The following is a 144,179-nucleotide window of genomic DNA, read 5'->3' on the forward strand; positions in this document are numbered from 1 at the left end:
GAGTGTCCTCCCCTCTCTGTCTCTTCGACAAATCAAACGTCTCTCAGAGCTAATTTAATTGGGACTTTGTATGACCTTTGGCTCTGAGCCAACAGTGTCTTGTAATGAGAGCAAGAGTATAGTGTAGAGGAGACCTGAATCGATGGACCTCAGTAACGTTATTCCATTAGCATCATGTCAACATGGAGCCCTATCAAAGTGATGCTGTCAGAAATAGGATTTAGGCCTTTGGTGGATTCATTAGAACAGGCTGTAGGAGCCCTACAAGAGGGAGGCCAGACGTACCCTTTAACCATGTCTGACACAATGAGGAGCAATTAGGCCAATTGATCCACCTGTTATTGAATGAAAGGGACATCAGATCAGCTGGTTAGGCCAATGACAGGGCAGGAGATCAGCTGGTTTGACCAATGGGACGGTAGAATAATGGGATGTGGATGGGGGTAACTCACAATATGAAGCACAACATTTTGAATGGATGGAACAGAAACTCATAGGGGTAACTAGACAAGGAACAATGTGTGTGTGTGGGGGGGGGTAATTATGGCTATTGAACGTGAAAGTGATTATGAATGTTTAAATCAGAATGCACATGAATGGGTTTTCATCACTGTTCTGTGAACACTATACCTGTGAAATGGTGCCTTTATCAATATCCTTATATTCTTATTTCAGTTACCAATTATTACTTATCTGCTTTTTAATTCTACTGAGTTGACATGAGGGACCATTTTAACTGTGCTGAGTTGACATGAGGGACCATTTTAACTCTACTGAGTTGACATGAGGGACCATTTTAACTCTACTGAGTTGACATGAGGGACCATTTTAACTGTGCTGAGTTGACATGAGGGACCATTTTAACTCTACTGAGTTGACATGAGGGACCATTTTAACTCTGCTGAGTTGTCATGAGGGACCATTTTAACTGTGCTGAGTTGACATGAGGGACCATTTTAACTCTACTGAGTTGTCATGAGGGACCATTTTAACTCTGCTGAGTTGACATGAGGGACCATTTTAACTGTGCTGAGTTGACATGAGGGACCATTTTAAGTTGACATGAGGGACCATTTTAACTCTACTGAGTTGACATGAGGGACCATTTTAACTCTACTGAGTTGACATGAGGGACCATTTTAACTCTACTGAGTTGACATGAGGGACCATTTTAACTCTACTGAGTTGACATGAGGGACCATTTTAACTCTACTGAGTTGACATGAGGGACCATTTTAACTCTACTGAGTTGACATGAGGGACCATTTTAACTCTGCTGAGTTGACATGAGGGACCATTTTAACTCTACTGAGTTGACATGAGGGACCATTTTAACTCTACTGAGTTGACATGAGGGACCATGAGGGACCATTTTTTAACTCATTTTACTGAGTTGACATGAGGGACAATTTTAACTGTACTGAGTTGACATGAGGGACAATTTTAACTGTGCTGAGTTGACATGAGGGACCATTTTAACTCTACTGAGTTGACATGAGGGACCATTTTAACTCTACTGAGTTGACATGAGGGACCATTTTAACTGTGCTGAGTTGACATGAGGGACCATTTTAACTCTGCTGAGATGACATGAGGGACCATTTTAACTCTGCTGAGTTGACATGAGAGACCATTTTAACTGTGCTGAGTTGACATGTTAACTCTATTGAGTTGACATGAGGGACCATTAAGGGAAGAATAAAGAAACAAAATAAAATGTGGAATGTAAAAAAAAAAGAAAACGAGGAAATAAATGTGGGCCAGATGCTATGTATGTACAATATGGTTAGGCAGCTTAGTGAATTAATTGCTTAGAAATAAAAATAAATTATTATAAAATAGATTTCTGTACATTTTACATATATATATAGCAATATCTCGCATGTCTTTTTTTTGCCATTCATTGAATTACAGAGAGAGAAAAAAAACAAGGTGTCTTCCCAAATTCACATCCATCAATCCCAACCAAAGTTATGTCCTGTCATCTGGTAGAACTTCATGTTGAAAGGTCTGTAGAAGTCCCGTAGCCTCTGCACCACCTCTGGGTGGATGTTGGGGTGGGTCCGCCCTTTGGTTTTGCCCAGGCAGTGGGGCTTGCTGCTGCCCTCAGCCTTCTTGAGGCAGGGGAAGCCCTTGGTCTGGTTGAAGTAGAAGTGTTTGTCAGTGATGATCCTCTTGAGTCCCAGGAAGTCCTGCACCCGGCCCAGCTCTCCGGCCGGGTCGCTGATCAGACGCTCTCCGCTCACAAACAGGATCTGACCCATGGGGAAGTACTGCAGCCAGTTGTCCAGGTGCTTGGCATAGATGCCGATCTGGATGGCGCTCCAGGATGTGTCGATGAGCCCCGTAGTCCTGTTTTTGAAGGTCAGGCTCTCGAAGGTGGGAATATCGGGGTTCTTAGACAGCGTCTGCGTGTAGTCAGAGATGGCCCTGGTGACGGGGTCCCGCACCACCACAATAAGCTTGGTGTCCCGGGACATGGCGGAGATCCGGGCCGGGGCCTCTCTGGTCACAAAGTAGCTGGGGGTCTTCTCCATGGTGATCTGACCCTCCAGGGTCTTGGGCATCAGCTCCCTGAGGAGAAGAAAAGAGGACCGTGTTAGAAGAAAATCTATCACTCATGACTCTTAGAACTAGGAACTATTACATTTTTAAAGCAGCCAGAAATACACTTTGCTTGAGAGAGGAGGGGGGCTAGGAGAGAGAGAGAAAGAGAGAGAGGGAGGGAGAGAGGGAGGGAGAGAGAAAGGAAAAGAGAGAGTGGGAGGGAGAGAGGGGGAGGAGAGAGAGAGAGAGAGAAAGAGAGAGGGAGAGAGTGGTTAGGAGGAGAATCTTGCATAATGTAATCTATCTTGCATAATGTAATCAACCAGATGGAGAGCATTGTGTTCTACAATCAATGAGTCAGTCAGTCAGTTAGTGTAGGCCGCTTGGCCTTATTACAGGGCTCCCAACCTATTACTATAGGCAGCCTTCCAACATAAACACCACTCACTAAAAACATACACACAGGCTAGAGGCCCTCACATCGCTTGTAGTCATGCAGCTATGTTCCTCAGTAAATATCCACCTACAAGAAAATTCTGTGTAGCGTAGAATTTACAATCAAATTCCATGAAGAACCATTTTTTCTATTAATCCTGGGCTATTTCATCATCTGATCAACAACACAGAGAAGTGCACTGTCTCATCCCTCCTGTCTGTCTCTTCTGGCTCTGCCAACCACCCTAATGGTCCAGTGAGGCTGGGCTTAAATCTTAATCCACCCTGCCTCTTTACACCATTAACCGCTTAGGCAGCAAAGCACAGCCTAATTTGCCTTTCACTGATTTAGCTAGAGCTCTCTGTGGCGTGCCCATGGCGGAGTGCTTCAACAATAAGCCCTCGAGCTGTCTGAAAGGAGACTCAACATGTTTCACTTTACCCAATGTTTCTAACAGGACCAGGGCCAGCCAGTACGGCTGTGTTAGAGGGAGTGAGACGTATCAGTTACATACAGAACCTATGATCAAGAAGCATTTGAATGAAAAGTGAACATGTTCTCCGCTGCCAAGACGGTTTCGGGTTTCAGAAATGGTGGACAATCATAGAGAGTGGATTATGGCGAGGCAATAAGAGGGGCTTTGACGGACACGGATCCCCTTTCCCTCCCTGGCGGAGAGCCCCTGGAGCCTCTAGCAGGAAACCCTGTACGTCTCTGATGTCTTCATGTGATTCTGGTTCTGATACTCGCTAGCTGGAGGTGAGGGGTACTATTATAAACCGAAGATTACAGGAATTTACACTCGTCTATGCTTAGGCACACTCCTTAACACACACATGCACACACAGTCTTGATACATACAACCCTGCAGGACACATATGTAGAAATACACACTAGAATACTGATACTATCTTGCTTGAACCCCAGTGCAAACAAGGCAGACAGTTAGTGAGAAAGCAAGGAGGAGGAAGATAGTAAGAGAGAGAGAGAAAGAAAGACAGATAGAGGAAGGAGAGAGAGAGAGAGAGAGATAACCCAGGCAGACAGGCTATCAGGGTGCACACGGAGATAAGGGTTCCTGTTAGCCTATTGTCCCCTATGTAGCAGGCTGTGTTGTTGTGCAGGGCCAGAGTTACACAACCATTGTAAAAGACCCTGTCCCTGCACTGTGTAATCCCACCGTGAGTGTTTACACACCATGTCTGCTGTAAGAGGCACTGGGGCTGCCATATAGACCTAGGCTTACCATTCTTTGTCCTACAGTTCCTTCAGTTCTATGTCCTCCTCAGTTCTGCTCTAGAATCTAGTTCATGTAAAACTACTGCACCTCATGGTTAATTCATTGACATGTACTACTGGCTGGCTCTCCTTTAATGCACTAGTGGTCACGTTTTATAGTGGAAATTGTGAGTAAAAAATTGCTTTCTGGGAGAGAGAGAGAGAGAGAGAGAGAGAGAGAGAGAGAGAGAGAGAGAGAGAGAGAGAGAGAGCAAGAGAGAGAGCGAGAGAGCAAGAGAGAGAGCGAGAGAGAGAGAGAGAGAGAGAGAGAGAGCAAGAGAGAGAGAGAGAGAGAGAGAGAGAGAGAGAGAGAGCAAGAGAGAGAGCGAGAGAGAGAGAGAGAGAGAGAGAGGAAATGAAGGAGAGAAAGCCCAGGGTGATGTGAGGTAACTAATGAAATGGTTAATGGACATTTCTTGACAGATATGTATGTGTAGTATCAACAGAGTCTTTCAAGAGCCAGCCAGTGATCTAATTAGGATCATATCAGCTTGATTGCTGACACAGAAGAGGAGAAGGGAGCAGGGGAAAGAGAACCAAGACTTCTTCCAAAAGCTCATTAACTGCCTATTGAAATCAAAACAGGGAGATGCACCGAATCTCTCTGCAAGAGCATGACAGATATCTCCTTAAGCAAAACCATTATTAGATAGAGAAGAAAGGAGTGTAAGCCAAACAGACTGATTATACACACACAAGCACACACACATACACACGGAGGCACGCATGCAGGAAGAAAGCAGTGCAAGCAAACACATGCACACACACACGCACAAACATTTGCACACAAACACACGCATGCTCACACACATACTACTGTTTCTTCAAGAGCGTTGATCCCACTTAAAGTGTTTACACAGGCTTCTCGAATGTCTTCAAGGAATATAAAACAAACATGTCAGCCTTAAAATACAAAGCATTAGTCACTAATTCTCTCTAGAAATAATGGTGATACTGCAGGCAACCTTTTTGTATTATGTAGTGCTAACATGCTGCATAAAGTCCCTAGAAGCAAACCAACACAGAACCAGCACACAGCTCTCCTTCTAATCCGATTTCTAAGTGACAATGGGGCCTGGCGATAGGGAGGGATAGGGAGGGAGATCGAGGTAGAATGTGCATGCTGATAGATTATGGTGATCCTAGCTCAGGGAATCCCTCTTGTGAATCAAGTGTAGGGGGTTGGGATGGAGGGAGGGAGAGGGTGAAAGGAGGGTAGAGCTGGACAGAGAGAGAGGGAGCGGGAAGACGAGACCCTCTAAACAGACCTGCCAAATCCACCACAAGAGAAGAAGAGAAGGCCTTCAATAAAAACCTCCCCCTCTGACTTTACCCACTTCTCTCTGAGAAGGGGGAGTAGAATAAAAGAGAAGAGGAGGAGGGGGCTCAGTTCAGTGGGAAGAGTAGGTCTTGGGAGGAACAATGCCTATTATACTCTGTTTTGATTTATGAGGTAGTGCTTTTAAAGGTTCTGTCAGCAAACAGGCAATTCTGTGACAAGGAGACCCTCTTTTTCCCTGCTTTCCTTTCAAATCGAGAGCATTGTCCTTTGGCGGCGGGGTGAACGAGGCAGTGGCCGGGCCATCGGGGCGGGGGTAAGGACTGGGGTAAGGGTGGAGGGGTGAGGTGGGGGGCTAGGTGCCTATTGAGGACTGATTGGAAGCACTTCTCGATCACTCTCAGCTTTGAGTGAGAGAAGCTTTTGGAGAGCTCTAGAGTGGAACGTGTGCCTAGAGATTGTCCCCTGGAACACTCAGCTGCCCCCCCCTAAAGACTCCAGAAGTTCCACAAGCTCTAGGGGCCTTCCACTGCCTCCGCTTCTCTCTGCTCAATGACACATGGGACAAATATCTTCACTCTAAGGAACCAACATCCATCTACGTTGTTGGTTCCTTACAATACATAACGACTTAAAGATGCACTCCAGGATCTTAAGCACAACAAATTCGTAACATACAGTATGAATTTGATTCGTAACATACCATACAAATAAAAATAAACACATCATACGAAATTAATGACGTAGTACACAATTTGATGACGTAGTACTCAATTTGATGACGTAGTACACAATTTGATGACGTAGTACTCAATTTGATGACGTAGTACACAATTTGATGACGTAGTACTCAATTTGATGACGTAGTACTCAATTTGATGACGTAGTACTCAAAAAACAGGGACACTTTTGGCTCGTGAGCACCACTTTCAAAACTACTGGCTGAAATTATGCAAACGTTTGAGAGTGCATTACGATATTCCAAAAATATTAGATATCTTAAAATTGCATGACAGACATTTACCATTAGGGTGAACTGCCCTTGCTCTTCACATCGGAACACACAACAAAACGCCAGGTTTGTATGGGTTTTCCTTTCTAGAGCTGAGGATGTTCAAAAGCAGGACTTTATAAAGCGGTTCAGCTGCTGGTTCTACTCCTGGTTCTACTCCTTTCTCTCTCTCTTTCCTTCTCTCTCCCCCTCTCTTTTTCTCCCCTTTCTCTATCTCTCCCCTCTCTCTATCTCTCCCCTTTCCCTATCTCTCCCCTCTCTCTATCTCTCCCCCTCTCTATCTCTCCCCCTCTCTATCTCTCCCCTTTCCCTATCTCTCCCCTCTCTCTATTTCTCCCCTCTCTCTCTCTTTCCTTCTCTCTCCCCCTCTCTATTTCTCCCCTCTCTCTATCTCTCCCCTCTCTCTCTCTCTCCCCTTTCTCTCTCTCTCTGTCCTCCGTCGAAGGGTTTTCTTTCCAAGTTGAAAGGGACGCCAAACAGTGATAAGACACAAAGCAGAAGCCCTCTTTGCATGCCAACTTCAAACGGGGGACTGGAGTGGCCCTGTGGCCTGCGTTTAACGGCCCACATCCCATCATAGATACAGTAAACACACTCGCACGCGCACACGCACACGCACACACACACAAACACACACACACACACACACACACACAGATAAATACAGACAAGACAGGGGTTATTTCTGTCTCTCTATCTTCTGTCACGTTTGATTGGACGATAAGAGGCTGCCTCTGTTTCCATTGAACGAGTGCATCTGTAACAGCCGCAACAAAATGACCACCGGTCTGTTTAATTGACAGAGGAGAGAAAAGTTGCCTTGTTATGGTGTTCCCTATATGATACAGGTGGCATTGGTTGTATGTCACTGCGTGTAAAGTCTTTGTTACTCAAGGTGTCTAGCCCTTGTAGGATCATTTGTTGTGTGAAGGCAAATCAAGAGAGATAGTTCTCGTCCACTAGGGACAGGAGAGACTGATGCACACCTTAAGTTGTTGATTAGACCTGCTCCCCATAGAGATAACACAAACACATGACACACACAAACAGCTTAGGCTCTAAGTAGCTGTAGAGCTGTTTAAATTAACCCAAAGACCCGAAGTCAAAACAAATCAAAGCTAATCGCCCAATCATAGGTGATAGCTAAGACAGTCTACTCTCCATGTGATTCACCTCAGGATGGCTCACCAACGCTGAGTCACCTATCCAGGCTGTATCACATCCGGCCGTGATTGGGAGTCCCATAATGTGGTACACAATTGGCCCAGTGTCGTCCGGGTTTGGTCTGGGTAGGCCGTCAATGTAAATAAGAATTTGTTCTTAACTGACTTGCCTAGTTAAAGAAAATAACATTTAAAAAATATATATATAATCAAATAATTATAATTATTCTCAGAATTCTACTGTTGCAGCTTATCAGGTGAAAAACTTCTGCCCATTTAGAGCACTGAGTCGTCCCACTTGGTAATACTTCTTTGTAATGCTTTCTGAACTCATTAATTACTTCCTGGATAGCCACTACAAACACTTACCTCCTCTCTCAATACTCTATAGGCTATTGATCAGTAGCAGTCCCCAAACCGCTCAGAGACCAGCCTGGAGATCTGAGAGAAGCTAAGTGACACTTCACAGGCGGAGACAAGGAGAGATGGAGGAAATGAAGGAAAGAAGCACTTGAAAGACTCTCTTCCTTTTCTTCCAACCTCTCACCCAAGGTCTTCAGATGAACGGGAGTAGAGGAGAGATGTGGCTACAAAGTCGTCGGCTAAAAAACAAAGACTCATCTGCGGTGTAAGATAGACATCTTGAGGCCCACTTGTTCCTTGACTGGCCACAAAGTTTGGAGGTTTAACCCCTGTTCTCGACAACTGGCTGACTAGTAATTAAGTCTGCGCTTGAAGTGGTCTATTGAGTACTCTATTGGAGCCCCTCCCTCTGTTCTGAATGCGTACGAGATATTCATTCTGCATAGTTAGACTAGTTGTTTTCAAAAACACCATTTATCAATGCAAGGATGATGAAGGATCCATTCAACAATGGAAAGTATAATTTATTCCAGTCTAATTTGAACAAATTCAACAGCTTGTGAATCTCTGACTGGTAAATAAGCACATTATGAAGCCTCTATAGGGGGCTGAAAGTAATGTACTACAGTCTGTTTGTAATTGTCCAGCAGGAGAAGCTAGTCTGTCTATGAAATGGGATTGAAATATAAACACACACACCCATATTGTGGATGCCACAGACTGAGCAGACAGGCAGGCATGCACAACACTCCTGGCCCACTACATACATATTCCCAAAGCAGTGTTGAGACACACACACAGAAGCCAGACATTATGAAATATACCCCACTGAGCCCAGAGTATTTAACCGCAGAGCAAGGCTTTGGCTATAAATTCAAAATAATAAAGTGACGGTTTATGGCAGAGGCACTAGATCCATACTGAGAGAGTGAGAGGAGAGGAGAGTAGGGAGGAGGAGAGTAGGGGAGAGGGGTGGATGGTAGGTTCTGGTATGTGGCCACTTAGAGTTTCCTGACAGCTCATTTCCTGTATGAAAAGATCCAGGGATCTCCTCTTAACCTAAGGGCCAGGAGTGAATGTGCATGTGTGCATTCTCCTGATTGTGTGTGTGTGCATGTGACTGTTTGTTAGTAAATAACTCATGCTGACTGTGGGATGAATCCTATTTGATACTAAAGGACCATTAAGCCTTGAGAAGAAGCCCCTCTTCAGATTGTCAGGGTGCTTTCCATCCAGGCCTGGAGTTACACATTAACAGACCTCACTGAATAAATGGAGCCACTGGATCTCTGTAAGATGTTGGGTTGGATACACACATGCACACACACAAACACACAAACACACAGACACACACACTGATGGAGTGTGGAAGCCCCTGGAAGAGGCCGTCTGAGCTGTCTACTGAAGAGGGGAGATGAATAATGTAGATAGGCGAATCGTCCCAGACACACTGACCTGGGTGGCTGAGCCCAGCCTCTCTCAACCCTCTATCGTCTTTCAGGAGTCAGACTCTCAGAGCATCCCATTTAAATAATATTATTTTGGCTTCAACGTTAACAAACAGTTAACCTAAATGGCCCCATACATCACTGTACTCACTGGGAGAAATATGCCAACAAAGTTGCAATCTTATAAAAAAAAATGTTTTACTGCTAGTGTCTGTGTGTGTGAGTTTGGCCCAGGCCATGCGGTTTGGTTTGGTCCAACTCCATGGTTTTAGTTTAGGCTAAGGACCAGCCTGGTTCTTGGAGGGAACATCGGACACCAGCAGAGAAGAGTAAATAAACAGAAACTAAACGACCCATACAGAGTTAGGTATTGTATGTCAGGCAAAGTGTCAAAACGACATGCCAACACTGTACTACTGTAACCGCCAGCTTCAGATACTTGGATGCATTCCAAATGGCACCCTATTCCCTTTATAATGCACCTATTTTGATAATGGACTGCTGAGAAGCAGTGCACTATAAAGGGAATAGTGTGCCATTTGGAATCTCTGTTTTTGAACTGAAAACACTTAAATGAGGTTAGAGTGCTCCAGAAACCTCTCTCACAACCACAGTGGTTCCTTTGTGATGGGTTACCATCCCTGCAGCATGACACACACACATCACTCAATTCTATAACTCACGATTTGCTACACGGTCTGTTTTGGGTTTATTTGTTGCTATTCAGTACCTCTGAAAAGACAAATAACAGTGGGAATGTGACATCTTTCTGCTTGGAGGGCCCGCATCGAGGTACATGCCTGTGGCCATGCAGGCTGAGCGGAATTACTGAGTGTTAATAACAAGACCATGGTGCAAGGAGAGGCAGCTCTCCATGTGGTATAAATAAAACAGTTAAGATGGTGGGGGAACAGGGTGGCGGGGGGTGGGGGGTAGAAAGTGCTGCCTTCACTTCCTCCTCTCATGCTTTACACATTCTGCCCACCGAGGTTATGTACCAAATAGCATTCTATTCCCTATGTAGGGCACTTCTTTTGACCAGGGGCCATAGGGCTCTAGTCAAATACGTAGTGCACTACATTGAGAATATTATAGACCCTGGTCATAAGTAGTGAACTACATAGGGAATAGGATGCCATAGGGAATAGGATGCCACTTGGGATGCAACCCTAGTCCCTACCCTGAACTGCTGCCATTTTCAGTAGTACTTTCCACTGAAGAGGGAGGAATGAAGACTAGCTATGCCAAAAGGGTCATTGTATTTCACAATTCCTTTTAGAATGACAACGCGACACCTCAACACTTGGATTGACGAGATACAACACAAGGTATACACTTCGGGAGTGGGCCATGACAACAAGTACATCTACTCTGGGCACACAGGGTTCCACTGCAGGTACACACACACAAACACTAGCTGTAATCCAGTGCTGGGTCTGTATTATATATATTTTTAATTTAACCTTTATTTAAGTAGGCAAGTCAGTTAAGAACAAATTTTTATTTACAATGACGGGTTACCCCGGAAGACGCTGGGCCAATCGTGCTCCGCCCTAATGTACTCCCAATCACGGCCAGATGTGATACAGCCTGGATTCGAACCAGGGACTGTAGTGATGTCTCTTGCACTGAGATGCAGTGCCTTAGACCGCTGCAGCCACTTAGGAGCCCGACCCCGAGTTTGTTTAGTGCTGGTAATCCTCTGTGATCACTGTGTTATGTTGTGTTTGCTGTGGGTGTTTGTTAAAGGTGTTAGCAGACCGCTGGTGACCCCTGAGGCAGCCACAAACTCCAGCATCGCCATCACCAGTCACCTTGTAGACTCAGGCCTCATCAGTATCATGGGGTCGTTCAGATACAGCTCATTCAGATGTGTGTTTGCGTGCGTGCCGCACCAGAAGCAGTATTTGAAGGTATTTGACATGCTCCAAAGAACATTTTACTCTCTGATCTAGATACAGATAAGACTCTCTGATCTAGTACAGATATGACTCACTGATCTAGATACAGATATGACTTTCTGATCTAGATACAGATATGACTCTCTGATCTAGATACAGCTAGGATGAACAAAAGATAAAACGGACCGTAGAAGAACATACATGTCACCACCACCATCCCCTATAGACACACACACATATATACAATACACATATAAACATTTCCAGTCAAAGGTTTGGACACACCTACTGATTCAAGGGTTCTACACTTTAGAATAATAGTGAAGACATCAACACTATGAAATAACACATAGGGAATCATGTAGTAACCAAAAAGGTGTTGAACAAATCAAAAATCTATTTTTGATTTTTGATTCTTCAAAGTAGCCACCCTTTGCATTGATGGCAGCTTTGCCCACTCTTGGAATTCTCTCAACCAGCTTCACCTGGAATGCTTTTCCAACAGTCTTAAAGGAGTTACCACATATGTTGAGCACTTGTTGGGTGCTTTTCCTTCACTCTGTGATCCAACTCATCCCAAACCATCTCAATTGGGTTGAGGTCAGGTGATTGTGGAGGAGAGGTCAACTGATGCAGCACTCCATCACTCTTTTTCTTGGTCAAATAGCCACTACTAAGCCTGGAGATGTGTTTTGGGTCATTGTCCTGTTGAAAAACAAATGATAGTCCAACTATGCACAAACCAGATGGGGTGGCGTATCACTGCAGAATGCTGTGGTAGCCATTCTGATTGTGTGCCTTGAATTCTAAATAAATCACTGACTGTGTCACCAGCAAAGCATCCCCACACCATCACACCTCCTCCTCCATGCTTCACGGTGGGAACCACACATGCAGAGATCATCTGTTCACTTACTCTGTGTCTCACAAAGACACGGCGGTTGGAACCAAAATGCTCTAATTTGGACTCATCAGACCAAAGGACAGATTTCCACCGGTCTAATGACCATTGCTCGTGTTTCTTGGCCCAAGCAAGTCTCTCCTTTAGTAGTGGTTTCTTTGCAGGAATTCGACCATGGGCTAATTCATGCAATATTCTCTGAACAGTTGATGATGAGATGTGTCTGTTACTTGAACTCTGTGAAACAATTATTGGTCTGCAATTTCTGAGGCTGGTAACTCTAATGAACTTATCCTCTATGGCAGAAGTGCTGGTCTTCATGAGAGCCATTTTCATCATAGTGCTTGATGGCTTTAGTGACTGCACTTGAAGAAACTTTCCACATTGACTGACCTTCATGTCTTAAAGGAATGATGGATTGTCGTTTCTCTTTGCTTAAAACTGATTGGCTTAAACGCATTACGACGGAAAGAAATTCCACAAATTAACAAGGCACACCTGTTAATTGAAATGCATTCCAGGTGACTACCTCATGAAGCTGGATGAGAAAATGTCAAGAGTGTGCAAAGCTGTCATCAAGGCAAAGGGTGGCTACTTTGAAGACTCTCAGACATAAAATATACTTTTATTCAACACTTTTTTGGTTACAACATTATTCCATTTGTGTTATTTCATAGTTTTAATGGCTTCACTATCATTGTACAATGTATAAAATTGTATAAATAAAGAAAAACCCTTGAATGAAAAGGTGTGTCCAAACTTTTGACTGTTACTATATATATATATATATATATATATATATATATATATATATATATCATGAAGAACAAGTTTTATACAGTTTTATATATATATATATATATATATATATATATAGTAACAGTCAAAAGTATATTATATATATATATATATACAGTGCCTTGCGAAAGTATTCGGCCCCCTTGAACTTTGCGACCTTTTGCCACATTTCAGGCTTCAAACATAAAGATATAAAACTGTATTTTTTTGTGAAGAATCAACAACAAGTGGGACACAATCATGAAGTGGAACGACATTTATTGGATATTTCAAACTTTTTTAACAAATCAAAAACTGAAAAATTGGGCGTGCAAAATTATTCAGCCCCCTTAAGTTAATACTTTGTAGCGCCACCTTTTGCTGCGATTACAGCTGTAAGTCGCTTGGGGTATGTCTCTATCAGTTTTGCACATCGAGAGACTGAAATATTTCCCCATTCCTCCTTGCAAAACAGCTCGAGCTCAGTGAGGTTGGATGGAGAGCATTTGTGAACAGCAGTTTTCAGTTCTTTCCACAGATTCTCGATTTGATTCAGGACTGGACTTTGACTTGGCCATTCTAACACCTGGATATGTTTATTTTTGAACCATTCCATTGTAGATTTTGCTTTATGTTTTGGATCATTGTCTTGTTGGAAGACAAATCTCCATCCCAGTCTCAGGTCTTTTGCAGACTCCATCAGGTTTTCTTCCAGAATGGTCCTGTATTTGGCTCCATCCATCTTCCCATCAATTTTAACCATCTTCCCTGTCCCTGCTGAAGAAAAGCAGGCCCAAACCATGATGCTGCCACCACCATGTTTGACAGTGGGGATGGTGTGTTCAGGGTGATGAGCTGTGTGGCTTTTACGCCAAACATAACGTTTTGCATTGTTGCCAAAAAGTTAAATTTTGGTTTCATCTGACCAGAGCACCTTCTTCCACATGTTTGGTGTGTCTCCCAGGTGGCTTGTGGCAAACTTTAAACAACACTTTTTATGGATATCTTTAAGAAATGGCTTTCTTCTTGCCACTCTTCCATAAAGGCCAGATTTGTGCAATATACGACTGATTGTTGTCCTATGGACAGAGTCTCCCACCTCAGCTGTAGATCTCTGCAGTTCATCCAGAGTGATCATGGGCCTCTTCGCTGCATCTCTGATCAGTCTTCTCCTTGTATGAGCTGAAAGTTTAGAGGGACGGCCAGGTCTTGGTAGATTTGCAGTGGTCTGATACTCCTTCCATTTCAATATTATCGCTTGCACAGTGCTCCTTGGGATGTTTAAAGCTTGGGAAATCTTTTTGTATCCAAATCCGGCTTTAAACTTCTTCACAACAGTATCTCGGACCTGCCTGGTGTGTTCCTTGTTCTTCATGATGCTCTCTGCGCTTTTATCGGACCTCTGAGACTATCACAGTGCAGGTGCATTTATACGGAGACTTGATTACACACAGGTGGATTGTATTTATCATCATTAGTCATTTAGGTCAACATTGGATCATTCAGAGATCCTCACTGAACTTCTGGAGAGAGTTTGCTGCACTGAAAGTAATGGGGCTGAATAATTTTGCACGCCCAATTTTTCAGTTTTTGATTTGTTAAAAAAGTTTGAAATATCCAATAAATGTCGTTCCACTTCATGATTGTGTCCCACTTGTTGATTCTTCACAAAAATACAGTTTTATATCTCTATGTTTGAAGCCTGAAATGTGGCAAAAGGTCACAAAGTTCAAGGGGGCCGAATACTTTCGCAAGGCACTGTATATATATATATATATATATATACAAAGCTGCTTTGCATCTTGTTTGAATTGCCTGTCATCCGTAACTGCCTGAGGACTTTTTGAAGGCAGGTGAGCTAGAAAGAGGGGATTTCCTCCTGTCAGTCAGTGTACAAGGATCTATATTCGTGTTTGTGTGTTTGTGTGTGTGTGTGTGTGCGTGCGTGCGTGTGTGTGTTTGTGTGTGTGTGTGTGTGTGTGCGTGTGTGTGTTTGTGTGTGTGTGTGTGTGTGTGTGTGCGTGTGTGCGTGTGTGTGTGTGCGTGTGTATGTGTGTGTGTGCGTGTGTGTGTACCATTACATGTCTCTCCTCCCTTATTCCCAGACAGTACAGCTGTGGTGTAGGTTAATGGTTTACAAAATCCTTAAGACAAGCCGTCTTTCTGGCTAACGTATAATTAGCAAAATTGTGTAGCGATAGTTCCAGTAGTGAAATTAAACTGTTCATTTGTGAGGAGAAGAATGACAGCAGTGTTGTTGTGCTCCTGCATCCTCAGGCAATTCTAAAGCTCTGTCTTGGATGATAGCCTAGATATTGTCTGCTTTGATATCTCAGTGCATCTCGAAGACAAGATAATTGCTGAAAGTACAGTGAGCGAGCCGGGACCCACGTTGTTAACCCTTTCTACTGCTGCTAGTTCAAGTTACCGCCCAGCATTGATGTCCAAGGTGGAGTGCAATTTCAAGGTTTCATTATTTCATTTGGATGTCGGAGAAACATTGGGAGCAAGATGACAAATGCTTTCACTTTTGTCCTCCGCTGTCTCTAGCGAGGGCCTCATGGTTTGCAACTAAACTCTATCCACTCACTCTCCATGCCAGAAAGACAAGTCATTTGAGAGAAAAAAGAGAAAGAAGCTGATTTTAAAAAGACATTTGAGAAATGGGCCCTGCCAGGGAAATATGTCAGCCTTAGCCAGAACACTTCTTCGTTATTCTCCTCTTTGCTACTGTAGATATGAAAATCCAAATGTGTTGATTCTGTTGTTGCTAGCTATATTCATTAAAACATTTAAATAAATACATATACAGTACCAGTCAGAAGTTTGGAGACACCTACTCATTCAAAGGCTTTTCTTTATTTTTTCATTTTCTACACTGTAGAATAAAATTGAAGACATCAAAACTATGAAATAACACATATGGAATCATGTAGTAACCAAAAAAGTGTTAAACAAATCAAAATCTGTTTTAGATTTTCGATTCTTCAAAGTAGCCAACCTTTACATTGATGACAGCATTGCACACTCTTTGCATAATCTCTAACCAGCTTCACCTGGAATGCTTTTCCAACAGTCTTGAAAGAGTTCCCACATATGCTGAGCACTTGTTGGCTGCTTTTCCTTCACTCTGCAGTCCAGCTCATCCCAAACCATCTCAATTGGGTTGAGGTCGGGTGATTGTGGAGGCCAGGTCATCTGATGCAGTACTCCATCACTCTCAGTGGTCAAATAGCCATTACACAGCCTGGATGTGTGTTTTGGGTCATTGTCCTGTTGAAAAATGATGATAGTCCCACTAAGCGCACACCAGATGGGATGGCGTATCGCTGCCTAATGCTGTGTAGTCATACTGGTTAAGTGCGCCTTGAATTCTAAATAAATTACTGACAGTGTCACCAGCAAAGCACCTCCACACCATCACACCTCCTCCTCCATGCTTCATGGTGGGAACCATACATGTGGAGATCATCTGTTCACTTACTCTGTGTCTCCCAAAGACACGGTGGTTGGAACCAAAAATCTCAAATTTGGACTCATCAGACCAAAGGACTGAATTCCATCAGACTAATGTCCATTTCTCATGTTTCTTGGCCCAAGCACGTCTCTTCTTCTTATGGTGTCCTTTAGTAGTGGTTTCTTTGCAGCAATTCGATCATGAAGGCCTGATTCACACAGTCTCCTCTGAACAGTTGAAGTTGAGATGCATCCGTTACTTGAACTCTGTGAAGCATTTATTTGGCCTGCAATCTGAGGTGCAGTTAACATTAATGAACTTATCCTCTGCAGCAGAGGTAATTGTAGGTCTTCCTTTCCTGTGGCAGTCCTCATGAGAGCCAGTTGTATCATAGCGCTTGACTGCACTTGAAGAAACATTCAAAGTTCTTGAAATTTCTCAGATTGACTGACCTTCATGTCTTAAAGTAATGATGGATTGTCATTTCTCTTTGCTTATTTGAGCTGTTCTTGCCATAATACGAACTTGGTCTTTTACCAAATAGGGCTATCTTGTGTATACCAACCCTACCTTGTCACAACACAACTCATTGGCTCAAACGCATTAAGAAAGACATAAATTCCACAGATCTACTTTTAACAAGGCACACCTGTTAATTGAAATGCATTCCAGGTGACTACCTCGTGAAGCTGGTTGAGAAAATGCCAAGAGTGTGCAAAGCTGTCATCAAGGCAAAGGGTGGCTACTTTGAAGAATCTCAGATATAAAATATATTTTTATTTTACACTTTTTTGGTTACAACATGATTCCATTTGTGTTATTTAGTCAAAATAAAAAAAAGTTAAAATAAAGAAAAACCCTTGAATAAGTAGGTGTGTCCAAACTTTTAACTGGTACTGTATATATTTATATATATATATAAATTGCGGACCCCCGGCAATATCTAAGCGGACCCCCGGTTTTATACCCCTGCCATATGTTATGTGTATTTCTTTAACACATAATCTGTAACGACGTCTACCGAACTCGATGCCCCTCCTTGTTCGGGCGATGCTCGGCGGTCGACGTCGACGGTCTTCTAGCCATAAGCCGATCAATTTTTAATTTTCCATTTGTCTTGTCTTGTTTTCCCACACACCTGGTTCTCATTTCCCTCATTATGTGTTGTGTATTTAACCCTCTGTTTCCCTCAGGTCTTTGTGTGCTATTGTTTATTCTGTTTCATGTATTGCGCACGTTAGTCTGTTGCGCTGGGTTTTGTTAACCTGTATTATTATTTCGTGTTCACTTTGCTGTGTGTTTTTGGTTCGCCAAAATAAAAGGCAACACCACATCTGCTCTCCTGCACCTGACTCCTTTACAACCATTTACGCATACCTGACATAATCAAATTGTTTTGGTGGAGATTTGCGGATAAAAGGTGCACACCTTGCTGCAGCGTGAAATGATTTCTCTGAACTTTTTACGTTAAATGTTCAGTTTGGACAACTGCTATTGTATAGCTTTATAATTCCACAAGCGAAGAGTACAAGCTCCAAACACCCAGTACTTTCGATCAGTAGGAAAGACAAGATAGAGACAAAATGGACAGAGTGAAAAAGAATGAGAGAAAGCCAGAGGGAGTTTGTCCCCTGGGTTTGGCTTGCTGGGTTGCCTTGGAGCTGAGCTGTTCTCACTGTTCTCCTCTGAGGCCCATTGACATACAGAGAGAGTGAGAGTGAGAGAGAGTGAGAGAGAGGGAGACCACTCAGGGCTCCTAATGAGCTGTGCTCTTTTATGGCCAAGGGTTAATAGAACACCTCAGGGGGCCTCCTAGTCTCCACTACCCAACTCTTACTTTCCCTCTCACAGCCCCAGCCCTGGTTCGAGCACCAGACGCAGCCCCATCCACTGCCACACCTACCCACACCTTAATGGGGACCTCCGAGACTTAATACCTGGGACAAGTCCAAGTCTAATGTCATAGCTTTCTCCTTCTCCTCACCCTCCTCCACTTTACGCCCACCCCTTTCTCACCTACCACTCTCTCATCTCTCAATATCTGGGGGAGCGATGCCAACAGAACACTGACTGACCATGGCGTTGGAAGGAAAATTGAGTAAGAAGGAGGCTAATGATTAACAACGCATAGGAACGCTTGTGTGTGTTTTTTTCTCTAATTCCAAGCCCCTGGGCTCTTTTAATGTGCCAAACAGTGTTTATTTAGCAGCAATGAATGAGCGTTAACTCAGGAGGGAGGTCTGGTATTGCTCTGACATGTGTTCCCACATCCAAATTATCACCTCGTTAAATAGGACCCAATTCACTAGTGGCACAGAAGGAGGGTCAGTACACAAGGGCCTATAGGAGAGAGAAAGAGAGAGGGGGAAAACATCACTATCTCAGAAGACCATAGCTTCTTTTCTTCTTCTTTTTTGATTATTTCTTCTTCTCCCAACTCTTTTCATCATTGCCTTCCTTGTCTTGCTTTGACTCCAGCTCTGGGGGGAATACATAAATTATTTCTCAAAAGGGAGAACAAAAATGGCATCAACAGACAGACACACAAGTGTCTCCTCTCCTCCGCCAGAGTGAATGAATGAGCGTGTACAATAGTCAGTTTTTCAAACTTAATTTTGTTGTGTGTGTGTGTGTGTGTGTGTGTGTGTGTGTGTGTGTGTGTGTGTGTGTGTGTGTGTGACACTGAGTTCCTGTATCCATAGTTCTAGCAGTAGGTTCCTGCTGCGGCGGCCATCTTCCCCCCACTTTTGTGGGTAGTGCTGAATGGGCCACTCACATGGGCCACTAGGCCACCACAGTGCTGCGCTAGCTAGCTGCCACTCCCCTTTCCACAGGTCACTCCTTTCACAATTAGCTGGTGGTAATTTGGGGATGAATGCTCAAAGCTGCCTTTCTCCAGCATCCAGCCCCCACCTCCACCTCATCCACCCCCAGTCTCTCCCTATTCTCCCCTCCATTCGGTAGGGCCATGCCAGCTTAGGCAGCGGGGAGCGAGGGCCTCTTCTCCCCTTCCGTGCTGACCACTCGTGGTCACTGAGGCCTGCAGGGAGACCCGCCCAGGATCGGGCGAACAGAGCACGACATGTGACACTATTCTTATTTGCCAATAGGCGGAGTGCACAGCTGAAGAATGGAGAAAGGAGGTTCATAAAAGAGGTTGTTTTGGGGTGGTGGGGGGGAAGAACGGGGGGGTGGGCAGCCAGGGCTGAGGGTTGAAGCCTGACCATAAAGAAAATAATCCGCTCTCATTTGGGACCGCTGGGGAAGCTTACCCAACACAGAGGAATGGTTTCGAGCGACTTGTTTTTATGTTTGCGGCTCCCGCTCTTTGAGGAGGGGATGTCAACCTGCTGTCAGCGGTACGGTTGGCTGGTCGGCCATGTTGGCCCCTGAAGAGGGGAGCTGTGGAGGTAGGGAAGGCCAGGGCAAGGATACAGGAAGCCATCACAGCGCCAAAGTATCAGATCGCCACAGAGTCAACATTCCTCTCTAGCTATAACTACAACATAATAGCATCCATCTCCAGTTGAGAGGTTTCACAGACGATTTCAGATATTCTACTGTCTGTCAATGACTTTATCAGGCAAAACTCTTATAGTGAATATATTTCCTATCTCACAATTGGACAGTTGAAAAGTCAGGTTCCTTAATTCAGCATGTTGGTTTATACATCGACATAACAAATCATGTTTTCCTGTGTTGACAGGGGATGCTCTCAGCAGGTTAGTCTCTAAATCAACATAACTAACTGTATTTCCCTGTGTGGACCTGTAGCCCTGTAGGGTCCAGTAGCCCTGTAGGGTCCAGAAGCGTTTTCCTGCTCTGCAGATGGTCAGCACACAGACCCTGTCAGTCAGCACACAGCCACACTAAACCCCAGTCAAAGGCCCTTAACCCATCTAACCCTTCCACACGCTTTACCTCCAATCAGGCCTGACTAATCAATACACACCACTCCCTAAGGACCCAGGGACAAGGCTCTGTGTCATCTGTGTGTGTATGGTGTCCATCTCTGTGTGTGTATGGTGTCCATCTCTGTGTGTGTTGAGCATTCTTTTGACTTGAGAAGAAGAGTATACAGCTGAATATAAAAGCCCTAATGTAAGTCATTACAGGAGAAGACTTTGTGAAACTGGTTGACTCCTTCATTCTCCATTTAGTCTCTATTTTTTGGACAGCACACATTCAATTGACATTTTGCATTTTGTTGTTGATGATGTTAGTCTGAACTTTGCCAGTGTGGCACTACAACCAGGTGGCCTTTCTGACATTCTGCCTGCCAGTGAGAGGAAGGAGGGAGAGGTCAGTGGAGAGCAGATGTGTAGGGTCACGTCACCTATATGGAAACAGGGGTGCTCCTGGGGTGAGGAGTTAAAAAGAAGAGGCATCCAACCAGAACTGTCGTTGACACGGACAGAAGCCCCTGTCTGGTCTCTGGAAGCAGGGAGCTGGGGGGGTGGGGGGGGGGTGGGGGCGGCAGGCCCATAGATAACAACTTTACACTGACTGACTTCCTTTCGCAACCATCTCCAGTTTGATAGCGCAACAGGATTTTTTTACCCCCTCTGAAACTCCCCTTTTGAACAATGCTCCACTTGTCCCTTTGTTGTGGTGGAGCTTCTAAGCAGGCCCTAGCTAGCTAACCGACACTAGCTGCCATTAAGTGCGTTTTTTTCTTTGGTTCTTTATCACAGGGTGGAGGGATACAAAGGTTCACCGGCCCACAAAGACACCCCACTCAGGGATGGCGCCATTTCAGTCCAACTACTCCTTTAACAGAAGACTGAAGCATAACCTTTGATCAACCACTGCAAACAAAACAGCAGCCAGATTAACTTGGCATGGCTGAGAAAGCCCATCCACGTTGGTGATCTTTTGCGGTCTCAAGGATCAACTATTTCAGCTTATATATCACATTAAACATCCTTAATTCCCTAATGTGCAATAATAAAAGTGACATGTTACAAGCACACTACATAGCCAAAAGTATGTGGACACCTCGTCGAACAGCTAATTCCAAAACCATGGGAATTAATATGGAGTTGGTACCCCCTTTGCTGCGATAACAGCCTCCACTCTTCTGGGAAGGCTTTCCACTAGTTGGAACATTGGTGCAGGGACTTGCTTCCATTCAGCCACAAGAGCCTTAGTGAGGTTGTGCACTGATGTTGGGCGATTAGGCCTGGCTCGCAGTCGGCATTCCAATTCATCCCAAAGGTGTTCAATGATGTTGAGGTCAAGGCTCTGTTCAAGCCAGTCAAGTTCTTCCACACTGATCTCGACAAACCATTTCTGTATGGACATTGTTTTGTGCATGGCGGCATTGTAATACTGAAACAGGAAAGGTCCTTCCCCAAACTGTTGCCACAAAGATGGAAGCACATAATCATGTAGAATGTCATGCTGTGGCATTAAGATTTCCCTTCACTGGAACTAAGGGGCCTAGCCCAAACCATGAAAAACAGCCCCAGACCATTATTCCTCCACCAAACTTTACAGTTGGCACTATGCATTGGGGCAGGTAGCATTCTCCTGGCGTCCGCCAAACCCAGATTTGTCCGTCGGACTGTCAGATGGTGAAGCTTGATTCATCACTCCAGAGAATGCATTTCCACTGCTCCAGAGTCCAATGGCGGCAAGCTTTACACCACTCCATTTGACGCTTGGCATTGCGTATGACGATCTTAGGCTTGTGTGTGGCTGCTTTCATGAAGCTCCCGACTGACTGCTCTTGTGCTGACATTGCTTCCAGAGGCAGTTTGGAACTCTGTAGTGAGTGTTGCAACCAAGGACAGATGATTTTTACACCACACACGCTTCAGCACTCTGTTCCCATTTTGTGAGTTTGTATACCCCACCCCTTTGTGACTGAGCCGTTGTTGCTCCTAGTCATTTCCACATCACAATAACAGCACCGACAGTTGACCGGGGCAGCTCGAGCAGGGCAGAGATTTGACGCACTGACTTGATGGAAAGGTGGCATCCTATGAAGGTGCCACGTTGAAAGTCACTGAGCTCGTCATTGCAGGCCATTCTACAACCAGTGTTTGTCTATGAAGATTGCATGGGCGTGTGCTCAAATGTATACACCTGTCAGCAATGGGTGTGGCTGAAATAGCCAAAGCCAATCATTTGAAGGGGCGTTCACATACTTTTGACCATGTAGTGTATCATAAGCACAATCATTAACCAAATATAGTACATGTCAACAAAGGAGTGTTGAACTTTCCCCAAGCACTTCAGTTCAAGGCAAGGCTCCCCATTTCTTCATGACAAAAAGTTTGCCAGAAACTCAAGAGAAAATCTTGTTCAAACAAAGCTCAACAATTATCTTTCTCATAGGGAGATTCTGGGGAGAATGGTGATTATGTAGTGAACAAGCACAGATTGATCATTCCTCAGTTATTCACACAAGAGTGACAGACTCCAAATAGAGAGTGTGAAAGTTAGGAGCCTTGCGACCAGAAGTGTTCAGAACTACTCCTTAAACCATAAAAACACTCTTAGGGAGGAGCAGTGAACGAGCACAGTACATTACTGCATGGAGCTGACAGGCAGCTGAGACGAAAGCCCATCACCCATAAGCAAACCACAGAACCATAAATGATATATCAGAGCCCCATCATGACCAATACATCTATATGGAATATGAACACAGAAAGGGAGGTAACACCACCGCAAACTGTCAGAATGACGGAGATTTAAAATCAACTCGACAAAAAGGCTGTTGTAAATAACAAAATATGTAAAAACGTTGATATGACGGAGGCAACAGGGAGTTCAGTGCAGTAAAATGGCAAGAAATAGACACTGAAAAAGTGTGAAGAATTCATTGAGTAGCTAATGAAAACAGTCCAACTGAAAGGACCGGCCAACTCATCGGCATTCCGATCACACTGTAGCAGGTGCTAACAGTACCTTTGGAACTAATAAGGCAGAACCGTAGAATTAGGAATGAAGGATATCTATGGGTAGAACAACAATGAGTGATCCATGTTCTATTCCAGAAAGAATAACACCGATACTTTCAACTGACAGGGCATACAGTATCTTCGTTCTCAATTGAACTGGTTGGTCCACACAGCACAGACTGCCCTGACCTGCTCTCTCTCTCTCTCTCTCTCTCACACACACTCCTTAGGGGCTGTTCATGCATGACCTCACAGTGGAAATGTGTACCTCCTGATACAAAGCGCCCCCCTTGCACAAGCCTTGTGTTTTGTCTTTGACACCAAATAAAAACTGTCAAAGTACATCAGAGAATCACAATAATCCTGTTATCACTGCTCTATTCTCTTTTACTTTTGCAGCGGCGTCTCCTTCCCTCTCTCTTTCCTTTTCTATTCTCTCCCGGGCTGCATTTAGTTGGTGAATTCCAAGGCTAAGTTTGTGTGACCATTGGCCCGCGGAGACAAAGATGGTGCAAACTAGCCAGAGAAGAAGAGTGGACGACACAGTAGTACTGTGTCAGAAGATCGCTTTACACTATTGCAAAAGACTTCGTAAATGGCCCACACATAACGCAACAATAAACTACCATTTAACGGAAAACTCCACCCAAAAACTATTTTTTGGTATGTGTTTCATTAGTCCATTGTTGATATATGTCAGCAAATCAAGTTTTCAAGATCTATAACTTTCAAAAAGACATCCGGTGTGATCTCTCTCTCGTATGGAAAGTCCAGTATGTGACACTAATGGGGAAGTTGGGAGTAGTAATCATGAAGTATGATTTCATTGATTTAGTTTATCTTCTCCTTGAAGACAAACAAGAAAGCTTATCAAAACGCTCCATGAGCAGCATGCAGGGAGAACTACATTCAGAACTACAGCCAGCCGGTTCGCTCTGACACACACTCTCCTTTACTTCAGTAGGGGTTGGGTCAGTTTTATTGACCCTGCTTATCTTACTGTTAAAGCATCCACACGTGTGTGAGTTTCACATCATAAAGTTATATAAGAGCAGGACAGACAGAGGGAAAGCATCAAAACAACTCTTCACTTTGTTTGCGTGGCGTTTGTGTCTCGGGCAAAAACACCAGTGCCCAGATATAGAATTTGAGCGTGGCATAGTGTGTTTGACACACAACATGTGTGACTGCATGAGAGGGGAAGTCAGTACAGCTTACTAAAACATGAGATGCTTTCTGACAAACTGGGTTAGATGGAAAAGCTCAGCTGAACAGTGTGTGTGTGTGTGTGTGTGTGTGTGTGTGTGTGTGTGTGTGTGTGTGTGTGTGTGTGTGTGTGTGTGTGTGTGTGTGTGTGTGTGTGTGTGTGTGTGTGTGTGTGTGTGTGTTGGCCAATATATTAAACATACATTTGTCCACAGATCAAACTACACTGTGTTCCAATATTGTTACTCTTGTCCCATCAAATGATAAGCCAAAAGAGAGGCTTGGCTGGAGGGTATGATTTCTTGAGCAGATTTGATGGATAGCCGGAGGCCTGAGAAAAGCCTGGAGAATACTAAATTAAGAACCAGCCTCATTCTAGGTACAGATACGGGTTTATGGGCCACACAGCCAGAACCGCAGATAAAACGCTGGGTCATGTGTGTTTATTCTATCCGTTCCTCACACGGTGCCCGCCAGCAGGCAACCTTCGCGTCCTGTTTTCTCTGTAAACAGCGGCCAGAGAGAGGGTTGAATCATCGACCCAAAGGAATTCACCGCAGCTATTTTCCTCATTACCATTATCATTAACTGCTCAATGTTCCGTTTTGCTCGTGTTTGTTCTTTCTAAAAGTATGCAATGATGAAGAGGAAATTGGGTTCATGGGAAATCTAAATAAAATGAGCTAGAATTAGCGCTTACCATTTGGATAACTTATTTCAAAGTGTGCAAAGTTTAATAAATAATTGTAGGCTACCAAAGCCAATTCAAAAGCTCAAGTTGGATCTCTGAATAATAAATTCGACATAAAGACAGTGTCTTTATTTGAATCAAATCCATATAGCCGGACACACACTCCATACACACAGGTTTCTCATTCCGCTTTTCTTTCATTTCACTGCTCTACTTTAGTTGGGGGTCCTCAACTGCCTCGCATATTTAACAGCCCGGCTCTTTACACACAGCACCAAATCCGATTATTCAGAGGGGCATGCAATTGTTTTTATCAACTTGTCAGATGAGCTATTAGTTCTGCTCGCCGTCCAGGGAAAAGAGATGGAGAAACTCTCCTTAAACTAAAGCAATGTCCCCGGGGTTTAAGCAAGGAGAAAACCAACCACTATGCATGGTCCCTGATTTTCCTGCAAAGACCTTCAACAGCTACGCTATTTTCGGCATTTTACTGCGATGTTAAACTGAAATTAAAAACGCACATAGGCTGGCTGCATTTAATGCACTGACTTCATTCTTTTAAAGTTTTCATTTGACTAATTCATTCAGGTAAACGGATTAGGCTACATAATGTTCCACTCATATTAATTCGATATGAGTTGCCATTGCTCAGTCGTCGTTGCTGAATATGATACTGAATATGACATCTAAATTATTTTAATAGGCCCTACTACTTTTCTAAGCTAAGTTAAGAGAATCCAACGTGAGGTAGAGCAAGTTGTTTATAACGTTTAATTATGTATGACTAATATAGGTGGGGGTTTGTCATGTATTTCCAAATATTGATCAAGGAATAGCTCATATACTGTTGGTGGGATTTTGTTTGATTTACTATTGAATTAATTCTGGGGTACGTTTTTCTTTCATTATCCTACAGTAGCCTACTTAGCCTAGTGTATTAGTCCTCCTCCCACTCATTATCCGTTCAAAATGTAAATGACTGGTATAAAGGTTAGTTGGTAGTATACCCTCTTAAGAAACGTTTGAATCGTTTTTTTTTTTACTGTTGTTCTCCGAGTAGCCCAGCGCTATTGTGTTGTAGATTACTGTTACTTTCGAGTGCATTTATTATGTATACATTTTGAAGGAGAGTGCTAGGACAAATCCGCTTGGCTTAGAATGTATTTAAGCTTAACATCATTTTTCCCAACTCAAATATGCCTAACTATAATAGTAAGTATGTTGCATATTTATTTACATTTGAAAGTTGGAAATATACAAACAAATGTAATTGGTCATTAAAGTAATCAAGCACATCTTATTTCTAATATATTAGGGGCCTATATGGCATCCAATAATAGGCTAATAATAATTAATCGATCTCGAATTCACAACTTGCACATTACCTGACCTTTTCAGACTGTAGTATAATAGACATATTAGTAACTTATATTCAGTTTATAATCAACTAATTATTTAATTAATTCTGTATGAAAAGTAACCCGTTAACTTGCAGTATTGCACTGTGTCCAATAGAGACCACTGTACGACGTGGAAACGGCTCAGCCCAGGCGATACTAAGACAGTGCATGTTCATTCAGGCATATTCTAGCCTACTACTGGATCATAAACTGAAGAAATAAAAATACAAACGTATGCATTTGTTATCTCTTAATGCTATTCAATGGCCCCACAGTTTTATGCACGTTTGAATACTCGATTATATGTCCACGTTGACGCCAAAACTGCTTGGAATTTGGAAAAGCACCATACCAATATACATAACTAAAAATCTATTAGAGTAATAGTCTGTACTGTAGATTATAGATATCATATTTTCTATTGACCTTACCGTAAATATGGTCACTGACGTTATCTCTAAACATTTATGCAGAATAAACGTATGTTGCAAATAGCGAATAGGATATGATCTAGGCATATTATTATGCATTATGGAACTAACTAAAATGACTTTTTGAACATATTTCGTTTTATTTGATAAATGATTAATACAAATCGTATTATAAAAACGTAGAGATATAATTATCCTGAATTATACTATCGAATAATTTTACATACACTGCATTGTTTAATTATATACTGGTTATAGCTTATATATATTAGATGATACAACTTTTCCTGTGATTTTAATATGATCAACTATGCTAGTCTAAGTGCATTTTAGACTGTTATAATGCAAAGAAACCCTCCACCGTTTGCAATCCAATATAATGTTTGTGAAAGATATAGGCAACGAAACGAAAGGAATAGGCTGCTATGGACAACTATTGGAACGTCAACGTCTAGTAACTGGATGAGTAGCTTTGACTGTCATACATATTCTCTCACCGTTTCTTGTATAGCGCTGGTTCATCTATGGGAATCATTGATGTATGTATGATAACCTATCACCTTTAATGCACATTGAATGTGAGAGCATATAATAATGTAGATTAATTTACCTGTACCACTCCAGTCCATTCTCGTAGTTGCGGTCGAAGAAGTGCGGTTCGGCTCCCACAGCTCGGATGTCTGGATGCACGCGGAGGAACTCGAGCAGCGCGCGCGTCCCTCCTTTCTTTACACCGATGATGATCGCCTGGGGAAGCTTCTTGCTCCCTGATCCGTTGGAGAAACTTGACATCGCACCGGGCTCAGGAGCTCTCTGCCCCTCGCCCCTCATCTCGTCCCAGTCCTCCGCTCCTCTGTACGCGTCTATATCGTTATTGAGCAAGTCTCTGGAGGAGGTCCGGACAGAGGGTTCGTCGTAATCGGATTCTATATCCACCCAGGGTTGGGGTCTAGGGAGCAGTCTGGACATGAGGTCCACTCTGCCGTTATTCTCTATCCTTTTACCGACCACAGACCCTGTCTCCTTTCCCCGGTAATTGTCCACGACCAAACTTGGCATGGTGGCACAGTAGCCCACGCAGGAGTAGAGCATATATACCCAGAGTAAAAACATGATGCCGAGCAGAAAGAGTTTATTTTTCACCGGGCTGAATGAGAACGCATACAGATTGTGACAAACCAGGCTATATTCCATAAGCCCTGCGAGTGCATACCATATTCCAGCGACACATATTGCCAAAACCACTCACTCCGGATGGCACATCAAGTAGCCTCGCAAAATGCACATGCCATTCATTTAAAACGGAAAAATGAATAAAGCAAGCAAATAAACTAAAGCGGATGTATCCACTGGTGCAAAGTCATTGCATGCTATAATCGTCATTCACCAGAGCCACAGTAAAGAATTCGGAAAATGATACGAACGACTGGTGCACTTCAGTGGCGCTACTCCACACCCTAGCCGTCTCTCTTCACACGCATCGCGGTTGCCAAACCTTCGAACAACTGCTAGTTTTGAGCCTTCTCTCGAGGACTAGACCTTTTACAGCACGAAGGGGCGTACCGATACATCTGATTGACAATCACCATGGCCAATTGACTCACGCACGCTAAATAATCAGTTGTTTATTCGTAGAAACGGACCTATCACAGGTGAGTGTGGGAGGGCGCTCGCGTTGGGATTCTCGCCATAAAGATGAAACGCTCTTATTGGATGAAGAGACGAACGGTATTCTATATAATCACTAGGGAAATTCTATAGTTAAAACTGTATTTTTGGTGAGGCAGCTGCGAAGTCCACCTGCTGTGCTATTCCCTTTTTATCTTTGAGCATTATTTAATGTCTATACTAACTAACACAATGGATTGGGTAGGGGACTATTTTCTGCTTCTGTGTCATATAGCCTATAGGCCTACGAGAATAAATGATTTATTATGCATATCACTGAAGCGCATATCTGTGAAGTTATAGGCCTATTTATAACCTTTCTGGTCATCTCAAACTCATTATGACCAAATATAATTTTTGCTGTTAGAGATCTTCTGCTTTGCTAAACATATGGGGCGGGGCCATCGGTTGTGCCAAGCACGGTATATAGGCTGCATTAGAAGTTTAACATTTTCTTCCATATTTTCAAGGAGAAAAAAATATTTTCGATGATTTAGCTTTTTCAAGAAAGATATATCGAGATATAGGCTACAAATTAGTATTCATAACAAAAAACAGTTTTAACAATGTCGTTTCCCAATTGTTTTGGCAGAGAACTTGGAGAAGATATTAGCTATATGTTTGACAATAATGAAGTTGAACCGTTGGTGAAATCAACTTGCAAGTCATTTTAGATGGAGAAATGAGCGGTTGTTATCAAAGGAATAGTAGACTTCGCCACTTAATTTTTTACAGTGAACGTAAGTAGTCATTAATTAATAATAATGATTCATACCTTTATTATTGATAATAACACATTAATTATTAGCAGTTGTATTACAAAAACGACAAGATTATTATTATTATTATTACTAGCCTATCATTATTATTATTATCATCGAAAACAACAACAAAATGATGCCAATTAGATTTTTGAGTTATGCAATTCTTGCAAGAAAAAAATATGTCTTCATTCAATTGAAGAGGACTTTGGCCTATCAGTTTATTATTTGTTAATATTATTATTTGTTAATATTAAACTATTTGTATGCCATCGGAAATGACCACGTTGTCCTAAATTCAATGTAAATATGCAGAAAAATGTCGACTTTAAACGAAAACAGTGTGTGCTGGAACTTTCGAACCAGTTTGACAAAAAGTCCCCAAACTGTCTGTTCGCGCTGAAGGTGGCTGACTATTCATGAGGAAATAAACGCATTTGTATATTTGAGAACGTTTTCACTCTCACATGGATATGAATGTTATGTGTATAATGTGTTATTTCTTAATGAATATGAACTCATATGGCTACCTCATGAACTTGTGAACATTTTATTCATAAGTAAGTCAATTATACAAATATTTGGTCAATCAATCAAGTATTTTTTCGTTAATTGCAAGGGCAACTGGTGTAGCCTAGTAACCCACAGACTGCCGCACCGCCCGCACAGCCTACAAACTCTGTGATGCATGGTACATGAAAACTAAACCCATTCTCCGAGGACAATAAACTACTTTAGGCTATTCTATATCAGGCTTTTATCATGATCTTTGTTAAAGATATATATTTAAAAAAGATCTTAACATGTCTAAATTACAGCAATATTTTAACAACTTTGCACGGCAGATATCAAGTCAATGACAACCCTAAAATGGATCAATTTAACTTCAAAGGACATCTACATTCGATCCAAAATCACATCAATTAGAGGTCCTCGCACCGAAGGTACTGGAAACCTTATTGTATAAGTTATATGTCTTAGTCTGAAAAATAACTGATAAACCTAACCTACATTAGCCTGAACAATTTTGTCAAAGACACATCACATTGCAAAGGTTTCAGAGATGAGTATGCTAGATCATTTACAGGCCACTATAAACATACATAGGCATAAGCCTAGCTATACAATTCCATACTTTCGAGTCACTGAAATCTTTTCAACACTTAGTGTTTTTGTCACACACATCTCACAAGCCCAAAAACATTTCGTAGAAGATCAAATAATGTGCTCAGGATCTGTTAAAAGGCTCAAAAGTGACTTCAAAATGATGCTACATTACCGAGGCATTGGAGGTAAATCCACGACAACAGAGGTAGGCCACTTCACATGACTGACCAGACACACTAAGGCATCGCGGGGGGAGTCAGCCAGATGTTACGGTCAAGAATCAACTCGGTCCTCCTTCGGGAGTCGGGAGTGCATCTCTGTAGGGCTGTATCTTCTGTTAATGGGAGCCTGTAGACGCTAAATTGACTCGGGTTCATTCTTTCGTATGTGTTTAACATTAGGCCATATAGACTAGCCCTACTAGACAATATTCAAATCAAGAAATCTTTTAAATATTTTTGCACATGCACATTTTTATTTAGGCTATACAATTCTAAAAAGCCGAATCATTCCAGAGCCCCTGAATCATGCGGAACCACTACATCCTGTTTAGACTACGCTACTACAGGCCTAGCAACCGACGGTAGGCTAGTGAACTTGATCGACCAAATAACATTGAGGGATCGACCCCATCCACGTTAGAAATGTACAGAACACGAAGAGCCTCGATCTCCTCCGATAGTAAAGTGGAAGACAAAAGGCAACTATTAGGCAAAGTATTTATATGATCCATCAACTGGGTTGTCGTGGAATGTGAGCCATTTTCTCGTTTAATTCTCTGAGATCAGAGCCCAGATGTCGGGTCACTATGGACATAAAAGCCAGCATGCGTTCACAGTGGATGTCTGGATGGGAAGTTCCTTCCCCGTGTTTATCAATATTTCACTCTTTGTTGTTGACTCTGGCAAAGGCCCTGCTGCCTGACACTCTAGTGCCTTCAGTTGACGGTGATTTAAAGGGTGCATGTCAATGCGCTGAATAGAAGTTTTAAGTTCCAAATGGCACACAACTCCCAATGCAGTGCACTAAATAGGGTGCCATTTAGGACGCCACTAGAAGATACTTCCTTTAAATTAATGATTATGAATGCATAACTTTGGGATAAAATATAGGAATTATTCTTACGATTAAATACTTCTAGTTCATGAACTCAAACCAAAACCACATTTTGATACATTTCCCCCGCCTCATTCCAAATAAAGGGTTGCTGAAATATTTATATGAAATAAAACACGCACGAGGAAAATAAGAACGTTTATGTTTAAGACTATTAGTCAAATATAAAACTAGCCTACTTTATTAAAGATGCAACAATTGCCATCTTCATAGGATGATATCATTTACCTGTTAACAAGACAGCAGGTGAGGAGTCAAGGCTTCTGGTTGACAAGGTCCATCAGCGAAGGGAGCTCCAGGACTGTAGAAATCTCAGAGTGGAGGCCTGGTAATAGGAGTCATAGTCGCTATACACTTGTCATAGAGGCAACAGGTGAGAGCTGTATTAAATGCCTATGAAGTTTGTACAGCATCTGAGATAGGAAGGGAGAGCCAAGTAGAGGCCTGTGTTTACGTCCACAATGGCACCCTATTCCCTACATAGTGCACTGGTCAGCAGTTGTGCACTATTTAAGGAATAGGGTGCCATTCGGAAGGAACCGAGGGGCGAGGAAACCCCAGCAGGGGAAAGAGAGGGAGCTGCAGGGGCAAGGCAGACCCTTTTGCCTCCCCATGGATGGAATCGAGTGAGGTCCAGTCTACCACACTGCTTTCGCAGCCTGCTCTGAGCGGATGTTGTAAACGTGACAGGCAGGCAATCACACTGACTGAGCCCTCAGAAGGTTGGCAACTGACATTTCATCTACACATTGAGAGTGAGACACAGAGAAACACACACACACACATAGGTTGCGGTGGTGTTTTTTCAGCCGATACAGTAACAGCTGTGCTGATATGGAACACTATCCATTCTGAGCCCTTTCGGAGGATATTACAGTTCTGTTCCTCTGCAGCATGCTTGGGACAAATCCCACAGCCCCCTTTAACTAAGGAAGGGGAGGTAAAGAGAATGTGTCTCAAATTGCACACCATTCCCTAAATAGTGCAGTACTTTTGACCAAAGCCCTATGGGTCCTGGTCAAAAGTAGTGCACTGTATAGGGAATAGGGTGCCATTTGGGACACCAGGATTGTTTAATGGAGGTGGGTGATGTTTAACGTAAACAAGCTAAGGGTAAAGAGTGGAAGGGGAGCATGTGTTGGGACTAAGTGACAGGTGCAGCAGTGGGTTGAGTTTTGCTAAATAGGTGTTGGTGATATTGATATTCATGTGACTAACAGGACATGTGTCTACTGATGCTACGATTAACCTGAATCTTGACATTACTGAAGTTTATGCCCATGCCAACACAATTATCTAGCTGGCATGTGGTGGTGGTGTGTGTGTGGGTGATGAATATCTACACAAATGTGTAAGACTCATCCCTTTTATGTCAGATAGCACAATGACATCATCTGCACTGATAGGAATGACGCCCCCTGTGGGAAGCACTTGGTGTCACTAATGAAACCCCCTCTAAATTTGCTTTAATATGGATAACAATGACACACTTGACACAGTATAATGAAATAAGACAATCAACTGACTCAAAAGTAAATCAAATAAATTGGTTAAATCATAAGACGTTTATTGTAAGAACATTTGTAATGATTTTTGTGTCTTACAAAAATGGTTTACAAGTTAACTTTTCTCTTTTATTTTGGTGCAGGTGAACCGTGTAGAGTTAAAGCAGTGTGTTGCAGACAGAAGAATACCCTCCACTGAGATTGCTGAACAGCTAAAACCAAGAGGCATAGGCAATCGTTACAGTCACGTAACATATAGGCAAGTAATAACTTATCATTGCATTTCAGTGCAGTGGCTAGGTTTCTTTAAAACGTATTTCCTTAATCGATTATTTTTTTTAAAATTGAACAAATATTGATGTAACTCAATGTACTGTTGTCTCATTTATCTTACAAGTCTTCATGTCCATCACAGTTCACTCTCGATTCTTTCTTGACGTCATCTTGTGTTGATACAATGCATGGGTTTCTTTCAAGATTGGGGCCCAATTGCGAATCCATAGGAGCAATTTACACTGTACAACATTCTTATTAACAACAGTCATATACAACATGGACAGGGACTAGAGGGCAGCCTTCCTTTATAAATACATATATACACACATACTGAAATGATTCCTTACACTCTGAAGTTATTTCAGGAATTCACAATGTGTGGTTTTCATTGATCAACCATTTCAGCCATGTTGCTTCCACCCCGTCCCCTTGTCTTGAGGGCATGGAGAGTGCAGTTGGTGAGCACCACAAGTCCACAGACATACATACACACAGTCCCTAGTACTCCCCTCTCTCAGGGTACAGAGGCAGAGGGAGGAAGACATGGTAAGGTAATACCTCCATTTGTACGAAGGGTGGGTGGAGAAGTAGTGGCCAGTGTGTTGGAGGTTGGATGTGGTGGTGGGGTCTAACGGGCTATCCTAGTTCTGCACGGAGAGGGGCAGGGGTGCTGGGGCTAGGCTCGAGGTCTTCGCCACGCCCTCTTTATCGGTCCGGGACTTCTTACAGGTGAGCGCCAGCAGCAACAACATAGGCAGGTGCCACAGACTGCAGAAGAAGAGCTTGCGGGCGGAGCTGCGGTCTCCCTTCTGGTAGAAGCGGAAGGCCAGATAACTGATGTAGAGGTTGATGGGCAGGGAGACTAGAGGAAAGGTCCAGGTGGTGACGTCCAGCACAGGGCCCAGGGCCGAGAGACCGATCAGACCCAGGCTGTGGCGCAGGGCCACCCTCTTACACATGCCCGGGTGGGTGACGGACATCATACGGTAGCCTCCCCGGGAGTAGTCCTCACGCAGGTTCCAGCTCAAAGCGTTGAAGTGGGGAAACTGCCAGCAGTACAGGAAGCCACCCAGCAGCAGAGCACCTAGAGAGGGGGAGGGAGAAGAGAAGATCTTGACAATGACTAGATAGAGAATTCACAAATCTCTTGGTGTTGAATTTCCCAGTCCCTCTCGCAGGGATTTATAGTGATTTGTGGGCAAAAATGCTTGATTTTGCTGCAGCAATTCTGACATTTTGGACAGCAATATGCAATGGTTCTGTCCAATTTATCACAAAAATGCACTGAGGGAAAAAGTTCATTGACATGTGGCTTGATTGAACCATATTACCCTCTCTTTTTGCTGCGGTGATGGGTCTGTTGTATGCAACAAAATTGGGATGATTTGACGTAAAATAGTGCATTGCATAATATGCAGGAAACTGTTGACTTTGCCCATTTGTTTTTTTTGCCAACGATGTATCCTGGAGGGACTGATTTCCTTTTTGACTGAATCTACGTCTTTTTTTCAATCAACTTATCCTTCCTGGACATTTCACTGCCCTGACCCCTATGACACAGCCTCTGTACACGATACAGGAGATGTTGTGAGGTGAGAGAGTGAATGGGTAACTGAATACGAGAACATGAATGTTGTAGACACTAGTCAGAGAGGAGGAATCCCCCAGTCATTCTGTCTGTTCTGTTCCTCTCAGACCTGTGGTTAAACAGAGAGAAAGAGACCCATTCATCAGCTCGCCTTGCACATCCTGTGTGTGTGTGTGTGGGGGCAACAAACAGCCCGGGGCCACGTGTACGGTGTGGCGTTGTAAACGTTCCACCAGAGAGCAAGAAGCAGCAGAGAGAGAAACAGGAGACCCGCCCCGGCCGCCGAGGCACAAAGACTCACTCGGCAGCGCTGCAGAGGCACCCGAGCGTTACATACAGGGTTTCCTTTTGTTTCACTCCGCTGTTCTTGCGTTTTGTAAACACAAAAGAAGCCTAAATCCCGTAGGAAAACAGGGCCTTAAGGCACCTCTACTGCAAACCTCTCCGATCTCACCAAACACAGTGATCAAACAGGACTATAGTGCAGCCTGTAGTAGCAGCTAACAGGACAGATGATGGTAACTATTGTCACTTTAGACTTACTTCTGTTCTATTATTTTATTACTTTATTTTTTGAACGTTTAAATGACCCCCAATTGACCTGGTTAAAATGCCAATGTCCAAGTCATACTTATAGCCGAAACTGAGGGGGTCCTTCTTACATAAAGGGCATGAATGTCATTGTATAGCATGAGAGCAGTCATTGAATCAAGAGGGCCACCAAGGGAAGAAAAAAACCCCAGCGGAAGTTCAATGGGAATAAAACACATTCACTCCCACGTGAAAAGCCCCATAGATTCATGATTAACATTTTGTTGAGAGCAAGTCCCAAGATCTTGGCTTGGTGAGTGTAAACTAGTGTGTGTACCCTACGGAGAGACCCCGGTGACAAGTTGCAACACAGTTCACAGTTGCCATAACAGAACACTTAACATGTCTGCCAAACAATCTGGAGAGGAGAGAGGAGACCCCCCTCTGCTCTGCCTTCCTCATCCACTAGAGAAGTGCACGCACGCGCACACACACAGCTAGCCGAACATAAACACACACAATACTGTGTGTGTGTTAGCAACGTGGGACTCTGGGTTATGGAGTATGTAAATAAAAGGCTGGTCGTAATGGGGGGGAGGGGGGTGTCAGGCCTGGTCACAGAGGTCCTCGTCAACCCAGTGAAATACATACAAACTCTGTTGTGTTGAATGTCAGTTGTGAAAGAGGCCTCACGGAGTCAAGCAGAGACTAATTGTGTTGGAATGACAAGACAAACTGTAGAAATAGAATTGAACCTATAGAATAGCTGCAGTTCAGTGGAGACATGGATATACAACATGCAGACATTCCCTCTAGTCTACACTACAGCCTAGCTCCTAAGTCTCCTGGGAGTGACCACACAGTAGGTTCATTTAGGCTGTGATAAACCGTGTATTTCCCACTAGCTGGATATCTAGTTTGGAAAATAATAAAATCGCTCTGAAGTGTCAGATTTGAACCACTTTATCAGAGTTTAACATATGTTACTGTAGGAACGAACACCAATGTATTATCATGAGTCTACACAGAGTCTAATATGGACATATGAACTTTAACACACCAAAGCTGCTCTTTGACCCAATGTTGGAAGAACAAGTATGGTGTATCCTTTTCTCTCCTCTATCCCCCATTTACCAACATATTCAGTTTGAACAGCTCGTCATACACCAGCTGCTTCATCGTGAAACATAAGATGGGGTGTATCATTACTGTGTGTGTGTGTGAGGGAGACCCATAGGACCAAGTATCATGACTGTGTGTGTGGGAAAGGACACTAGGACCCAGCAGAGAGAGGCGTACATTGAGTGCGTGTCGTCCAGTTCAGTACCTGGGTCCAGAGCACCTGTAGCGGCCGTCCAGCCCATGATGGGGGGAATGGCCCCCACCACCGCCCCCACCCAGGTGTTGATGATGCTGAGCCTCTTCAGGGGTGTGTAACAGCAGGTGTAGAGGAAGATGTTGAGGGCCCCCAAGGCCCCTGTTAGAGGGTTCACAGCCAGGGTCAACAAAGTGATACCAGGGACACCACAGACTAGGGCAAAGCCCACCGCATGGAGAGGACTGTGTGACGGAGGAAGAAAGGGAGGGAAGGAGAGAGGATAAGGAGGGAGATAGAGACATCTCTTAATATAACTTCCCCACACTATTTCACCAACAACAAATTCAGCATACAATAGAGAGCTAAGCTTCCTTCAAAATACTGAACACCTGGCTTAAAGACACAGAATACTGAACACCTGGCTTAAAGACACAGAATACTGAACACCTGGCTTAGACACACAGAATACTGAACACCTTGCTTAAAGACACAGAATACTGAACACCTTGCTTAAAGACACAGAATACTGAACACCTTGCTTAAAGACACAGAATACTGAACACCTTGCTTAAAGACACAGCAAGACAGAATAGAACAACCATTGTTATCATGTTCTGATTGAGATATGTGGACTTGTGGAGATTATAGGAGAAGATGACAATAGTCCCATGTGAAGACACACACACAGCGAGTGCCACACGGTCGGGCCACACACTCAGAGACAGTTAGTGGCGGTCCGGCACTCAGTCTGAAAACATGGGCTTAGAGGAGAGCTCATGTGATCAGCGTTTGTCAGGGATAAAAGTGGCCCTGCAAGACAATGAGCATGTGGCTACGAGGCTGTACGCATTACGCACGCCCAGAGATCAAACCATCCTCAGCCCTAACCACAGAGGCTCCCGCTTTTAACCGGATGAAGACCTCCTCCTCCCGCTGTCTTTCATTGAAAGCAGCTAGCTAGCAACTGACTGCAGGGCTGGTTCAAGTAAATATGCTGTAAATTAGAGGGAGGAGATTTGGAGATTAAAATCTTGAACAAACGCAGCAGGCCTTCTGAAGCGAAAACAGGCTTTTATTTTGGGAGATGGGGTATTAATGTGATTAGTGTGTTATGTCTGTTTTATGTGGCAGTGGAGTGTGTAAGTGTGTGTGTGTGTGCGCTCGCTGAGTTTGGGTAATCTCTGTGGGGGTCGAATTGAGGACTGCGTCTCCCGGCCTGTGGGGAGGGGGTTGTCTGGCCTTAGTTTATAGTTGGACACTGTCCCAGTCATAACGCTGTCAGCCGGGGGGGTAGTCAGCACTTAGCCCATGTAGCTGGCTGGTTGGCTATAAGAGGGAACTTACCTTCCACAACTGGGGGCTAAGACAAGTTCTTCGCCCACGTTTGCAAGTTCTTTGCCCAGGTTTGCAAGTTCTTTGCCCAGGTTTGCAAGTTCTTCGCCCAGGTTTGCAAGTTCTTCGCCCAGGTTTGCAAGTTCTTCGCCCAGGTTTGCAAGTTCTTCACCCAGGTCTAAATGTTCTTCACCCAGGTCTAAAACAGGGGTACTAAACTCATTTCATGGAGGGCTTAGTGTCTAGGAGGTTTTTGGTTTTCCTTTCAATTAAGACCTAAAACAACAACCAGGTGAGGGAAGTTCTTTACTAATTAGTGACCTTAACTCATCAATCAAGTACAAGGGAGGAGTGAAAACCCACAGATACTCGGCCCTCCGTGGAATGAGTTTGACACGTGCTCTAAAAGTTCTTCAAGCTCGAGTGAGAGAATGAAGAGAGAATGAGGACTTAGACAAGAGCATACGTTGGGGGGTTGAAGGGGTGTCTTCAGCGTGATGAGAAGGTGGTTGTTGGCAGGCTGGCAAGAAAAAAAGTGTCTGGAAGAGAGTGTCATGGCTTCTCCATTTAGATCAATGAGGGCTACACGAAGGAATGGCTCAGTGTTCAATTGAAATAAGATCCACACAAGAGTGTGATGTGCTAGAGGAGATGGTGGTGAGCCGAGTCCTCTCTCTCTCTCTCTCATCCATCTTACCGAAGGTCCAAAATCACCACATGCTGCAACCTCAATGTCTTCAACCTCACACCACAATAGAGAATGAGTTCATCTCATTGAGATTTCAACAAGAGATTAGAGGGAGAGCTCTGCAAAGTTGTCCAAACAGATTATCAAAAAGACATCCACCAGTATGCTCTGCTATACATCTAGCTGTCTAGGGACGGTCTTCTAGAAGACCCAGATTAAACTAGACTAAAAATCACTTTCAATCAACTTTTCTTCCTTGGACATACTTTGTGATCTAGGCTTGAGCTGGGTCCAGGGAGCCTCATGGAGAGGGTGGAGCGAGGATGGAGCGAGAGAGAGAGAGGATAGAGAGAGAGGATGGAGAGAGAGAATGTGAGATACTGAGGGCTTGCTTGACAGGGACTGTAAGTGTTGTCTGCGTCACAAATGGCACCTCATTCCCTATATAGTGCACTACGTAGGCTATGGTCATATTCCCTACGTAGGAAATGGGGTGCCATTTGGGATGCTGCCGTAGCCATCCAGCTGGTCCACATCGGGCCACAGGTTGTGTGTGTGTCACACACAGTCCTCAGTCACGTCAACACCAGGATGTACGGACAAAGCCAGGCAGCGGCAGCACCCTGGGTCTGTTTGGAGAACAGTTTACATCCTAAATCTCCAACTCAACAAGAGGAGTGTCCCTTTAAACAACACATCACATGAGGATTCCACTGTGGACAGGAGGAGATGGGGCCAGGTCAGGGTTCAACACCAGCGCTTCAGCATCTCACAGTTGTTATGGTAGGAGTCTTCTCATTTACCCTGGAGTTCCCTATGCCAGGGATCATCAACTAGATTCAGCCCCGGGACCTTTTTTTCTTTAATGGATGGTCATGGGGCCGGAACATAATTAGAAATCATTTTATACTACAGATTGACTGCAAGAAGCCTAAACATATATATTTGACTAAAGCAAAGTCATTTCAAAACTTGCTTCGATTTGTATACGATCACATATCTCTATTATGAGTGGGAATATTTCAAAACAGATTTCCAAAATTAAAATCAACTGGAGCTGATTTGCTGGTGTTTTTACAGTCTTATGTCCAACAAAGAAAAAATAGTTGTATTTATTTTGCTGGCTAGAGCAAGAGTGAGTGAGAAAGAGAGGAGAGAGAGGAGAGAGAAGAGAGAGAAAGAAAGAGCAGGTACAGGTAGCCTACACCCTCCTCCCAGCCTGCCAATAAATAGTATCAGGTTACACCTGGCAGGTGTGGAAGGGGAGGACTGGTTGGTGCTGCAGGCATACTATTTCTGATCTGATATTGGCAGCAACCTTCCTGGCTCCTGGCTGTACTCTGCTACTCTGTATAGACAGCCTGTAGCCTGTCTCAGGCTTGGCACCATAACTAATTGGGAAAAGAGTGTAAATGGATCTGTGATATGGGTGGTGTTGCTGTGCTCTGCAGCACTATTGTCTAATTGAAGGTGTGCTCCCTACCTCCCCTCGTTATCACGAGACATGCAATAACACAGAGCTGTTATTACGCCAAGTGGCAGGATCCAGTTTCTCCACTGGTAATACACTTCACTAGATCAGATAACCTACTCAATATGGAGACGGCATGATAAGGGACGTGGCAATGTATTTGGTGATGGTAGCAAGGTATCAAAGTCAAGGGATTTTATCCGTGTGAAATAAAAGGTTGAATGATTGTGAAAAATATATTTTATGCAAAATTGTTGTGAGACAGAAACAGAAGTAGACACAAAAACAGAGGCTATCTCCCAAATAGCACCCTATTCCATATGTAGTGCACTACCTTTTGACAATGGCCCATTGAACTCTGGCCAAAAGAAGGACACTATATAGGGAATAGGGTGCCATTTGGGATAGATATAACAATTGTACGTTTACCTTATCTGTCCCCTGACCAGGGGCCGGTTCTTTGTGCGGTTCATGTTGGAGTCAAAGGGCACCTCAAAGTACTGTGGAGATAGAAAGAGAGAGAGAACAGAGTATGGGTTAATGGAGGAGTCAAGGAAGGAAGGAAGGAAGGAAGGATGGAAGGAAAGGAAGGACAAACATACAGCTCATATTCAGAGGCCTTTCAAGTTCTTCTTTGTAACCATTCATCCTGTCAACTCACCATTCCCTAAACTGCCTGGCTATGTCACCCATCACCACAGACACCTGGTCAGTGGCACTTTCATAACCCTATCTCTCTGCTTCATAGTTTTGGTCTTAACCAAAATCATCTTCTATGGGAGCATGAGAGGCTTTGCTACAAAACTTTTAGGGAAAAGCTTTTCTGATATTTTTCATGACCAAAATGAGGCTAAATTGTGGTAAACATACAGGGGAAGATACACAGCAATGTATTCGTTGGACATCTGCAGTGAAAGAACGTGAGGGAAGCAGCTCAAGACAAATCTCTGAGCAGAACAGCGGCCCTTCACGTCGCAGAACGGGGACTGAGGTGGGATGTGGTTAGGAGGTTGCTGGGGTCTAGGGTACATAGGGGGAGGATTATGTGAAAAACAACATTTTTCTGTTTTATGATCTACTCTGCTTCAAAGTGGCCCCAAGAGATCAGCTATGTGTGACTAAAACGCAAACACATGGGGCGCTTAAATGCAGGAACCAGCTAGTATGTGTACGTGTGTACATGTGTGTAGGCCTATGTGTGTGTGTGTACATAAATCTGAGCCAGCACCCTAATGATGAAAACAGACAGAGCACTCAGACCAGAGTCCAGACAACCAGAGAATATTAAGATCCATTACTTCTGAAATATGGCTGGAATCAAATAAATAAACAGATAATACACTTCTCTCCTCCATCTCCCCCTTCCTTAATTTACGCTCCTTTTGACATAGAAAAGCCTCTATATTTAAAAACACCCGTGGTGGGTAATAGGTTTCATATAGAGCACATTTATATTTCGCTAGAGGCCTTCGGAGAGTTGGGTCATACCACTTTAGTTGCAAAGGACTTCTTTGCATTATCTATGACAGGGAAGTCTGTCAGCTTGGCCTGTCGGTGTGTCCCCTCTGGAGACCTAAAGGAATGGATCGTCTTGACCTGATATGCTGCTTTCTCAGGAAAGGAAAACCTTTTTGGATAGATGAGAGGTTGCATAGCAACTTGCAGGATTCACCCGTGTTCTGTGTCTGCCTAGGAAATGCATTATAAAAAGGGGAAGGCACACTGAATTGTTCCTCAAAAGAATCACCTGTACTACAGATATGACTAAAACATTCCCGACTACTTCATGACCAGTCTAGCAGGTAGGTGTAACGAGGCCCTCAACAAAACTTGTAGCGTACGCATAGCAGTGTTCTAGCATACTGGACCGTTGGCCTTCATACTTTTTGAATTCTCCATGCAGCTTAAGCAATTTCTCTAACTGTTAACACATTCAAATAAATAGAGGACGCGTACCGGAACCGCGTTGGCTGGGAATTATGGCGAGGTGCACGGTCAGACTTCGTATCCTCAGCCCCCGCGGATGGTGTTCTCAGAGCCGCGTAGCTATGTCACAATGGGACGCTGGACTATCACGTCTCAGTGTCTGTGGACTACGATATACGCTTGAAACAGGTGGGCAACTGGTCAGGCCTAAGCTTCATACAGAGTGTGGGGTTGATAATTGATGCATTTCATTTTGTTTCAGTGGCAGGTTGTGTAACATAAGCTCACAGCCACCCAAAGGGATAAAGTTAGTGGTGGGATAAGCTAAGCTCCATATAAAGTCAGTCTTCCCCTTCCCTCTTGAGCTGAAGTCTGCTGTGCTGGGGCTGATGACGGGCTGGCCTGGGTTGGGAACAGCTGTGGCTGCGGCTATGGGACCCAGGACTCAGGCTGAGGTGTTAATTCTATTTCCTGGGTCAGGAAACGCGTCAGGGGGTCAGGGGCCGCGAGAGAGAGGGAGAAGAGAGGTCTGTACTGCAGTTGGAGCGGCAGCCAGGGCGAGAGCAGAACTGTCCCTCGGGCAGACGGAGAGCTCACATGCAGAACTGTCCCTTGTGCAGACCGAGAGCACACATGCAGAACTGTCCCTCGTGCAGACGGAGAGCTCACATGCAGAACTGTCCCTCGTGCAGACGGAGAGCTCACATGCAGAACTGTCCCTCGTGCAGACGGAGAGCTCACATGCAGAACTGTCCCTCGTGCAGACGGAGAGCTCACATGCAGAACTGTCCCTCGTGCAGACGGAGAGCTCACATGCAGAACTGTCCCTCGTGCAGACCGAGAGCTCACATGCATGCAGCAGGACTGTCCCTCGTGCAGACGGAGAGCTCACATGCAGAACTGTCCCTCGTGCAGACCGAGAGCTCACATGCAGAACTGTCCCTCGTGCAGACCGAGAGCTCACATGCAGGACTGTCCCTCGTGCAGACGGAGAGCTCACATGCAGAACTGTCCCTCGTGCAGACCGAGAGCTCACATGCAGAACTGTCCCTCATGCAGACGGAGAGCTCACATGCAGAACTGTCCCTCGTGCAGACGGAGAGCTCACATGCAGGACTGCTCCTTGGTCACATAAAATCACAATCGTTTCAGTTTCCAATAACGACGTCATTCTGACCTGCACATAAAACTCTGACACCCACATAACTGTACCTCTGCTTTGCTCCCCCTTCCCTACAGGCCTGTGTGCAAAAATACCAGGAGTGCAGAAGAGAGGAGTGTATCCCGGAATACAGCCCTAGTGTTTGGAGCAGGGTTGGGGTCAATTCAGATGTTCTTTTTTATTCACTCCCATTCAACTCATTAATTGAAATTCAAAATTGGCCACAATCCCACAGGATGTAGAATTGTAATTTGTGTTTGAGTGACAGGAAGTATAATTTAATTCCACACAGTCATAGAACATGAGTTTCTATGACTTCCAGTCACCAAAGAATAAATCACTTAGAGCCCGACCGATAAAAATTGGTTGATCTTTTCACAGGCACACTTGTATCGGCCTTTCTTCCACAGATAAAGCGCCTATATTATATACATAGAATAAACAAATGACGGTCAATTTTTGACATTTTCAATGGTAGCCTGAAGAGGGCACTCTACGAGCTGTTCATTGAACATCATTCAGCCCGAGGTCACAACGTGAGAGAGCGTAGGCATGGTGATTTGATGGTGAGTAGCTTGCCACAGCCAACATATTAGAATAAGTAAATAATCAAAAGTACACATCACCAAGCAAGCAGCCCTGTCCTCATCACATTCTCACTTGGTTAACATTAGCTGGCTAGCTAGCCGGCAAGGTAGTTAGCTTAGCTAGTTAGCAATCTGTGCTACTTATGTGCCAAAACTGGACAGGCGCCAAAGTGAAAACTGTGGGGCTTATTTTGTTAGTTTTCCGAAATATGAAATAATCAAAAAGCAAGACAGTTGGCACAGATCTATCCTTCAGGCCATGTGCACTAGCTAAATCAGAATGTGTGACAAACCAGTGCGGAAAGCATTTGCCTGCATAAATGTTCTGCCATCAACACATTCCATTTGCAATTGAAATGTATAGCCAATACCTTTTGTATTGAATAACAGTGTAAAATAGATATGGTTTCTGTAAGACAAAATTGTCGTAATGACCAGCTAGCTTTTGCTTGTTATAACCAAAGATTATGGATAGACTGACAAGATATTTGTCTCTCTGCCCTAACAATGGGTGTCGCTGTCCACAAAGCGGTACGGTGGGCGGGCTAGCTCCCACCTATCCTTTCTTTGGATTGGTGGATACATCTCATTATTGTTACCATTTTTTGAATATTTGATGAGGGTTTTTGACGTCAAACGCCTGTATTCAATGGAGAGAGATGGTATGCTACTAGCCTCATGCCAATAATATGCATAGCCATCGAGACAACAATATAATTTTTTTGCTGGGATTTCACGTACACTAGTTATATCAGTACACTCGAAACAACTTAAGCGTAACAAAACTTCTATTTGATCAAATCAACCATACGTAGCAAATAAGCCATTCATTTTTTTGACCAAATTCAACACTCATTGACCTCCATACAAAAACTCCTTTCGTGGTGGGTGAAACAAAAAAACGCCACCTGCTGGAGGGAGACAGATTTTTCGCTGAGTTGAATGGTTGCCATAAAGTGTTTTTTTTACATGACCTTTGTTGTAAACACTGTAGTAAATCTACTCAAGACAAATGCTGATACTGACATCTAGTGGTGACATGATGAAAAACATGTTAGTGCATTACTTGCAATACTTATTTGTGAACTTGTTAAATTCCTTCAACCAGCCACCCCTTGTGGTGGTTTAGTACAAACACTTCTACATACTACTTAAATATGTGTCCAAGCCAAACTAAACAAGTTTTGTATTTACTGTCGTATTTATAGAGGATATACACTGAACAAAAATATAAACGCAACACGTAAAGTGTTGGTCCCATGTTTCATGAGCTGAAAGATTCCATATATTTTCCATATGCACAAAAAGCTTATTTCTCTCAAATTCTGCATTTCTCCTTTGCCAAGATAAGCCATCCATCCACGTTACAGGTGTGGCCTTTCAAGAAGCTGATTAAACAGCTTGGTCATTACAAAGGTGCACCTTGTACTGAGGACAATAAAAGGCCACTAAAATGTGCAGTTTTGTCAAACAACACAATGCCACAGATGTCTCAAGTGTTGAGGGAGCGTGCAATTGGCATGCTGAATGCAGGAATGTCCACCAGAGCTGTTGCCAGATAATTTTGTTTATTTCTCTACAATAAGCCGCCTCCAACGTTGTTTTAGATATTTTAGCAGTACGTCCAATCGGCCTCAGAAATGCAAACAACGTGTACCCACACCAGCCCAGGACCTCTACATAAACTCAGCAAAAATATAAACATTATTTTTTTCAGGACCCTGTCTTTCAAAGAAAATTCATAAAACTCCACATAACTTTAACCTCTTTACAATGAAGATCTGTAAACACAGTTTCCATGACACTGATAGCTTACAGATGGTAGGCAATTAAGGTCACAGGTATGAAAACCTAGGACACTAAAGAGGCCTTTCTACTGATTCTGAAAAACACCAAAAGAAAGATGCACAGGGTACCTGCTCATCTGCATGAACGTGCCTTAGGCATGCTGCAAGGAGGCAAGAGGACTGCAGATGTGGCCAGGGAAAAAAATGCAATGTCTGTACTGTGAGACGCATAAGACAGCGCTACAGGGAGACAGGACGGATAGCTGATCGTCCTCACAGCAGCAGATCACGTGTAACACCTGCACAGGATCGGTACATCCGCACATCATAACTGGGGGACAGGTACAGGATGGCAACAACAACTGCCCGAGTTACACCAGGAATGCACAATCCCTCCATCAGTGCTCAGACTGTCCGCAATAGGCTGAAAGAGGCTGGACTGAGGGCCTGTAGGCCTGTTGTAAGGCAGGTCCAACACCAGACATCACCGGCAACAACTTTGCCTATGGGCACAAACCCACCGTCGCTGGACCAGACAGGACTGGCAAAAAGTGCTCTTCACTGATGAGTCGAGGTTTTTTCTCACCAGGGCTGATGGTCGGATTCGCGTTTATCGTCAAAGGAATGAGCTTTACACCGAGGCCTGTACTCTGGAGTTGGATAGATTTTAAGGTGGAGGGTCCATCATGATCTGGGGCGGTGTGTCACAGCATCATGGGACTGAGCTTATTGTCATTGCAGGCAATCTCAATGCTGTGCATTATAGGGAAGACATCCTCCTCCTTCATGTGGTTCCCTTCCTGCAGGCTCATCCTGACCCTCCAGCATGACAATGCCACCACCCATACTGCTCGTTCTATGCGTGATTTCCTGCAAGACAGGAATGTCAGTGTTCTGCCATGGCCAGCGAAGAGCCCGGATCTCAATCCCATTGAGCACGTCTGGGACTTGCTGGATCGGAGGGTGAGGGCTAGTGCCATTCCCCTCAGAAATGTCCGGGAACTTGCAGGTGCCTTGGTGGAAGAGTGGGGTAACATCTCACAGCAAGAACTGGCAAATCTGGTGCAGTCCATGAGGAGGGGAGACCCTGCCATACTTAATGCAGCTGGTGGCCACACCAGAAACTAACTGTTACTTTTGACCCCCCCCCCTCCGTTTGTTCAGGGACACGTTATTTCTGTTAGTCACGTTAGACATGTTTATGTCTCAGTTGTTGAATCTTATGTTCATACAAATATTTACACATGTTCATTTTGCTGAAAACAAACTGTTGACAGTGAGAGGACGTTTCTTTTTTGCTGAGTTTATATATAGCAACATGTTTGATGTATTATATACAAGATATAAACTATATATTAAAAAAGTATACATTTCAACCACACCCGTTGCAAACAGGTGTATCAAATCGAGCACACAGCCATGCAATCTCCATAGACAAAACATTGACAGCAGAATGGCCTTACTGAAGGGGTTAGTGACTTTCAACATGGCACCATCATAGGATGCCACCTTTCCATCAAGTCAGTTTGTCAAATTTCTGCCCTGCTAGAGCTGCCCCGTCAACTGTAAGTGCTGTTACTGTGAAGTGGAAACGTCTAGGAGCAACAACCACTCAGCCACAAAGTGGTAGGCCACACAAGATGACAAAACGGGAACAGAGTGCTGAAGCGTGTATGGTGTAAAAATAGTCTGTCGTCGGTTGCAACACTCACTCACTGTTCCAAACTCCCTCTGGAAGCAACGTCAGCACAAGAACAGTCAGTCGGGAGCTTCATGAAAAGGGTTTCCGTGGCTGAGCAGCCACACAAAAGCCTAAGATCATCATATGCAATGCCAAGCGTCAGCTGGAGTGGTGTAAAGCTCGCCGCCATTGGACTGGAGCAGTGGAAAGGCGTGGTCTGGAATGATGAATCATGCTTCACCATCTGGCAGTCTGATGGACGAATCTGAGTTTGGCGCATAGCAGGAGAATGCTACCTGCCCAAATGCAGTGCCAACTGTAACGTTTGGTGGAGGAGGAATAATTGCCTGGGGCTGTTTTTCCATGGCTAAGGCTAGACCTCTTCGTTCCAGTGAAGGGACATCTTAACGCTACAGCATACAATGACATTCTAGATGATTCTGTGCTATTTCATCTTTGTGGCAACAGTTTGGGGAATACCCTTTCCTGTTTCAGCATGACAATTCCCCCGTGCACAAAGCGAGGTCCATACAGAAATGGTTTGTCGAGATTGGTGTGGAAGAACTTGACTGGCCTGCACAGAGCCCTGACCTCAACCCCATCAAACACCTTTGGGATTAATTGGAACGCCGACTGCGAGCCTGGCCTCATCTCCCAACATCAGTGCCAGACCTCACTAATGCTCGTGGGTGAATGGAAGCCAAGCCCCAGCAGCAATGTTCCAACATCTAGTGGAAAGCCTTCCCAGAAGAATGTAGGGTGTAAAAACAGCAAATGGGGGAGAAAAAAACTACAGTAACGTCCATGATTTTGGAATTAGATGTTCGACGAGCAGGTGTCCACATACAAATATACAGTTGAAGTCAGAAGTTTACATGCACTCAGGTTGGAGTCATTAAAACGTGTTTCTCAACCACTCCACAAATTTCTTGTTAACAAATTATGGTCTTGGCAAGTCGGTTAGGACATCTACTTTGTGCATGACAAGTAATTTTTCCAGCAATTTTTTACAGAGATTATTTCACATAATCTCAATTCCAGTGGGTCAGAAGTTTACATACACTAAATTGACTGTGCCTTTAAACAGCTTGGAAAATTCCAGAAAATGATGTCATGGCTTCAGAAGCTTCTGATAGGCCAATTGACATAATTTGAGCCCATAGGCAGTGTACCTGTGGATATATTTCAAGGCCTACCTTCAAACTCAGTGCCTCTTTGCTTGATATCATGGGAGAAAAAAGAAGAAAAAAAAATCAGCCAAGATCTCAGAAAAAAAATGATAGACCTCCACAAGTCTGGTTCATCCTTGGGAGCAATTTCCAAACGTCTGAAGGTACCACGTTCATCTGTGCAAGTATAAACACCATGGGACCACGCAGCGGTCATACCGCTCAGGAAGGAAACGCTTTCTGTCTCCTAGAAATGAATGTACATTGATGCGAAAAATGCAAATCAATCTCAGAACAGCAAAGGACCTTGAAGAGGCTGGAAGAAACATGGCCAAAAGTATCGATATCCACAGTAAAACGAGTCCTATATTGACATAACCTGAAAGGAAGTAGCCACTGGTCCAAAACCGCCATAAAAAAGACTACGGTTTGTAACTGCACATGGGGAGAAAGATCATACTTTTTGGAGAAATATCCTCTGGTCTGATGAAACAAAATAGAACTGTTTGGCCATAATGACCATCGTTATGTTTGGAGGAAAAAGGGGGAGGCTTGCAAGCCAAAGAACACCATCCCAACCGTGAAGCACGAGGGTGGCAGCATCATGTTGTGGGGGTGCTTTACTGCAGGAGGGACTGGTGTACTTCACAAAATAAATGGCATCATGAGCAAAGAAAATTTGCGTGGATATATTGAAGCAACATATCTCAAGACATCAGTCAGGAAGTTAAAGCTGGGTCGCAAATGGCTCTTCCAAATGGACAATGATCCCAAGCACACTTCCAAAGTTGTGGCAAAATGGCTTAACCTCTCTTGGGTAGGGTATTTTGATGTCCGTATGAAAAGCGTGCACAAAGTAAACGGACTGTTAATTAATCAGGCCCAGTAGCTAGGATATGCATATAATTGGTAGATATGGATAGAAAACACTCTGAAGTTTCTAAAACTGTTAAAATTGTCTGAGTACAACAGTACTGATATGGCAGGCGAAACCCCGAGGACAAACATAATTTAAAAAACATTTTTTATTCAGCTTACCACAATTTTCAATGGCTACCACTTTTATTATAAGGCCAAGTCCTCCCAGATTGCAGTTCCTAGGGCTTCCACCAGATGTCAACAGTTTTAGAAAGCGTTTCAGGCTGGTTTTTGGAAAAAATAAACCAGAAATTATAGTTTTTCTTAGGTGGCTCCCATTTTGGCTGTAGTGTTTCCAAGCGCGTGAAAGAGAGCGCGTTCTTTGGTATTTTTCTCCGGTAAAGACAATAACGATTCTCCATCTTAAATTTGATAGTTTATTTACGTATTAGGGTACCCAAGGTTTGATTATAAACGTTGTTTGACTTGTTTGGAAAAGTTTATTAGCAACGTTTGGGATTCGTTTTGTATGCATTTCGACGGAGGGAAACTGGATGGATTATTGACTGAAGCGCGCCAGCTAAACTGAGTTCTTATGGATATAAAGAAGGACATTATCGAACAAAAGGCCCATTTGTGATGCAACTGGGACCATTTGGAGAGCCAACAGAAGATCAAAGGCATTTTTTATATCGCTATTTCTGACTTTCGTGTTGCACCTGCCTGGTTCAAATATGTTTTTCATGTATTTGTTCGTGGGGCGCTGTCCTCAGATAATCGCATGGTTTGCTTTCGCCGTAAAGCCTTTTTGAAATCTGACACAGCGGCTGGATTAACAAGAAGTTAAGCTTTATTTTGAAGTATTACACTTGTGATTGTATGAAAGTTAAATATTTATAATACTGTCGTTTGAATTTCGCGCTCTGCAATTTCACTGGATGTTGGCCAGGTGGGACGATACCGTCCCACCTGCCCATAAGAAGGACAACAAAGTCAAGGTATTGGAGTGGACATCACAAAGCCCTGACCTCAATCCTATAGAACATTTGTGGGAAGAACTGAAAAGTGTGTGCGAGTGAGGAGGCCTACAAACCTCAGCTCTGTCACGAGGAATGGGCTAAAATTCACCCAACTTATTGTGGGAAGCTTGTGGAAGGCTACACAAAATGTTTGACCCAAGTTAAACAATTTAAAGGCAATGCTACCAAATACTAATTGAGTGTATGTTAACTTCTGACCCAGTGGGAATGTGATGAAAGAAATAAAGCTAAAATAAATCACTACTATTATTTTAATAGTAGTTATTCTTAAAATAAAGTGGTAATCATAACTGACCTAAGACAGGGAATTTTTACTAGGTTTAAATGTCAGGAACTGTGAAAAACTGATTTTAAATGTATTTGGCTAATTTGTATGTAAACCTCCGACTTCAACTGTACACTACATGACCAAAAGTATGACTACACCTAATATAGATTAGAAGAGGCATTTGAATTTTATTGAATGCAACTATATTTCCTTTCATTAAAACTAATTGTAATTCTGTATCCTGCTTACTACTTAAATTCAAATTCTAGAATTGAAATAGATGAGGTATTCTCAATTGATTTCTGAATGAGCTGACTGGTTTGACTTTGTGCTAGTCCTCCGTGGAGCCCTGGTTTGATGTGGGTGTCCTATTCTAGCTACTCAGTGAGCCCACTGTGTGCTGACAGTGTGTGTCGTCATTTCACAGCGCCCCCCCTCTATTAGCCTTCCTCCTCTCTGCCTTTTAAGTTGGATCATCTGGATCACATCACTACCAGCCCTCTCCTCTCAGCCCCTTGTCATTACTTCCCTACAACCACACAGTCCCATATGCTCCAAACATGGGTCCACGGCTTTAAACAATTATGCCATTCCATTCTACTGTGTGTGTGAACACACGCGTTTGTGTAGGTGCAGGTAAAGAGAGCCGGAGCGGTTCAAATCTGTTTAAAGTAATGGAGTATCAAATCAGCTCTTTAAATCTGATTGGCACAAAAACATGACCACCTGACAACTTAATCACTTCCTGTTCTCCTAGTCTCTTCCTGTAAAACAGAATGCTCGGAGGGAGAGACTCCGTCCTACTGGCCTAAATCACAACCAATCACATCACCAGTGCCATAAATGTCAAACTGATATCATAATGAAGAAGTCATTCCACCTCAAAAAGTACAAGAGAATTTCGACATCCACCATCTCAGATTATTCCAAATACATTGTTGTACATAAAATAAATAAGATTAGCATTCCAGAAAACATTTGGTGAAATATAGTTTGATTTCTTAGAAATTAAGCCAATTGATTGTACCCAAATTGGCCATTTTAATTTATAGGATTCATATAATCTACAATAAATATAGTACCTAACATCTGATTTGGACCTTCATTCTCACTAACAATAAGACACAAGGTATCCCAAAAAATTATCAAAAGCCACCCATGGACCCCCACGCCAAGCCCACCCCAGCAACCAGTATATAGTATCGGTTCTCCATGTTGACAAGTAGCCGTCTTCATCGACCTTGCCAAGGCTTTCGACTCTGTCAATCACCATATTCTTATCGGCAGACTCAGTAGCCTCGGTTTTTCGGATGACTGCCTTGCCTGGTTCACCAATTACTTTGCAGACAGAGTTCAGTGTGTCAAATCGGAGGGCATGCTGTCCGGTCCTCTGGCAGTCTCTATGGGGGTGCCACAGGGTTCAATTCTCGGGCCGACTCTTTTCTCTGTATATATCAATGATGTTGCTCTTGCTGCGGGCGATTCCCTGATCCACCTCTACGCAGACGACACCATTCTATATACTTTCGGCCCGTCATTGGACACTGTGCTATCTAACCTCCAAACAAGCTTCAATGCCATACAACACTCCTTCCGTGGCCTCCAACTGCTCTTAAACGCTAGTAAAACCAAATGCATGCTTTTCAACCGATCGCTGCCTGCACCCGCATGCCCGACTAGCATCACCACCCTGGATGGTTCCGACCTTGAATATGTGGACATCTATAAGTACCTAGGTGTCTGGCTAGACTGCAAACTCTCCTTCCAGACTCATATCAAACATCTCCAATCGAAAATCAAATCAAGAGTCGGCTTTCTATTCCGCAACAAAGCCTCCTTCACTCACGCCGCCAAGCTTACCCTAGTAAAACTGACTATCCTACCGATCCTCGACTTCGGTGATGTCATCTACAAAATGGCTTCCAACACTCTACTCAGCAAACTGGATGCAGTCTATCACAGTGCCATCCGTTCTGTCACTAAAGCACCTTATACCACCCACCACTGCGACTTGTATGCTCTGGTCGGCTGGCCCTCGCTACATATTCGTCGCCAGACCCACTGGCTCCAGGTCATCTACAAGTCCATGCTAGGTAAAGCTCCACCTTATCTCAGTTCACTGGTCACGATGGCAACACCCATCCGTAGCACGCGCTCCAGCAGGTGTATCTCACTGATCATCCCTAAAGCCAACACCTCATTTGCCGCCTTTCGTTCCAGTACTCTACTGGAACGAATTGGCAAAAATCGCTGAAGTTGGAGACTTTTATCTCCCTCACCAACTTCAAACATCAGCTATCTGAGCAGCTAACCGATCGCTGCAGCTGTACATAGTCTATCGGTAAATAGCCCACCCATTTTCACCTACCTCATCCCCATACTGTTTTTATTTATTTACTTTTCTGCTCTTTTGCACACCAATATCTCTACCTGTACATGACCATCTGATCATTTATCACTCCAGTGTTAATCTGCAAAATTGTAATTATTCGCCTACCTCCTCATGCCTTTTGCACACATTGTATATAGACTCCCCCTTTGTTTTCTACTGTGTTATTGACTTGTTAATTGTTTATTCCATGTGTAACTCTGTGTTGTCTGCTCACACTGCTATGCTTTATCTTGGCCAGGTCGCAGTTGCAAATGAGAACTTGTTCTCAACTAGCCTACCTGGTTAAATAAAGGTGAAAAAAAAAATTAAAAAAATAAAAGTACTATGGAGCTGCTGCTTGGAGTATTGTTTCTTCATTTTTTTTTTGATGTATTCCCTGTGAATCTGGTGATGTTTTTTTCTCCCTTTTCAGAGAAATTAGCCATTGAAGTGATAAATTGCTTGCAATATTTACCATAAATTAGTGTGGAATGTGCCCACTAGATGTTGCTCTTCCTGTTACTTTTATACATATTGCAGTTTGTGTTCATTAAAAATGGATCACATCATTTTTTTTGCAACTTTGGGTAGAAAACCAATACCTTTTGCACATAGTGAAAACAGATTGTATGGTCATCCTCAACTCAATCGAGCCCTCCAAGAAAGCAATTTAGTTTGTCATTCTCTTAGGCTTAATTTGTGTCCAGGAAACAGTCACAAATGTGTATGAATCATACACAAAGGTGTATGATTTATCCCCTTCAATTATTATTATTATTATTTTTTTTTTTACAATTAGTTAGACCATTCCTGGTGAACAAGCAAACCACATGGCAACAGCAGTTCTAATGGTTTCAATGTTATGGGCTGCGTTTCAAACTCAAAGTAGACAGCCCTCGGCCCTAAACCCTCAGCAGAATCCCCGTGGCCATGTTTGTCATCTGTCCAAATGACTAGCCAAGCAAGGGAAGTTTGCAACGTAAAAGCCCCAGTTTTTAATGGAGTTTGCGAGTGTACAATTATGTTCACTTCGGGGCCTGAAACACCCCAGAATTCAATTTGCGATGATTGTACACCCGCTAAGAAAAGCCAGACAAAACTTAAAACCTCAACATCAATATGGAGTCAACATTCAAGTGCAAGTAAGAACAAATGTAAATACGTTCAAAATTGTGCTACTAATGCACAAACACGTCTTGTAAAAGTAATTCTGTTTTTGTTCATTAGCTTTTGGAATGTTTTCCTTCTTCAGAAGTAGCTAATGTTAGTTAGCTAGCTATCACACAGTAGGTGTATATTAATATTTATATAGTTCATATAAGTAGACATGCACTCATAATTGACTGTAGCGCATATAAAGAACCCACAAGCTACCGGTGGCTGAAAACACAATCATTGCGCGATGAACAAGTGACAACTTTCCAGGTAAGGGTGTTCCATTTAAAAACCATTCCTTCCTCCCTCTCCCCTTGCCCTGCAAGTGTATACTCAGACGTCATCAGTCGTGTCCACTTAATTTGAGGGCTGAGGGGATAGGGCGTGTCTTTTAAGTGTTTGGAATCCAGCCATGGTCTTTATTGGTCAGAGATGTGGACTCGAGTTGCAAATTCTGTGACTTGAGACTTGACGAGGCAAAGAGAAAAAACACTTTCCACTTGAGCATCTATGACTCGTGACTTAACTACATTTTGTAAATTTGGATTGGGCTACTTTCAAACTTGGGCTGGCTGGCTACGCTACCTTGACATTTTCAATCCAAAATGATTAACTGAAATTAATCAAACAATACTCAGTTACAGAAATAGACTGCGTGAGTTACTTTTTAATTGCAGTTGCATAGGCCTATATGATGCAAGCCTGCATAAAGCAAGCTCAGCCCTGTGAGTTCTATTGCAGTCATTGTATTGTGTCTGTTACGAGATTAGGAAAAGCTCTGGGTCCCAGGGAAAACAATTTGCCCCACCAATCTGGGACCTGTGGTGCCACATTTGCATTGGTCCCAAAAATCGTTGCATTCAAAGACTATGTGGGAAAAGGGGATGCAGTTTGTAAAACTTGTGGGTCCAAAATCACTGATGCATTGCAATGAAATTAGCAATAAACACTTTACCATTGAGTTGAGGACTCAAAACCCAAAATGATGGACTCGTGACTTGACTCCACCTGAGCTGTGAAACGTGGGACTTGACTCAAGACTAAAAAAAAAGTTGAGACTTGGTCCCATCTCTGCTTATAGTCTTTAATGGTAAAAGTCCCAAAACACACACAGCATAGTGTTTTGCAATGGTAATGGTATTGGGTTTAATGGTACATTTCACTAAAATCACACAACATAGAGATGTTTTCTAATTATTTTATTGAAAAACCTGACTGCCATGCAATGGTTTTTAATTGTATTATTTTATTATTAGGGTTGTCACATTTTATTCACGAGACCATTTCTCCATGAAAGTTTTGGGCTTGTAGGAAAAGTCTTCACATGAGAATTGCACCATGTTGGTAGCCCTCAGAGAGCTGCCATTTGTTGGACTATTCAAAGAGTTGGGTTGAAGCATTAGGTTGCTAAGAGAATGACAAACTGAAATGCTCTCATGGAGGACTGGCTTGACCACACAATTCATTTATTTTGATAATGAGAAAAAGCTATTGGTTTTCTACCCAAAGTTGCAAAGAAAATGTTGTGATTCATTTAATAAACTAAGAAAAATGGTGTATGGTTGCAGTAACAGTGGCATATAGTGGGCAAAACCGTCAAACTAATGTGCAGTAAATATGGCAAACAACTTCAAATGGATCATTTCTCTAAACGGGGGAAAAAAACAGAACCAGATTCACAGAGAATATATTACAAATGCTGAAGAAGCAATACTCCAAGCCACAGCTTCATACTACTAGTCAACATAGAGAACGGATACTGTATTGCTGGTTGGGGTGGGATTGGCGTGAGGTGGGGGGTCCGTGGGTGGCTTTTGACCACTCCATAAAGAGCTCTGTAAAAAGTCTGCATCCCAAATGACACCATTCCCTTTATAGTGCACTAATTTTGATCAGATACCGTAGAGTGTGTGTCAAAAGTATTGTAGTGTAAAAGGTAATAGGGTTCCATTTGGGACGCAGCCATTAAGAGGCTCACAGCTAAAGCTGTAAGTTTTATGTCTAGCCTGTCATTGTGATATGATACAGAGTCAGTCTCTAGACTGTAGTATTCACATCCTCTGAGGTTTCACAGAAAGAAGACAGAGCTCACAGCGATACTCGGCGTGGTTTGATTGATGGACATGGTGTAAAACTGAAAGGGGGTCCAGAGGGGAGCTGCACCGGAAGCTATGGAGGGGTTGTGCTGCTTTTGATTACACACACACACCCCCTGACACCGCTGCAGGGACAATTATCCACCAGATGACGAGGGCGGAAAACAGAGGCGAGACCATGGAGAGCGGGGGAGATGGGGTAGCATACAGACACTACAGCTGCCAGATCCAGGGGGAATCAAAGACAAAACGTGATCCTCCAACCACCACCAAGTCTCAATTGACAACAGGCCTTGTGAAGTGTGTGTGTGTGTGGCAATTCCTCTTCCTGTGGTCGACTTAGAGGAAAAAGATATGCTTTTTTTTCACACTGATTTATAGTGATGGTAAAAAAAAACACAGCGGGTCTTCGAGAACTTTCATGTCTGGCGAGATGAACAGACTTTGCAGTGCCATTGTGTCTAAGTGGGTGAGTCTGGAGGACGCCGCTTGGCCGGAGTATATAATGGCTTAATAAAAGGCTAGATGGAACATACCTGTCACTTAGGAGATAAACCATGTGGATGCCAAAGCTATCAGTCCCACACACATACACCCTCAAGGGCAACGAGTGAGAAGCTGTTTGTGAATGTGAACTGTGTGGGCCCCACTCTAACCATTCAGTCTTGTCAGAATGGACACTATTACAACACACACCTCAAAGCAGCTGCCTCCCTCAGGCGTCAATCATAACCACGGTGCTACAGTGTTTAAACAGTAACCGCATACCTGTGTCTATGAGGCCCGCACCCATTGTGCACCGCTCACTCCCACAGGGAGAGGGATTGCCCTACCAACCCCCCACACGACAAACAGCCCGCCAGCCAGGCCACACAAAAGCAACAGGAGTGTGACAGAGGTCGGGGAAAGAGAAGAGATCTGCTAACATTACACACACACACGCAGCTGTACAATATCAACCCCTCTCTCTTTTTTATCTTTGTACTGAGGGAAACCCAGGTGCACTGTGTACATATGGTAAACTCAACAAAAACACCAAGTCATCACGTGTTGGGGCTGTCACCTGTTTGTAGTGTACACTGGAGCTCAATTGAAATGGAGACTGTTCCAACTACAAACATCCGTGGGGGGAGGGGGTTTCTAGCTTCTTGTATATGCCAGCCCTCTTTAAAACAGCACCTGATAGCTCTCCACAAACCCCTCTAAACCTGTTGGATGAACTCTCTCCGATATACTGTTTGGACAAACCCAGACACTCAATGATTTAGAATACCTAGCACGAGCCAACACTTGCTAACATACAGTGCCTTGCGAAAGTATTCGGCCCCCTTGAACTTTGCGACCTTTTGCCACATTTCAGGCTTCAAACAAAGATATAAAACTGCATTTTTTTGTGAAGAATCAACAACAAGTGGGACACAATCATGAAGTGGAACGACATTTATTGGATATTTCAAACTTTTTTTTAACAAATCAAAAACTGAAAAATTGGACGTGCCAAATTATTCAGCCCCCTTAAGTTAATACTTTGTAGCGCCACCTTTTGCTGCGATTACAGCTGTAAGTCGCTTGGGGTATGTCTCTATCAGTTTTGAACATCGAGAGACTGAAATTTTTTCCCATTCCTCCTTGCAAAACAACTCGAGCTCAGTGAGGTTGAGATGGAGAGCATTTGTGAACAGTAGTTTTCAGTTCTTTCCACAGATTCTCGATTGGATTCAGGTCTGGACTTTGACTTGGCCATTCTAACACCTGGATATGTTTATTTTTGAACCATTCCATTGTAGATTTTGCTTTATGTTTTGGATCATTGTCTTGTTGGAAGACAAATCTCCGTCCCAGTCTCAGGTCTTTTGCAGACTCCATCAGGTTTTCTTCCAGAATGGTCCTGTATTTGGCTCCATCCATCTTCCCATCAATTTTAACCATCTTCCCTGTCCCTGCTGAAGAAAAGCAGGCCCAAACCATGATGCTGCCACCACGTTTGACAGTGGGGATGAGGTGTTCAGGGTGATGAGCTGTGTTGCTTTTACGCCAAACATAACGTTTTGCATTGTTGCCAAAAAGTTCAATTTTGGTTTCATCTGACCAGAGCACCTTCTTCCACATGTTTGGTGTGTCTCCCAGGTGGCTTGTGGCAAACTTTAAACAACACTTTTTATGGATATCTTTAAGAAATGTCTTTCTTCTTGCCACTCTTCCATAAAGGCCAGATTTGTGCAATATACGACTGATTGTTGTCCGATGGACAGAGTCCCCCACCTCAGCTGTAGATCTCTGCAGTTCATCCAGAGTGATCATGGGCCTCTTGGCTGCATCTCTGATCAGTCTTCTCCTTGTATGAGCTGAAAGTTTAGAGGGACGGCCAGGTCTTGGTAGATTTGCAGTGGTCTGATACTCCTTCCATTTCAATATTATCGCTTGCACAGTGCTCCTTGGGATGTTTAAAGCTTGGGAAATCTTTTTGTATCCAAATCCGGCTTTAAACTTCTTCACAACAGTATCTCGGACCTGCCTGGTGTGTTCCTTGTTCTTCATGATGCTCTCTGCGCTTTTAACGGACCTCTGAGACTATCACAGTGTAGGTGCATTTATACGGAGACTTGATTACACACAGGTGGATTGTATTTATCATCATTAGTCATTTAGGTCAACATTGGATCATTCAGAGATCCTCACTGAACTTCTGGAGAGAGTTTGCTGCACTGAAAGTAAAGGGGCTGAATAATTTTGCACGCCCAATTTTTCAGTTTTTGATGTTAAAAAAAATTGAAATATCCAATAAATGTCCTTCCACTTCATGATTGTGTCCCAATTGTTGTTGATTCTTCACAAAAAAATACAGTTTTATATCTTTATGTTTGAAGCCTGAAATGTGGCAAAAGGTCGCAAAGTTCAAGGGGGCTGAATACTTTCGCAAGGCACTGTATATACACCAATGGGCCCTAGTCAAAACTAGTGCACTACACAGGGAATAGGGTGCCATTGCCATCCCAAGTTGCTTAAAAACTTCTTAGGGCTGCAATCCAGTTAACAGGATTGATATGACAACAGCCAGTGAAAGTGCAGAGCGCCAAATTCAAACAGAAATCTCACAATTAAAATTCCTCAAACATACATGCATCTTATACCATTTTAAAGGTGATCTTGTTAATCCCACCAAAGTGTCCGATTTCAAATAGGCTTTACAGCGAAAGCACCACAAACGATTATGTTAGGTCACCACCAAGTCACAGAAAAATTCAGCCATTTTATAGGCCAAAGAGAGGAGTCACAAAAAGCACAAAGAGATAAAATGAATCACTAACCTTTGATGATCTTCATCAGATGACACTCATGTTACACAATACATATACGTTTTGTTCGAAAAAGTGCATATTTATATAAAGAAGTCTCAGTATACATTGGCGCGTTACATCCACTAGTTCCAAAAACATCCGGTGATATTGCAGAGAGCCACATCATTTTACAGAAATACTCATTATAAATGTTGATGAAAATACAATTGTTAGACATGGAAATATAGATACACAACAGTTGCATTAAGGAGAAGTGTAAGATTTCAAAAATACTTTACGGAAAAAGCAAACCATGCAATATTCGGAGTACAGCTTTCAGACAACAAAGCGGCCAAAAAGATATCCGCCATATTGTGTAGTCAACAGAAGTCAGAAATAGCATTATAAATATTCACTTACCTTTGATGATCTTCATCAGAATGCACTCCCAGGAATCCCAGTTCCACATTAAATGTTTGATTTAGTTTGATAATTTCCATCATTTATGTCCAAAGAGCTACTTTTGTTAGCACGTTTGGTAAACAAATCCAAAGTCATGAAGCGCGTTCCCTAGTTGCAGACGAAATGTCAAAAAGTTCCGCTCCTGTCCGTAGAAACATGTCAAACGATGTATGGAATCAATCTTTAGGATGTTTTTAACATAAAACATCAATAATGTTCCAACCGGAGAATTCCATTGTCTTCAGAAGTCCGATGAAACAGAGCTCCCTCTCATGTGAACGCACATGGTCAGAGCATGGTCAGCTCATGGCAGACCTTACTCATTCCCTTCTCATTCGGTTCCAATTCACAGTAGAATCCTCAAACAAGTTTCTAAAGACGGTTGCTATCTAGTGGAAGCCTTAGGAAGTGCAACATAACCAATATCCCCCTGTGTATTCAATAGGGGCTGGGTTGAAAATTGACCAACCTCAGATTTCCCACTTCCTGTTTGGATTTCTTCTCAGGTTTTTGTCTGCCATTGAGTTCTGTTATACTCACATACATCATTCAAACAGTTTTAGAAACGTCAGAGTGTTTTCTATCCAATACTAATAATAATAATAATAATATGCATATATTAGCAACTGAGGACCAGGCCGTTTACTCTGGGCACCTTTCGTCCAAGCTACTCAATTACTGCCCCTGCAGCCAGTTGTTTAAGGCAGAGTCAGTATTGTATACCGAGCGTACAAAACATTAGGAACACCTTCCAAATATTAAGATGCACCCCCTTTTGCCCTCAGAACAGCCTCAACTCATCAGGGCATGGACTCGATAAGGTGTCAAAAGTGTTCCACAGGGATGCTTGGCCTATGTCGTCTCCAACGCTTCCCACAGTTGTTTCTGGTTGGCTGAATCCTCTTGGGGTCATGGACCATTCTTGATACTGCTGAGTGTGAATAATCCAGTAGCATTGCAGTTCTTGGTGTGCCTGGCACCTTTTACCATACCCCGTTCAAAAGGCACTTAAATGCTTTGTATTTTGTCTCCCCTTCATCTACATGGATTGAAGTGGATGTAACAAGAGAAAATAAGGGATCCTAGCTTTCACCTTGTCAGTCTGTGTCATGGAAAGAGCAGGTGTTCTTAATGTTTTGTATACTCAGTATAGTGTTGGAGCAATGCAGTATAGTGTTGGCAGTATAGTGTTGGAGCACTGCTATGTGAGCGATGCTGTGGTTTCTCACTAGGGCCTGAGTAACCTGTTTACCAGATTACAGTCTTCCAGAGTGCTTATTAAACTGTGAACACACAGCAGGGGGTTAACAAGAGGACTGTCTGGCATTGAGCGAGAAAACGAGAGAGAGAGGCTGTGCAAAGGACAATATTTATTCAGCTCCACTATACTCGTCAAGTTGCCTTGCCATCAGCGTGGCGTCAACGTGATTATTTACCTGCTATACAGAGCACATTGTTGAGAGCAGAGAGGAAGTGTCTCTTGCCTCATGTACTGTAGCATATTCATCGATTATGCGTAGGCACAATAGCTTTGGTACAGTTTTTCGCAAGTAGCCTCTTTAAATTGTTGCTAGTCGAGGTCATATGCAATCAAAATCAACTTCCTTTCTCATTGGACGTGACGCAACGCGGCAGTGAAGCAGCTGTCATTGATTTCAAAGGACGCATTTCCTCAACGGCTGATGGCAATGCTGTTAGTGGCGGCCGTGGGGTCAGAGATAAAACGGAAGACAGGAACATCTGCCAGCCGTCCCGTCTCAGGTTCTACAGCTAGCCATTTCCATAGTCCACTGATCCTGAGGCGTGCTGACATGACTGGGATCACCAGAGTGGAATCTTAGGGGGTGTGTGTGTATTGCACTCTGCCCCATGTGTGGTTATGGCGGACATTAACAAAAGGCGCAGAGTTCAGAAACACACTGAAACATTTGAACCAGATCTCTCTCTGGTCCGCATGGCACCATGTGCATGACATAGGCCACTGTAGAGACGGACTCAGACCAGACATATGGAGCTGGTAAGGGTTACACCTCTCTGCCTACTAAATCCCTCAACCATGGAAGTATAGATTAGCTGTACGAATCATATTTTGGGGTTCCTAGTGCTAGGCTACATCCTGTCACTTGTGTGCGCGCTCTCTCTCTATCCCTTCCTCCCTCTCGGTAGTGTAACACTGTGTTGGCAGAGGTTCAGTTGGCTGTGAGTTGGCACGGCCCATCTCAATTAATTGGTTGATTAATGAGGATAAAGATGTGGAGGGGACAGGGATGAAGAGGAAGAGATACAGACTAGGAGGAGGACGAGGGGTAACATTGGGATGTGGAAAACAGAGGTCAGGACAAGTCCCCAAATTCATACTACAATTGCAATTCCTTTTTTCCCCTGGCATACTGCTGTTTTTCATCCAGCCCCACTGACCCGATCACAGACTGTTTTTATGGCTGTCGCTACCGTTGTTAAGAAAACATAAAGGACATTTCCTAAGTTCTCGACTCTATCACTGGCGTCTCACGATGGACGAGTGTTGCCTATTCTGGTTGGATGTTTGAGGCAGTTGGAGACGGCAGGGGTCCTGGGTAGGATGGGGAGAAGAGGGTCTTTAACCTCTGGCAGGGGTCCTGGGGTAGGATGGGGAGAAGAGGGTCTTTAACCTCTCTGGCAGGGGTCCTGGGGTAGGATGGGGAGAAGAGGGTCCCGTGTTGAGGTGATGGAGACCTAGTTCACCATACACGCAACAGGATGTCATATCGCGTCACTACGCTCAGCGTTTAGGGCAACACCACGACCCGGCTACAGCGCCTCCTACTGAGAGGAAGGGTTCCGGTTACAGTCTACAGTGTGAGTGCGTGTGTCATGTCTATTGTGTGAGAGCGTAAGTGTGTGTGTGTGTGTGTGTGTGTGTGTGTGTGTGTGTGTGTCATGTCTCACCCACTGAGCTCTCAGTGGATAGCAGTGGGGATGATGAGATGGTGATTAGGTTAGCTATGGCTATAGAACACCCACAGGGAGGTATTCTATTACAGGGCATGTTTATAGGGTCTCACGCAGCAGGTAGACATACCTTCCTGTTTTGACCTCACTACATATTTCAAGCCATCTGTAAACAAACTACCCAAAACAGTCAAATGTGCTTCCCACCATGAAGTTATGGGTGCTACACAGTGCACTACTTTTGACCAGGTCTAATCTGGAATAGGGTGCCATTTGGGAGGCAATTCATGGCTCTGAGTGGCATCAGAGAGAACAGGTCTGAATGTACAGTGCATATTCAGACACCTTCCCTTTTTTATTCTAAAATGGATTAAATAAAACATTTTCCTCAATCTACACACAATAACCCACAATGACAAAGCATTTACATTAGAATTTAGACACTTTGCTATGAGTCTCGAAATTGAGCTCAGGTGCATCTTGTTTCCATTGATCATCGTTGAGATGTTTCGACAACATGATTTGAAGTGCACCTGTGGTAAATTCAATTGATTGGGCATGATTTAGAAAGGCACACACCTGTCTATATAAGCATTGTATCGAGGCATAGATCTGTGGAGGGGTACCAATACATTTCTGCAGCATTGAAGGTCCCTGGGAACAGTGCCCTCATTCTTAAATGGAAGAAGTTTGAAACCACCAAGACTCTATCTAGAGCTGGCCGCCCGGACAAACTGAGCAATTGGAGGAGAAGGGCCTTGGTCAGGGAGGTGACCAAGAAATGGATGGTCACTGACAGAGCTCCAGGGTTCCTCTGTGGAGATGGGCGGACCTTCCAGAAAGACAAGCATCTTTGCAACACTCCACCAATCAGGCCTTTATGGTAGAGTGGCCAGACAGAAGCCACTCAGTAAAAAGGCACATGACAGCCCGCTTGGAGTTTGCCAAAAGACACTTAAAGGACTCTCAGACCATGAGAAACAAGATTCTCTGGTCTGATGAAACCAAGACATGAATGCCAAGCAGCACATCTGGAGGAAACCTGGCACCATCCATACGGTGAAGCACGTGGTGGCAGCATCATGCTGTGGGGATGTTTTTCCAGCGTCAGGGACTAGTCAGGATCAAGGGAAAGATGAACAAAGCAAAGTACAGAGAGATCCTTAATGAAAACCTGCTCCAGAGCACTCAGGACCTCAAACTGGGGCAAAGGTTCACCTTCCAACAAGACAACAACCCTAAGCACACATCCAGGACAACGCAGGAGTGGCTTTAGGACAAGTCTCTGAATGTCCTTGAGTGGCCCAGCTAGAGCCTGGAACCCGATCGAACATGTCTGGAGACCTGAAAATAGCTGTGCAGCGACGCTCCCCAGTCAACCTGACAGAGCTTGAGAGGATCTGCAGAGAAGAATGAGAGAAACTCCCCAAATACAGGTTGCCAAGCTTGCAGTGTCATACCAAAGAAGACTCGAGGCTGTAATCGCTGCCAAAGGTGCTTCATAAAAGTACTGAGTAAAGGATGTAAATTTGATTTATTTTTTAAAATACATTTAGAAAAATTACAAAAAAACTGTTTTTGCTTTGTCATAATGGGGTATTGTGTGTAGATTGATGAGGCAAAAAAAGAAGAAGATTTAATAATTTAATTTAGAATAAGACTAACGTAACAAAATGTGGTAAAAGTCAAGGGGTCTGAATACTTTCTGAATGCACTGTATGAGCAAATCCAAGATCACAATACGAGTTCCAATTTCAAGCATTGTCACAGGTGTAAACTCCTATCTTGGCTAGTGCCCTGGTCCTCCTAACCTGATTTGGTACGATGTCCCTACAAGGAAAACAATGAATCCCTTCCCAGTTCCCTCCTAATCAGACACACCCTGGCAAAGTTAACAACACAGTATAGAACCGGATTAACTAGGTGATAGGGCTGCCATTATTCTCACTCCACTGTAAACATAAATTGTGCTAATAGGACAAACCCCTTTCTCTGGAGCACTGGCTGGCCGACCATATCTATCTCAGACTGATAACACACACACACTTAATAACAAGAGCATTCCACTGAGGCACCTGTTAATCATTAACTCTCCACACTAGATTAGCCTTTACCCAGACTTGGTGTGTGTGTGCGTGTATGTATGCGTGCACACTTGCACGTTCCAATGTTCCAAACACTTCACATGTTTTGAAGGGAAATATACACCACTTTCTGGGATTTTACCATCACTTGACAATAACTGTGAAGGTGTGTGAGTGAGATGACATGTGTTTCGCAAGTTTGTAATAGTATGTCTCAACAGTTTGGTTAGAGAACAGGCATGTGCATGACTGTGTATAGGAGGAGAGAATGAGAGTGTTTAGAGTACCTCCTTCTCCTCCAGCTGTGTGGAACAGTTAGAGGTTCCTAGGAAGGGTTCAGCCTGAATCCTCCACTCGATCCTATTCATTCGGCACCAGATGAAGAAAAAAAAAAAAACTAGGAACTAATTGTACTTTCCCAATTAGAAAAACAATTTTGTTTTCTGTTACAAAACATTTTTCTACGGTATGCCCTAATGAACACAACCCAGATATGGTGGGCCCTTGGTGGTCTAGGGAGGTGGGGCGCTCCTCTTGGGAGTTCTACCAATTCAGTCTGAGGCGACAAGTGTCAAACATCTGAACGACGGCCTCCCTGGCCTGATCTCTCTAAACATGACGGGGCCCGTCAGCACCTCTGGCAGGTTTGTGTTGAAGCCGTGGACACCAGCGACCCACAGTTATATCCACTCATTCACCTAGACAGGGTCATTCATCAAGCTGATGGAACATCATGGAACTCTCAGTGAAGAACACAGAGAGAACTAACACTGTTCCCTAATCTTTGTCACGCAGGGCCCCCTTCCAGCAAAGGAAAACTGATGATGCACTACCCAATTTCTATTATAACACAGCTGAATGGGGGGGCAGCACAAATGCCTGTCCATTTAAGGTTTTAGACATCAGACTTTGGAAATTATATTTGGTTTGGTTAGATACAGGGCGAAGAAAAAGGACAAATTGATACAATTCCAATGAGGCAATTGAGAAAACAAACAAAATCTATAATTCTTAGGTGCCTGTCAGGCCAAGTTGGTGAGTTTGTGGTAAAAATGTCAAACTGACAGGCTTACAGACATATTAGGCTATTTAGTTAATCGGATCTTTTTGAGTGATCGACAATAGAAATACACAGCCTATAGTCTTAGGCTTAGTCTCTGACACACAAACACATCGGCACACACGCACACATCCTACATCCCTCGTAGAAAAACCTATTCAATTCTTCTGTGTTTATTTTTTCAATTTTTTTTTCATCAGGGTATTGTGGTAAGCACTCTGGCATGCTGAGACATGGGTCACAGGCCTCCAGTGTTCTGTCTAGTCTCAGGGCTCCTTCTGAAAACAGCCATACAGTCCTGCCGCTCACACAATGAGACCCAGCTAACGCTGCCTTCCATCACATTCCTCAATCAGGTCTGCCTTTCTTCTGCCTCCCGCTCTTCCTTTATTTGTCCTCTTTCTCCCTCCCTTTCTCCCTCCCTTTCCCCCTCCCTTTCCCCCTCCCTTTCCCCCTGCCTGCATGTTCTGTAAACTGAACAGCTGATAACACACGATACAGCAGCCCCAAGTCCAACACAGTACAGAACAGTATAGAAGCCCCAGGTCTTTTTGGGATGCATCCCAAAAAAGGATGCATCATTTGGGACGCGTCCCTGGTTTTTGGATGTGTCCTCCTCAACATACTATAGGTCACATCCTCCAGTATAGCAGAGCAGCTTTGATGCTGATGGGAGAGAAAACAAGAGGATATAGTGTTGTAGCACAGAGCCAGCCTGCCAGAGAGCACATGGTTAATATCAGGGCTGTGTCTGAACATGGCCAACATAGGGAGGGAGTGGGAGGGAGAGATTCCTTCAACCATCACATGGAGACTGGAGCTGGAGAGTTGAAGAAAATAAACGTCCTCCCACCATCTTTATAATCTCTAATTATGAACCAGGATGTATTTGTGGTCCCCCCCACCACTCTCTATATGAGTGGGTTGAAAGATTGCATTGATCCGATGCCCCCCACAAACCCGCTATTATTTCAACATGCATTTGCTTGACAGGAAATGGAATGAGTTAAAGGTTAATTTAATGCTGGCAATGGGGGTGGCAGCATATTAACTGGTAAAACAGGAACCGGGAGTTTGAACTGAGGGGGTAAAACTAGTGAGGATAAATAATATTGTACAATATTTGCAAAAGCAGATGGGAAGTCCCTCCATGAATAGACACACTGAATGGTGAGTCCCTGTCATAGCCTCTCCGTGTCCACTTCATGAGCGACACCCCAGAGACCTAGGCTCTCTCTCTGTCCATCATCTACTCCAGTTAGCTCCTTGGATAGCTCCTGAGACGGAGTTGTCAACAGTCTGTCCCTGTAAAGCCACAACATGGTTTTTGACAGACATGGAGAGAGCGGGCTCTCTCTGTCTGGGTCTCTCTCTCTGTGTGTGTGTGTGTGTGTGTGTGTGTGTGTGTGTGTGTGTGTGTGTGTGTGTGTGGACAGTGAGCTGAGAGCAGTCAGTCAGAGGAGACCCCAGAGGACTGTAGCCAGGGTCCATGACTTAAGGACTGGGACACATCTAAATGGCTGAGGACAGGCTTGCTGACATGTGTGATTTTACAGCTATAATGTACTGAGGATAGTGTTGGCTGATGAAACTGGAGCTGCTTTTCTACTACCTACCCTCTATCAGTCAGGAAGCATTTACTAGAAAGAGGAAGTGGGCTATCAGATAAAAGGCCTCTAGGCATCAAAAAGCCAGAGTAAGAAGATAGAGACCCACTTTATTAGACACTTTCAGACAGACATAGCGGAAACAGTTAATCCCCAGGATTTGGATAGGAGAAACAAAGGCAGTTTCAAGTTCTATCCTCTCCATTACAAAACGTATCTCTCTCATATACACAGACACCTACTAGGAGGGGAAAATACAGCTGATCACAGAGTCCCTGCAACTACCAATATGAGGGGAAGAAATGAATGGGCGGAGAGACTCAGTGCCCTACCTGAATGACTGGCTACAGAACCTTTCATCTCTAGCTAAATGTGGTGGTGGTGTGTGTTTATGTTCAGGAGTCGTATTTTTCTTGGGAGTATCACGTGTCTGTATTGAGCGACGAGGAACAGGTCGGCAGATCGAGTTCGAAGACAAGAGGATCCAATGAAAGGCGCTACTGGATCAGGCCTGGTTTGATTATATAAATACCCTTTCATCGCGTGCCAACAAAACAAAGGATCATGAAAAAGATGACACCAACTAACTGTGTTTAGCTATTGGTTTAGTGAAGCTAGAGAAAACACCACAGACATAAAGGCAGCAGCTCCTTTAGATAAAGAAACAGCAAATAGTGGTGCCTGCCTGCCACACTCCAAAGGCTTTCAGGTTTCTTTTGTTCTTGGTTGACAGAGAGATTTCTAAGAGGAGGCGAGCTAGCAGGTGAGCCATGGAGAATCCGGAAAACGGTTATTAAGCATCAGTGTATGGAGAACTAATGTTATTTCACGCTGTTGGAAGGGGGAAAGAGTTGCATTACAAAAACAAAAGTGTGGTATTACAGACGCTGTGTGCCCGAGATGGCGAGAGCTGTAATGAGTAGAAGGATTAAAGAGGGAACTTCTACACACACTACTACCTGTCATGTGGACATTCCTCCAGACCACCTGCAGTCTACCCAGAGACACCCCACCTGGGCCAGACAGAAAGACAGGGCCTCTCGTGCCTCCACACCGCCCAGCCCTACAACGTCACACCCAGGGCCCCAGCCTGGCAGGTAAGTCTGCCCCAGGTGAGAGCCAGCTGACTGGGAGAGGAGAGCAGCTGGGATCAGAAAACAAGAAGACTAGACAGATCAATGGTAGACTGTAGTAGCATCTCATGCATTGTCACATGTATGCAAGCATCTCACATTGGTTTAGAAAGCAGGTGGGAGCTAGTTTGTGTGACACCATCCCAGTCGTTTTACTACATTTTTTGGTCTGCATTGCACACACAGATCATATGTCTTCAAAAATGTTGCAATCTATGTGTCAAAGGTAGCTTTTCAGACTGTATAGTTTCCTGCTTTTAGTTGTCAGTCAAATAAAAACACTGGAACATGTATGTCTAGTTTTAGTCACAGTCTGCATACTTATTTTCTATTAAATAATTCATATTTAGTCTACCTTCCATCATGTGCACGTTCAGAAAGCCTACGATCACCTCGTATACCTTAGCCGGCAGCATTGGTATTGTGGCTATAATATACAGACTATAAAGCCTTGGTTAAACAATTTCCGGCACGGATTTTCTCCCCATCATAACAGTCAAGGGGGTAAATAACAGTGGTTTCTAGGGCTGGGAACTCACAATATCATATTATCATGATATTTCGGTGCCGATATGATATATTGTGATTGTCATGATTCTATACAGAGCCTTCAGAAAGTATTGATACCCCTTGACTTATTCCACATTTTGTTGTGTAACAGCCTGAATTCATAACTGATTGAATATGTTTTTTTCTCAGCCATCTACACACACACACACACACACACACACACACACACACACACACCATCCCATAATGACAGTGAAAACATATTTTGAGAAATGTTTGCAAATTAATTGAGAATGAATTACAGAAAAATATGTATTATATGCATTTACACCCCGAAGTCAATACTTTGTAGACGAACCTTTAGCAGCGATGACAGCTATGCGTTTTTCTGGGTCAGTCTCTAAGAGCTTTCCACAAGATCGTGCAACATTTGCCCATTATTCTTTTCAAAATTCTTCAAGCTCTGTCAAATTGATTGTTGATAACCATCTTCAGGTCTTGCAAAAGATTTGTCTAAGTCAAAACCAACTCAGCCATTCAGTAACATTAACCGTCTTCTTGGTAAGCAACTCCAGTGTAGATTTGGCCTTGTGTTTTAAGTTATTGTCCTGCTGAAAGGTGTTTTCCTCTACCAGTGTCTGGTAGAAAGACTGAACCAGATTAAACAATATTAATGCACACAGAGCGAGTCCATGCAAGTTATTATGTGAATTAAGCACATTTTTACTCCTGAATTTATTTAGGCTCAACAAACAGGGTTGAATACTAATTGACTTAAGACATTTCAGCTTTAATTTATAAACATTTATAAATACGTAATTCCACTTTGAAATTATGGGGGTATTGTGTGTTGCCCAGTGACCCAAAAATAGCAATTTAAACCATTTTAAACTCTGTCTGTAACATAACAAAATTGGGGGAAAGGGGTATGACTACTTTCTGAAGGCAGTGTATGTACTGCAACTCGATCCTGTGATTTTATTGCAATTCGATGTTCCAAACATTCTGCTCACCATGTGTCTGCTGCAGAGGGACAAGAGAGAGAGAGCCAGGAGAAAACTAGTTTTGATCAGTCATGGAAATAAAAGCACTGAAAACAAAATTGGCTCCTTATTTCAAAAAGAAGATTGAGAACAAGCTATGAAGGAAAAATACTGGAGTTTTGGTGCCGGCACAGCCAACTAGCTCAAATTAATAAATATTGCAATATTGTCAACACTATACAATATAATCGGCACAAACAATATCCCGATATATAACTATCGATTTCTCCCCGATCACTAGTGCTTTCCTTGAAGAGGGGGGAATTTGAGCTATACAAAAATGCAAGAAGTATTACTGTACTCCTAATAGTCAACAAATAGCATTGGTTTCTCCCCATAGGAAAAAAGCAACTGCAACTCGCATTTTGCGGACCGCGACAACACAGATGAATGAATAACAGCGCATGGGGAAATAGAGCTTCTGATGGGATCAAAGCAAAATAGCCTACATGAAAGTAAGAGAGATTGAGTTATTTACAAGTCAAGTGTCCTGGCTTCGCATCAGTTCAAAAGATTGATGAGTGATTGAAGTGACCGTCTGGTAGCTGCGTGGGATAGCTGGGCAGATCTGCTCAATTAGACAGCCAACTGAAAGATTCTGCATACATGCATGCTTATGATTGGACAAAACAGATGAAAAGGAGCTTCAAGTCAAATGCCCATTCGTTTTACATGGAATTCTCGTCACATTTTTGTAGACTAAAATGAAAAGTAATTTGAATAATTATTTTTTCTATATATTAATAATAGTTATTGTTGACTAAATTAACACTGGATCAGACTCGGTGCAACATAATGCTGGCCTGTCTAGAACAGAGTCTTGCATTACTGCTCTGATCGTGCTTTGTAGGAAATTCTTAGAGGTAGAGGGTGTTCCAAAAAATGGGTTACATGATGTCCAAATCTGTCCAGAAATATAGCTAGCAACACCCAGACAATGATATTTCCAAACCTCAAAGGTCAGTAGATGCCTTGAAGCATTGGGACAGTTTGACAAGGCACATATTTATGCTAAAATACCCTACATTTGTTTTTGTTGTTGCTAAACCACTCTCTCACCATCTGCTGTACCGCAAAAATCACTGTAAATCTCCTTTGTGCAATCTAGAAGTGTTACAGCTCCATCATTAGCACATCAGAACAACTCGGTCATTAATACATTAAGCCTCCCGCCAAAAGAATCCTGACGATGCCACATCTGACTAAACAAAGCCAAGGTTCATATGGCGTCAGGTGCAACCAAAGCTCGAGGACAGTCCCAAACAAGGCCCAAGGCATGAGGACAGTTCTTGGCCAATGCTGCCAAGCAGCCATCTTGGTTTTCCAGGCAGCAGCGATGCCCTTGCCCCATAAGCTGCTTGACTGAGTTAAAATTAGCATGAAGTGTTGGCTGGCGGGCAACACCATAAAACAGTGCTGCTTTTGTTAATTATCCACGCATCTCAACATTAAATGGAGGGGTCCCGTTTGCCGTTGGCTGTGTTAGCTACCTTCGAGAGGGGAGTTTGAGAACAAACAAGTGGTATCCCCCAAATGGTACCCTATTCCCTATATAGTGCACTACATTAGACCCTATGGGGGTAAAAATCAACCATGGGTAGAAGACGACGACTAATGAAGTAGCAAAACAGATCTTAAAGTGGTAGCTGCTTAATAAATGACCTAGATTTGGGAACATTGGGTCTCTGTGTTTTTATGACAACCACTACCTGGTCATTCCTTAAAACTGTGTCACTAGTAGCCTAGTTCACCATCAATGCCTTGGCTAAGGTACATCAGATAAGTTTCAATGGAACCAATCCTCTGCGACATCCTTTCCAAACATAAGAGCATGTAAACAATTACGCCTATGCTTTATAAAACATTTCTCAAGCGGAAAACAAGAGGGCGGAGCTGAATGGAAGGTTTGAGATTCATCAATACAGAAGCACAGAGGATGCTACCGCAATCAAGATTTAGGCCTAGATAGAAATCCCTAGGCATATAACAATGCTCGAGTCTTGAGACCCAAATCTTGGCCCGCGTAAGCTTTGTTTGTGAGCACTCACCTAGTCTGAATTTCCACTCTGGTGCACATTTCACTATGTGCAAATGTTGTTAAATAGAACAGACAAGCAACAACTACCCTGATGCGCCTGACAAGGCTTGATATTCATCTAATCTGATCCAATAAGGTAAACCAACCTTAGAAGCAGACCAAGGGGGAAAATGGCTTAATTGTAATCCTTCAACGATGACAGAACTAGCAAGTGATATCATTCATTTCCTATCCCATTTTACTTTCACTGATCCTTGTAACATAGTATCACACAGAAGATATGCATGTACTCATATTGGCCATCCTAGCATGGTAATTGAACGTTCTGCACCAGTGCTTAAGTTATTATTTTGTAATTTCATTGTAAAAACACGCCAATTTCTGACTACTCAATAATAACAAAGAGCCGTCCTTGGATGCAGACTTGCTAGATCAAATATGCAACACATGCAGTGTTCAAGAACCTGCTCCCCCATGGATGAAATTACTGTAGTTTTCTGTGCTGTAGTTGGTGGAAAATGTTGATGGGGAATACAATGGTAAAAACCATCTTTCCTTCAGAGGGGAAAGGTTTAACAGCAGTACTTCAGTAACACAACCTTCAACAAGGCAGCAGGTAGCCTAGCGGTTAAGAGTGTTGGGTCAGTAACCGAAAGGTCGCTGCTTCGAATCCCCGAGCCTATTAGGTGAAAAATCTGTCTATGTGCCCCTGGGCAACAGAATGTGAGCTTGAGAGATCAGGATGGTTTGTACTAGGCTACCTGAGTAAGGCACTTAAACCTAATTGCTCCTGTTAGTCGCTCCGGATAAGAGCGTCTGCAAACTGACTAGAATGTAAAATGTAACAAAGGGCAGTAAAGGAACCTCCTCCGATAACAGACAAGGGGTCCGCGAAGGGGCTGCCCATTTAAACATGCATGATGTGAACTTATGGCCTCAACGTGTTAGTGCTGCGGACTGAGAGTGCATCTGAGTGCAATGAGGAGAGTCAGAGGAACACTTCTAAAAGGAGTGCATACTCAGCAGTAGCCCATTATCCACACACACTCAGGTGCTGAGTGACGGTAGGGCCAGTGTGTCCTTTAGACTAGAAAAGGGGCCACTTCACCACACTGGCTGCACCAGCAGGCACCTCTAGAGAGGACCACCAAGGTGCTGACCAGTCATATCCTTTTCCATGTGTAAGAGAACTCAGACATGAGGTATGGTATAAGACATTATCAGGGCCAGTTTCCAGGACCCAGATTAATAGCATTAGCCTCTTCTAGGATTGTCCATTTAGCTTGCTTTTTAGTCCAATCGTTTGTTTCAATCTGGGTCTGGGAAACCATCCATATTCGTTTACTGTATGACTCAAGCAACTGCACTGTCATACAGGTATGGGGTCGGTCTCGTCATTTTGTCACCATAGACTTAAATAAGGAAGGAAGTATTGATTGCTGTCCTTCTCTGTTCTACCATTTGTAATTATATTGACAGCTGTTTCAATCTGCAGCAGGCTGGTGGCCTGCTGCATGTCTCGCTGGTCACTGAAGCCCAGAATCACAGCACTTTGTCAGAACCTGTAAGGCTGAGTTGAGACAGAGAGCTGCCTGCCCAGTCATTCAGCGAGTAAGTCATGAAGTCTTCCTCTCTGGGTGACGGCTGGTTCTATTGTAGACAAGTGTGTGTACAGTAAACAGACCAGGGCGATGAGAGAGGAGAGACACCTTGCGTGCGAGGGGGAAGTGTGTGTCGCTGCAAACACACGCCTTTGATCAAAGAAGCTGATGACTTGTTGTGGATCCTCCTGGGGCAATTCCCATGAAAGTATTCTCAGCGGTCTGACTCACAGATGTAAAATGAACCTGGTTAGCCACTTTTTATTCTGGCACTTGTAACACAAAGATGCCCATACTTTAATCCTGCAGTCAAATAGGTTATGCTAATAGGTTGTACAACTGTAGTCATATGCAGTGCCTTCATTCAGACCCCTGGACTTTTTCCACATTTTATTACGTTACAGATTTTCTCCAAAACTGATTCAAATAGTCCCCCCCCCCCTTATCTACACACAATACCCCATAATGACAAAACAAAAACAGGTTTATTTTTACATTTGATCAAATGTATAAAGTAAAAAACTGAAATATCAAATTTACATAAGTATTCAGACCCTTTACTCAGTACTTTGTTGAAGCACCTTTGGCAGTGATTACAGCCTTAAGTCTTCTTGGGTGTGACAATGCAAGCTTGGCACACCTATATTTGGGGAGATTCTCCCATTCTTCTCTGCAGATCCTCTCAAGCTCTGTCAGATTGGATGGGGAGCATTGCTGCACAGCTATTTTCAGGTTTCTCCAGAAATGTTCAAGTCCGGGCTCTGGCTGGGCCACTCAAGGACATTCAGAGACCATTCCTGCTTTGTCTTGGCTGTGTGCATAGGGTCACCTCTACCAAACTGTATAGTTTGGTGGAGAAGGAATAAATGGTATGGGGCGTTTTTTCATGGTTCGGGCTAGGCCCCCTAGTTCCAGTGAAGAGAAATCTTAAACGTTACAGCGTACAATGACATTCTAGACAATTCTGTGCTTCCAATTTTGTGGCAACAGTTTGGAGGAGGCCATTTCCTGTTTCATGGTCTATGGAAGAACTTGACCGGCCTGCACAGAGCCCTGACCACAACCCCATCGAACACCTTTGGGATGAATTGGAACGCCGACTGTAAGCCAGACCTAATCGCCCAACATCACTGCCCGACCTCACTAATGCTTTTCTGGCTAAATGGAAGAGTGGATGCTGTTATAGCAGCAAAGGGGTGACCACCTCCATATTAATGTCCATGATTTTGGTGTGAGATGTTCGACGAGCAGGTGTCCATATACATTTGGTCATGTCATGTAGGCTCCTGTAATATTGTAGTCGTATAGGCTAGACTACTGTAATATTGTAGTCGTATAGGCTAGACTACTGTAATATTGTAGTTATAGATTAGGCTACAAGAGCTCATGAGGTTAAAGGGCAGACTAATGCAACAAGAACTCTTGAAATGGTCCAATTGGTCAATTGAGGGAAAACCACAAACCCTTGACCCATGTTAAGGTTACAGTGCTTTAGGCTGCCTGAAAAGCTGATGTACTTGAAACCACTAATCATCCACTTGTCTTCACAACAAAACCAGCCAATTCTGACATCCGAAACATTTAAACAGTTGTCAAAAACTCCACTCTGGCGCTGTAGTGTTGCAGGGAGCATAGAGCTGAAAAAAGACCAATAGGCTGGACTCAGGTGAATAGGGCAAAGAATGAAAAGGAGGAAGTCAAGTGGCATGAGTGAAAATATCAGGGGTAGTTCAGAGTTTAAAAAATATATATTTAACCTTTATTTAACTAGACAAGTCAGTTAAGAACAATTTCTTATTTGCAATGATGGCCTACACTGGCCAAACCCGGACAACGCTGGGCCAATTGTGTGCCGCCCTATGGGACTCCCAATCACGGCCGGTTGTGATACAGCCTGGATTTGAACCAGGGTGTCTGTAGTGACACCTCTAGCACGGAGATGATGCCTTAGACCGCTGCACCACTTGTGAGGATATGAAGCTTCATCAGTTCAGCTTCTATCAAATAAGGCCTGGACTATGGACTTACATTAAAAGGAGCAAGTCAATGGATACCAGAAACGACCGTGGTCCGACCACACATTTGTTTAAGGTCATTTTCCTAACCACCTGCCTCCTAAACTACTTTGTAATGATTTGAAATCAGTGAGCACACTTGCATTGCAACTCAAGATTTCTTCCTGTTCATTTACACTGAGATTGGCCAGATGTGATGCATGCTGTAATTACTGTATGACTGCTCCAATGTGCATGTTCACTGCCACCAGCAACTCAACGGTTTCTGCATATATGATATTTTATTAATGTGTGTGTTTTGAAAAAAAAATCTGTTATTCCTGGAACATTTTGCGTCATTGGATTGGCTGGCTTACTGTGTTTGTTCGAGAACAGTCATGAATGTAGGTGCATTAATTTCAACTGTGAGGTGGGGAGGTCAATACAGTCGGCCTATATAGGCCATTTACATATTCTAGAGCCATTTATTTCGGATGTCATCATAAAAACAAAAACAAAGAAAATATCAGTGGATCTCATATTGCAGCCCTCCGCACCAGTGAATACAAAGCTAATAATTTAACTAGCCCAATATCTAGCCAAGGCCCCTCTTTTCCCCAGGCGTTTCTCTTGAGGACACAGATCTATGATCTCCTTTACAGCATTATCAAAGGCAAGCGTCAGTCTCCTCCGGTCTCTCTCAAGCTGCATAAGATCCAGTCATGTACAGTTTGACATGGATTGGCACCCCGCAGCTCACACAGACAGAATTTAAGGAAATTAACTATTAAACAGTGCCGCCTAGTTAAATATTCATTTGAATCCAAAGCAGAATGAATGAAACCCATCGGGGCTGCTCTCGTGCCTTCCTGATCCGACCAAGCGATTAAACAAGGGACTTTCCATCCTCATAATAAGGCTCCCCAGTGAATTCACTTCACAGCTTGGTGGAAAAGGAGAGAGAATACAAAAATCAAAAAAAAAAAAGTGGCAAAGGTTAGTTAGCTCTATTGTTTTAACAAAGCTGGTGGAAAACAAGAGCTCTCACACACACAGCAGCAGAAGCATCTGTGCAAAGGGATCAGGGTAGTGTTAAACCTCTCCTTAGGCAGCCTACTGATGTATCTGAACTTTACCATCATAAACCAAAAGAGAAAAATAACCCCCCAAAAAACATGTGATGCAGACAAAATACTCAGTCATTACACACAGTCAGAGCGGAACTAATATGATGACCAAATGATGGATTGATTACTAGAGCTAGCAGTCCATCGGTCTTTCTCATGCTTTCTTTGAAGCCCACCACACAAACGATTAGTTAAACATAAACAATTTGACCTCAGCATAGAGGTTATTTTGAAACAGTCTGTTGCAATTCTTCCAAGTGGTGGAGTGGAGGCATGGGGTGTTTAAATGTTTTATTCCATCTCAAAGTAGCTTAATGTTTAGAGGGAGTGTGTGTCATGGTTTCTGTTAGATGGTAATAGCTGGCTTTTGGCCGCTAGATTTTTTTGCCGATAAATAAAAAATTGCCGCCAGACAATTGTCCAGGATAAGAAAAAAAATCCCATTGCAAAATGTTATTTTTGCCTCTTCATTGATGGAAACACATTTGACCGGTCATGCTTATCGGTCTATGTTAATTTGCATAATTAAGGGGAATTAAATTGGTGTGTGTATTTTCATAGTTATGTTTATCAACACGGGCAGCATACAGATTATGAGCGGAAAATCCACCAGACAGCACGAGATCTGCTGCTACAGCTTCTCAAACAGCTCATTCGTTGCTGTAGTGAAATGTGTTTTTATAAGCCCAATAATTGAGTAGCAATTCTAAATGCAATCGTGTGTTAAAAGCAGTTCTGATGGCTAAGATTAAAATGAGCTACTATTTTTATTTCGCAACTGGTCATTCAAAAGCGCTTCACATTTGCCATTCAAGTGAATATAGGCAACTTTAGGCAGGTTTCAGCGTGTCACACACCACTGACTTTGCTATGAGCTGGAGGCAGTACGCATTTTGAACACACACACTTAATTATTTGAAACCTGAACATTTTACTTCATATTATGAGGCATGTCTTACCTTGCTTCAAAGTAAAAACCATAGAAACGTGGAAGCAATCATTGAAACCTGTAGCCTTTTTATTAATGTTCTATTGGGTTTCAAATCAACTTTCTTTCATTTTCCAGTAGCCAGTAGACATTCCTAGTCATATTAGCAACCCGTGCTAGTTGTTGCATCTTTAGGATTTCCTCTCTTTCTAAATGTCAAATAGATATTTTAATCTTAGTCACATGAAACCACTCACATGAGTGGTGGGCTTTTAACAATGGTGTATCCCCGCTAACTGCATTATGGAACAAACATGTGTATGTAGCCTACTGCCTTGTGTGCATTGCTGTGCTTATGTGAAGAAATAAATAGTTAAAAATGTTCTGATCTGATGCATCAGCCTTATTTTTTTTGGTAGCCTAGGGCTACTGGGTTGTATGAATTTGGGATCTATCCTCCCACAACTGTCCCAGTCCATTTCATTCTCGCACAGAACGACAAGCTGACCAATAGAATAGGTACACTTTTCTACTGTGGGGATATTAGATTGCCGTTCGTTACTCATCTTGTTGCTGAGGATAAGCAAATGTGACAGTTATTCTAACATCTTCAAAGTGTGCATCTGAAATCGGTAAAGTCGCATGTCGTTGCATGTTCTGTTAAGAATAACCATAATCTAAATGTAATGCTGTCATTCTGAGCACCGTGGGTGAACGCCCTAATGGGGTTACACACCCAATGCATATGGGTCAGTAAATGTATCAAAATCTCTGTTAAATTAAAATGCTGCCGGTCAAGTGTCCGGCAACAACTTTCCCTAACAGTAACCCTGGTGTGTGGGGATGTTGTCATGCTAGTGGTATTCATGCTCTGTTTGAAAGCGTATCTTCTGTCACTACTGCTCACCAGGGGACAGATAAAACTCTTAGAGCAGAGCATTTTCATGGTCTTTGAAGAGTGTTCTTGTTGGAGAGGTTGAGAGGTTCTGTTACTACTAATGGTTCCTCTTCTGGAGGTAGAATGTCACAAAGGGTACCCCAAAAGACATTAAAACCTTGGAGGGTTTGTGCAACCCTGGGAGAGGACTTGACAGTTGAAACCCACCGGGTAGTTGAGTAGGCCTACCCCAGGGAGGGTAGAATGCCCCGTATGTGGCTGGCACCAACCCTGGGAGAGGACTTGACAGTTGAAACCCACCGGGTAGTTGAGTAGGCCTACCCCAGGGAGGGTAGAATGCCCCGTATGTGGCTGGCACCAATACTGGAAGAGGACTTGACAGTTGAAACCCACCGGGTAGTTGAGTAGGCCTACCCCAGGGAGGGTAGAATGTCCCGTATGTGGCTGGCACCAATACTGGAAGAGGACACCTAGTTGACAGATTTAGAACTGTGGTGACATCCAACTGATTGTATCTCAGAAGATATGACAGCAAGGTATCCACAAACTGTAGGCTATTCAGTGCCTGATATGACCTTCAATAGCCTGACCTTATCTACCATTGTGTCAATACAACGCCTAAAGGAAAAGCAAATAGCAGCAACAATTGAAAAGCACTCAGGAAGTCATTGGAAATTGATGGTGGGATATTACAATGGTGAATAAACAAATGTTCCACCACCTTTAAAGATGAATGATAACATGCATAGAATAAGCCTGCTATGTGGATGTTATTCTCACCATTATATATAAAGCATTAGGCTCTGCATTTAGAAAATGTCTGAGATAAAAGTACATTTTTAAATGAAAGTATGAATATTTACTGACTGTATAAGTTGCTCTGGAGTGTATGATGCTAAATTACCTACATGTAATGTAGTAATTAAAATAAAGCTAAATAAATGACTCCATCTATTTATAAGATCTCAATTTCTTGTACACAACTAGGCTGTTTCTGTCATCTCTCACACACTGCCATATCTCTGAATCACAGTACATTGCCTCTGATGATGCTCCCTATGCATGCAAATGTGGATTTTAAAAATGCATGGGAAGCGATGGGGATGCATGCATGAGCCACTCATTCTCCAACCAAATGACAGGCGACACAAAGTGTGCGGGGAAATTGCCTGTGGAGACAGAGGGTGCCTATCCCCATCTATGTTACCATTGGAAACCTCATAAGTAAATTAGTCTAATCATCAATCAGCTCATTATCAGATCCACAGGTGTTCTAGAACCAGCATCAGCAACATGCTGATTTTCAAGGTTTTGGAACGAGAGAAATTGAGGTAATGGGCCACATAAAAAATGCAAGCCTTAGCAGGCTTCATTATTGCATCAAGCTCAATAGCATGATTAGGACCCCCATGCCAGACAAGTCAAGTCTAAATTAAACAATGATCTGCTCAGTTCAAACGAGGGGAATATAACCAGAAAACCAAAGACAAAATGTAGGCTCTTGCACGTAAGAGGGATTTCTTCAAAAATGCACTTTTGAAGTAGGGCATAACGAGACAAATAAAAAATAATTATCACAATAATTTATCCTAAAATTAATTATTTTTGTTTTGTGGTTACAGCAAATAACTCAAGTGTGATTTGAAATGGCTTTCCTTCGGACAAGATTTAACATTTGCATCAGTATAGCTCTTTAAATGCCCTTACAGACTCACAAGTTAGAGGTGGGGTGCCCAAAGGAGGGTTCAAGACATTGTATCCCAGTGGGTAATTTTCTGACTCATTTCAGGGCCCAGTCATTCCAACAAGCTAGCACCTCAATTTGACCTCCAAGCGTTTGGGTAAATATGATTAAAACAGTTGATTGATGGCGTCCGGGCAAGCGGTACAATGCATCAAGGCTAAGACAAACAGACTCCTAAACAGCTTCTATCCCATTGGCCATAAGACTTAAATGGCAAATAACTACAGCTCTCCCGCTCCCAGAGTATCCACATTGATTATATACCAATCCACAAGTCTCAACCCACTCGCACAACCTACGCTGCTGCTAAAATTACTATCGATTTGATGTATTACTTATATACACTACTGTCCATTGATTCCCATTAGTATGTATCCTGCTACTGGTCACTATTACTCCTGATTACATGTATAACCACTAGTATGTTAACATAAGTATTTACTATTCCTGCAACCAGTCACTTTCAGCCCCAATTACATGTAAAGTATATCCTCTTCATAGGACAAGGTGGAATCCTATTACACCGGCTCCGACACTCGTTGCATGTGGCAGGGTTTGCAGATGATAACAGATTACAAAGGAAACTCAGCCATGAGATACACTCTCAAACGAGCTAAATGCTAACATCAAGGAACACAACACTGTCTTGCGTGAAAGCCCATTGTTCCGGATGCTTGTGTAATCTCGCTCTAAAATCAAAGTGTGTTCATCGCATATACAGATGTTATCGCAGGTGTAGTCAAATGTGTGTTTATTGCTTCAACAATACCTAGAAAACACATCATCCAAAAGAGAAAGATTAAGAAATATCACAACGAGCAATGTCATAATCTGGAATAGACAGACAGCATTCGGAAAGTATTCAGACCCCTTCACCTTTTCCACCACAATTTACATTACATTTTAGAATAAGGTTGTATTATGTATTTTATCAAATCTACAAACAAAACCCCATAACGACCAAATTGAAAACAAGTTTGACATTTTTGCAAAAAGTATTCAGAACCTTTGCTATGAGACTTGAAATTGAGGTCAGATGCATTCTGCTTCCATTGATCATCCTTGAGCTGTTTCTACAACTTGATTGAATTCTACCTGTGGTCAATTTAATTGATTGGACATGATTTGGAAAGGCACACCTGTCTTATGAATGTCCCACAGTTTACAGTGCATGTCAGAGCAAAAACCAAGCCATGGGGTGGAAGGAATTGTCCATAGAGCTCCGAGACAGGATTGTGTTGAGGCACAGATTTGGGGAAGGGTATCGAAACATTTCCGCAGCATTGAAAGTCCACAAACACACAGTGGCCTCCATCATTCTTAAATGGAGGAAGTTTGGAACCACCACGACTCTTCCTAGAGCTGGTCGCTCTGCTAAACTGAGCAATCAGGGGAGAAGGGTCGATGGTCATTCTGACAAAGCTCTAGAGTTCCTTCCAGAAGGACAACCATTTCTGCAGCACTCCACCAAATCAGGTCTTTATGGTTTAGTGGCCAGAAAGAAGCCACGCAGTAAAAAAGGCACATGACAGCCTGCTTGGACTTTTCCAAAAACTACCTAAAGGACTCATGGGAAACAAGATTATATGGTCTGATGAAACCAAGATTGAACAATTTGGCCTGAATGCAAAAGCGTCACGTCTGGTGGAAACCTGGCACCATCCCTACGGTGAAGCACGGTGGTGGCAGAATCATGCTGTGGGGATTTTTTTCATGGACTAGTCAGAATTGATGGAAAGCTTAACAGAGCAAAGTACAGAGAGATCCTTGATGAAAACCTGCCCAGTGCTCAGGACCTCAGACTGGGGTGAATGTTCACCTCCCAACAGGACAATAACCCTAAGCACACAGCCAAGACAAAGCAGGAGTGATCCCTGAATGTCCTTGAGTGGCCCAGCCAGAGTCCGGACTTGAAAATAGCTGTGCAGTGATTCTCACACACTGCTCAAAAAAATAAAGGGAACACTTAAACAACACAACATAACTCCAAGTCAATCACACTTCTGTGAAATCAAACTGTCCACTTAGGAAGCAACACTGATTGACAATAAATGTCACATGTTGTTGTGCAAATGGAATAGACAACAGGTGGAAATGATAGGCAATTAGCAAGACACACCCAATAAAGGAGTGGTTCTGCAGGTGGTGACCACAGACCACTTCTCAGTTCCTATGCTTCCTAGCTGATGTTGTCACTTTTGAATGCTTGCGGTGCTTTCACTCTAGTGGTAGCATGAGACGGAGTCTACAACACACACAAGTGGCTCAGGTAGTGCAGCTCATCCAGGATGGCACATCAATGCGAGCTGTGGCGAGAAGGTTTGCTGTGTCTGTCAGCGTAGTGTCCAGAGCATGGAGGTGCTACCAGGAGACAGGTCAGTACATCGGGAGACGTGGAGGAGGCCGTAGGAGGGCAACAACCCAGCAGCAGGACCGCTACCTCCGCCTTTGTGCAAGGAGGAGCAGGAGGAGCACTGCCAGAGTCCTGCAAAATGACCTCCAGCAGGCCACAAATGTGCATGTGTCTGCTCAAACGGTCAGAAACAGACTCCATGAGGGTGGTATGAGGGCCCGACGTCCACAGGTGGGGGTTGTGCTTACAGCCAAACACTGTGCAGGATGTTTGGCATTTGCCAGAGAACACCAAGATTGGCAAATTCGCCACTGGCGCCCTGTGCTCTTCACAGATGAAAGCAGGTTCACACTGAGCACGTGACAGACGTGACAGAGTCTGGAGATGCCGTGGAGATCGTTCTGCTGCCTGCAACATCCTCCAGCATGACCGGTTTGGCGGTGGGTCAGTCATGGTGTGGGGTGGCATTTCTTTGGGGGGCCGCACAGCCCTCCATGTGCTCGCCAGAGGTAGCCTGACTGCCATTAGGTACCGAGATGAGCTCCTCAGACCCCTTTGTGAGACCATATGCTGGTGGCCCTGGGTTCCTCCTAATGCAAGACAATGCTAGACCTCATGTGGCTAGAGTGTGTCAGCAGTTCCTGCAAGAGGAAGGCATTGATGCTATGGACTGGCCCGTTCCCCAGACCTGAATCCAATTGAGCACATCTGGGACATCGCGTCTCGCTCCATCCACCAACGCCACGTTGCACCACAGACTGTCCAGGAGTTGGCGGATGCTTTAGTCCAGGTCTGGGAGGAGATCCCTCAGGAGACCATCCGCCACCTCATCAGGAGCATGCCCAGGCGTTGTAGGGAGGTCATACAGGCACATGGAGGCCACACACACTATGGAGCCTCATTTTGACTTGTTTTAAGGACATTACATCAAAGTTGGATCAGCCTGTAGTGTGGTTTTCCACTTTCATTTTGAGTGTGACTCCAAATCCAGACCTCCATGGGTTGATACATTTGATTTCCATTGATAATTTGTGTGATTTTGTTGTCAGCACATTCAACTATGTAAAGAAAAAAGTATTTAATAAGAATATTTCATTCATTCAGATCTAGGATATGTTATTTTAGTGTTCCCTTTATTTTTTTGAGCAGTGTATATATCTTATATAGCTACACTAGCATTCAAAAGTTTGGGGTCACTCAGAAATGTCCTTGTTTTCCATGAAAACATACATGAAAGGAGCTGCAAAATGAATAGGGGGGAATGGCCCTAGCCCTCACCTCTGATCCAACAGGTCCCAGACATGCGATCCCAGACGTGGGATTGCGATACAGGCTCTTCGCTGGCCATGGCAGAACACTGACATTCTTGTCTTGCAGGAAATCATGCACAGAACGAGCAGTATGGCTGGTGGCATTGTCATGCTGGAGGGTCATGTCAGGATGAGCCTGCAGGAAGGGTACCACATGAGGGAGGAGGATGTCTTCCCTGTAATGCACAGCATTGAGATTGCCTGCAATGACAACAAGCTCAGTCCCATGATGCTGTGACACACCACCCCAGACCATGACGGACCCTCCACCTCGATCCCGCTCCAAGCCTCGGTGTAATGCTAATTTCTTCGGCAATAAACGTGAATCCGACCATCACCCCTGGTGAGACAAAACCTTGACGTGTCAGTGAAGTGCACTTTTTGCCAGTCCTGTCTGGTCCAGCGACGGTGGGTTTGTGCCCATAGGCGACGTTGTTACCTGTGATGTCTGGTGAGGACCTGCCTTACAAACAGGCCTACAAGCCCTCAGTCCAGCCTCTCTCAGCCTATTGCGGACAGTTTGAGCACTGATGAAGGGATTGTTCGTTCCTGGTGTTGTTGTTGCCATCCTGTACCTGTCCCGCAGATGTGATGTTCGGATGTACCGATCCTGTGCAGGTGTTGTTACACATAGTCTGCCACTGCAAGGACAATCAGCTGTCCGTCCAGCTCCCTATAGCGCTGTCATAGGTATCTCACAGTACGGACATTGCAATTTATGGCCCTGGCCACATCTGCAGTCCTTATGCATCCTTGCAGCATGCCTAGGACACGTTAACGCAGATGAGCAGGGAACCTGGGCATCTTTCTTTTGGCGTTTTCCAGAGTCAGTAGAAAGGCCTCTTTAGTGTCCTAGGTTTTCATAACGGTGACCTTAATTGTCTACCGTCTGTAAGCTATGTGTCTTAACGACCATTCCACAGGTGCATGTTCATTAATTGTTTATGGTTCATTGAACAAGCATGGGAAACAGTGTTTAAACCCTTTACAATGAAGATCTGTGAAGTTATTTGGATTTTTACGAATTATCTTTGAAAGACAGGGTCCTGAAAATGGGACATTTCTTTTTTTGCTGAGTTTAGTTGTCAATTTGTTGAATTAATCTGAAGAGATTTCACCCCATGCTTCCTGAAGCACCTCCCACAAGTTGGATTGGCACTTCTTACGCACGGTCAAGCTGCTCCCATAACAGCTCAATAGGGTTGAGATCTGGTGACTGTGCTGCCCACTCCATTATACCCATAATACCAGCTGACTGCTTCTTCCCTAAATAGTTCAGAGCTGTGCTTTGGGTCATTGTGCTGTTGTAGGAGGAAATTGGCTCCAATTAGGCGCCATCCACAGGGTATGGAATGGCGTTGCAAAATGGAGTGATAGACTTCCTTCTTAAAGATCCTTTTATCCCTGTACAAATCTCCCACTTTACCACCAAAGCATCCCCAGACCATCACATTGCCTCCACTATGCTTGACAGGTGGCGTCAAGCACTCCTCCAGCATCTTCTCATTATCCCGTCTCATAAATGTTCTTCTTTGTGATCCGAACACCTCAAACTTATTTTCGCCTGTTAATAACAATTTTCCCAATCTTCCTCTGTCCAGTGACTTATTTTGCCCATCTTAATCTTTTATTTTATTAGCCAGTCTGAGATATGGATTTTTCTTTGAAACTCTGCCTAGAAGGCCAACATCCCGGAGTCACCTCTTCACTGTTGACGTCGAGACTGGTGTTTTGCGGGTACCATTTAATGAAGCTGCCAGCTGAGGTCTTGTGAGGCGACTGTTTCTCAAACTAGACACTAAAGTACTTATCCTCTTGCTCAGTTGTGCACTAGGGCCTCCCACAATTTATATTCTGGTTAGAGCCAGTTTGCGCTGTTCTGTGAAGGGAGTAGTACACAGCTTTGTATGAGAAGTTGAGTTTCTTGGCAATTTCTCACATGGAATAGCCTTCAGAACATGAATAGACTGACGAGCCTATGTAGACATTCCATTAAAAAAACAAAATAAGCTATTTCCAGCTACAATAGTCATTTACAACGTATTTCTGATCAATTTGATGTTATTTTAAATGGACAAAACAAAATGTGGTTCTCTTTCAAAAACAAAGACATTTCTAAGTGACCCCAAACTTTTGAACGGTAGTGTACATCAAACACATTCTCTCTCGCTCTCATATAGAGATATCTATATACACACACACACACACACAAACACAGCTCCAAAAGTATTGAGGCAGTGACAATATTTTTTTGTTTACATTGCATCATAGTCAGACTGTCAGCTTTAACTTGAGGGTATTTTCATCCATATAGGGTGAACCGTTTAGAGACTACAGCACTTTTTGTACACGGTCCCTTAAAATGGGGGGACAAAAGTATTGGGACAAATTCACTTACATGTGTATTAAAGTAGTCAAAAGTTTAGTTGCATATTTCTATTACGCAATGTTTACATCAAGCTTGTAAATATACACACTTGTTGGATGCATTTGCTGTTTGTTTTGGTTGTTTTCAAATGATTTTGTGCCCAATAGAAATGAATGGTGAATGATGTAGTGGGGTAATTTTTTTGTCACTTATATTGTAAACGAGAATAGAATGTTTCATAAACACTTCTACATTAATGTAGATGCTACCATGATTACGGACAGTCCTGAATGAATCATGAATAATGATGAGTGAGAACATTACATAAACACAAATGTCATACCCCCAAGACATGCTAACCTCTCACCATTACAATAAAGCTTGAAGGAGCCCACTAAGAGGAGTTAGAAGCCAGAGATCCTGTAGGAGGGTTAATAATACATGTCTCCACAAGACAAGAGCGAAGGGCGTCGCTCACAGTGGCGGTAATAGCGGACGGGCCGGGGGGCTCGCAGCTCGCGTGCCACCATCCTTAGACAGCACTTCGCAGGAGACAAAGACACAAACTAGACAGGCAGGCACAAAAGAGCACTCAGTCACCCTTCAACACTACAGGGAAAATGACATGCCAGACAGCCACAAAAGACCACGTTTTATCCACAACAAAAAACTCAAATCACACAATCTTTAAGACTCAGTCACACTCACATTTTTATTTAACTCGGCAAGTCAGTTATTAAGAACAAATGCTTATTTACAATGACGGCCTACACCAGCCAAACCCAGACAATTGTGCACCGCCCTATTGGACTCCCAATCACGGTCGGATGTGATGCAGCCTGGATTCGAACCGGGGACTGCAGTGACACCTCTTGCACTGAGATGCAGTGCCTTAGACTTCTGCGCCACTCGAAAGCACTTGGTGTGTGTGTGAAGTATAACACATACTAGACTGAGACACGTCATTCACACGCTAGAAGGCTGAGTCCCAAATGGTACTCCATTCCCTATGTAGAGGACCACTTTTGACCAGATAGCTATGGGCCCTGGTCAAAATCAAATTGTTTGATACGTGCCGAACACAACAGGAGTAGACCTTACAGTCAAATGCTTACTTATAAGCCCTTAACCAACAATGCAGTTTAAATAAACATTTACAAAATACACCCCCCCAGAAAAATAATAATGAGGGTATATACAGGGGGTACCGGTACCGAGTCAATGTGCAGGGGTACAGATTAGTCAAGGTAATACGTACATGTAGGTAGGAGGAAAGGGACTACGCATAGATAATAAACAAAAAAAAGTCCAGGTAGCCATTTTATTAATTGTTCAGCATTCCTATGGCTTCGAGGTAGAAGCTTTTTAAGGAGCCTTTTGGACCTAGACTTAGCAGTCTATGACTTGGGTGGCTGAAGTCTGACAATATTTTGGGCATTACACCACCAAGTATAGAGGTCCTGGATGGTAGAAAATTGGCCCCAGTTATGTACTGGGCTGTACACACAACCCTCTGTAGTGCCTTATTGCGGGATGCTGAGCAGTTGCCATACCAGGTGGTGATGCAACTTGTCAAGATGCTCTCAATGGTGCAGCTGTAGAACTTTATCTTGGGACCCACGCCAAATATTTTCAGTCTCCTGAACACCAACAAACTTGAAGCTCTCGACCAGCAAACTTGATGTTGGAGTTGTGCTTGGCCAAGCAGTCGTGGGTGAACAATGAGTACAGGAGGTGACTAAGCACGCACTCCTTTGGAGCCCCCGTGTTGAGGATCAGCGTGGCAGACGTGTTGTTGCCTACCCTTACCACCTGGGGGGTGGCCCGTAAAGAAGTCCAGGATCCAGTTGCAGAGGGAGGTGTTTAGTCCCAGGGTCCTTAGCTTAGCGATGAGCTTTGTTGGCACTATGGTGTTGGCACTATGGTGTTGAAGGCTGAGCAGCATTCTCATGTAGGTGTTCTTTTTGTCCAGGTGGGAACGGGCAGTGTGGAGTGCAATTGAGATTGCGCCATCTGTGGATCTGTTGGGGCAGTATGCGAATTGGAGTGGGTCTAGGGTTTCCGGGATTATGGTGTTGATGTGAGCCATGACCAGCCTTTCAAAGCATTTCATGGCTACAGAGACGAGTGCTAGGGGGCAGATGTAATAAAGGCAGGATAGCTTGATGTTCTTCGGCACAGGGACTGTGGTGGTCTGCTTGAAACATGTAGGTATTACAGACTCGGTCAGGGAGAGGTTGAAAATGTCAGTGAAGACACTTGCCAGTTGGTCCGTGCATGATCCAAGTACACATCCTGGTAATCAATTCACAACCCGCGGCGTTGAATGTTGACCCGTTTAAAAAGGTCTTGCTCACATCAGCTACGGAGATCATGATCACACAGCCGTCCAGAACAGCTGGTGCTCTCGTGCATGCTTCAATGTTGCTTGCCTCGAATCAAACATAAAGAAAGCATTTAGCCCATCTGGTAGGCTCACTTCACTAGGATGGGTTTCCCTTCCTAATCCGTAATAGTTTGCAAACACTGCCACATCCGACAAGTGTCAGAGACAATTTTGAAGGGTTCCTTCTTAGTCCTGTATTGATGCTTTGCATTGTTTGATCGTTCGTCTGAGGGCATAGCGGGATTTCTTAGTGTCACACACTCCTTGAAAGCGGCAGCTTTAGCCGTTAGCTCAGTGCAGATGTTGCCTGTAATCTATGGATTCTGGTTGGGATACGTACGCACGGTCACTGTGGGGACGACATCGATGCACTTATTGATGAAGCTGGTGACTGGGGTGGTATACTCTTCAATGCCATCTGACGAATCCCAGAACATATTCAAGTCTGTGCTAGCAAAACAGTGCAGTAGCTTGAGCGAGTCACTGGTACTTCCTGCTTTCATTTTTGCTTGTAAGCAGGAATCAGGAGGATAGAATTATGGTCAGATGTGACAAATGGATGGTGAGTGAGAGCTTTGTACGGTTGTGTGTGTGTGTGGAGTAAAGGTGGTCTAGAGTTTTTTCCCCCTCTGCTTGCACATGACATGCCGGTAAAAATTAAGTTTGCCTGCATTAAAGTCCCCGGCCACATGGAGCGCCCCTACTGGATGAGCATTTTCCTGTTTGCTTTTGACCTTATACAGCTTGTTGAGTGCGGCCTTAATGCCAGCGTCGGTTTATGGTAGTAAATAGACAGCTACGAAACATATAGATGACAACTCTTGGTAGATAGTGTGGTCTACAGCTTGAAAGGTACTCTACCTCAGGCAAGCAAAACTTTCTTAATATTAGATATTGTGCACCAGCTGTAGTAGGGCACTATACAGGGAAGAGGGTGCCATTTGGGACAGAGCAAACACTACTAGACTGCACTTTTCCTCCTGATTTGACAGTACAGGCTAGGTCCCGTTTGTTTAGCTGAGGACCTCAGGTTACACCCGGGGTCTTTAGACCCAGCTTGAAACAGTCTTCAGTCCCAATTACTCAATTAGCTGAAATTAGGGCCGGAGAGTGGTGAGTTAGTGATGGGGGGGGAAGAGATGGGCCCGAGTGGCCTTCTGATGGCTGGAACACCCGGGGAGTCCTTCCCTGCTGTAACCCCCCAGGGGCTTGGAAAGCCAGACCACCTCCAGGACACTCCAACACTCAAGGCCCTGTCTCCAGACCCATTACAGAGCTGTTCAACCATCTGGCAGGTTTGCAAGGAGACAGGGAGCTCTGAGGGAAAACCACAAGCTCAGCCCTCAGACGAGGCCATCACCACCTCATCCCAAGCAGGTTCCAATACTACATAACACTACCACTAGGTTTGAATATTCTCCGGTTTTCACAAAATGTTTCATCCCGAGAATAAAACACTTTTCCCAGGTAACCCAGCATTTCCCCCCAAAAACCAGAAGTATCATTCTAAAGCATATAAATGTTTGGATTGGATTAGAGTTTTGATCGGCATGAAAATTCAAACCCGATGCAACATGAGCCTGATGAGGGATAAAATATCTTTAATGTAAGAGCTAAAGACATTTGACCCCAAGCACAAAAAAAGCCCAAATAATTGTGCTGTTATCCAGCACATGGATAGCACATTTCAACTACAGAAACAAATAGATGTAGCTATATCTCCTGGGTAAATAAATGATACATGCTCCAGTAGGCTAATCTTTGAGCGTGAACTGTATTATATACTGGAATTATACACCACGTTCCAACCAGGAAGCTAGAAGAAAACATGCAATGCAGGTGCAGGACATGCGGCCTACAAAGTTACAAATATGGGCTAGCAAGTTTGACTATAATAGGACCCATTTGACATTTAGTAAGCTGACGGATATATACCTCGATATCATAATATTTACCCTAATGTTGTGTATATTACTTTCTCTAGTGTTGCTTCATGCCTTCCCCGCTGTCAACAGTTGAATGAAATGAGTGTCATTGTCCTCATCTTCATTGTCATGACATGCTTGAACAATAGTTGGACTAGAATAAGATGCAGATGGAATGGTCTGAATAAATAACTGCTATAGCCTAACGCCATAGCCTGTCCTCTTCTTTCAAACTCCTATTGGCTGCTGTATTTAACATTCATCAAACAAGATGAATGTCAAATCATCGAATAGTTTATTAGTATAATCCAAATAAATATATGTCCATCCAGCTATTCTCGTCTAGCCTTTCCTGGGACTGCAAGAGCTAAGCTTTTTTTATGGGAGGGACCAGCAAAGTGCAGGTGCATTTTACACAAAAAGGCTATAAGTTAGAAGCGTACACGTAACCCACCATTCATTAGCTAAATAGAAGGCTAATACTGCATAGAATGTATTACCTGAAAGAGGTAGGGTAAGACATCTATATGTACACTGTATTATCTTGAACAGGATTATCTACTGATGACATTTGAACGTAACGGATGGAAAGACTGCTCACTGATTTAAAGCAACGATATTCGAGTGATAGGCTGTTTTAGAACTCTGCAGCTGTAATTAAAAGAAAACTCATCTTCACAAAAATATGGGGGAAAAGTGTCCCCCGAAAGCCAGACTGATGTGTAAATTAGACACGCATTCAGTCCTTATATTGCTATAGTATATGCTAAGCTGCAGCAAATGTAGGCCTTCCCGTCACAAGAAAAAAGCTACCATGAGGGTACATGCATTGTGAACTGCGGTCCATACCGAGGTGTGCAGTCTGTCCCCACCCTGAGCGTTAATGACTGATCATACAGAGAGAAAGCCGTAGAGAAGACAGATTCAGACATTGCATACAATTTAACAGTTCCATTTCACGTACTGCTGCTTATAGAAATGATTTAATATAATTTTCCGTTTCTTGCAGTTATTTATCCTAGGAAAAGGGAGTCGGTTTGGGCGGGAAATCTCGGTAACCAAGTTCCCACTATTCAACCCTAACTACCACCCTGTCTGTGAAATCAATTGGGCACATTTCATCTGGCGAGGTAGTCAGAAAGTTTGTCGTGAATCATGTCAAATTGTGTCCGCAAGGAAAGCACACAGACAAACAAACTTGGATACCCGGTTTAGCAAAGCTGGTGATCCAACTGCCAAGCCAGCTGTTTAAGTTTTGTTGGGAACTCTTGCGGAAGAGAGAAAAAAAAAACCTGCAAAAGCCCACTATCCTTCTCTGGCTCACTGACTCGGGGTCAAATCACATGACTGTCATTGTGTCTTTTTAGTGCAGTGAGAAACTCCAGGCGGTGCCATGCCATTGTTACATGACTCCAGGAGCTTACACCCTTGCGTCAGTTTCCCGAAATGGGGAAGTTTAAGAAAAGAAACCACAACATTTCTGTCTGTGAGAGCGCCTGCCTTCGGGCACTTCCCCCATGGGAAGAACAGCAGCCTTGGCTTTGATAGCTGCACTACTGAAGGTCTGGCTTCCCTTTGCTGGCTTCATAGACAGGTTAAATCCCAAATTACACCCTATTCCCTATATAGTGCACTACTTTTGACCAGGACCCATAGAACTCTGGTCAAATGTAGTACTATACAGGGAATATGGTGCTATTTGGGATACAAACCCAAGACAGGCATTCTTCTTCCCCAAAGACATTTTCTTTTCTCCCTTTCCTGAAGGTAATTCAACCACAGTTGTTTTATGTGGTCTCACACACACACACACACACACACACACACTCTGTCCGCTGCCGACAATTCAGTCTTCAGGGCCCAACACATTAAAGGATTAAAGGGTGGCGGGGGAATTCATAGGAAGTGGATCTTTAGTGGGGGGATCTACCCTCGGCTTACTTTGATTTGAAGCTGTAGTTTTATTTGTCAAATCAAGAAAATAAGTGTGTGCTTTGATCAAGCCCAACCACTGCACTGACACTGTAGCACTACTTGAAGAAAAGAAACACTTGGCACCACATCTAAAAAAAAAAAAAAAAAAGGTATAAAAAAATGTAAGTGTAATTTTCTTCGTGCCCCTCCCTTTCTTTTGGTTTTATTATGAAAACCAAATGGACGACCAAAGTGTTTAGATCAATTACGCCCAGGTGAGGGTGTGTTTCTTTTACGAGACAAAACCTTGACAGATGATCCGGTGTGTCAAGCCGACACAGCGGAGGATCAGAGTCACCACGGAAGCAAAGTGTGTGGGGCAGGGCACCGCAGTGTTACGTGTCACACGACAACCCCTAGGCCTGTGAGTGTGTGTGTGTGTGTAATTACACAAAAGAAAATTACATTATTTTCCAAACAAAGCAAAAACAACAACTACTTGGCAGTCACGTGCATAGACATATTTTAAAAGGTGGAGCAACTACCAACTTGTAATTAACTGGCTTTTTTGTCTAAGAATTGTGTTACCCTGTTAGAGAAACAAATACAAATACTGTAAAACCTTCATCTCTCTATGGGCTCATTGGATATCTTTTTTTAGGAAAGTATCACTGGCCAGCCAGTATGATTGAGCAGGCATACTACCAGCATAGGTAAGGTTAGGTCTGCATCCCAAATGGCACCCCATTCCTTATATAGTCAAAAGTAGAGCATTATGTACGGTAAAAAGGCCCCATTTGGGACACCAACTGGAAGAAATGGCCTCCTTGAACCAGGTGGCTCTTTTCCCTTTAAACTACATTTAATTCAATCCCTCAATCTTGCCAATTAAAACAGATGACATCACAGGGATCTGTCACCACAGAGGGACATTGAGAAAGACAAGAAACATGGAGGCAGACAGGGGCTGCCTTGTGTGGAGTGAAGCCCCGGTCTGTCTGACAACTGGTGCTGGCCACAAGAAAGAGAAGCCCTGGCCTAAAGATTTAATGCCCTCAGATTCCAGACAGAACCGTGAGGAGACGCGGGCTCTGCTTACATAAGGTCTGAAAAAAACAAGGCCATCCACATAAAAAAAGGGAGGAAAACATGTTGAGGTAAGACAGTCCTACAAGAGCTCTGTATTTACTTTCAAAGACAATTTACTACGATCCAATGACAATGGCATTTTTACCTCATCCACAATTTTCTTCCTGTATGTCTCTTTGCCAGCGTGAAAAAATGACTGTCAGTTGGCCAAGTGCACGCCGCCACCACCCATAATGCACTGGCCTGGCTGGCGGGCCCATTAAGACTTCAAAGCGGAGACACATCAAACAAAACAAATCAACATGAATTCCATTTGTCCTGCTCTACTGTAATACTACCTCCCAACTCTACAACTTATACTACTACCCTTCATGTCCGGTTAAAGGAAGTCCACATGTTCCACACTGCCCACTTCAGAACAGCAGCTAACCCACACCTCGAGCCTACCCAAACTATAGCCACACACTCCCCTCTAGGACCCAATAAAAACTGAGTTGGCGGAGAAGGCGGACAGAACCAAAGAATCCAGACATTAAAACAAAATTCAAAAATGGATTGAACTTAGTAGGAAATCAACTAAAATGTTTTGAACTTTAGAAAATGCATTCATTTGCCCAAGATTATCATAAGATATAAACAAAATGCATCAGTGATTCGTATTTTCCCTCAACTTTCTGAAATGGCACAGGAATGCCCGCGTCTGTGTGCGTGTTGGTCTACCACTAGAATGAGCTCATGATTATTTGCGTCAATCCAGTGGCCATTTGTCGTGCAAACACTGCAATCAGCTGAGCACTACAGAAACATTGCTAACATCGGTCTAATGATTTTAAAATGATTTGGAAAATAAAACCAAATCAGACTAATTTAACTGATTGTAGGGCCCGAGACCCATCACCTAAACCCAGTCTTGGTGGGTGGCTCCCTGGACTTCACCTTCACCTTCACCCAAGCCCCAGGCTTCTGTTCTGATTAGGCCTGGCTGGTGACTGCTGTGCTGGGAGGAGATGATGAAAGGAGAAAGATCTAGTACTCTAAATGAAAGATTAATCTTCATGTCCTTCCTTGCCCCGAAACAATATCTATAGAAAATTAAGAATGACAGCGGCTGACTTGATTACGTACAGGGACGGACGGACGGACATACAGGGACGGATATACAGGGACGGACATGTGGTGGCTACCGCCTCTCCCATCTCTCAGAACTAAACTCCTCAGGGCTGGGGCCCTGGAGCCCTACAGCTGGGGATTAGAGACTACCAACATGCCACTGCTTTTAGAGAAGGAGACATAATTGTCACACCTATATGATATTTTGCACTCCTGCTCCAGTGTAAGGTAGATGGGTGAAGAGGTAAATTGAAGGGGAAAGGCAGGCAGAGTTTCGTTCCAAGAAGTCATTGACGGGACAATGCCATTTTTTGTTTGTTTGATGGATTGACGCTATTCATATTTCTACAGATGTCACACTGACAATGACACGCTAGACTAGAGAAAATACTACATGCCTGCACCGAAAGGTCAGGTCCAAGAGCTTTGGATTGTTGGGACAAATTATAAGTTCCGTTCATTGTGACCCGGTTGAGAAAATAACCTAATTCCAGCTCTAAACGAGAGAGAGGACACTGCCTGGAACTTGGCTGTTGAAGGCTGGGCTAGTGTTAGGGCTAAGGGAGGGTTTTACAACCGAACACATTTTGCAACAAAAACAAGCATTTCTCATTGGACTAGGTCAGGTTAGTCCCTCCCAGTTTTAGTCGGTTTAGAGCCTACCTGAGTGAACATAACCCTGCTGTCTGGCCCCTAGGGCAGGAACCTTCAGTGTAATCAGGGCCCTGGACAAATTACAGGCAGAAGGCTGCAGCTAATAGGGGTTCAACCCAGGGCTGAGGGAGAGGTTGTCCATTAAACTAATATTCTTAAGTCATGGAGCGCATTCCAGCGCACAGCGTCAACACTCAGCGAGGTCTGATTATTCCAGGCATTTTAAGTGTCCAGGCGCAGCGGTCACTTTATTTTTTGGTACAAAAAAAGCCTTCAGCAGACAAATAATAACAGTATTTCAGTTTGAGTCGCCTGTTAATGCATTTTTTAGATACGCAGCGAGAGAGGAATTTAACTAAAAGTTCAAAGGTGCTGTCAATGGCTCCCGCAATGTTTTGTAGAACAACATGAAGTGCACGACGAGGGGACAGTACTGTGTGTGTGTGCATGTCTGTCAGCCAGTGAGTTCATGTTTGTGTAAAGTGCAATGAAAATCTATTACGCGTTTCAGAACCCAACTGTAATCTTGCCAGCCATTGAAATGAGACCTCATCCATCTTTCAGAGAAACAACTTAAGAGGGAGAAATAAAAGTTTAAAAAATTGACCACTCGGGACCGATTACAGTGATTTTAATGTTTTGTAAGTCTGGGGTTGACCAGGGGAAGATGTTAAATGCAGAATCATTAAAGTTTTGAGCTATTAACCACCCCATACAGTGCCAGAAACCAAAGATTTGGCTTTTGTTCTCCATGTAAAACAAAGTTCATCACGGGGAGGGGATATAGTCCACAATAATACATGCATTAATAATATAGCAGGCTAATTGTGCTTTACCGATGGACATATCTCACTGCAATAACAAGACCATGTCTGAAACCAAACCAAGAATGCCCAGGCAGGCTACTCTGCATGACAACAGCTGTGACGCAACTGACCTGGTTGATGGAGTTGGCAGTGCAGGAGGCGAGCCCTGTCCCGAGGGATGCCAGGAAGAAGGTGGCAGGGTCAAAGGGCACTGGAGCCATGGCAAAACCAGCTGCTGCCGTCCACACTACTAACGCTGAAACAACCAGACAATAATATCAACATCATACCTACACACACAAGCAACATGCATGCTTGTCATACTTGAACACCATAATTGCCATATCAATTATATGACTACAGCTTTGGGCAATTACTGGCAGAACAGGATCAGGAATGCAAACTGGTGAGTGCCAGAAAAGGGTGACACGGAAACAAGAAAATTCTGCGTAAACTGCTAAAAAGTTTGGTTAATTTCGGAGTGGGGTTGTCACGATAACAACATTTTACTAACGATGTGATACAAGGTCAAGTATCACGATAGTTTTCTATACATTCTGCACCTGTGATACACAATAACCGGTCCCTGATATTCACACCTCTACTCAATACAACACATTGAATGGGCTACTGCAGAAAATGGCCGATTTGCTCATATCCAAAGGCCTACCTGTGATTTGGCAGGAGGAATGTAATCAAAAAATATTAACACATATTGATCTGCATTTTCATTGTGGCAGTAAGGGGGAGAAAACACTATATGAAACCATATTTAGTAGGGCCCGGAATTGCCAGGAACCTCACGATAGGATATTATCACAATACTTGGCTGCCGATGAGATATGAATTGCAATTCGATGTTCCAAACATATTGCTCACCATGTCTGCTGCAGAGGTAAAAGAAAGCGTCACGAGAAAAAAAAGTGCTGAAAACAAGAATCGGCACCTATTTAAAAAGATGGAGAACAATATATGAAGGAAAAATAATATATGAAGGAAAAATAACGGAGTTTTGGTGCAGGTGCAGCTAACTAGCGGAAAAATTATATTGTGGTAGTCAAAACGATACAGCGTCAACAATAATATCCGTTACGTAACTGTTATTGAGACCCCCACCCCCATTACTAGCCTACTCTTCAGACAACTTTACAGACTCACACACCCCCTCCCCACAGCTCCCAAAAGTTAGGCACCAAACCGAATTTAAGGAACACCAGAAAAATAGATAGATTTATATTGATTCGGCAACTGCATCCTAAATTTGAAGATATTGGATAAAGCACTGATAGGACATCCCGCTCTGAACTCTGATATTCTCATTGAAGGACGCGTGAGGATTCATTCTGTGCTCAGTCAATATTTTCAATACGAGAAACATACCCCCCACGCCAAACCTTTTTTCTTAGGATCTACACGATTCATGTGGACAACCCATTTTGAAATCAAAATGGCGGATATCGCAGAAAAGTGACGAGTTTGCATCCCGAGTATACGCGAATGCTACAAGTTCCCATCTTTGTGAAAGGTGAAGCAATACCCTAGACCAAATTGTGCACATGCTTGATTAAAAATAAGACATGCTTTCATACATGTTCCTTTGGTTTTACGGACAATTTTAAAAAAAAGGCTAAAATCATAACACTGTCAATGCTTGCTAAAGTTTGATCACTAAGCAATTAAGACTTGATTTTGGTTACCAAGTAGTCTGGCATGCATAGCCTAGTCCTTAACATACCTGTGAGTTTGATTTTGGAAAGTTTGGCGTACACATCTGGAAGCTCAGCCAGGTCCACCTTGAGCTCCTTCCACTGCCTCTCCAGCCGAGCCTCCCTGGCTTCATCAGACTCCACCTGCACATGGGGCACCTCTAACATCTCAGTCCCAGACTCAGCTGCACTAGACTCAGCTGCACTGGACACAGCCTTTGTCTGTGGTGGTGACACAGTCTTGCTGGAGGGAGGATTCAACACAGCAAGTGCTGCCACAGTCGAGACAGGACTTGAGACAGGTGTTGCAGTCATATTTGTGGTTGTGGTCTCTGGCTGTGGTGTGACATCGGTGACCATAGGCACATGGTCGATGGTTGGGACTTGCCGGATCTGACTGTCCATGCCGTCATCACGATGGTCCTCGAGGACAGTCAAGATGGCTGTTTGCTTAGGTTTAGCTCTCTGATAGAGGGCATTGTTACTCCTCATCACATACTGGGAAGAGGGGGGTAGAGCAGATAGTGGGTGTGAAGATAAAGGCGCTCTATTGGCACATATTCCTCCTTCGAAAGTACAAGCAGTGAAAGTCATACTTGTACATTGGCACACAACACGGTTAGGTGGCACTGACATAACATGCAGCTGACAAAAACATGTAACACATCGAGCTAGTTGTTCTCTTATTTTTTGATCAATAAGTGGCGGCTGCCCATGACATAGCCTATACAGCTGCAAGTATAATACAGCTAATCCTGTGTACATGTCCTGACATTACCTGGTACATATAGGCCAACTAGGTTACATGAGCATGGACTGAGAAGTCAATTGGTATGATAGGGCACAATCTAAGGACAGAATGTTGACAAAACAGTGTTGTTGTTGCCTGATAAAATGGGCAGGATGCGACTTACCTGGCGCTTCAAGAAGTTGAGGTGGTGAATCCATTGTGATGGGTCTCTCCTGGACATCTGGATGAGGCTGCGAGCACTCTTGTGATTTCTAATGGCATTTCTACCAAATAGTTTCTGGTTCACACTCACACCAACCAGACCTAAAAACACAAAACAACCATGTTCATGACATGAATATGCATCATCTGACCGAAATGTCCACTGTTTTGGGCTTGCTAGAAAAGTAATTTATGCTTCTCTGCTATAACAGAGGCTAGCCCAACAATGGACTAAAAGAGCCTAACATTTGTCCCTATAGTCCAAGGACTTTACATGGTTTTGTTTAAAAGCGAATCGGCTCTGGAAGAACTGAGGCAATCAAAGAGGCAAAACGTCAGTATAGAGACAAAGTGGAGTCACAATTCAACAGCTCAAACATGAGACGCGAGGCCAGTTAAGGACCATATCACCTCCATCTTACCTGACACCCTAGATCCACTACAATTTGCATACTGCCCCAACAGGTCCACGTACAATGCAACCGCCATTGCACTACACAATGCCCTAACCCACCTGGACAAGAGGAATACCATGTAAGAATGCAGTTCAGCCTTCAACACCATAGTCCAAGCCCATCACTAAGCTCAGGGTCCAAACCCCTCCCTGTGCAACTGGATCCTGGACTTCCTGACAGGCCAAGCCCATGTGGTGAACGTAGGCAACAACACCTCCGCCACGCTGATCCTCGGGGGTCTAGGAAACCGATGGACAATATTTTAGGACGAAATTCAAAATGACATTTGACAATGTTGAAGACAAACATTTCCCAGACAGCCATGTATGCATTACATACATTTTCAAATCAAACAATACATTTTACTTTGTTTTTACCAAAATTACATAACGGTAATAATTTTGTTTGAATCGTAAATCTCTTGATAAACTAGGGAAATTTAGATGGCATAGTCTTACTCCCAATATATGCAAATGCATATTCAATAGGAGTATGTGTATGCATTGAGTTAAGCTTGTTTTGGCCAAACTGCTTGCCTTCCGTTCGAGAGCCAAACTGCTTGCCTTCCGTTCGAGAGCCAAACTGCTTGCCTTCCGTTCGAGAGCCAAACTGCTTGCCTTCCGTTCGAGAGCCAAACTGCTTGCCTTCCGTTCGAGAGCCAAACTGCTTGCCTTCCGTTCGAGAGCCAAACTGCTTGCCTTCCGTTCGAGAGCCAAACTGCTTGCCTTCCGTTCGAGAGCCAAACTGCTTGCCTTCCGTTCGAGAGCCAAACTGCTTGCCTTCCGTTCGAGAGCCAAACGGCTTGCCTTCCGTTCGAGAGCCAAACGGCTTGCCTTCCGTTCGAGAGCCAAACGGCTTGCCTTCCGTTCGAGAGCCAAACTGCTTGCCTTCCGTTCGAGAGCCAAACGGCTTGCCTTCCGTTCGAGAGCCAAACGGCTTGCCTTCCGTTCGAGAGCCAAACGGCTTGCCTTCCGTTCGAGAGCCAAACTGCTTGCCTTCCGTTCGAGAGCCAAACTGCTTGCCTTCCGTTCGAGAGCCAAACTGCTTGCCTTCTGTACAGCCTACTGATCAACATTTGCATAGAGAAGCGTCACTCCAGCATGTCACGCCTCTGTGGAAGGACATATGCACAGCTGTTATTTTTTTATTTATTAATTAAAGAAGGTTAACTAGGCAAGTCAGTTAAGAACAAATTCTTATTTACGATGGTCTACCCCAGCCAAACCCGGACGATGCTGTGACAATTGTGCGCCGCCTTATGGGACTCCCAATCACGGCTGGATGTGATGCAGCCTGGATTCGAACCAGGGACTGCAGTGACGCCTCTTGCACCGAGAGGCAGTGCCTTGGGCTCCCGAGTGGTGCAGCGGTCTGAGTTGTTTCACTTATACATACTCCTACTGAATATGCATTCACATGTATTGTGAGTGCATTCACATGTATTGTGAGTGCATTCACATGTATTGTGAGTGAGATTTAGCATTCAAATACAATTATAACCATTATGTAGTTTGGTAAAAAAAACAATGAGTTAATGTATTGTTTCATTTCAAAATGTATGGATTAATGCATGTTTGATGCATGTTTGTCTTCAACATTTTCAGTTTAGTTTGAGAATATAAAATATCTACTCAGTGGAAAAGGGTCCAACATAATGTCAAAGATGTTCTCATTGCTCAGTGATAACGTGTGGTCATTTTCCACGATGGCAGATTTTTATTTTCTTATTCCCCCACTGTCAGGACGCATCTCTAAACAGCTCAGCTGCCAGGATGAAATTCGAAACTAATCAATTGGCTAGTTCAGCCATCTGTCAAGAAATGGGCGGGAAGTAACTGCTACGATTGGATAGAGCGAGGTATCTAATCACATTTCTCACCGTCGCTCAAATCAGTTGCTGCAGTTTCCTGCTACTATGAGAACTAGCTCAATGGCGATGACATTTTCTACCAAGCCATAAATGTGCATAATATTTAAAACATGAACAGTGAGGGTAGGAGGGGAAAAAATGAAAACGAACATTGTCTGAATGACTCAAATCTGCCTATAGTTTAAGTTATCACATGCTCCGAATACACTGAACCTTCCACAAAGATGTAGTAAAAAAATATATAGAATAACTGAACAAAAACACAACCTGCTACAATAAAGATTTGACAGACTTACAGCTCAACCAGTCAATATAAATAAATTCATTAGGCCCTAATCTATGGATTTCACATGACTGGGAATACAGATACGCATCTGTTGGTCACAGACACCTTAAAAGAAATGGGCCTCGGGATCTAGTCGCGGTATTTCTATTAATTCAATTTGCCATCGCTAAAACGCAATTGTGTTCTTGTCCGTAGCTTATTCCATCCCAAACCCCAACGCCACCATGGGGCGCTCTGTTCACAGTGTTGAAAATCAGCAAACCGCTCGCACACCCAACGGCATGCAGTTGAGGCCGGTTGGGCGCTCTGCCAAATTCTCTAAAGCGACATTGGAAGTGGCTTATGGTAGAGAGATGAACATTCAGTTCTCTGGTAACAGTGCTGGTGGACATTCCTGCAGTCAGCATGCCAAATGCACGCTCCCGCAAAACCTGAGACATCTGTTGCATTGTGTGACAAAACTGCATGTGCTGTTTAATCAGCTTCTTGATATTCCACACCTGTCAAGTGGATGGATTATCTTGGCAAAGGAGAAATGCTCACTAATAGGTATGAACAAATATGTGCCATTTTTTTTAGTGTAACAAGCTTTTTTTGTAGCTCATGAAACCAACACTTTACATGTGAGAGAGATCTATCTATACACACACACGTCAAATGTTTGGAAACACCTACCCATTCAAGGGTTTTTCTTTATTTTACATTGCAGAATAGTGAACACATCAAAACTAAGAAATAATGTAGTAACGGTAAAGTGTCAAAATCAACATATATTTGAGATTCTTCAAAGTAGCCACCCTTTGCCTTGACAGCTTTGCAAACTCTTTGCATCCTCTCAACCAGCTTTATAAGGAATGCTTTTCCAATAGTCTTGAAGGAGTTCCCACATATGCTGAGCAGTTGTTGGCTGCTTTTCCTTCACTCTGCAGTCCAACTCATCCCAAACCATTTCAATTGGGTTGAGGTTGGGGGATTGTGGAGGCCAGGTCATCTGATGCAGCACTCCATCACACTCATTGGTCAAATATCCCTTATACAGCCTGGGAGGTGTGTTTTGGGTCATTGTCCTGTTGAAAAACAAATTATAGTCCCACTAAGCCCAAACCAGATGGGATGGCGGATCGCTGCAGAATGCTGTGGTAGCCATGCTGGTGAAGTGTGCCTTGAATTCTAAATAAATCACTGACAGTATTACCAGCAAAGCACCCCCACACCACCTCCTCCATGCTTCACGGTGGGAACCACACATGCGGAGATCATCCGTTCACTTACTCTGCGTCTCACAAAGACACGGCAGTTGGAACCAAAAATCTCAAATTTGCACCCATCAGACCAAAGGACAGATTTCCAACAGTCTAATGTCCATTGCTCGTGTTTCTTGCCCCAACCAAGTCTCTTCTTATTGGTGTCCTAGAAGTGGTTTCATGGCAGCAATTCGACCACGAAGGCCTGATTCACGCAGTCTCCTCTGAAAAGTTGATGTTGAGATGTGTCTGTTACTTGAACTGAAGCATTTATTTGGGATGTAAACTGAGGCTGGTAACTAATGAACTTATCCTCTGCAGCAGAGCTAACTCTGGGTCTTCCTTTTCAGTGGCAGTCGTCATGTGAGCCAGTTTCATCATAGTGCTTGATTGTTTTTGCAACTGCACTTGAAGAAAAATGTGAAGTTCTTGAAATTGTCCGGATTGACTGACCTTCATGTCTAAAAGTAATGATAGACTGTTGTTTCTCTTTGGTTATTTGAGCTGTTCTTTCCATAATATGGACTTGGTCTTGTACCAAATAGTGCTATCTTTACAACTGATTGGCTCAAAACACATTAAGAACAAAATAAATTCCACAAATTAACAAGGCACACCTGTTAATTGAAATGCATTCCAGGTGACTACCTCATGAAGCTGGTTGAGAGAATGCCACAAGTTTGCAAAGCTGGCAAGGCAGCTGAAGAATCTCAAATATGTTTTGATTTGTTTAACACTTTTTTGGTTACTACATGATTCCATGTGTTATTTCATAGTTTTGATGTCTTCATTATTATTCTACAACGTAGAAAATAGTAAAAAGAAAAACCCTGGAATGAGTAAGTGTCCAAACTATTGACTGGTACTACACATACAAAAGTATGTGGACACCCCTTCATATTTCTGGATTTGGCTATTTGAACCAAACCCGTTGCTGACAAGTGTATAAATTCCTAATAGACCACACAAATTCACAGAACGGGGTTGCCGAGTGCAGAAGCATGTAACAATTGTCTGTCCATTGTCGCAACACTCACTACAGACATCCAAACAGCCTCTGGAAGAAACGTCAGCACAATCATTATTTTGTCAGGAACTTCATGAAATGGGCAGCCACACACAAGCATAAGGGCAATGCCAAGCGTTGGCTGGAGTGATGTAAAACTCGCCGCCATTAGACTCCGGAGCAGTGGAAACGCGTTCTCTGGGGTGATGAATCCCGCTTCACCATCTGGCAGTCTGACAGAAAGATCTGGTTTTGGCGGATGCCAGGAGAACGCTAGCTGCCCCAATGCATAGTGCCAACTGTAAAGTTTGGTGGATGAATAATAGTCTGGGGCTGTTTTCCATGGTTCGGACTAGGCCCCTTAGTTTCGGTGAAGGGAAATCTTAACGCTACAGCATACAATGACATTCTAGATGATTTGGTGCTTCCAACTTTGTAGCAACAGTTTGGGGAAGGCCCTTTCCTGTTTCAGTTGCCCTTCTGTGTACAAAGCAAGGTCCATACAGAAATGGTTTGTTGAGATCGGTGTGGAAGAACTTGACGGGCCTGCACAGAACCCTGACAGAATGAACATCTTTGGGATGAATTGCAATGCTGACTGCGGGCTAGGCTTAATCGCCCAACATCTGTGCTTGACCACACTAATGCACATATCCCTGCAGCAATGTTCCAACACCTAGCAGAAAGCCTTACCAGAAGAGTAGAGGCTGTTATAGCAGCAAAGGGGGGCCAAATCAATATCAATATCAATATCAAATATCAAATATCAAATCAATATCAATATTTATTTCTGCATTTTAAGACACTTCTGTCCCTATTACGACAATCTAATCCGACTATCAACTGTCAATTTACGGATACAATTGCTACTGGTCAGATCAGTACACCATTAAATAGCTAAAGTTACACTGCAAGTCAGATGGCTCGTTGCCGAAAATGGTGCATGTTCAAAATACTAACCAGCTAACATTAGCTAGCTATTAGATCATATCTGATATCTTAGCACCACAATCACCTAACCAGCTAGCTAGCATAGTAGCTAATAATGCTAGCTAGTTAACGCCACAGATGAAAGGGATAGTTATCGTAATCTTTGCTAACAGGTCACATAGCCATTTCATTAGCTTGCTAGCTTTCTTATTGCATGAATATCCGAACCTGTTCGACACAAGCTTTATTATTCGTGAATTAACTAAACCAATCATTTGCAACAGGAGTTTGATTTGATTTTGGTCACTGTGCCAATTCATCCACTTCTCAATACATCACATCTCTGTTGGAGAATGAGTTAGCTTGACGCTTTCTGCTGATTTTCCCAGCTAGACATTCCTAGGCATTGAGGTACACATGGCACAGACGGTGAGTGGCGGCTGGTATAGCAGCAGTTTTGCTATATAAAAGGGACTATAGATTAGAAAAAGTATAATATCGGCCCAATATATTCTCGGTCATTCTCTAACGGGCGCCCCCTGGGGTATGTGCCCAGCCCCCTCCTTCACTCCATGTTCGCCCACGACTCCATGACCAAGCACGTCCCCAACTCCATCAAGTTTGCTGATGACATGGAGGATGTGAGTGCCAAAACAAAGTGGCTGATCATGGACTACAGGAGACAGCAGACAGAGCACGCCCCATCCACATCGATGGGACTGCAGACGAGTGGGTCAGAAGATTAAAGTTCCGTGGTGTGCACATCACTGACGACCTGAAATGGTCCGTTTACAAAGTGTGATGAAGGCGCAACAGCGCCTCTTCAAACTCAGGAGGCTGAAATAATTCCAGAACCCTGCCCTGAACCACAGACACCTTAGCCACACCTCAAGTTATGTCTAGACTTAACAGTTCATGCAGCTTTAGTATTCTGATCACAAAGTTCTGATCATAGAATTCCGAACGAGTAATGCCTCTACACCTACATATAAAATGTGTCTACCGTGTCCAGATTCCCTTTTCCCGCGCTATATTCAAATGCCAGTATGCATTCTACAAATGGTGGAATAGGCAAAATATGATAAACACTGACGGTAGTAGCCAAATACTGTAGTTAACTAGCAAGCTAACCAGCAAGCAACGCTAAAAGGACCGCAAACGGGTTAGCATAAGTGTAGCCAAAAATAATTATAAACATTAGCTAGCTGGCTAGAATTTATTAGGCCAGCAAACACATTCCTTACACGCTAGGAACGCATTTTCTTCAACATTATAATGAAAAGGTGCCTCTCGTTCTCTAGTTGTCTTGCCTGTGTGCTTAGGGTCGTTGTCCTGTTGGAAGGTGAACCTTCACCCCAGTCTGAGGTCCTGAGCAGGTTTTCATCAAGGATCTCACTGTACTTTGCTCCGTTCATCTTTCCCTCGATCCCAACTAGCCTCACAATCCCTGCCGCTGTAAAACATCCCCACAGCATGATACTGCCACCACGCGTCACCGTAGAGATGGTGCCAGGTTTTCTCCAGACGTGATGCTTTGCATTCAGGCCAAAGAGTTCGATCTTGGTTTCATCAGACCACAGAATCTTGTTTTTCATGATCAGTGTCTTTCGGTGCCTTTTGGCAAACTCCAAGCAGGTGGTCATGTGCCTTTTATTGTGAGGAGTGGATTCAGTCTGGCCACTCTACCATAAAGGCCTGATTGATGGAGTGCCATGAGGTCAGGGAGGTGACCATGGTTGTCCTTCTGGGAGAATCTCCCATCTCCACAGAAAAACTCTAGAGCTCTATCAGTGACCATCAGGTTTTTGGTCACCTCCCTGACCTCATGGCTTGGTTGTTGCTCTGACATGCACTGTCAACTGTGGGACTTTTATATAGACAGGTGTGTGCCTTTTCAAATCATGTCCAACCAATTGAATTTACCAAAGGTGGAATCCAGTCAAGTTATAGAAACATCAAGGATGATCAATGAAAACAGGATGCACCTGAGCTCTATTTCGAGTCTCATAGCAAAGGGTCTGAATTCTTATGTAAATTACATGTTTTTTATTTAACAAAATCAGCAAACATTTCTAAAAACCTGTTTTCGCTTTGTCATTATGGGGTATTGTGTGCAGATTGATGAGGATTACTTGATTTAATCGGTTATATTAGAAGGCTGTAACTAAACAAAATGTTGAAAAAGCTCACGGGTCTGAATACTTTCCGAAGGCACTGTAATTAACGTTAGCACAGGTACTGTATGCCACTGTTTCCTAAACAAAAACTGTCAGATGGAAATATGCCGTGTAGGAACAGTAACACTATAGAAAGGTGTGTAATGTTGCTTTTTTATTATTTTTTTCTCGCTGATAAAGATACGCTCCTTATGTTTCCCAAACCGTACAGCAAACGATGCGTGTTAAATGTTTAGACCAAGCGTCGGGGCGCTTAACAAATACCCATGGGCAGAAGATATTATCGTTAATGGGGTATCGAGTTACAGACAGCCCAGCTAACATCAGCAACTTGTTATAGTGCTAGCATTTGCTAGCTAGATAACTCTTCAACGCAAAGTATAGTTGACGGATTTGGTGCTGGCACTGCAACACCACACGATGTGTATAGCGATATGTCAAATGACTAGATGAATCGAGAGTAGATTGGCACACATTGGCTGGAATAAATCGAAGGTCATGCAGCATTGCTAACTGACAGACATACATAACATACCGGTACATAGCTAACAGTTTTATGTTAGCAAGCTTACCTAACCGAGCAAACGTTGGTATTTTCGACCAGCAAAAGCACAGTAAATTAACATTTTATTCGGGTGCATCAGAAAGATAAGCCCATTATCTATGTGTTCACCTGTGAGTCTGCTACATGTCGATTTGTACATGTTTTTGTAGCATAAAGCCGGCTCCCTTATGTCCTCTTCACATGTAGCAAGTCGCCATTTTGACCTCGTCTGAGCGTGGGAATCACTTCCGGTGAGACAGACTGTGCAAGCGCATTTCAGATGCCTCATTTGGACGCGTAATCATTTAAAGTCATACGTGCACCTTAACACACACAGCACAAGTATGTGACACTGGCAGGTGTTATAACGTTCAACAGAGACAAACATGGAACTCATGTAGCACATCTAGTCCTTAGCCTATCTCAGGTTGAAATTATGTGCCCACTAGGTTACATGGTTGCCTGAAAAAGAGCACACCATTGACAACAAGAAACGGTGCATGGGTAAAATCACTGGGGAAGCCAAGCCAGAAAAAAAGCCTTATTGCATTGTTTGCACTATAAATCCTGTTAGTTCATATGCCTTGCCACTGTGATATAGGCCTAAGGCCGAGACAATGAGAGACACAGTAGGTGTCCATCCAATTGGGGACAGATTTTCATGCAAATATTCAAAAATCTGCATGAAAACATTATGCACATTTTCCCACCAGAGATGTTTCCATCAAATTGACCTTTTGCTGATAAAAGGCTGTGTGCCATGACGTAGTGCACATAAAAATACATTTTGCACTTAAAAGGGTTTCCATTGGATTTTCAACTCTACTGATGGTTTTCTCACAAAAGGTGATGCCAGTGTGTGGCCTTCTCGTTCTTTACAATTATTATTATTATTACTATTATCATTGTGGACACTAGAGGGATATTCATTTTATTTGTCAAGCATCAACCTCATCACCTTGCACTTTCACCATCCTGTAAAGTTCAGCATAATTTATATAATCTGTAGCTTAATAAACTGCATGCTTTCCTGATATGTTGTAGTGGGAGGACCACACAACATTGACATTGTGTGACTCCAAGTTTACATAGATAGGATGATTATTATATCAATATTTCTGCATAAGTGTTTCCACTGACATTTCTAGCATAATTCATTTTACCAACACAAAAATATCCCACCTTGTGTAGTTTATTTTGTTTTGTCGACATTTGGAAAGTGTAACGAAACTTTCATCCGGCCTGTCATGACATTTTTAATTTGACATGTACTTTACTCTCATAAAAAGGTTGGATGGATATTAAAAAGGATGCATAAATAATATCAAAACCAACTCTGAACCTACTATATTAATTTGGGGACAGGTCGAAATGCATTAAACATTTATGGCAATTTAGCTAGCTAGCTTGCTGTTGCTAGCTAATTTGTCCTGGGTTATAAACATTGGATTGTTATTTTACCTGAGATGCACAAGGTCCTCTACTCCGACAATTAATCCACAGATAAAAGAGTAAACCGAGTTTGTTTCTAGTACTCTCTCCTCCTTCAGGATAATTCTTCTTCTTTGGACTTGATATGGTGGTTGGCAACCAACTTTAAGGTGCATTACCACTACCGACTGGAGTATGGACCTCAGTTCATCTTTCAATCACCCACGTGGGTATATGCTCCTAAAAACCAATGAGGAGATGGCACCTGGGTATATGATACTAAAAACCAATAAGGAGATGGGCGAGGTGGGACTTGCATTGCGTCAAGCATCACAAATAGAACCAAGTTCTATTTTAGCGAATGGCTATGCAGACGCTCGCGAGCAGTGTGGGTGCAATGATTGAATAAAATGCATGTGTACATTTATTTTGCAACACTCGCTCACGTGAAGCGAGCAGTGTGGTCAGCATATAGGCAGAAAAAAGCATGTTGACACACCCTGCTTGTAGAGAAATGCCAATGCCATCCTAATCTCTCTTGTGTTGCCGAAATGGGCTATGACTCTATTATACACTACATGCTTTAACTTTTTGTCGTTCTAGGCTACCTGGCTAAAATGCTTGCTTGCCTAACTTCCATTCGTGGGCAACGATTAGCCAGCTAACATTAGCCTACTACATCTAGCTACATATTGAACTTACATCCTCTCAGGCCAGAGGCGCAATGTATGAATTTGTGGTTGGATTAGAATCACCATTATAATTATTGTCCAGTACGGATAATTAAGTAAAACCACAAGTCTAAATCCCGTTCTCAATGGCTAATTCAGGAAAGGGCCAATTTTAGCCAGCTAGCCACCGGAGGACAATAACATAAGGAGATGCAACAATGCACATTTTTTCTGTCAATGATATTGGCTTTTGATGTGATGTGATTGGTGTGAAGCCAAATCCAAATTGGCTTTGCTTGACACTTTTTATTGTATAATTTTTCATCAAGGGAGGCCAAATGCTCGCCGGCTTCCCTTGCATTCAATATTACGGCGGGAACAATGTAATACTCTTTTTGACCAGACAGCATCAGATAGATGGGCCGTACATACAGAGACAGATGGGCTCTGTTTTGCTCGCTGGGATTCTTTCTCCGGTGAGATACATTCAGCCTCTGACGAATTGAAGGACAATTATGAAACACAGAGAGATGAAAGATAAATTATTGTATGTAATTTAAAAAAATATATACATTTGGGGGAAGCCTTGCTTGCCTTGGCATCCATGAATACATGCCAATGTAGATCACATGCCTGATGTCCTAGAGGAAAATGAAAAAGCGTACCTGTAGACTTCAAGCCATTGCTCTAATTCCAAATTAGTATTGGCTTGCGAAACTACCGCTAACTTCCGTCATACTGCATGCAGAAACATAAAAATCGTATCCACGAGTTCATCTGACTCTGGGTAAGTAGATCAACTTATTTGCCAGAATCTTGCAGTATCCCTTTTCATGTGAAACTTGATGGTCCTGATTTCAATGAAGTCTACTGTTGTTTGTTTCTGCTTTTTTACCAACTCCTCCTTATACAGTGCCTTGCAAAAATATTCACCCCCTTGGCGTTTTTCCTATTTTGTTGTATTTCAACCTGTATATTAAAATGATTTTTATTTGGATTTCATATAATGGACATACAAAAAAATTGTCCAAATTGGTGAAGTGAAATTAAAATAATAATAAAATTCTAAAAATAAAAAACTGAAAAGTGGTGTGTGCATATTTATTCACCCCCTTTGCTATGAAGCCCCTAAATAAGATCTGGTGCAACCAATTACCTTCAGAAGTCACATAATTAATTCAATAAAGTCCACCTGTGTGCAATCTAAGTGTCACATGATCTGTCACATGATCTCAGTGTATCTACACCTGTTCTGAACGGCCCCAGAGTCTGCAACACAACTAAGCAAGGGGCACCACCAAGCAAGCGGCACCATGAAGACCAAGGAGCCCTCCAAACAGGTCAGGGACAAAGTTGTGGAGAAGTACAAATCAGGGTTGTGTTATGAAAAAATATCAGAAACTTTGAACGTCCCACGGAGCACCATTAAATCCATCATTAAATAATGGAAAGAATATGGCACCACAACAAACCTGCCAAAACAGGGCCACTCACCAAAACTCACGGACCAGGCAAGGAGCGCATTAATCAGAGAGGCAACAAAGAGATCAAAGACAACCCTGAAGGAGCTGCAAAGCTCCACAGTGGAGTTTTGAGTATCTGTCCATAGGACCACTTTAAGCCATACACTCCACAGAGCTGGGCTTTACGGAAGAGTGGCCAGAAAAAAGCCATTGCTTAAAGAAATAAATAGGCAAACACGTTTGGTGTTCACCAAAAGGCATGTGGGAGCCTCCTGAAACATATGGAATAAGGTACTCTGGTCAGATGAGACTAAAATGAAGCTTTTTGGCCATCAATGAAAACGCTATGTCTCGCACAAAGCCAACACCTCTCATCACCCCGAGTACGCCATCCGCCAGTGAAGCATGGTGGTGGCAGAATCATGCTGTGGGGATGTTTTTCATCGGCAGAGACTGGGAAACTTGTCAGAATTGAAGGAATGATGGGTGGCGAAAAATACAGGGAAATTCTTGAGGGAAACCTGTTTCAGTCATCCAGAGATTTGAGACTGGGATGGAGCTTCACCTTCCAGCAGGACAATGACCCGAAGCATACTGCTAAAGCAACACTTGAGTGGTTTAAGGGGAAACATTTAAATGTCTTGGAATGGCCTAGTCAAAGCTCAGACCTCAATCCAATTGATAATCTGTGGTATGACTTAAAGATTGCTGTACAACAGCAGGATCCCATCCAAGTTGAAGGAGCTGGAGCAGTTTTTCCTTGAAGAATGGGCAAAAATCCCAGTAGCTAGATGTGACAAGAGTATAGACATATCCCAAGAGACTTGCAGCTGTAATTGCTGCAAAAGGTGGCTCTGCAAAGGGGGGGGTGAATATTTATGTATGCTTATGTTTTCAGTTTTTTTGTCTTATTTCTTGTTTGTTTCACAATGAAAAATATTTTGCATCTTCAAAGTGGTAGGCATGTTGTGTATATCAAATTATATAAACCGAACAAAAATATATTTTAAATCCAGGTTCTAAGGCATCAAAATTGGAAAAATACCAAGGGGGTGAATACATTCGCAAGGTACTGTATCTACTTGGAGCACATAAACTTATAGTAAAAATGTTTCTTTACTTTAGATTTTGCATTCAACGTTGTAGATTGCAGACCTATCACGTATTGATAATTATTTTCTGCCCTATTTTTATGCTCCAAGTTGATAATGATACACTTTACTTTTCTTAATACAGTGCATTCGGAAAGTACTCAGACACCTTGACTTTTTCCACATTTTGTTAAATTACAGCCTTATTCTAACATTGCTTAAATATGAAACTCAGCAAAAAAAGAAACATCCCTTTTACAGGACCCAGTCTTTCAAAGGGAATTCATAAAAATCCAAATACCTTCACATGTCTTCATTGTAACGGGTTTAAACACTGTTTCCCATGCTTGTTCAATGAACCATAAACAATTAATGAACATGCACCTGTGGAACAGTTGTTAAGACACTATCAGCTTATGAAAACTTAGGACACTAAAGAGACCTTTCAACTGACTCTGAAAAACACCAAAAGAAACATGCCCAGGGTCCATGCTCATCTGTGTGAATGTGCCTTAAGCATGCTGCAAGGAGGCATGAGGACTGCAGATGTGGCCAGGGTAATAAATTGCAATGACGCCTATGACAGCTCTACGGGGAGACAGGACGGACAGCTGATCGTCCTCGCAGTGGCCGACCATGTGTAACAACACCTGCACAGGATTGGTACATCTGAACATTACACCAGGAACGCACAATTCCTCCATCAGTGCTCAGACTGTCCGCAATAGGCTGAGAGAGGCTGGACTGAGGGCTTGTAGGCCTGTTGTAAGGTGATGTCGTCACCAGACATCAACGGCAACAACGTCGCCTATGGGCACAAACCCACGTCACTAGACCAGACAGGACTGGCAAAAAGTGCTCTTCACTGATAAATCGGGGTTATGTATCACCAGGGGTGATGGTCGGATTCGCGTTTATCGTCAAAGGAATGAGCATTACACTGAGGCCTGTACTCTTGAGTGGGATCAATTTGGAGATGGGAGGTCCATCATGGTCGAGGACGGTGTGTTACAGCATCATCGGACTGAGCTTGTTGTCATTGCAGGCAATCTCAACACTGTGCGTTGCAGGGAAGACATCCTCCTCCCTCATGTGGTACCCTTCCTGCAGGCTCATCCTGACATGACCCTCCAGCATGACAATGCCACCAGCCATACTGCTCGTTCTGTGCGTGATTTCCTGCAAGACAGGAATGTCAGTGTTCTGCCATTGCCAGCGAAGAGTACGGGTCTCAATCCCATTGAGCACGATTGGAACCTGTTGGATCGGAGGGTGAGGGCTAGGGCCATTCCCCACAGAAATGTCCGGGAACTTGCAGGTGCCTTGGTGGAAGAGTGGGGTAACATCTCACAGCAAGAACTGGCAAATCTGGTGCAGTCCATGAGGAGGAGATGCACTGCAGTACTTAAAGCAGCTGGTGGCCACACCAGATTCTGACTGTTACCCCCTTTGTTCAGGGACACGTTATTCCATTTCTGTTAGTCACATGTCTGTGGAACTTGTTCAGTTTATGTCTCAGTTGTTAAATCTTGTTATGTTCATACAAATATTTACACATGTTAGGTTTGCTGAAAATAAACGCAGTTGACAGTGAGAGGACAATTATTTTATTACTGAGTTTATATATTTTTCTCATCAATTTACACACAATACCCCATAACGACAAAGCGAAAACAGTTCATTTTTTACATTTTTGCAAATTTATAAAAAATCAGAAACATAAATACCTTATTTACATAAGTATTCAGACCCTTTGCTATGACACTCTAATATGAGCCCAGGTTCACCCTGTTTCCATTGAGATGTTTCTTCAACTTGATTCAAGTCCACCTGTGGTAAATTCAATTGTTTGGACATGATTTGAAAAGTACAAACTTGTGTTTATAAGGTCCCACAGTTGATAATGTATGTCAGAGCAAACATCAAGTGATGAGGTCGAAGGAATTGTTCCTTAGAGCTCCAAGACAGGATTGTGTCAAAGCACAGATCTGGGGAAGGGTACCAATACATTTCTGCTGCATTGAAGCTCCCCAAGAACACAGTGGCCTCCCTCATTCTTAAATGGAGTAAGTTTGGAACCACCAAGACTTTTCATAGAGCTTGTTACCCGGCCAAACTGAGCAATCGGAGGAGAAGGGTCAGGGAGGTGACCAAGAACCAAATGGTCACTCTGACAGAGCCCCCGAGTTCCTTTGTGGAGATGGGAGAACGTTCCAGAAAGACAACCATCTCTGCTGCACTCCACCACTCAGGCCTTTATGGTAGAGTGGCCAGACGGAAGCCACTTCTCAGTAAAAGGCACATGACAGCCCACTTGGAGTTTGCCAAAAGGCATCGAAAGACTCTCAGACTCTGAGAAACAAGATTCTCTGGTCTGATAAATTCAAGATTGAACTCTTTGGCCTGAATTCCTCCTCACGTCTGGAGGAAACCTGGCACCATCCCTAAAGTGAAGTATGGTGGTGGCAGTATCATGTTGTGGGGATTTTTTTCAGTGGCAGGGACTGGGAGACTAGTCAGGATCGAGGGAAAGATGAACAGAGCAAAGTACAGAGAGATCCTTAATGAAAACCTGCTCCAGAGTGATCAGGACCTCAGACTTGGGTGAAGGTTCACCTTCCAGCAGGACAACAAACCTAAGCACACAGCTTGAGAGGATCTGCAGAAAAGAATAGGAGAAACTCCCCAAACACAGGTGTGCCAAGATTGTAGCGTCATACCCAAGAAGACTCAAGGCTGTAATCGCGGCCAAAAAGGCTTCAACAAAGTACTGATCAAAGGGTCTGAATACTTATGTAAATGATATACATTTTTAGTGTTATTTTATTTTTTGCAAACATTTCTAAAAACATTTTTTTGCTTTGTCATTCTGGGGTAATGTGTGTAGATTGATGGGGGGACGATTTAATACATTTTACGCTGTGACGTAACAAAATGTGGAAAAAGTCAATGGGTCTGAACACTTTCCAAATGCACTGTATTTCAAAAATATTTATATATTTTTTCTTCTCTATACCAGGGATCATCAACTAGATTCAGCCGCGTGCTGATTTCTTCTTGAGCGAATGGTCGGGGGGCCGGAACATAATTATAAATCATTTGTAGACTGCAAATTGACCGCAAGAAGCCCAAACAGATATAATATTTGACTAAAACATAATCATTTCAAACCTTGCTTACATTTGTATACTATCATGTGTCTCTCTATTAATACACTCCTGAGTGGTACAGCGGTCTAAGGCACTGCATCTCAGTGCTTGAGGCATCACTACAGACACCCTGGTTTGAATCCAGGTTGTATCACAACTGGCCGTGATTGGGAGTCCCATAGGGCTCCCAACCCAGCGTCTTCTGGGTTTGTCCGGTGTACTGTAGGCCGCCATTGTAAATAAGAATTTGTTCTTAACTGACTTGCCTAGTTTAATTTTTTTTAATTGTGTGGGAATAATTGGGAACAGATTTCTTAAATTAAAATAAATTAGAGCTGATTTCCTGGTGTTTCTACAGTCTTTTCTGTCCAACAATAAAAAATTATATTAATAAAAAAATATTTCATTTTTCTGCTCAGAGGCAAATAAGACCACCTGTGTGTGGGCCAAATTCGGTCCACGTGCTGCCAGTTTGAGAATCCTGCTCTATACCCTCAAAAGTCAGATCCAGTCATTTTTAATTCAGTCTATTTATTTGACAAATATTCCAGATATCATTTGAATCCCTTGTTTAGCCATCAAGCCAATCATATAAATTCCTATAGTCATGATAACTTTGAGTCTTATCCCGTCCGTTACTGTAGATCAGGGGCATTCAACTATTACTCTATTAGGGTTTTCTGTTCTACCTGAAAATGAATTGCACCCCTCTGGTGTCCCATGACTAAACCTGTCCCTGATTAGAGGGGAACAATTAAAAAATGCAATGTAACTGGCTTCAAGGTCCAGAGTTGAGTTTGAGGGCTGATGAGTTTGATGGATTTCCTCAACCGATCAAAGGTAACAAATCCACTGTTTGTTCCAGATCAAACAACATATTTGTTTTAGCAAGTTCACCTGTTTATTTAGATATATCAGTTTGTTTTTAATTTTGTTGGAACTGAACTAGTGGTTCATCAACCAGACAAACCCTGTCGCTGTCCAATAAATCTGAGTTGCAGATGGGATTCGTTTAACTCTAAATTGCCTTCTAATTCAATGGCTGGCCTTTTGCCTCCCTGCCCTTGCGTGTCCTCTGTGTAGCCCCACTGCTTGGCCTGTTATTTATGTGTGTGATCATCCCGATGGCCTGGGCTGCCAATGGTGGCTGCCTGATTAATATCCTCAGCTCTCTCCTTTCCTGCCTTGACTTTGCAGCCTCAGTTACCCCTGTGCTACTACATAAGTTTTGGTCAGAAAACATTTCAATAAAGCCTAATATACTGTGTAGGTGAAAATCAAATCAAGTTTATTCGCCATATGCACAGGATACAGCGAAAATGGTGCAATGAAATGCTTATTTGCGAGCTCCCTCAACATACAGTGGGTATCCAATACAGTGGGTATCCAATACAGTGGGTGTCACGGTCGTCATAGGCGCAGTGTGAGAAGAATACATTCTTCTTTAATAAACAAAGAACACTAAACAAAATAACCTGACGCTAATTACACCAAGGGCTGACATGCAACTACACAGACAATAACCCACAAAACCTAAATGGAAAATGGCAACCTAAATAGGATCCCATATCAGAGACAAGGATAAACAGCTGCCTCTGATTGGGAACCAATTCAGGCCACCATAGACCTACATTTACCTAGACATACCAAAACCGCATAGATATACAAAAACCCTAGACAAGAAAAAACACACATACCACCCTCGTCACACCCTGACCTAACCAAAATAATAAAGAAAACAAAGATAACTAAGGTCAGGGCGTGACAGTGGGTATCATAAAACGCTTTGGATTTTTTTTCACAGAATACTTAATAATGTCAAAGTTATAAGAGAATGCTCCACTTTTGCTCCACATTTTTTCAAATGAATAAGATAAAGTTGTTCCATAAGTATTCACCCCCTTTGTTTAGGCAATCCTAAATTAGTTCAGGAGTAACATTTGGCTTCACAAATCACAAAATAAATTACATGGACTCACTCTGCGTGAAACAATAGGGGTTGACATGATTTCTGAAAGGCTGCCCCTTCCTCTGTCCCCCATACATCTGTAAGGTCCCTCAGTCATGTATTGAATTTCAAGCACAGATTCAACTACGAAGACCAGGGTGCTTTTCAAATCGAATTTTTTTTTTGGTTGCGTACACAGTTTAGCAGGTGTTATAGCGCGTGCAGTGAATTCTTATGTTACTATCTCCTAACAATGCCGTTAAACGTAACAAAAAGTACACAAATAAATTAAATGTAAGCAAAAAAGACAAAAGAAACGAACTTGTAGGTCATAGGAAATAATACTGCACTCTTAGAAAAAGACGGTTCTCCGGCTGTCCCCACAGGATAACCCTTTTTCTGTTTCAGCTAAAACCCCTTTTTTGTTCCAGGTAGAACTCTTTTGGGTTACATGTAGAACTCTCTGTGGAACGGATTTACCTGGAACCAAAAAGGGTTCTTCAAAGAGTTCTCCTATGGGGACAGTCGAATAACCCTTTTAGGTTCTAGATAGCACCTTTTTTTATAAGAATGTAGAAACTGTCTACTCAAATAGTACACAATAACACTAAAAGAAACAAAAGACTGCAAAGTTGACTGGGAGCTAGCAATAGGGCGTCCATCTTCGGCACCAACTTGTCTTATGAAGCCAATGAAGGACAATGATTGGTGGATGGGCAACAAGAAAAAATGAAACATTGAATATCTCTTTAAGCATGGTCAAGTTAATAATTATCCTGTGGACGATGTATTAAACCAGGCAGACACATAAAATATACAGTCGTCCTTCTGACCTGAGGTGCAGGACAGGAAGGAAACGGCTCAGGGATGTTACCATGAAGCCAATGGGGATTTTAAAACAGCTACAGAGTTCAATGGCTTTGACGGGAGAAAACTGAGGATGGATCAACAATATTGTAGTGACTCCATAATAATGACCTAAATGAAAGTGAAAAGAAGAATACAAATATACAGAATAAAAAATATACCAAAACATGCACCATAAAGTTAAATAGCATTACTAAAGCAATACTGAAAAAAATATTTGCAAAGGAATACACCTTTTGGCCTAAATGCAAAGCCTTATGTTTGTGGCAAATCCAACACAACACATCACTGAGTAACTACATCCGTATTTTCAAGCATGGTGGTGGCTGCATCATGGTATGGGTATGCTTGACATCAACAAAGACTGGGGAGCTTTTCAAGATAAAAAGAAACAAGATTGATCTAAGATCAGGCAAAATCCTATAGGTAAATTCATCTTTCAGGAGGACACTAACCCACAACACAAGGCCAAATCTACACTGGAGTTGCTAAATTGCACTTTTAACTTAAATCTTGAAAATCTATGGCAAGAGTAGATCCTTGATCTTGAAGAATTTAGAAAATAATAATAGGCCAATATTTCACAATCAAAGTTTGCAAAGCTCTTAGAGATTTACCCAAGAAGTCTGACAGCTGTAATGGCTGCCAAAGGTGTTGCTAACATGTATTGACTCGGGGGTGAATACTTATATAATCAAGATATATCAGTAAATTATTACATCTATTTTAATCGCACTTTGTAACACAATAAAATGTGAATAAATCCAAAGAGGGTAAATACTTATGATAGACACTGTATATAAAGTGTAGACTAGTATAAAAAGTGTAGGCTAGTATATAAAGTGTAGGCTAGTATATAAAGTGTAGGCTAGTATAAAAAGTGTAGGCTAGTATATAAAGTGTAGGCTAGTATATAAAGTGTAGGCTAGTATATAAAGTGTAGGCTAGTATAAAAAGTGTAGGCTAGTATATAAAGTGTAAGCTAGTATATAAAGTGTAGGCTAGTATATAAAGTGTAGGCTAGTATATAAAGTGTAGGCTAGTATATAAAGTGTAGGCTAGTATATAAAGTGTAGGCTAGTATATAAAGTGTAGGCCAGTCTTTGCTGACGTTGCAATGTTTCCATGTGTTGTTATGAGAAATAGCCTATTTGGCTGGGTTATCAACGTGATTATGATAATAGAAAGTAGACTCAGTGAAAGTAGTCTTAAAGGAAAAGTGTTGTACTAATCAATATGTTCCAACTGAGCACACCGTTGCTACAGAGTTGTTACCATTGGAATCTATCCTAAATGATGTATTTATTTCAGCCAATGTATAGCTAAGCCTACAGTAAAAAGGCTACTTTTTGCATACATGTACCTAGGTATGATAGATCCTATTTGTTTATTTCATTATCAAATTGTTTTGCAGAAATGTACAGTATCTACCATCTTGTATCTTACACCATCATGCTGTGGATCTTTTATATGATTGTAGATGGTTTCATTGAGCACAAAAGGCACTGTGCTGTAATCCAATCAGATCCGGGCATCCCATCCCAATCCAGCCATCCCTTTCCCTGATTCATCTAATTCATTACAGCTTCCAGCTGCATGGCCCCTCCCCTCCTCTCCTCTTTCCTGGCAAGATTACACCATGTAATCTGGTTGCTCCATCAAGATGGAGGGGACTGATGTATGTCAACAATACACACTAGGGTTGAATTCCGAATGTCACCCTATTCCCACGTTTGACCAGGCACTTTTGACCAGAGCTCTATGGGGCCTGGTCAAAAGTAGTGCACTACCTAGGGAATAGGGTGCCATTTGGAACACATCCCATCCTAGACCCAGCTTCACAGACCCTTTATTACAGGAGATAATGATTGTGTGCTGTACAACAATATTTGATTTGGCTCTGAACCAGTCAACCTCTTTTGTGTGATTTTGATATGTGTGATAAAATGTTTTATTACGTTGTTATACACCACATCTTTTTTTTGCAGTGGAATTCATATTGGCTCCTGTCTTGTTTCATATTGCCTCTCTAATGACGTCTGGAGTGAAGTTGTGGAGGGTCCAAAGTTTAAACCATATCTTCATGCTGTGGATGTGTGTTGAGCTGTAACCTTACCTCAGACCCTGGAGTTTCAGTATAGCAGCCCCCCCAGATGTGATGAGTGACATACAGCCCCAGTAGAACATTATAGGGCCTCTCACATTAACATTAACAATCAGACTCATTCATAACCACGAGGAGCAGAGCTGGCTGTTCTGCCTCCCCCAGCCCATGATGGGAATAATATTTGTTTATATCATTTAGGAATAATTGATACTGGTCCAATGCAATACGAAGGCTTGGATAGAGGAGAGGAGCCATAGGGAAATGATTTCCAGCATTCAGATCTCCCCATTTCCCTGGCTGGCCATGAGGGCAAAAGGAGAGGTAGTACTGTGGTCTATGTTGTTGACCTGGATGGTTTAGATTTAAGGTACTTTGTGGAGATTTCATTCTAATGTATTTAGGTGATAATGTCTTCCCTTGGTGACAAATATGGCTATAATGTCAGGCTTCATGGCATACTTATGTGGAGCACAGGGACGATTTATATAGCTATACATGATAAAGATGCAACCCTTTATTTTCTCAACAGTTGAAGAGTAATGGCTCCAATTGTCCAACAAAGATTGGAAAATTGCATGAGATGCTCAACAGAGGGAAGACAGAAGCTCTGTAGAGGTCAGAAACCCAGACATGCCTCCACTTCCTCCTCTCCCTCCTTCCTTCTCTCCTATCTGTGTTGTGGGGTCTCCTCTCCTCCTCGTGTACTCTATTCTCCTACCCTCTCTTCCTCCTCTCATCCTCTCCTCTGTGACGTGGGGTCTCCTCTTCCTGTCCACAATGTAGGGTCTCCTTGCCTCCTCCTCTCTCCTCCCCTTTCCTCCTCTCTGTGATATAGGGTCTCCTTGACTCCTCCTCTCTCCTCCCCATTCCTCCTCTTTGTGATGTGGGGTCTCCTCACCTCCTCCTCTCTCCTCCCTTTTCCTCCTCTCCTCTCCTTGATGTAGGGTCTCCTCACCTCCTCCTCTCTCCTCCAATTTTCCTCCTCTCCTCTCCTTGATGTAGGGTCTCCTCGCCTCCTCCTCTCTCTTCCCCTTTCGTCCTCTCTGTGATGTAGGGTCTCTTCGCCTCTTCCTCTCTCCTCCCCTTTCGTCCTTTCTGTGATGTAGGGTCTCCTCGCATCCTCCTCTCTCCTCCCCTTTCCTCCTCTCTGTGGTGTAGGGTCTCCTCACCTCCTCCTCTCTCCTCCCGTTTCCTCCTCTTCTCTCCTCTCTGTGATGTAGGGTCTCCTCGCCTCCTCCTCTCTCCTCCCTTTTCCTCTTCTCCTCTCTGTGATGTAGGGTCATGTCGGGTCTCTCCTCCTCTCCTTTCTGTGATGTGGGGTCTCCTCTTCTCCTCCACTTCTCTTCAAGCTGTTGGGTCAACAGCGAGGCAGTTCCAGGACCTCAAGAACAGATGGGCACTGTGTGGAAAAACAATGCCCACAAGGCCCAAGAACAATAGGTTGAATTGGAAAGGTCTGCTCAACACAAGGAACCTCTCAAAAGGCCTATACAATGATTTCATCCACAGCTGACAGTGGTCTCAATGTGCAGCTCTTTTATCACGCCACTTTAGCATCTTGAAAAAGACTGTAAACATCCTCTTTGAGAGACAATGAAACACGAGTAGTCCGTAAAGCGTTACAGCATGTATTAAAATTTGGACATTTCGGAGTGGTGACGGATCAGTGTTAGACCACCGTAATCTGTAACAGTTTCCTGAGGAGATGTGCTGTAGGCTATGTCACTGAAAGCGGAAAATACATCTGGTGCAGGCGGTACATATTTTCTTTGCAAGATAAATTTGCCAGGTTGGCGTCTTCGAGGTAAACAAGACTGGAACATTGCAGCTCTCAGAGAAGATTCAGAAAGAAATATTTATCCGCTCAGCTCTTATGAAAACAAATGGGAACACTAAGATAGTGTGTGTTGGAAAAGAACTATAAGCACATTTGGAAAATCTTTAAAAAATGAAAAATAATAATCCTCTATTGGTCATTGGATAACCTCTGATTAACTCCTATTAATTTATGACAAACAAAGTAATATGTCTGGGCAGGGTTGTGTAGCCCATACTCTGCATGCTATTGCTGAGACAGCTATAGCCTAATATCTTGGTTTGAGTTATTTTGTGGGGGGGACTAATTTCTCCCTAAGAGGAGACTAACCTTGCCCAAATGTCCAGCACCATTGAGATTAAAGGTGAACAAACATGGGAAAGCAGCCATTAGGAAGATTGATGGACCAGGACTATGTTAGGGTCTCTTCAGTTGTCTGGGTTGCTGTGAAATCGATGTGGCCAAGCAGCCAACGGGAAAAGGGGGTCTCCATAGCGAATTTCAAATGGCAGAGGAATTTACCCAGCTTGTTAATTTAAACACAGATCCCTGGCGCTCTGCGGTGGAAAGGTGACATGTTGAATCAATTGAAGGTAACTTTGGCCCCAGGTTGTGTAAGCAAAGTGCTGAAGGACCATTAATAGACTTCAATACTTAGGGGCCTCTCTAAGTCTAACTGCAGTCCAGAGCAGCACCTCATATGGCATTCTACAATGCCCAACAGTCCAGCTTATTTGGTGTTTTTTGTTTAACACGTCCAATGCAGCAGAGAAAGCACTGAGCACAGATAATGAGGAGGACACCCCCCCGCGTGTGTATGTGCATGTTAAACCCTCTAATAAATGGCCCAGTGAAGTAACATTGGCCTCCTGGACCTGTCATCGCACCATTTCATCCTGCCTGATTTACAAGGACTGTCCCACAGGCTTAAGTGCCATCACTAATCCCTTGGAGATGGCCATTTCAACTGCTGTTATGTGGAGTCCGATCTTTAAAAAAGGGGTTAGAAGACAGAGACAGACAGACAGTGACTGGCTGCTACTAAAGTCCCAAGCAGAAACAGATGCAGCCAGGTCAGGCCAGGGAGGGAGGGAAGCTCCGCTGTTTATAATTGATTTTCAAGGGCAGCGTCTTGTTGTCAGAGTTTGTCTAACAAGCCTCCCGGCTGGCGCCGCTGGAGCTCGTCAACTACAGGGTGTCAAATGGAATGGCTATCCCACCCTCCACCCCCCTTCTCTTCTGTTGGAGATGATGGCACCGTTCCGGAATACCGGGATCAGCCATGGAATTAGTCTGACGCTGGGATTGTCTCTTGTCTTGGTTTCATCTTATGGAGGAGGGAAAAGAGAGGCATGATGACATTTGTCCAAAGTATTTTGAGGCAATGAAGTATTTGAAACCTCCCAAACAGGGCTTCTGTTGTTTTACATAGTGATTAAGTGTGCCTGTGTCCTTGTGTGTCTTGTCTCTCGATTCTGCTTTATATCCCAGAAGAACACATATCCGCAGGAAGTAGGGGTGCTGAGAGTGCTGCAGCACCCCGTGATAAAACCAACCATATATATATTTTTTTTAAATGCGTTTGAGCCAATCAGTTGTGTTGTGACAAGGTAGGGTTGGTATACAGAAGATAACCCTATTTGGTAAAATACCAAGTCCATATTTATAAGGGTACATGGCGATACCCAGATGCAGACAAAGGAGGCAGATGGTTAGAGTCCAAGATGTTTATTAACATTCCAAAAGGGGTAGAAAAGAGAATGGTCATGGACAGGCAAAAGGTCAAAACCAGTTCAGAGTTCCAGAGGTACAGAATGGCAGGCAGGCTCGAAGGCAGGCAGAATGGTCAGGTAGGCGGGAATGGAGCCCAGAAAACAGGCAAAGGTCAAAACCAGGAAGATTAGTTTAAGAGAATAGAAAAGCAGGAGCACGGGATAAACACACTGGTTGACTTGAACATACAAGACGAACTGGCACAGAGAGACAGGATACACAGGGATACATAAACCAAGGAAAATAAGCAACACCTGGAGGGTGTGGAGACAATCACAAGGACAGGTGAACAGATCATGGCGTAACAGAACCCCCCCCTCCCCCCCCCCTCTAGGGACGCCACCATCCTACCTGGGCGCGTGGTGAAAATCGGAGATGAGGGCCGGGTCCAGGATGTCTTTAGCCGAAACCCAGCACCTCTCCTCCGGGCCATAACCCTCCCAGTCAAACAGATACTGGAAACCCCTGCCCCGTGGTCAAACCCTCAGGAGTCGTCTCACCGTATACGCTGGCTGGCCATCGATGACACGGGGGGTGGGGGGCTAGAAGCAGGAGACAGAGGACAGTGAGACAAGGGTTTAATCCTGGAAACATCAAAAGAAGGGTGAACACAGAGGGTACGGGGCAACAGCAGACAGACAGCAGTGGGACTAATGACTCTAGAAATGGGGAAAGGACAAATGAAATGGGGGGAAAGTTTACCGAATTCTACCCTGAGGGGTAGGTGCCCAGTGGATAGCCATACCCTCTGCGCAACCCAATAGCGAGGAGCCAGAGTCCGGTGGCGGTCCGCTTGTCAACAATATCTGGAGGTGGTCTTGAGGAGAGGTCTTTTCCAGATACGCCGACAGCGACGGACGAACATCTGGGCTGAAGGTACGTTGACCTTAACTTCTTGCTCTGGGAAGAGCGGGGGCTGATACCCCTTTCAAATGCTCCATGGGGTTAGTTCAGTAAACCCAGAGGACAGGCTGGCTGACAACCCAAAAGAGTGCAGAATGCCTTCCAGAATTGGGACGAGAGCTGTGGACCCCGGTCCAAGACAACGTCAATCGGGAGTCAATGGATACGGAAGACATGCTGCACCATAAGCTGGGACGTCTCCTTGGCTGAAGGTAACTTCGGAAGAGGGATGAAATGGGCGGCCTTTGAGAATCTGTCCACCACCGTCATAATAAATCCAGAGAAATATGGGACCAGGGGCGATGAGGGACAGGATGTGGCTGAAGGAGTCTTGCTTGCGCGCACACCATGCATGCGGCGATGAAGGCTGAGACGTCAGGAACCATGGTAGGCCACCAGAAGCATTGATGGAGGAAAGCCAGGGTCTGACGATTACCAGGATGACCGGTAAACCTGGAGGAGTGAGACCATTCCAGGACCTTAGAACAGACCGCATTGGGCACAGACAGATGGTTAGCTGCGCAGATGGTTGTTCCTGGGCAGATAGCTGGGACAGGATGGCCCCCACTCCAACATCAGAAGCATCCACCTCAACCACAAATTGACAGGACGGGTCTGGATGGATGGGGATGGGTTCTGTTGTGAACCGATGCTTCAGGTCCACAAAGGCTTTGTTGACAGCTGGAGACCATGTAAATGGAACTTTGGGAGAGGTGAGTGCAGAGAGGGGGGACGCCTGGGTGCAGTATCCACGAATGAAACGGCGGTAGAAGTTGGCAAAACCTGGGAAACGGTGCAACTGCACCCTGGACGTGGGTTGAGGCCAATCCACCACTGCTTTCACCTTTCCAGGATCCATCTGGACATTTTCCTCAGCAATGACATATCCCAGAAAGGAGATGGTAGAGCGGTGGAACTCAAACTTTTTGGCTTTTAAAAACAATTGGTTCTCCAGGAGACACTGAAGGACCTGTCTGACATGCATAGCATGTTCTTGGGCAGACCGGGAGAAAAACAGGATGTCATCAAGGTATATAAACACAAACTGGTTTAGCATGTCCCGGAGCACATGGTTTACCAGGGCCTGGAAGACAGCAGGGGCATTGGTGAGTCCAAACGGCACGACCTGGTACTCATAATGTGAGTACCAGGCTGTGTTGAATGCTGTCTAACACTCATCTCCTTCACTTCGCGTATCCAAACCAGATGGTAGGCATTCCGAAGGTCTAGCTTGGAAAAAATGGTGGCCCCCTGGAGAGGTTCAAAGGCTGAGGAGAGGAGTGGTAGTGGGTAACGATTCTTAATCGTAATATCATTAAGACCCCGGTAGTCAATTCACGGAGGCAGGGTTTTGTCCTTCTTCTCCACAAAGAAAAACCCTGCACCGGCAGGAGAAGCAGACAGACTGACAGCCCCAGTAGCCAGAGACTCCTCTATGTACTCCTCCATGGCCTTGGTCTCTTGCCCAGGTAGAGAATATAACCTACCACGAAGTGGTGTGGTGCCTGGGAGGATATCAATGGCACAATCATAAGGACGATGCGTGGGAAGAGAAGTAGCCCGTGTCTTGCTGAAAACCTCCAGGAGGTCATGGTGGAGAAATCCGAGATTTGACTTAAACCCTGAGGAGGCTGTCTCGGGGAAGACTAACCTTCTTTGAGGCAATGGGAATGGAAAAACGGACTCCAACCCATGATTGAACTTGTGGTCCAATCAATAACGGGATTGTGTTTTTTTTAAGCCAAACAAATACCAAAACAACTGGAACTTGTGGAGACTCAATGAGAAGCAGCTGTATAGCCTCACTGTGATTTCCTGAAACCCGTAGATTAACAGGAACAGTGACTACCAATGGAGCGAACATCCAGTGCTCTAACGTCCATGGGAACAGAAGTTGAGTGGGAATACCTAATTCAGAAACTAGAGTAGCATCCATAAAACTCTCATCTGCCCCAGAGTCAATGAGCACCCGTAGAGATTTAGACTGGTCTCCCAACAGCAGTATAACCAAGGAGGGAGTACGGTTAAAACTTGTTAGGGCTAGGGGTTCCACAACAACATCCGCTGAAAAGGCAGAGCGTGAAATTCTAAAATATTTTTTAGACATTTTTAATTGTCATACATTCACAAGTGCAATACACCAAATTAAAGCTTAACTTCAGTTAATCTACCTATCGTGTCTGATTTCAAAAAGGCTTTACAGCGAAAGCACACCATATGATTATGTTAGGTCAGAGCCTAGTCACAAAAACACATACAGCCATTTTCCAGGCAAAGAGAGGAGTCACAAAAAGCAGAAATAGAGATAAAATGAATCACTAACCTTTGATGATCTTCATCAGATGGCACTCATAGGACTTCATGTTACACTATACATGTATGTTTTGTTTGATAAAGTTCATATTTATATCCAAAAATCTCAGTTTACATTGGCGCGTTATGTTCAGTAATGTTGTGCCTCGAAAACATTCGGCGAATTTGCAGAGAGCCACATCAATTTACAGAACTACTCATCAGAAACTTTGATAAAAGATACAAGTATTATGCACAGAATTATAGATGTACTTCTCCTTAATGCAACCGCTGTGTCAGATTTCAAAGAAGCTTTACGGAAAAAGCAAACCATGCAATAATCTGAGTACGGCGCTCAGACACAAAAACAAGCCATACAGATACCCGCCATGTTGTGGAGTCAGTAAAAGTTAGAAATAGCGTTATAAATATTCACTTAGCTTTGATGATCTTCATCAGAATGCACTCCCAGGAATCGCAGTTCCACAATAAATGTTTGTTTTGTTCGATCAACTCCATCATTTATGTCCAAATACCTCCTTTTGTTAGCGCGTTTAGTAAACAAATCCAAACTCACGAGGCGCGGGCAAGTCCAGGCGAAAGTTCAGACGAAAAGTTTGAAAAGTTATATTACAGTTTGTAGAAACATGTCAAACGATGTATAGAATTAATCTTTAGGATGTTGTTAAAATAAATCTTCAATAATGTTCCAACTGGAGAATTCCTTTGTCTTTAGAAATGCAATGGAACGCAGCTACCTCTCAAGGGTGCGCGCGTGATCAGCTCATGGCCTTCTGCCAGACCTCTGGTTGAAACAGCTCTCATTCACCCCACTTCACAGTAGAAGCCAGAAACAATGTTCTAAAGACAGTTGACATCTAGTGGAAGCCTTAGGAAGTGCAATAGGACCCCATAGACACTGTATATTCGATAGGCAATGAGTTGAAAAACTAGAAACCTCAGATTTCCCACTTCCTGGTAGGATTTTTCTCAGGTTTTTGCCTGCCATATGAGTTTTGTTATACTCACAGACACCATTCAAACAGTTTTAGAAACTTCAGAGTGTTTTCTATCCAAATATACTAATAATACTGTATGCATATATTGGCTTCTGGGCCTGAGTAGCAGGCAGTTTACTCTGGGCAAGCTTTTCATCCAAACGTGAAAATGCTGCCCCCTATCCCAAACAGGCTAACGTCTTTGTGCTAGGGGGCACTATTTTCATATCCGTATTAAAAGCGTGCCCAAAGTAAACTGTCTGTAGCTCAGGCCCAGAACCTAGGATATGCATATAATTGGTAGATTTGGATAGAAAACACTCTAACTGTTAAAATAATGTCTGTGAGTATAACATAACTTATTTGGCAGGTGAAACCCCGAGGTCAAACCATCCAGTAAAAAAAGTTTGAGGTCACTGTTTTTTCAATTCGTTTTCTATGGGAAACTATATTTATGAGGCACCTGGTTGCAGTTCCTATGGCTTCCACTAGATGTCAACAGTCTTTAGAATTTGGTTGATGTTTTTCTTTTGAGAAATTAAGAAGTAGGGCTGTTCATTGTGAGTGTCAAGCCAAGTGGACTCTATTGTTTGTTGCGCGCGACCTAGAGCTCGCTCCATGTTGATTTTGTCTGCTATTGAACACAGTATATTCCGTCCTAAATTGTATCGATTATTTACGTTTTAGGATACCTAAGGTTGGATTAGGAAAGTTGTTTGAAATGTTCGGACCAAGTTTACAGGTAACTTATTAGATCATTTGTAGTCATGTTGGGCGAGTTGGAACCGGTGTATTTCTGAATCAAATGTGCCAAATAAATGGACATTTTGGGGATATAAAGAAGGAATTTATCGAACAAAAGCACCATTTATGATGTTTCTGGGACATTTTGGAGTGTGAACAGAAGAAGATCTTCAAAGGTAAGGCATAAATTACATTGTTATTTCTGACTTTCGTGTCGCACCTCCCTGGTTGAAATATGTTTGTCATGCATTTGTATGATGGGGCGCTGTCCTCAGATAATCACATGGCTTTCGCCGTAAAGCCTTTTTGAAATCTGACACTGTGGCTGGATTAAAAATAAGTTAATCTTTATTTTAACGTATTGCAATTGTGATTTTATGAAAATTAAATATTTCTAATAATTTAATTTGAATTCCGCGCTCTGCAATTTCACTGGATGTTGTCGAGATGTTCCGCTAGATGAACGTTTAGCCGTACCATGCTAACTCCCTGATTTTCTCCATAATAGTTTTAAACCCCTGGTCGTGGCATTCCGTCAGGGAATTAAGCCCTTCCAGAAGGTCCTGAAGTAGCTCCAGATAAACAGGCAAAGGTCAAAACTGGGAGGACTAGTAAAAGAGAATAGAAAAGCAGGAGCATGGGAAAAACATGCTGGTTGACTTGAACATACAAGATGAACTGGCACAGAGAGACAGGAAACACAGGGATATATACACCAGGGAAATAAGCGACACAAGGAGGGGGTGGAGACACTCACAAGGACAGGTGAACAGATCAGGGCGTGACAATATTATGGAAAGAACCGCTCAAATAAGCAAAGAGAAACGACAGTCCATCATTACTTTAAGACATGAAGGTCAGTCAATCCGTAACATTTCAAGAACTTAAAATAGTTTCAAAAAGCGTCAAGAGCTATAATGAAACTGGCTCTCATGAGGACCGCCACAGGAAAGGAAGACCCAGATTTACCGTTGCTGCAGTTCACGAGCGGTCTAAGGCACTGCATCTCAGTGCTTGAGGTGTCACTACAGACACCCTGGTTTGAATCCAGGCTGCATCACAAACGGCTGTGATTGGGAGTCCCATAGGGCGGCGCACAATTGGCCCAGCGTCGTCCGGGTTTGGCCAGGGTAGGCCGTCATTATAAATAAGAATTTGTTCTTGACTGACTTGACTAGTTAAATAAAGCTTTTTTTTAAAAGTTCATTAGAGTTACCAGCCTCAAAAATTGCAGCCCAAATAAATGCTTCACAGAGTTCAAGTAACAGACACATCTCAACATCAACTGTTCAGAGGAGACTGTGTGAATCAGGCCTTCATGGTCGAATTGCTGCAAAGAAACCACTACTAAAGGACACCAATAATAAGAAGAGACTTAATTGGGCCAAGAAACACGAGCAATGGACATTAAACCGATGGATATCTGTCCTTTAGTCTGATCAGTCCAAATTTGAGATTTTTGGTTCCAATCGCTGTGTCTTTGGGAGACGCAGAGTAGGTGAAAGGATGATTTCCACGTGTGGTACCCACCGTGAAGCATGGAGGAGTGTTTTGCTCGTGACACTGTCTGTAATTTATTTAGAATTCAAGGCACACTTCACCAGCATGGCTACCACAGCATTCTGAAGCGATACGCCATCCCATCTGGTTTGCATTTAGTGGGACTATCACCTCCAGACTGTGTAAGGGCTATTTGACCAAGAAGGATGATGGAGTGCTGCATCAGACGACTTGGCCTCCACAATCACCTGACCTCAACCCATTTGAGATGGTTTGGATGAGTTGTACCGCATGGTGAAGGAAAAGCAGCCAACAAGTGCTCAGCATATGTGGGAACTCCTTCAAAACTGTTGGAAAAGCATTCCAGGTAAAGCTGGTTTGGAGAATGCCAAGAGTGGGCAAAGCTGTCATAGGGGCGATGGTTGGCTTCTTTGAAGAATCTCAAATATAAAATATATTTTGATTTGTTTAACAATATTTTGGATACTACATATGTGTTATTTAGTAGTGTTGATGTCTTCCCTAGTATTCTACAATGTAGATATTAGTACAAAATTAAGAAAAACCCTTGAATGAGTAGGTGTGTCAAAACCTTTGACTTGTACTGTATATATATTTTATTTTATTTATTCCCCCCCCACAAAATTAAGGAACTAGGCCTCTATTACTCCTGTATTAGCATACTCCTGTGATTTGGATCTCTTGATTGAATCTCCTCATAATGCCCGTGAAATGGTCATTCAGAGGAAAATTAATTGTCCATCTGTCTCCAATCTATTAGTCATTTATTTGGCTGTTTTCACTTGAAATTGTTTCCCTTCTGTTTTATAAACTGGGTGAGAACGAGTCTGTTTTCTTTCATTTCACTTTATTATCTTGGTTTGGATGCTAGCTGGACCTGTGGCTGTAACTGGGTGGAGGGCCTTGAGGGGAGTTCCTTGTGGTGCTGGAGAAGGTGACAGCCTGTGGACCTCTAGGGTCAACGAGTCCAGCCCATAAGCCAGAACCATACTCCATACTGGGTCTAAAAGGGTTACCCCAGAGCCACTATTCTTTTCGTGGTCTATTTGGTTTGGCTGAACTCTCACTGTCAGTCCAGGGTTTGAGGCCACGCACAGGAAAACGTTGCAACGAAGGGCCCACAAATTTGTCAATAGGAAGAGGGGGAAAAGTACCACAGCACATGAGGTTTCTGCTGGGGTCACAGCAATGTCTCCATATTTCTCCACATCCATCCAGAGAGATTGCCTGCATGCGCACTGCAACCCCTGGCTTGCTTCAATGTGGCTTTCCCATCAGTCTGTACACATGTTATTTATCTACCCTAACAAGTTCAAATTGGCTTGTATTTGTCCAACAACGGAGCCTTGCTGCTTCAGGGGGCGTGGTGGGGATTAGGTGGAAGTTGGGTGGGGGAGTGGGAGGAGCGAAGCCACCTCTCGCTGGAGTATGAGGTGAGGATGTGGAGAGGACGAGAGGAGAGCAGTCTCTGCAACAATGTCGCCCCTGGTATATTCATCCTGTTAAAAAAGAGGAGAAAGCTGAAACTGGTCCCATGTCCAATTCTCCTCATTGTCCGAGAGTAATCAACTGTGTCATCCTTGTCATAAATCTCGTCTGACCAGCGGTGGCTCCCGGCCCAGATGGGAATGAGCTCTCTTCACTCGTACTCTCCTCCATGTCATAAATCCACAACCATCTATAACAGAATCTGTTTTCTCTGCTGTGTATTTCCCCTGAACGACCCGACGGATGCGGGAATAAGCAAGGATATTGCAAGACCACAGTCTCCTCCAGAAAGAGTCAATAAGCAAAATGGACTATGACTATATTCTCTTCCTAGCTGCTGAAATAAAATTGGATTTTTGAGGCGATGATGGTGTGCGATTTAATGCAGATTCCAAAGCTTGGGCCCTGTACTGTCGCTGGAATCACAACAATAGAAAATCATGAGAACAACATGCATGCTTTCAATTACTGCATTCTGCACATTTCATTTTTAAGCTTACTTTTTTTAAATGAAATGAGTTTTAGTCTATAAACACAGCTAAATAGTTCTGATTATAGGACTCGACCAATGTCTCTACCACAATAGTAAACTTAATAACAACTAAAGCTTTCATTCACACATATGGAAAACATATCTGTCTTACTGCTTGTCCCTTTTTTATCCTTCTTAGGTCAAACAAACAGAATTCACAGACATGGACAATCGACGAAAAACAAAAACAGATCCTGTAGTAAAATGTCATTTTTATAGAAATCTGTCCCGAGTTTGTCTGATGTTTATTGGTTTAAGAGTGAGATAATTTCCCGTCAATAAAACCATAACCTAATCCATGCAGTTTTTAGTTTGGATTTCAGAAACAGCTGTGGACGTCTCCATAACCCAGTTTTACATCCCTGGGTAAACTAAATGTCCCTTTTATATGATAAAATGTATTCATTTGGGGACGTTAGATTTAGGCTACATGAAACCAAGCTTTTCTGTATAATATCAATATCAAGCATATTGTTAGCAGAACATTCCCCTGTACAACAGATATGTGAGGTTCTGCTCTATTTGATAGTTGGACAAATATGTGGGCTTGATTTCAGTATTGATGCAATCCACCTTGTCCTTCATGCTGGTCTTGTACCAGCACGTTTCCAATAAAGAGTTTTGAGTATTGTATAGATCACCATTGTGGCTATGTACCAAATGGCACCGTATTCCCTTTATAGTGCACAATTTTGCACACAAGTAGTGCACTACATAGGGAATAGGGTGTCATTTGGGAGTCAACACCACTGTGACCCCAGGTCAGTGTGCATGGTTAGCCTTATGAAGGTTTAGTCTGAGCAGCTGTGGTCCATGGAGTCCTGTCTGTCGGAGTGTGACAGCTAGGGAGCATTCCTGGATTCTGCTCTCATTCAACAGGGACCAAGCTGTTTCACACATTACATTACAGAACTCCCTCTCTGCCTCAGAGTGACTGCACAGCACCCCCTGTACTGGTGGTGTAAGACTATATTGTACATCAGGTACCACCGACCCCCACTCCACCCTGATTCAATGGTGGTGTACTGGCTGTACTCTACATTACCACGACCCCCACCCAGCCTGATCCCTGATCCACTGGTGTTCTACTGACTGTAGTCTACATCACTTAATTTACCAATACCAGGGTTGGGGAGTAACTGATTACATGTAATCTGATTACCCAAAAAAATGGTTATGTTACCAGCTATAATATCACAATAAGATTACAGATAATTTTGAAAAACTAGATGATTTCTTCTTGGATTCATTTTTAAATTCAGAAAGGATGTTTGTGGAAAAATTCATTATGACACATTTCTGTTTTCTCAATGACATTCAATTCAGAATTGAAGTTTAAGTTTGTTCCACCTGAGTGAGTCTGACCACAAGTCAGAGACCACTATAATGATATTGGGGTAAGTAATCCAAAAGTAACGTTACTGATTACAATTTTGGACAGGTAACTAGTAACGGTAAAGGATTACATTTAGAAAGTAACCAACCCAACCATGTGTAAGGAACGACGATGCAGAAGAGAAGCAGGTACAGGGAGTTGACATTTCATTTGGAATGGACATGCAACAGGACAGGAACAGCATCAGAACTGGGAAACATAAAGACAGACGACAATCAATGCAGCAGCTGGGAATAGAGCTGGGGAACTGACAAATATAGGGGGGTAATAAACAGGTGATTGAGTCCAGGTGAGTCGAATATCGCTGATGCACGTGATGAGGGAAGGAAGGTGTGCGTAATGATGGTGGCAGGAGTGCGTAATGCAGGGCAGCCTGGCACCCTCAATCGCCAGGGGGGAAGAGCTGGAGCAGGCGTGACAGTACCCCCCTTCTAAGGGCATCACCCGGCGTCCCACCTGGGCGAGCCTGACGGGCCGGCCAAGGCACGGGTGCTGGACAAGCCGGTTGGACGTGAAATGCAGATGAACCGGTAAGAGGCGTGGGAGCCTGGTGAGCCGGCTGAGGCATAGGAGCATGACGATCTAGCTGAGGCATGAAAGCCTGTCAATCCCGCTGAGACGTGGGAGCTCGATGATCCGGCTGAGGTGTAGTAGCCTGACGAGCCGGCTGGGAGTAAAAACCTGATGATCGGGCTGAGGCCTGACGTGGGATGGGTGCCTTCCGAGCCAACCGGGGCAAGGAAACCTCTCGAGCCGGCTATGGCATGGAAGCCCGACGATCCAGCTAAGGCACCCCCGGTTCCATCGGCGGAAGCCCCTGGACCTGACGTCAACACCAACTGAACCGCCAGTATTCCCTGATGCTCCATTTGATGGCTGCTGCATTTTATAAGGAACGACGCTGTAGAAGAGAAGCAGGTACAGGGAGTTGACATTTCATTTGGAACGGACATGCAACAGGACAGGAACAGCATCAGAACTGGGAAACACAAAGACAGACAACAATCAATGCAGCAGCTGGGAATAGAGCTGGGGAACTGACAAATATAGGGGGGGTAATAAACAGGTGATTGAGTCCAGGTGAGTCCAGTATCGCTGATGCACGTGATGAGGGAAGGCAGGTGTGCGTAATGATGGTGGCAGGAGTGCGTAATGCAGGGCAGCTTGGCACCCTCGAGCACCAGGGGGGAAGAGCTGGAGCAGTCGTGACACCCTGACCACGACCTCAACCATGACCCCGACCCTCACCCCTGATCCACTGATGGTCTACTGAATGTACTGTAGCTACATCATTCATCACCCTGTTCCATAACCACTACCCCTTTTGTTCCTCCAGTTCCTCCAGTCGCCTCGACCCCCTCTTCGTTCAGAGGAGGAAGTGACAGAAAGACAGAGTGCACCAGATGGGGCAGAAAACAAGAGGATCCTATCAGTGCATGAATTGAATTACCCCTCCAACGGTTTGGGATAATGAGGAAAATGTAGATATGTAATGGTATCGCATAATTCGCATAATTCATTCATTGCACTTTTTCTCATTTAAACTTCTCTCTTTACCCCATCCTCCTCCCATCTTCTGCCTCCTTCCCTCCCTCCTCCTCACTCCCTTTCCTTTCTTTTCTATGTGACACTACATTTTTCTGAACTATGGTCAATAATTTATTTGTAACAGAAAATGTTTTTATATAGGGAATTATCTGCGTGCCATGCGTGTCACTGAGATGGAATGTGCAGGCCTTGGCCCAGGGGGGAGCACAGCACAGGTGGTTGAAATCAGCTTTATGTTGTGTTTTCTTCCTCTGCACCTAGTTGATCTTTTCTTCTGCAGTAATGGATTGCAAAGTGGCACTGCACTGTAGTTAGTTTCCTGTCCTTTCTCCAGATTCATGGCTTGAAGGCTGTGGGCTCGAGCCCAGCATTGCTTCTGTGCTTTGAAGAGGACCAGGGACCAACAGTTCGGGATTAGTTTTAGAATGAAACCGAAATGTGGTGTTAGATTGAAGCACCAACAGTTTTTTTGTTTGCTAGTTTTTCAAACATCCCCATACATGCACACCTAAGAAATTAGTGCAGGACAAACAACATACAACATATTGTTTTTCAAACTAGCTAATAATATATGTTGTTGTCCTGCACAATTACTTAATAAGAGTTGGCGATCTGACATCAGATGTTCAACATTTCATTAAGATTTTTTTGGTCAGAAAAGTTGCTTATTTAGGCCTACTTTATGAGCTGGTTTCAAACTGTATTTTAGCCAGTGACCTATGTATCTGTATGCATGTGTATACCTCTCTTGCCAAGTGTCTTTCAGAAGACCTCTGGGTTCATTTTACCTCATTTACAGCTCATTTAAACGTTTCATTAGGCTGAATTCCCCTGCTTATTACAATAAACTGACCATGGTCTGGCTGTCCACTTCGTTTTACACATGGTGTGTGCATGCATGTGGATGGAGGTTAGAAGTGGTTGTTTGAAACGTGATGCTGCAGGGGCCAATTAGATCCTTATGAAGGCACTCTTTCATGTCCTGTACCCTTCCAGACTTTGTCCCAAATTGAGTGCACTACTTTTGACCAGGGCCCTTAGGGTCCTCTGTAGCTCAGTTGATAGAGCATGATGCTTGCAATGCCAGGATAGTGGGTTTGTTTCCCGGGGTTGCCCATACATAAAATGTATGCACACATGACTGTAAGCTGCTTTGAGTAAAAGCATCAGTTAAATGGCATATTCCATTATAATTAGGTAGTGCACTTTAAAGGGAATAGGGTTGTCATTTGGGACACCTGCCTGACTTGTCCAGCCTGAATCAAGTGCTTCCTTATGCCAAAGTGTTTACCTACTACTTAAGAAAATGAAACAAGTCTCTCTGTGAGTAGGTATTGGGTGAAGACATTTATAGTGTGCGAGTGTATGTATACATGAAGGTGTCACTCAAACACCTACGGCTTTCAAGAGAAAATAGTCACAGTGTCATGATGTGTTTCTCCTTCCTACCTAAATGACCCTCTCTCTGACTGCGTTGCAATTTCCTCACTGAAGAACAGTTTCTCATAGCTGAAGTAGAGAGACCCGTGAGGAGATTTCATAAGGCATAGATGGATGTTGACATCAGCAGAACAAATTGGATTCATTTTGTTTTCATAGGTTTTATAGGTTTTTATAGGTTCTTTATTCTGTTTCTGTTTAGAACTAAAAGTTCCAGGTGGATTTGTCATTATGTGGAGGCTCAGCCGGCTAGACAGATATTTGGAAGGGAGGAAAATGAGAGGGATACCGACGGACATTCCATATACTGAGGAATGCTGGGATATTTTATAGGGCTGTGGTTCTCCTGTAACAGTGTCCCTATAACCTAACCATCCGTCCCCTCTGGAACATCAGCAACACCCTACATCTGTCAATATCTGTATCGGGACGGAGGCTCTCCACAAGGGTACACCAAACTGAGAAGGTAAAGATGTCCACAAATGTTCCTTACTACTGCCTCACAAATGATGTCTGTGTCACAAATGGTACCCTATGCTCTATATTTCATGGAGCCTTGATCAAAAGTAGTGCACTCTGTAGGGAATAGGGTGCCATTTGGTATGTAACCTATGTCACTGGGTCATAGGAGGAGGTGACCTAGGATATCTCTGGTGTTCTCCCCTGGATTTTTCTATCAAGGTGGTGCTGATTATCGATGTGAGGGGGAGGCCCGGAGGCCTTTGGACTCAGAGAGCCTTAAATGATCACAAATAAAATAGCAAAGTGAGGAGACTTTGCTATATGAATTTCATGTGATCACTTGTGGAGTGTTCCAAAAACACATGTTTTCATGTGATCACTTGTGGAGTGTTCCAAAAACACATGTTTTCATGTGATCACGTGATCTTATGTGAAGTTAATGTGATAACATGTGACAACATGTAAAGCAACGTGGTAACATTAAACTACACATGTTTTAAAACATGCTCACATGTCAAATGTTTGAAAAACATGATTTCACGTGAAATATCAAGTGAATTCATCTGATATTTCTGTAAGGGAAGCCCATGTGTGAGCACATACAGCAAGAAGCCTCCTATAAACAGTGGAGGGTTCATTTGATTTAAACTGAAATGGAAACTTGTTGTGACCTCTGTGAATTACAAACGGCTGTTTGCTGGGCCTGGTAGCCAGGTTGAGCACTGTAGGGTTTTTTACTGCAGTGGTCCATCATGTCCAGCTGTTTTGCTTTTAGCAGGATACAGCAGGGCTCTTTGATAGTCTGGCCATTTTGTTACACTTGCAGCTCATCAGGCTACAGTCTGGATTTGGAGAAATTGTTAGCAGGTTTGGAACACCTGTGTTCTGTTCCCCTCAGCTCCATGTTGCTTCAGTGCTCTCTGTTCTATAATGAACAAAGAATGTTTTAGATGGCGCTTTCAGATGGGTATTTTTCCCTTCCTTTATTTTCCTACTGTATGATTTATTTGTGTAATTAATCTAATTATTTATTAGCTTGTTATGAGATGGAAAGAATGTTGACTGGAAGAATTTTCCGTACAGGTTGTGTGCCTGGGCATACAATACTGTTATGTGCTCAGTTGTTCTTCATACTGTTTGCTCTTTTTTGAGATGACGTGAGATAGCAACAGTAGAAGTAGAACAAGACCTCCGCAGATGCTCTCTGTTTGTGTGGTCTACTGGGACACATCACCAGGGAGTAGGGGAAACCCCCCTCCATGGACCCCCTCTTCTGCCGCCTGCACCAATCCCAGGAGCCTGAGCCTCAGGAGACAGGAGGGAATTGGAGAGGATTGTTCATGTTTTGCCACCGTAGCGTTTCGACCTCTGCTCACCCACCGTGTGAGGGGCCTCCATCAACTGCCTGTCTCTCTGATTGATTTATCAGCATGGAGGAATGGTGTTCTCACGACACCCATGTCTAAGTGTGGCTCACCACTCTCACCCACATAGAGTATCAGCTCTCTTCTTCAGGACAATTCAACCTATTCAACTGTCTAAAAGGAATCAGAAATCACTAATTGTGTTTTTAACCTAGGGACATTTTTCCTCCTCCTTCACAGAAGGGCAAGGTGAGGCTTGTTCCTGAAAATGTGAATGTGTAAACAAACATAGTTTTCACTGTGACGCTCCCAGGCATGACAATATTATTATATTAATCTTTGTTAACAAAATAACTTAATCATGTTAAACAGTTTGAACTGCTCAATAAGACACTCTGGTTGGTCAAACGTTTTCTTAGATATCTGTACACAAATACAATGTTTACTGTCAGTGTTTCAAGCTTTAAATGGAAAAATGACTCCCAATGTCTCACCTCCAATTCTGAGATCAGAGCTGAGAGTGATTGCATGTTGTAGACTACAGACAGAGCACAAACGCAGTGAAACAAAAACAGTCCCATATAAGCATTGATTACCAGGACCACATAATTAAAATCAATCCATCCAGCACCGACATTTGTGCCAAAAGCAAATCTATTTGGTGGAGCTCAGTAATGGATGGGGTGCATGAATAGAACATAGAGACAGGTCCAACCGAACGCAACCATTCTCTCCCTTACCATGAATGGCTATCTTTGGCTCTGTACAAGCTTAGACATTTTAATTGGCCAATATGGTTCTTTGGAGCATGATTGGGATTCTGGAATTCCACGGGGTTGCGGAATTAGTCCATCATTAGGCATTACAGGAGGCTGTGCCAGTGGGTTGGAGCCCGTTCAAATGGGGCCTTCTGGAGTTGGCGGGCCAATCAATTGACTGGGGTTTGGGGAGGTAGAGAGAGCTTTGTCTCAGAAAGGAGTGAGACTGTGTCAGGGAGACTGGTAAGAGATGGAGGTCAACAATATGATTGAGACTAGGGCTCTTAGCATCAATCAAGTCTCTTCATCTCTCCTCTCAAGAGGAGACGGGCCATTATGAGGCTACACTGGAGAGTTTTATTCTAACTAGTGCTGAGAGCCTTCGTTCAATGGACAGCTATTCAGGAGAAATGAGAACTTGACAGGATCAATGATGGCCTTGTGCGTCTGCTCAAACACTTGATGTAGTGGCACATTGGATCAGTCTACCCTCTTTCTTTGACATCTCACTACCGCTCTCTGATTTCAAAGCTACTTGAAGATTCTACACGTGACATTCTGTTTTTCACTTCTCCCTCACTGGACTACATGACCAGGAAGTATGTGTCTCATCCTTCTTCATGCAGTACCGGACAAAGATCCCCAGTTGTCCTCTCCACAGCCATCCTCTGTTTGCCCTGTAGAGGAAATGCATTACATATCATTTTAGTTCTTATATGAACTACTGTATATATTCACTAGAGCAGCACATTTATCATAAATCCACCAATATCCTTTATATCCATCTAGCGAGGCATTCCTAGTCGATCGCCAAACATTTCTGTGAAAAACAACGATAAAGCCTTGCGTTCCTTTTAATTGTATTTGTCTCATGCAGTTGGCGGTAGGTGCACCTGATTCAGCTGCTCTGCATGGCGGGTAAGCGAAGTGTTCCAATTTTGAACAATTTCATGTGTCTCAAGGTACAAACTCTGCCTTCCTGGCGGGCCCAGAGAGCAAATATGGTGCACTATTGGCCAACTGCTGGCCAATCGGATGGCTCAGATTACTGTGTCTGTAGTAACGTTGCAGGTGTAAAAGAAAGTTACGTCAAAGTTGATACTGTGAGATTTCAAAACTTTTCAAATCTTTTCAAAACATGACTAGAGACAGACTCAACAACTACAGCAAAGAGCTGATGTTCTTCCTATTTCCGCTCAGCACTACAACAAACACTGCAGCTGTAATGTACATAGGCCATCTGTAAATAGTCCATCCAACTACCTCATCCCCATACTGTATTTATTTATTTATCTTGCTCCTTTGCACCCCAGTTTCTCTACTTGCACATTCATCTTCTGCACATCTATCATTCCAGTGTTTAATTGCTGTATTGTAATTACTTCCCCACCATGGCCTATTTATTGCCTTACTTCCCTTATCCTACCTCATTTGCACACACTGTATATAGACTTTTTCTACTGTATTATTGACTTATGTTTGTTTATTCCTTGTGTAACTCTGTGTTTGTCACGACTTCCGCCGAAGTCGGCTCCTCTACTTGATCGGACGGCGTTCAGCGGCCGACATCACCGGCTTTCTAGCCATCGCCGCTCATTTTTCATGTATCCATTTGTTTTGTCTTGTTCCCTGCACACCTGGTTTTCATTCCCCAATCAATCTACATGTATTTATTCCTCTGTTCCCCATCATGTCTTTGTGTAAGATTGTTTGTGTTACGTGTGTATTGTTGACGCGCCAGACTGGCTTGTTTTTTCCATGTTATTTTTCGTGAAAATGTTTATTGTTAAACATAATTCTTGTGACTGTTTTGAGCGTTTTGCACTTTTGCCTAAATAAAGTGTGCGCCTGTTCACACATCTCTGCTCTCCTGCACCTGACTTCGCTACCAGTATGCACACATCTGACAGTGTTGTTGTATGTGTCGAACTGCTTTGCTTTATCTTGGCCATGTCGCAGTTGTAAATGAGAACTTGATCTCAACTAGCCTACCTGGTTAAATAAAGGTGAAATAAAAAATAACATAAAAATGAGTGAGTAGGAAAGTGTATCGATAAGCTTGTGTTGTTGGGTCTTTTTTAATATCAAGGAATATTTAATTTTCTCTGGTCATAGTAGTAACAACATGAATTTGTGCATGAGGCAGAAATAATGCGGTGCGACTCGAGTTTCACGGTCAACTTGAAGACAGTGTCCCTTTTTGGTCCGTGTCATCAGAGAAAAGGGGCAGTGAAGGGATGTTGAGAGGCGGACCCTCAGTCTGCTGCTCTCTCCCTCTGCTGAGACTGACCATCAGATGCAGGCACCATCAGCCCATTAAAATTAAAAGCAAATTATTTAAATGTATGCTCACTCAGCTGTGCTTCACAAGTAATATAACAATGGATCTATTATAATTTTAAAAGACCAATTACTGGAAAAAAAGATCAGAATTATGCTGCATGTGTAAACGCAGCCATGGAGTCTCTCATGCTACACCATCCAAATAAAAAAAGATCAGAATTGGGCTGCATGTGTAAACGCAGCCATGGAGTCTCTCATGCTACACCATCCAAATAAAAAAAGATCAGAATTGGGCTGCATGTGTAAACGCAGCCATGGAGTCTCTCATGCTACACCGTCCAAATAAAAAAAGATCAGAATTGGGCTGCATGTGTAAACGCAGCCATGGCGTCTCTCATGCTACACTATCCAAATAAAAAAAGAATTGCACATGCTTCATAAACAACAGGTGTAGACTAACAGTGAAATGCTTACTTACGTGTCCTTCTCCAACAATGCAGAGTTAAAGATAACATACTTTTTTTTTTTTTTACATAAAATTGACACAAGGAATAAATACACAGTGAGTATTAAATAAAAATAATGAGTAAAAATAACCTGGCTATATATAGGGAGTAGAAAATAACAGGGCTATATACAGGGAGTACCAGTACCGAGTCGATTTGCAGGGATCCAGCCAGCAGACCAGATGCCATGGCATTGCTTTTTATTACTCTTTTATTGTCTCTCTGAGTGAGAATAAAGCTTCAGTACAACACAGCAACAAATAACTCTGTCAGCATGAAGATGCTTCTTCATTTAAACTATTTTAATGTTGCTTCTCTAGACGCTTCTTTTTCATAGTAGCCTCTTCTTTGTATCCAATTATCAATTGGATCCAAGAGTGTGTGTGTGTGTGTGTTTCTGTGTGTGTGTGTGTGTGTGTGTGTGTGTGTGTGTGTGTGTGTGTGTGTGTGTGTGTGTGTGTATGTGTGTGTGTGTGTGTGTGTGTAAATGTGTCACAGCAGCAAGGAGAGGTACAATTAATGTAAAGATATTGTTCTGCCTGGGTGGGCTGGGACCTCAGGATATTATCTCTGCAGCGGACAGAAATCATTGTTTAAACGTTAGTTAAACGTTTCGGGTGGCGAGGGGATATGCCTGACACAGGTGTCATGTTTAATATCTTTCATATATCATTATGAGGGAGGAAAGAAAAGGGAAGAGTGCCATATGTCCCCAGGGAGAACCCAGACACAGACAAGCCATCCTAGACAATTGCTGTGTTCCTTTTAGTATTTAGTATTTATTAGGATCCCCAATTAACTGCTGCCAAGGCAGGGATACTCTTCCTGGGGTCCAAACAGGAAACAACATAACAAATAACAATCATAATATACATAAATATACACAGCACTACATTTACATTACACTTTAGCCATTCAGCAGATGCTCCCATCCAGAGCGATCCACAGCTAGTGCATTCATCTGGAGATAACCAGGCGAGACAACCACATATCACAGTCGTATCCCAACCATGTATCACATACATAGTACAATACATAATACAATGCCTAATACAAATGCTTTAAAACATGTGTGTGTCTCTTTTTAAATCTGTTTTTATTGCTAGCTTGAGTTGCCTGGGGTGGTAGAGAGTTCCATGTAGTCATGGCTCTATTTAATACTGTGTGTTTCCCAGCCTCTGTTCTGGACCTGGGGACTGTGAAGAGACGTCTGATTGCATGTCTTGTGTGATACTGATGAGTGTCCGAACTGTGTGCCAACTGCTTGAACAGAGAGTTCGGCACCATCAATACCTCGCACAAAGACCAATAGTGATGCAGTCCATTTCTCCTCAACTTTGAACCAGGATAGATTGACATGCATGTCATTGACATTTGCCCTCGGTGTACATCTAAGTGCGATACATGCTGCTCTGTTTTGGACCAACTGCAATTTGCCTATGT

At 43.3% G+C, this 144,179-nt stretch overlaps 2 protein-coding genes across 2 annotated transcripts; both read right to left on the minus strand.

Moving 5' to 3' along the window:
* Positions 1 to 1,448: 1,448 nt before the first annotated feature.
* hs3st3b1b (heparan sulfate (glucosamine) 3-O-sulfotransferase 3B1b) lies at positions 1,449 to 28,724 on the minus strand. Its single transcript, XM_042306166.1, has 2 exons — positions 27,812 to 28,724; positions 1,449 to 2,574 (listed from the first exon to the last, which is right to left on the minus strand). The coding sequence occupies exons 1-2, from the start codon at positions 28,393 to 28,395 to the stop codon at positions 1,956 to 1,958; spliced, it is 1,203 nt and encodes a 400-aa protein (XP_042162100.1). The 5' UTR covers positions 28,396 to 28,724; the 3' UTR covers positions 1,449 to 1,955.
* Positions 28,725 to 33,386: 4,662 nt separating this feature from the next.
* Positions 33,387 to 108,456, minus strand: LOC112224504 (protoheme IX farnesyltransferase, mitochondrial). The gene is made up of 7 exons (XM_024388095.2): positions 108,315 to 108,456; positions 99,636 to 99,775; positions 98,751 to 99,219; positions 97,147 to 97,271; positions 40,992 to 41,062; positions 37,081 to 37,313; positions 33,387 to 34,718 (listed from the first exon to the last, which is right to left on the minus strand). Exons 1-7 carry the CDS (start codon positions 108,343 to 108,345, stop codon positions 34,276 to 34,278), a joined length of 1,512 nt encoding a protein of 503 aa, XP_024243863.1. The 5' UTR covers positions 108,346 to 108,456; the 3' UTR covers positions 33,387 to 34,275.
* Between the last annotated feature and the right edge of the window lie 35,723 nt (positions 108,457 to 144,179).

The sequence above is a fragment of the Oncorhynchus tshawytscha genome, linkage group LG25, assembly GCF_018296145.1.
Source record: "Oncorhynchus tshawytscha isolate Ot180627B linkage group LG25, Otsh_v2.0, whole genome shotgun sequence".
In the NCBI taxonomy this organism is placed as follows: Eukaryota; Metazoa; Chordata; class Actinopteri; order Salmoniformes; family Salmonidae; genus Oncorhynchus; species Oncorhynchus tshawytscha.

Excerpts from the sequence above, each read along its gene's own strand:
- hs3st3b1b (XM_042306166.1), bottom strand. The coding sequence starts at position 28,395 with ATGGAATATAGCCTGGTTTGTCACAATCTGTATGCGTTCTCATTCAGC. Across the intron at positions 2,575-27,811 it reads AATGGACTGGAGTGGTACAG|GGAGCTGATGCCCAAGACCC; the intron begins GTAAATTAATCT and ends TCTTCTCCTCAG.
- LOC112224504 (XM_024388095.2), bottom strand. The coding sequence starts at position 108,345 with ATGTACAAATCGACATGTAGCAGACTCACAG. Across the intron at positions 99,776-108,314 it reads GACATGTAGCAGACTCACAG|GTCTGGTTGGTGTGAGTGTG; the intron begins GTGAACACATAG and ends TTGTGTTTTTAG. Across the intron at positions 37,314-40,991 it reads CTGGTCAGGGGACAGATAAG|TCCTCTCCATGCGGTGGGCT; the intron begins GTAAACGTACAA and ends TCCGTCACACAG.